Raw genomic sequence first — 144,179 nt, 5'->3', positions numbered from 1 at the left:
TGATTGTGATTGTATGATTGAGATCGTATGATTGCGATTGTATGATTGTGATTGTATGATTGTGATTGTATGATTGTGATTGTATGATTGTGATTGTATGATTGTTTATGTATGACTGTGATTTTATGATTGTGATTGTATAATTGTGATTGTATGATTGTGATTTTATGATTGTGATTGTCTGATTGTGATTGTATGATTGTGATTGTGTGATTGTGATTGTATGATTGTGATTGTATGATTGTGATTGTATGATTGTGATTGTATGATTGTGATTGTATGATTGTGATTGTATGATTGCGATTGTATGATTGTGATCGTATGATTGTGATTCTTTGATTTCGATTATATGACTGTGATTGTATGATTGTGATTATGTGATTGTGATTGTATGATTGTGATTGTATGATTGTGATTGTATGATTGTGATTGTATGATTGTGATTTTATGATTGTGATCGTATGATTGTGATTGTATGATTGTGATTGTATGATTGTGATTGTATGATTGTGATTGTATGATTGCGATTGTATGATTGTGATCGTATGATTGTGATTCTTTGATTTCGATTGTATGACTGTGATTGTATGATTGTGATTATGTGATTGTGATTGTATGATTGTGATTGTATGATTGTGATTGAATGATTGTGATTGTATGATTGTGATTTTATGATTGTGATCGTATGATTGTGATTGTATGATTGTGATCGTATGATTGTGATTGCATGATTGTGATTGTATGATTGTGATTGTGTGTTAGTAATTGTATGATTGTGATCGTATGATTGTGATTGTATGATTGTGATTGTATGATTGTGCTTGTATAATTAAGGTTGTATGATTGTTTTTGTATGATTGTGGTTGAATGATTGTGATTGTATGATTGTGACTGTATTATTGTGATTGTATGATTGTGATTCCTTGATTTCGATTGTATGACTGTGATTGTATGATTGTGATTGTGTGATTGTGATTGTATGATTGTGATTGTATTTTTGTGATTGTATGATTGTGATTGTATGATTGTGATTTTATGATTGTGATCGTATGATTGTGATTGTATGATTGTGATCGTATGATTGTGATTCCATGATTGTGATTGTATGATTATGATTGTATGATAGTAATTGTATGATTGTGATCGTATGATTGTGATTGTATGATTGTGATTGTATGATTGAGATTGTATGATTGTGATTGTATGATTGTGATTGTATGATTGTGATTGTATGATTGTGATTGTATGATTGCGATTGTATGATTGTGATTGTATGATTGTGATTGTATGATTGTGATTGTATGATTGTGATTGTATGATTGTGATTGTATGATTGAAATCGTATGATTGTGATTGTATGATTATGATTGTATGATTGTGATTGTATGACTGTGATTGTATGATTGTGATTGTATGATTGTGATTGTATGATTGTGATTGTATGATTGTGATTGTATGATTGTGATTGTATGATTGTGATTGTATGATTGTGATTGTATGATTGTGATTGTATGATTGTGATTGTATGATTGTGATTGTATGATTGTTTTTGTATGACTGTGATTGTATGATTGTGATTGTATGATTGTGATTGTATTATTCTGATTGTTTGATTGTGATTGTATGATTGTGAATGTATGATTGTGATTGTATGATTGTGATTGTATGATTGAGATCGTATGATTGTGATCGTATGATTGTGATTGTATGATTGTGATTGTATGATTGTGATGGTATGGTTGTGATTGTATGATTGTGATTGTATGATTGTGACTGTATGATTGTGATTGTATGATTGTGATTGTATGATTGTGATTGTATGATTGTGATTGTATGATTGTGATTGTACGATTGTGATTGTATGATTGAGATCGTATGATTGTGATTGTATGATTGTGATTGTATGATTGTGATTGTATGATTGTGATTGTATGATTGTGATTGTATGATTGCGATTGTATGATTGTGATCGTATGATTGTGATTCTTTGATTTCGATTGTATGACTGTGATTGTATGATTGTGATTGTATGATTGTGATTTTATGATTGTGATCGTATGATTGTGATTGTATGATTGTGATTGTATGATTGTGACTGTATTATTGTGATTGTATGATTGTGATTCCTTGATTTCGATTGTATGACTGTGATTGTATGATTGTGATTGTGTGATTGTGATTGTATGATTGCGATTGTATTTTTGTGATTGTATGATTGTGATTGTATGATTGTGATTTTATGATTGTGATCGGATGATTGTGATTGTATGATTGCGATCGTATGATTGTGATTGCATGATCGTGATTGTATGATTGTGATTGTATGATAGTAATTGTATGATTGTGATCGTATGATTGTGATTGTATGATTGTGATTGTACGATTGTGCTTGTATAATTAAGGTTGTATGATTGTTTTTGTATGATTGTGATTGTATGATTGTGATTGTATGATTGTGATTGTATGATTGTGATTGTATGATTGTGATTGTATGATTGAAATCGTATGATTGTGATTGTATGATTGTGATTGTATGATTGTGATTGTATGACTGTGATTGTATGATTGTGATTTTATGATTGTGATTGTATGATTGTGATTGTATGATTGTGATTTTATGATTGTGATCGTATGATTGTGATTGTATGATTGTGATTGTATGATTGTGATTGTATGATTGTGATTGTATGATTGCGATTGTATGATTGTGATCGTATGATTGTGATTCTTTGATTTCGATTGTATGACTGTGATTGTATGATTGTGATTATGTGATTGTGATTGTATGATTGTGATTGTATGATTGTGATTGAATGATTGTGATTGTATGATTGTGATTTTATGATTGTGATCGTATGATTGTGATTGTATGATTGTGATCGTATGATTGTGATTGCATGATTGTGATTGTATGATTGTGATTGTGTGATAGTAATTGTATGATTGTGATCGTATGATTGTGATTGTATGATTGTGATTGTATGATTGTGCTTGTATAATTAAGGTTGTATGATTGTTTTTGTATGATTGTGGTTGAATGATTGTGATTGTATGATTGTGACTGTATTATTGTGATTGTATGATTGTGATTCCTTGATTTCGATTGTATGACTGTGATTGTATGATTGTGATTGTGTGATTGTGATTGTATGATTGTGATTGTATTTTTGTGATTGTATGATTGTGATTGTATGATTGTGATTTTATGATTGTGATTGTATGATTGTGATTGCATGATTGTGATCGTATGATTGTGGTTGTATAATTAAGGTTGTATGATTGTGATTGTATGATTGTGATTGTATGATTGTGATTGTATGATTGTGATTGTATGATTGTGATTGTATGATTGTGATTGTATGATTGAGATCGTATGATTGTGATTGTATGATTGTGATTGTATGATTGTGATTGTATGATTGTGATTGTATGATTGCGATTGTATGATTGTGATTGTATGATTGTGATTGTATGATTGTGATTGTATGATTGTGATTGTATGATTGTGATTGTATGATTGAAATCGTATGATTGTGATTGTATGATTGTGATTGTATGATTGTGATTGTATGATTGTGATTGTATTATTCTGATTGTTTGATTGTGATTGTATGATTGTGAATGTATGATTGTGATTGTATGATTGTGATTGTATGATTGAGATCGTATGATTGTGATCGTATGATTGTGATTGTATGATTGTGACTGTATGATTGTGATGGTATGGTTGTGATTCTATGATTGTGATTGTATGATTGTGACTGTATGATTGTGATTGTATGATTGTGATTGTATGATTGTGATTGTATGATTGTGATTGTACGATTGTGATTGTATGATTGAGATCGTATGATTGTGATTGTATGATTGTGATTGTATGATTGTGATTGTATGATTGTGATTGTATGATTGTGATTGTATGATTGCGATTGTATGATTGTGATCGTATGATTGTGATTCTTTGATTTCGATTGTATGACTGTGATTGTATGATTGTGATTGTATGATTGTGATTTTATGATTGTGATCGTATGATTGTGATTGTATGATTGTGATCGTATGATTGTGATTGCATGATTGTGATTGTATGATTGTGATTGTATGATAGTAATTGTATGATTGTGATCGTATGATTGTGATTGTATGATTGTGCTTGTATAATAAAGGTTGTATGATTGTTTTTGTATGATTGTGATTGTATGATTGTGATTGTATGATTGTGATTTTATGATTGTGATCGTATGATTGTGATTGTATGATTGTGATCGTATGATTGTGATTGCATGATCGTGATTGTATGATTGTGATTGTATGATAGTAATTGTATGATTGTGATCGTATGATTCTGATTGTATGATTGTGATTGTACGATTGTGCTTGTATAATTAAGGTTGTATGATTGTTTTTGTATGATTGTGATTGTATGATTGTGATTGTATGATTGTGATTGTATGATTGTGATTGTATGATTGTGATTGTATGATTGTGATTGTATGATTGTGATTGTATGATTGAAATCGTATGATTGTGATTGTATGATTGTGATTGTATGATTGTGATTGTATGACTGTGATTGTATGATTGTGATTGTATGATTGTGATTGTATGATTGTGATTGTATGATTGTGATTGTATGATTGTGATTTTGTGATTGTGATTGTATGATTCTGATTGTATGATTGTGATTGTATGATTGTGATAGTATGATTGTGATTGTATGACTGTGATTGTATGACTGTGATTGTATGATTGTGATTGTATGATTGTGATTGTATGATTGTGATTGTATGATTGTGATTGCATGATCGTGATTGTATGATTGTGATTGTATGATAGTAATTGTATGATTGTGATCGTATGATTGTGATTGTATGATTGTGATTGTACGATTGTGCTTGTATAATTAAGGTTGTATGATTGTTTTTGTATGATTGTGATTGTATGATTGTGATTGTATGATTGTGATTGTATGATTGTGATTGTATGATTGTGATTGTATGATTGAAATCGTATGATTGTGATTGTATGATTGTGATTGTATGATTGTGATTGTATGACTGTGATTGTATGATTGTGATTTTATGATTGTGATTGTATGATTGTGATTGTATGATTGTGATTGTATGATTGTGATTGTATGATTGTGATTGTATGATTGTGATTGTATGATTGTGATTGTATGATTGTGATTGTATGATTGTGATTGTATGATTGTGATTGTATGATTGTGATTGTATGATTGTGATTCTATGATTGTGATTGTATGATTGTTTTTGTACGATTGTGATTGTATGATTGTGATTGTAAGATTGTGATTGTATGATTGTGATTGTATGATTGAGATCGTATGATTGCGATTGTATGATTGTGATTGTATGATTGTGATTGTATGATTGTGATTGTATGATTGTGATTGTATGATAGTTTATGTATGACTGTGATTTTATGATTGTGATTGTATAATTGTGATTGTATGATTGTGATTTTATGATTGTGATTGTCTGATTGTGATTGTATGATTGTGATTGTATGATTGTGATTGTATGATTGTGATTGTATGATTGTGATTGTATGATTGTGATTGTATGATTGTGATTGTATGATTGTGATTGTATGATTGCGATTGTATGATTGTGATCGTATGATTGTGATTCTTTGATTTCGATTATATGACTGTGATTGTATGATTGTGATTATGTGATTGTGATCGTATGATTGTGATTGTATGATTGTGATTGTATGATTGTGATTGTATGATTGTGATTGTATGATTGTGATTTTATGATTGTGATTGTATGATTGTGATTGTATGATTGTGATTGTATGATTGTGATTGTATGATTGCGATTGTATGATTGTGATCGTATGATTGTGATTCTTTGATTTCGATTGTATGACTGTGATTGTATGATTGTGATTATGTGATTGTGATTGTATGATTGTGATTGTATGATTGTGATTGAATGATTGTGATTGTATGATTGTGATTTTATGATTGTGATCGTATGATTGTGATTGTATGATTGTGATCGTATGATTGTGATTGCATGATTGTGATTGTATGATTGTGATTGTGTGTTAGTAATTGTATGATTGTGATCGTATGATTGTGATTGTATGATTGTGATTGTATGATTGTGCTTGTATAATTAAGGTTGTATGATTGTTTTTGTATGATTGTGGTTGAATGATTGTGATTGTATGATTGTGACTGTATTATTGTGATTGTATGATTGTGATTCCTTGATTTCGATTGTATGACTGTGATTGTATGATTGTGATTGTGTGATTGTGATTGTATGATTGTGATTGTATTTTTGTGATTGTATGATTGTGATTGTATGATTGTGATTGTATGATTGTGATTTTATGATTGTGATCGTATGATTGTGATTGTATGATTGTGATCGTATGATTGTGATTCCATGATTGTGATTGTATGATTATGATTGTATGATAGTAATTGTATGATTGTGATCGTATGATTGTGATTGTATGAATGTGATTGTATGATTGAGATTGTATGATTGTGATTGTATGATTGTGATTGTATGATTGTGATTGTATGATTGTGATTGTATGATTGCGATTGTATGATTGTGATTGTATGATTGTGATTGTATGATTGTGATTGTATGATTGTGATTGTATGATTGTGATTGTATGATTGAAATCGTATGATTGTGATTGTATGATTATGATTGTATGATTGTGATTGTATGACTGTGATTGTATGATTGTGATTGTATGATTGTGATTGTATGATTGTGATTGTATGATTGTGATTGTATGATTGTGATTGTATGATTGTGATTGTATGATTGTGATTGTATGATTGTGATTGTATGATTGTGATTGTATGATTGTGATTGTATGATTGTGATTGTATGATTGTTTTTGTATGACTGTGATTGTATGATTGTGATTGTATGATTGTGATTGTATTATTCTGATTGTTTGATTGTGATTGTATGATTGTGAATGTATGATTGTGATTGTATGATTGTGATTGTATGATTGAGATCGTATGATTGTGATCGTATGATTGTGATTTTATGATTGTGATTGTATGATTGTGATGGTATGGTTGTGATTGTATGATTGTGATTGTATGATTGTGACTGTATGATTGTGATTGTATGATTGTGATTGTATGATTGTGATTGTATGATTGTGATTGTATGATTGTGATTGTACGATTGTGATTGTATGATTGAGATCGTATGATTGTGATTGTATGATTGTGATTGTATGATTGTGATTGTATGATTGTGATTGTATGATTGTGATTGTATGATTGCGATTGTATGATTGTGATCGTATGATTGTGATTCTTTGATTTCGATTGTATGACTGTGATTGTATGATTGTGATTGTATGATTGTGATTTTATGATTGTGATCGTATGATTGTGATTGTATGATTGTGATCGTATGATTGTGATTGCATGATTGTGATTGTATGATTGTGATTGTATGATAGTAATTGTATGATTGTGATCGTATGATTGTGATTGTATGATTGTGCTTGTATAATAAAGGTTGTATGATTGTTTTTGTATGATTGTGATTGTATGATTGTGATTGTATGATTGTGACTGTATTATTGTGATTGTATGATTGTGATTCCTTGATTTCGATTGTATGACTGTGATTGTATGATTGTGATTGTGTGATTGTGATTGTATGATTGTGATTGTATGATTGTGATTGTATGATTGCGATTGTATGATTGTGATCGTATGATTGTGATTCTTTGATTTCGATTGTATGACTGTGATTGTATGATTGTGATTGTATGATTGTGATTTTATGATTGTGATCGTATGATTGTGATTGTATGATTGTGATCGTATGATTGTGATTGCATGATTGTGATTGTATGATTGTGATTGTATGATAGTAATTGTATGATTGTGATCGTATGATTGTGATTGTATGATTGTGCTTGTATAATAAAGGTTGTATGATTGTTTTTGTATGATTGTGATTGTATGATTGTGATTGTATGATTGTGACTGTATTATTGTGATTGTATGATTGTGATTCCTTGATTTCGATTGTATGACTGTGATTGTATGATTGTGATTGTGTGATTGTGATTGTATGATTGCGATTGTATTTTTGTGATTGTATGATTGTGATTGTATGATTGTGATTTTATGATTGTGATCGGATGATTGTGATTGTATGATTGTGATCGTATGATTGTGATTGCATGATCGTGATTGTATGATTGTGATTGTATGATAGTAATTGTATGATTGTGATCGTATGATTGTGATTGTATGATTGTGATTGTACGATTGTGCTTGTATAATTAAGGTTGTATGATTGTTTTTGTATGATTGTGATTGTATGATTGTGATTGTATGATTGTGATTGTATGATTGTGATTGTATGATTGTGATTGTATGATTGAAATCGTATGATTGTGATTGTATGATTGTGATTGTATGATTGTGATTGTATGATTGTGATTGTATGACTGTGATTGTATGATTGTGATTTTATGATTGTGATTGTATGATTGTGATTGTATGATTGTGATTGTATGATTGTGATTTTGTGATTGTGATTGTATGATTCTGATTGTATGATTGTGATTGTATGATTGTGATAGTATGATTGTGATTGTATGACTGTGATTGTATGACTGTGATTGTATGATTGTGATTGTATGATTGTGATTGTATGATTGTGATTGTATGATTGTGATTGTATGATTGTGATTGTATGATTGTGATTGTATGATTGAGATTGTATGATTGTGATTGTACGATTGTGATTGTATGATTGTGATTGTATGATTGTGATTGTATGATTGTGATGGTATGATAGTGATTGTATGGTTCTGATTGTTTGATTGTGATTGTATGATTGTGATTGTCTGATTGTGATTGTGTGATTGTGATTGTATGATTGTGATTGTATGATTGTGATTGTATGATTGTGATTGTATGATTGTGATTGTATGATTGTGATTGTATGATTGCGATTGTATGATTGTGATCGTATGATTGTGATTCTTTGATTTCGATTATATGACTGTGATTGTATGATTGTGATTATGTGATTGTGATTGTATGATTGTGATTGTATGATTGTGATTGTATGATTGTGATTGTATGATTGTGATTTTATGATTGTGATCGTATGATTGTGATTGTATGATTGTGATTGTATGATTGTGATTGTATGATTGTGATTGTATGATTGCGATTGTATGATTGTGATCGTATGATTGTGATTCTTTGATTTCGATTGTATGACTGTGATTGTATGATTGTGATTATGTGATTGTGATTGTATGATTGTGATTGTATGATTGTGATTGAATGATTGTGATTGTATGATTGTGATTTTATGATTGTGATCGTATGATTGTGATTGTATGATTGTGATCGTATGATTGTGATTGCATGATTGTGATTGTATGATTGTGATTGTGTGATAGTAATTGTATGATTGTGATCGTATGATTGTGATTGTATGATTGTGATTGTATGATTGTGCTTGTATAATTAAGGTTGTATGATTGTTTTTGTATGATTGTGGTTGAATGATTGTGATTGTATGATTGTGACTGTATTATTGTGATTGTATGATTGTGATTCCTTGATTTCGATTGTATGACTGTGATTGTATGATTGTGATTGTGTGATTGTGATTGTATGATTGTGATTGTATTTTTGTGATTGTATGATTGTGATTGTATGATTGTGATTTTATGATTGTGATTGTATGATTGTGATTGCATGATTGTGATCGTATGATTGTGGTTGTATAATTAAGGTTGTATGATTGTGATTGTATGATTGTGATTGTATGATTGTGATTGTATGATTGAGATCGTATGATTGTGATTGTATGATTGTGATTGTATGATTGTGATTGTATGATTGTGATTGTATGATTGCGATTGTATGATTGTGATTGTATGATTGTGATTGTATGATTGTGATTGTATGATTGTGATTGTATGATTGTGATTGTATGATTGAAATCGTATGATTGTGATTGTATGATTGTGATTGTATGATTGTGATTGTATGATTGTGATTGTATTATTCTGATTGTTTGATTGTGATTGTATGATTGTGAATGTATGATTGTGATTGTATGATTGTGATTGTATGATTGAGATCGTATGATTGTGATCGTATGATTGTGATTGTATGATTGTGATTGTATGATTGTGATGGTATGGTTGTGATTCTATGATTGTGATTGTATGATTGTGACTGTATGATTGTGATTGTATGATTGTGATTGTATGATTGTGATTGTATGATTGTGATTGTATGATTGTGATTGTACGATTGTGATTGTATGATTGAGATCGTATGATTGTGATTGTATGATTGTGATTGTATGATTGTGATTGTATGATTGTGATTGTATGATTGTGATTGTATGATTGCGATTGTATGATTGTGATCGTATGATTGTGATTCTTTGATTTCGATTGTATGACTGTGATTGTATGATTGTGATTGTATGATTGTGATTTTATGATTGTGATTTTATGATTGTGATCGTATGATTGTGATTGTATGATTGTGATCGTATGATTGTGATTGCATGATTGTGATTGTATGATTGTGATTGTATGATAGTAATTGTATGATTGTGATCGTATGATTGTGATTGTATGATTGTGCTTGTATAATAAAGGTTGTATGATTGTTTTTGTATGATTGTGATTGTATGATTGTGATTGTATGATTGTGATTGTATGATTGTGATTTTATGATTGTGATCGTATGATTGTGATTGTATGATTGTGATCGTATGATTGTGATTGCATGATCGTGATTGTATGATTGTGATTGTATGATAGTAATTGTATGATTGTGATCGTATGATTGTGATTGTATGATTGTGATTGTACGATTGTGCTTGTATAATTAAGGTTGTATGATTGTTTTTGTATGATTGTGATTGTATGATTGTGATTGTATGATTGTGATTGTATGATTGTGATTGTATGATTGTGATTGTATGATTGTGATTGTATGATTGTGATTGTATGATTGAAATCGTATGATTGTGATTGTATGATTGTGATTGTATGATTGTGATTGTATGACTGTGATTGTATGATTGTGATTGTATGATTGTGATTGTATGATTGTGATTGTATGATTGTGATTGTATGATTGTGATTTTGTGATTGTGATTGTATGATTCTGATTGTATGATTGTGATTGTATGATTGTGATAGTATGATTGTGATTGTATGACTGTGATTGTATGACTGTGATTGTATGATTGTGATTGTATGATTGTGATTGTATGATTGTGATTGCATGATCGTGATTGTATGATTGTGATTGTATGATAGTAATTGTATGATTGTGATCGTATGATTGTGATTGTATGATTGTGATTGTACGATTGTGCTTGTATAATTAAGGTTGTATGATTGTTTTTGTATGATTGTGATTGTATGATTGTGATTGTATGATTGTGATTGTATGATTGTGATTGTATGATTGTGATTGTATGATTGAAATCGTATGATTGTGATTGTATGATTGTGATTGTATGATTGTGATTGTATGACTGTGATTGTATGATTGTGATTTTATGATTGTGATTGTATGATTGTGATTGTATGATTGTGATTGTATGATTGTGATTGTATGATTGTGATTGTATGATTGTGATTGTATGATTGTGATTGTATGATTGTGATTGTATGATTGTGATTGTATGATTGTGATTCTATGATTGTGATTGTATGATTGTTTTTGTACGATTGTGATTGTATGATTGTGATTGTAAGATTGTGATTGTATGATTGTGATTGTATGATTGAGATCGTATGATTGTGATTGTATGATTGTGATTGTATGATTGTGATTGTATGATTGTGATTGTATGATTGTGATTGTATGATTGTGATTGTATGATTGTTTATGTATGACTGTGATTTTATGATTGTGATTGTATAATTGTGATTGTATGATTGTGATTTTATGATTGTGATTGTCTGATAGTGATTGTATGATTGTGATTGTGTGATTGTGATTGTATGATTGTGATTGTATGATTGTGATTGTATGATTGTGATTGTATGATTGTGATTGTATGATTGTGATTGTATGATTGCGATTGTATGATTGTGATCGTATGATTGTGATTCTTTGATTTCGATTGTATGACTGTGATTGTATGATTGTGATTATGTGATTGTGATTGTATGATTGTGATTGTATGATTGTGATTGAATGATTGTGATTGTATGATTGTGATTTTATGATTGTGATCGTATGATTGTGATTGTATGATTGTGATCGTATGATTGTGATTGCATGATTGTGATTGTATGATTGTGATTGTGTGTTAGTAATTGTATGATTGTGATCGTATGATTGTGATTGTATGATTGTGATTGTATGATTGTGCTTGTATAATTAAGGTTGTATGATTGTTTTTGTATGATTGTGGTTGAATGATTGTGATTGTATGATTGTGACTGTATTATTGTGATTGTATGATTGTGATTCCTTGATTTCGATTGTATGACTGTGATTGTATGATTGAGATCGTATGATTGTGATCGTATGATTGTGATTGTATGATTGTGATTGTATGATTGTGATGGTATGGTTGTGATTGTATGATTGTGATTGTATGATTGTGACTGTATGATTGTGATTGTATGATTGTGATTGTATGATTGTGATTGTATGATTGTGATTGTATGATTGTGATTGTACGATTGTGATTGTATGATTGAGATCGTATGATTGTGATTGTATGATTGTGATTGTATGATTGTGATTGTATGATTGTGATTGTATGATTGTGATTGTATGATTGCGATTGTATGATTGTGATCGTATGATTGTGATTCTTTGATTTCGATTGTATGACTGTGATTGTATGATTGTGATTGTATGATTGTGATTTTATGATTGTGATCGTATGATTGTGATTGTATGATTGTGATCGTATGATTGTGATTGCATGATTGTGATTGTATGATTGTGATTGTATGATAGTAATTGTATGATTGTGATCGTATGATTGTGATTGTATGATTGTGCTTGTATAATAAAGGTTGTATGACTGTTTTTGTATGATTGTGATTGTATGATTGTGATTGTATGATTGTGACTGTATTATTGTGATTGTATGATTGTGATTCCTTGATTTCGATTGTATGACTGTGATTGTATGATTGCGATTGTGTGATTGTGATTGTATGATTGTGATTGTATGATTGTGATTGTATGATTGCGATTGTATGATTGTGATCGTATGATTGTGATTCTTTGATTTCGATTGTATGACTGTGATTGTATGATTGTGATTGTATGATTGTGATTTTATGATTGTGATCGTATGATTGTGATTGTATGATTGTGATCGTATGATTGTGATTGCATGATTGTGATTGTATGATTGTGATTGTATGATAGTAATTGTATGATTGTGATCGTATGATTGTGATTGTATGATTGTGCTTGTATAATAAAGGTTGTATGATTGTTTTTGTATGATTGTGATTGTATGATTGTGATTGTATGATTGTGACTGTATTATTGTGATTGTATGATTGTGATTCCTTGATTTCGATTGTATGACTGTGATTGTATGATTGTGATTGTGTGATTGTGATTGTATGATTGCGATTGTATTTTTGTGATTGTATGATTGTGATTGTATGATTGTGATTTTATGATTGTGATCGTATGATTGTGATTGTATGATTGTGATGGTATGATAGTGATTGTATGGTTCTGATTGTTTGATTGTGATTGTATGATTGTGATTGTCTGATTGTGATTGTGTGATTGTGATTGTATGATTGTGATTGTATGATTGTGATTGTATGATTGTGATCGTATGATTGTGGTTGTATAATTAAGGTTGTATGATTGTTTTTGTATGATTGTGATTGTATGATTGTGATTGTATGATTGTGATTGTATGATTGTGATTGTATGATTGTGATTGTATGATTGTGATTGTATGATTGTGATTGTATGATTGTGATTGTATGATTGTGATTGTATGATTGTGATTGTATGATTGTGATTGTATGATAGTGATTGTATGGTTCTGATTGTTTGATTGTGATTGCATGATTGTGATTGTACGATTGTGATTGTCTGATTGTGATTGTGTGATTGTGATTGTATGATTGTGATTGTATGATTGTGATTGTATGATTGTGATTGCATGATTGTGATCGTATGATTGTGGTTGTATAATTAAGGTTGTATGATTGTTTTTGTACGATTGTGATTGTATGATTGTGATTGTAAGATTGTGATTGTATGATTGTGATTGTATGATTGAGATCGTATGATTGTGATTGTATGATTGTGATTGTATGATTGTGATTGTATGATTGTGATTGTATGATTGTGATTGTATGATTGTGATTGTATGATTGTGATTCTATGATTGTGATTGTATGATTGTTTTTGTACGATTGTGATTGTATGATTGTGATTGTAAGATTGTGATTGTATGATTGTGATTGTATGATTGAGATCGTATGATTGTGATTGTATGATTGTGATTGTATGATTGTGATTGTATGATTGTGATTGTATGATTGTGATTGTATGATTGTTTATGTATGACTGTGATTTTATGATTGTGATTGTATAATTGTGATTGTATGATTGTGATTTTATGATTGTGATTGTCTGATTGTGATTGTATGATTGTGATTGTGTGATTGTGATTGTATGATTGTGATTGTATGATTGTGATTGTATGATTGTGATTGTATGATTGTGATTGTATGATTGTGATTGTATGATTGCGATTGTATGATTGTGATCGTATGATTGTGATTCTTTGATTTCGATTATATGACTGTGATTATATGATTGTGATTATGTGATTGTGATTGTATGATTGTGATTGTATGATTGTGATTGTATGATTGTGATTGTATGATTGTGATTTTATGATTGTGATCGTATGATTGTGATTGTATGATTGTGATTGTATGATTGTGATTGTATGATTGTGATTGCATGATTGCGATTGTATGATTGTGATCGTATGATTGTGATTCTTTGATTTCGATTGTATGACTGTGATTGTATGATTGTGATTATGTGATTGTGATTGTATGATTGTGATTGTATGATTGTGATTGAATGATTGTGATTGTATGATTGTGATTTTATGATTGTGATCGTATGATTGTGATTGTATGATTGTGATCGTATGATTGTGATTGCATGATTGTGATTGTATGATTGTGATTGTGTGATAGTAATTGTATGATTGTGATCGTATGATTGTGATTGTATGATTGTGATTGTATGATTGTGCTTGTATAATTAAGGTTGTATGATTGTTTTTGTATGATTGTGGTTGAATGATTGTGATTGTATGATTGTGACTGTTTTATTGTGATTGTATGATTGTGATTCCTTGATTTCGATTGTATGACTGTGATTGTATGATTGTGATTGTGTGATTGTGACTGTATGATTGTGATTGTATTTTTGTGATTGTATGATTGTGATTGTATGATTGTGATTTTATGATTGTGATCGTATGATTGTGATTGTATGATTGTGATCGTATGATTGTGATTCCATGATTGTGATTGTATGATTATGATTGTATGATAGTAATTGTATGATTGTGATCGTATGATTGTGATTGTATGATTGTGATTGTATGATTGAGATTGTATGATTGTGATTGTATGATTGTGATTGTATGATTGTGATTGTATGATTGTGATTGTATGATTGCGATTGTATGATTGGGATTGTATGATTGTGATTGTATGATTGTGATTGTATGATTGTGATTGTATGATTGTGATTGTATGATTGAAATCGTATGATTGTGATTGTATGATTGTGATTGTATGATTGTGATTGTATGACTGTGATTGTATGATTGTGATTGTATGATTGTGATTGTATGATTGTGATTGTATGATTGTGATTGTATGATTGTGATTGTATGATTGTGATTGTATGATTGTGATTGTATGATTGTGATTGTATGATTGTGATTGTATGATTGTGATTGTATGATTGTGATTGTATGATTGTTTTTGTATGACTGTGATTGTATGATTGTGATTGTATGATTGTGATTGTATTATTCTGATTGTTTGATTGTGATTGTATGATTGTGAATGTATGATTGTGATTGTATGATTGTGATTGTATGATTGAGATCGTATGATTGTGATCGTATGATTGTGATTGTATGATTGTGATTGTATGACTGTGATGGTATGGTTGTGATTGTATGATTGTGATTGTATGATTGTGACTGTATGATTGTGATTGTATGATTGTGATTGTATGATTGTGATTGTATGATTGTGATTGTATGATTGTGATTGTATGATTGTGATTGTATGATTGTGATTGTACGATTGTGATTGTATGATTGAGATCGTATGATTGTGATTGTATGATTGTGATTGTATGATTGTGATTGTATGATTGTGATTGTATGATTGTGATTGTATGATTGTGATTGTATGATTGTGATTCTATGATTGTGATTGTATGATTGTGATTTTGTGATTGTGATTGTATGATTGTAATTGTATGACTGTGATTGTATGATAGTGATTGTATGATTGTGATTGTATGGTTTTGATTGTATGATTGTGATTGTATGATTGTGATTGTATGATTGTGATTGTATGATTGTGATTGCATGATTGTGATTGTATGAATGTGATTGTATGATTGTGATTGCATGATTGTGATCGTATGATTGTGGTTGTATAATTAAGGTTGTATGATTGTTTTTGTACGATTGTGATTGTATGATTGTGATTGTAAGATTGTGATTGTATGATTGTGATTGTATGATTGTGATTGTATGATTGTGATTGTATGATTGTGATTGTATGATAGTGATTGTATGGTTCTGATTGTTTGATTGTGATTGTATGATTGTGATTGTACGATTGTGATTGTCTGATTGTGATTGTGTGATTGTGATTGTATGATTGTGATTGTATGATTGTGATTGTATGATTGTGATTGCATGATTGTGATCGTATGATTGTGGTTGTATAATTAAGGTTGTATGATTGTTTTTGTACGATTGTGATTGTATGATTGTGATTGTAAGATTGTGATTGTATGATTGTGATTGTATGATTGAGGTCGTATGATTGTGATTGTATGATTGTGATTGTATGATTGTGATTGTATGATTGTGATTGTATGATTGTGATTGTATGATTGAGATCGTATGATTGTGATTGTATGATTGTGATTGTATGATTGTGATTGTATGATTGTGATTGTATGATTGTTTATGTATGACTGTGATTTTATGATTGTGATTGTATGATTGTGATTTTATGATTGTGATTGTCTGATTGTGATTGTATGATTGTGATTGTGTGATTGTGATTGTGTGATTGTGATTGTATGATTGTGATTGTATGATTGTGATTGTATGATTGTGATTGTATGATTGTGATTGTATGATTGTGATTGTATGATTGCGATTGTATGATTGTGATCGTATGATTGTGATTCTTTGATTTCGATTATATGACTGTGATTGTATGATTGTGATTATGTGATTGTGATTGTATGATTGTGATTGTATGATTGTGATTGTATGATTGTGATTGTATGATTGTGATTTTATGATTGTGATCGTATGATAGTGATTGTATGATTGTGATTGTATGATTGTGATTGTATGATTGTGATTGTATGATTGCGATTGTATGATTGTGATCGTATGATTGTGATTCTTTGATTTCGGTTGTATGACTGTGATTGTATGATTGTGATTATGTGATTGTGATTGTATGATTGTGATTGTATGATTGTGATTGAATGATTGTGATTGTATGATTGTGATTTTATGATTGTGATCGTATGATTGTGATTGTATGATTGTGATCGTATGATTGTGATTGCATGATTGTGATTGTATGATTGTGATTGTGTGATAGTAATTGTATGATTGTGATCGTATGATTGTGATTGTATGATTGTGATTGTATGATTGTGCTTGTATAATTAAGGTTGTATGATTGTTTTTGTATGATTGTGATTGAATGATTGTGATTGTATGATTGTGACTGTATTATTGTGATTGTATGATTGTGATTCCTTGATTTCGATTGTATGACTGTGATTGTATGATTGTGATTGTGTGATTGTGATTGTATGATTGTGATTGTATTTTTGTGATTGTATGATTGTGATTGTATGATTGTGATTTTATGATTGTGATTGTATGATTATGATTGTATGATAGTAATTCTATGATTGTGATCGTATGATTGTGATTGTATGATTGTGATTGTACGATTGTGCTTGTATAATTAAGGTTGTATGATAGTTTTTGTATGATTGTGATTGTATGATTGTGATTGTATGATTGTGATTGTATGATTGTGATTGTATGATTGTGATTGTATGATTGTGATTGTATGATTGTGATTGTATGATTGTGATTGTATGATTGTGATTGTATGATTGAAATCGTATGATTGTGATTGCATGATTGTGATTGTATGATTGTGATTGTATGACTGTGATTGTATGATTGTGATTGTATGATTGTGATTGTATGATTGTGATTGTATGATTGTGATTGTATGATTGTGATTGTATGATTGAAATCGTATGATTGTGATTGTATGATTGTGATTGTATGATTGTGATTGTATGACTGTGATTGTATGATTGTGATTTTATGATTGTGATTGTATGATTGTGATTGTATGATTGTGATCGTATGATTGTGATTGCATGATCGTGATTGTATGATTGTGATTGAATGATTGTGATTGTATGATTGTGACTGTATTATTGTGATTGTATGATTGTGATTCCTTGATCTCGATTGTACGACTGTGATTGTATGATTGTGATTGTGTGATTGTGATTGTATGATTGTGATTGTATTTTTGTGATTGTATGATTGTGATTGTATGATTGTGATTTTATGATTGTGATCGTATGATTGTGATTGTATGATTGTGATTGTATGATTGTGATTGTATGATTGTGATTGTATGATTGTGATTCTATGATTGTGATGGTATGATTGTTTTTGTACGATTGTGATTGTACGATTGTGATTGTAAGATTGTGATTGTATGATTGTGATTGTATGATTGAGATCGTATGATTGTGATTGTATGATTGTGATTGTATGATTGTGATTGTATGATTGTGATTGTATGATTGTGATTGTATGATTGTGATTGTATGATTGTGATTGTATGATTGTTTATGTATGACTGTGATTGTATGATTGTGATTGTATAATTGTGATTGTATGATTGTGATTTTATGATTGTGATTTTATGATTGTGATTGTATGATTGTGATTGTATGATTGTGATTGTATGATTGTGATTGTATGATTGTGATTGTATGATTGTGATTGTATGATTGTGATTGTATGATTGTGATTGTATGATTGTGATTGTATGATTGTGATTGTATGATTGTGATTGTATGATTGTGATTGTATGATTGTGATTGTATGATTGTGATTGTATGATTGTGATTGTATGATTGTGATTGTATGATTGTGATTGTATGATTGTGATTGTATGATTGTGATTGTATGATTGTGATTGTATGATTGTGATTGTATGATTGTGATTGTATGATTGCGATTGTATGATTGTGATCGTATGATTGTGATTCTTTGATTTCGATTGTATGACTGTGATTGTATGATTGTGATTGTATGATTGTGATTTTATGATTGTGATCGTATGATTGTGATTGTATGATTGTGATCGTATGATTGTGATTGCATGATTGTGATTGTATGATTGTGATTGTATGATAGTAATTGTATGATTGTGATCGTATGATTGTGATTGTATGATTGTGCTTGTATAATAAAGGTTGTATGATTGTTTTTGTATGATTGTGATTGTATGATTGTGATTGTATGATTGTGACTGTATTATTGTGATTGTATGATTGTGATTCCTTGATTTCGATTGTATGACTGTGATTGTATGATTGTGATTGTGTGATTGTGATTGTATGATTGTGATTGTATTTTTGTGATTGTATGATTGTGATTGTATGATTGTGATTTTATGATTGTGATCGTATGATTGTGGTTGTATGATTGTGATCGTATGATTGTGATTGCATGATCGTGATTGTATGATTGTGATTGTATGATAGTAATTGTATGATTGTGATCGTATGATTGTGATTGTATGATTGTGATTGTACGATTGTGCTTGTATAATTAAGGTTGTATGATTGTTTTTGTATGATTGTGATTGTATGATTGTGATTGTATGATTGTGATTGTATGATTGTGATTGTATGATTGTGATTGTATGATTGAAATCGTATGATTGTGATTGTATGATTGTGATTGTATGATTGTGATTGTATGACTGTGATTGTATGACTGTGATTGTATGATTGTGATTGTATGATTGTGATTGTATGATTGTGATTGTATGATTGTGATTGTATGATTGTGATTGTATGATAGTGATTGTATGGTTCTGATTGTTTGATTGTGATTGCATGATTGTGATTGTACGATTGTGATTGTCTGATTGTGATTGTGTGATTGTGATTGTATGATTGTGATTGTATGATTGTGATTGTATGATTGTGATTGCATGATTGTGATCGTATGATTGTGGTTGTATAATTAAGGTTGTATGATTGTTTTTGTACGATTGTGATTGTATGATTGTGATTGTAAGATTGTGATTGTATGATTGTGATTGTATGATTGAGATCGTATGATTGTGATTGTATGATTGTGATTGTATGATTGTGATTCTATGATTGTGATTGTATGATTGTTTTTGTACGATTGTGATTGTATGATTGTGATTGTAAGATTGTGATTGTATGATTGTGATTGTATGATTGAGATCGTATGATTGTGATTGTATGATTGTGATTGTATGATTGTGATTGTATGATTGTGATTGTATGATTGTGATTGTATGATTGTTTATGTATGACTGTGATTTTATGATTGTGATTGTATAATTGTGATTGTATGATTGTGATTTTATGATTGTGATTTTATGATTGTGATTGTGTGATTGTGATTGTATGATTGTGATTGTGTGATTGTGATTGTATGATTGTGATTGTATGATTGTGATTGTATGATTGTGATTGTATGATTGTGATTGTATGATTGTGATTGTATGATTGCGATTGTATGATTGTGATCGTATGATTGTGATTCTTTGATTTCGATTATATGACTGTGAATGTATGATTGTGATTATGTGATTGTGATTGTATGATTGTGATTGTATGATTGTGATTGTATGATTGTGATTGTATGATTGTGATTTTATGATTGTGATCGTATGATTGTGATTGTATGATTGTGATTGTATGATTGTGATTGTTTGATTGTGATTGTATGATTGCGATTGTATGATTGTGATCGTATGATTGTGATTCTTTGATTTCGATTGTATGACTGTGATTGTATGATTGTGATTGTATGATTGTGATTGTATGATTGTGATTGTAAGATTGTGATTGTATGATTGTGATTGTATGATTGAGATCGTATGATTGTGATTGTATGATTGTGATTGTATGATTGTGATTGTATGATTGTGATTGTATGATTGTGATTGTATGATTGTTTATGTATGACTGTGATTTTATGATTGTGATTGTATGATTGTGATTGTATGATTGTGATTGTATGATTGTTTATGTATGACTGTGATTTTATGATTGTGATTGTATAATTGTGATTGTATGATTGTGATTTTATGATTGTGATTGTCTGATTGTGATTGTATGATTGTGATTGTGTGATTGTGATTGTATGATTGTGATTGTATGATTGTGATTGTATGATTGTGATTGTATGATTGTGATTGTATGATTGTGATTGTATGATTGCGATTGTATGATTGTGATCGTATGATTGTGATTCTTTGATTTCGATTATATGACTGTGATTGTATGATTGTGATTATGTGATTGTGATTGTATGATTGTGATTGTATGATTGTGATTGTATGATTGTGATTGTATGATTGTGATTTTATGATTGTGATCGTATGATTGTGATTGTATGATTGTGATTGTATGATTGTGATTGTATGATTGTGATTGTATGATTGCGATTGTATGATTGTGATCGTATGATTGTGATTCTTTGATTTCGATTGTATGACTGTGATTGTATGATTGTGATTATGTGATTGTGATTGTATGATTGTGATTGTATGATTGTGATTGAATGATTGTGATTGTATGATTGTGATTTTATGATTGTGATCGTATGATTGTGATTGTATGATTGTGATCGTATGATTGTGATTGCATGATTGTGATTGTATGATTGTGATTGTGTGATAGTAATTGTATGATTGTGATCGTATGATTGTGATTGTATGATTGTGATTGTATGATTGTGCTTGTATAATTAAGGTTGTATGATGGTTTTTGTATGATTGTGGTTGAATGATTGTGATTGTATGATTGTGACTGTATTATTGTGATTGTATGATTGTGATTCCTTGATTTCGATTGTATGACTGTGATTGTATGATTGTGATTGTGTGATTGTGACTGTATGATTGTGATTGTATTTTTGTGATTGTATGATTGTGATTGTATGATTGTGATTTTATGATTGTGATCGTATGATTGTGATTGTATGATTGTGATCGTATGATTGTGATTCCATGATTGTGATTGTATGATTATGATTGTATGATAGTAATTGTATGATTGTGATCGTATGATTGTGATTGTATGATTGTGATTGTATGATTGAGATTGTATGATTGTGATTGTATGATTGTGATTGTATGATTGTGATTGTATGATTGTGATTGTATGATTGCGATTGTATGATTGGGATTGTATGATTGTGATTTTATGATTGTGATTGTATAATTGTGATTGTATGATTGTGATTTTATGATTGTGATTGTCTGATTGTGATTGTATGATTGTGATTGTGTGATTGTGATTGTATGACTGTGATTGTATGATTGTGATTGTATGATTGTGATTGTATGATTGTGATTGTATGATTGTGATTGTATGATTGCGATTGTATGATTGTGATCGTATGATTGTGATTCTTTGATTTCGATTATATGACTGTGATTGTATGATTGTGATTATGTGATTGTGATTGTATGATTGTAATTGTATGATTGTGATTGTATGATTGTGATTGTATGATTGTGATTTTATGATTGTGATCGTATGATTGTGATTGTATGATTGTGATTGTATGATTGTGATTGTATGATTGTGATTGTATGATTGCGATTGTATGATTGTGATCGTATGATTGTGATTCTTTGATTTCGATTGTATGACTGTGATTGTATGATTGTGATTATGTGATTGTGATTGTATGATTGTGATTGTATGATTGTGATTGAATGATTGTGATTGTATGATTGTGATTTTATGATTGTGATCGTATGATTGTGATTGTATGATTGTGATCGTATGATTGTGATTGCATGATTGTGATTGTATGATTGTGATTGTGTGATAGTAATTGTATGATTGTGATCGTATGATTGTGATTGTATGATTGTGATTGTATGATTGTGCTTGTATAATTAAGGTTGTATGATTGTTTTTGTATGATTGTGGTTGAATGATTGTGATTGTATGATTGTGACTGTATTATTGTGATTGTATGATTGTGATTCCTTGATTTCGATTGTATGACTGTGATTGTATGATTGTGATTGTGTGATTGTGACTGTATGATTGTGATTGTATTTTTGTGATTGTATGATTGTGATTGTATGATTGTGATTTTATGATTGTGATCGTATGATTGTGATTGTATGATTGTGATCGTATGATTGTGATTCCATGATTGTGATTGTATGATTATGATTGTATGATAGTAATTGTATGATTGTGATCGTATGATTGTGATTGTATGATTGTGATTGTATGATTGAGATTGTATGATTGTGATTGTATGATTGTGATTGTATGATTGTGATTGTATGATTGTGATTGTATGATTGCGATTGTATGATTGGGATTGTATGATTGTGATTGTATGATTGTGATTGTATGATTGTGATTGTATGATTGTGATTGTATGATTGTGATTGTATGATTGTGATTGTATGATTGTGATTGTATGATTGTGATTGTATGATTGTGATTGTATGATTGTGATTGTATGATTGTGATTGTATGATTGTTTTTGTATGACTGTGATTGTATGATTGTGATTGTATGATTGTGATTGTATTATTCTGATTGTTTGATTGTGATTGTATGATTGTGAATGTATGATTGTGATTGTATGATTGTGATTGTATGATTGAGATCGTATGATTGTGATCGTATGATTGTGATTGTATGATTGTGATTGTATGACTGTGATGGTATGGTTGTGATTGTATGATTGTGATTGTATGATTGTGACTGTATGATTGTGATTGTATGATTGTGATTGTATGATTGTGATTGTATGATTGTGATTGTATGATTGTGATTGTATGATTGTGATTGTACGATTGTGATTGTATGATTGAGATCGTATGATTGTGATTGTATGATTGTGATTGTATGATTGTGATTGTATGATTGTGATTGTATGATTGTGATTGTATGATTGTGATTGTATGATTGTGATTCTATGATTGTGATTGTATGATTGTGATTTTGTGATTGTGATTGTATGATTGTAATTGTATGACTGTGATTGTATGATAGTGATTGTATGATTGTGATTGTATGGTTTTGATTGTATGATTGTGATTGTATGATTGTGATTGTATGATTGTGATTGTATGATTGTGATTGCATGATTGTGATTGTATGAATGTGATTGTATGATTGTGATTGCATGATTGTGATCGTATGATTGTGGTTGTATAATTAAGGTTGTATGATTGTTTTTGTACGATTGTGATTGTATGATTGTGATTGTAAGATTGTGATTGTATGATTGTGATTGTATGATTGTGATTGTATGATTGTGATTGTATGATAGTGATTGTATGGTTCTGATTGTTTGATTGTGATTGTATGATTGTGATTGTACGATTGTGATTGTCTGATTGTGATTGTGTGATTGTGATTGTATGATTGTGATTGTATGATTGTGATTGTATGATTGTGATTGCATGATTGTGATCGTATGATTGTGGTTGTATAATTAAGGTTGTATGATTGTTTTTGTACGATTGTGATTGTATGATTGTGATTGTAAGATTGTGATTGTATGATTGTGATTGTATGATTGAGGTCGTATGATTGTGATTGTATGATTGTGATTGTATGATTGTGATTGTATGATTGTGATTGTATGATTGTGATTGTATGATTGTGATTGTATGATTGTGATTGTATGATTGTGATTCTATGATTATGATTGTATGATTGTTTTTGTACGATTGTGATTGTATGATTGTGATTGTAAGATTGTGATTGTATGATTGTGATTGTATGATTGAGATCGTATGATTGTGATTGTATGATTGTGATTGTATGATTGTGATTGTATGATTGTGATTGTATGATTGTTTATGTATGACTGTGATTTTATGATTGTGATTGTATGATTGTGATTTTATGATTGTGATTGTCTGATTGTGATTGTATGATTGTGATTGTGTGATTGTGATTGTGTGATTGTGATTGTATGATTGTGATTGTATGATTGTGATTGTATGATTGTGATTGTATGATTGTGATTGTATGATTGTGATTGTATGATTGCGATTGTATGATTGTGATCGTATGATTGTGATTCTTTGATTTCGATTATATGACTGTGATTGTATGATTGTGATTATGTGATTGTGATTGTATGATTGTGATTGTATGATTGTGATTGTATGATTGTGATTGTATGATTGTGATTTTATGATTGTGATCGTATGATAGTGATTGTATGATTGTGATTGTATGATTGTGATTGTATGATTGTGATTGTATGATTGCGATTGTATGATTGTGATCGTATGATTGTGATTCTTTGATTTCGGTTGTATGACTGTGATTGTATGATTGTGATTATGTGATTGTGATTGTATGATTGTGATTGTATGATTGTGATTGAATGATTGTGATTGTATGATTGTGATTTTATGATTGTGATCGTATGATTGTGATTGTATGATTGTGATCGTATGATTGTGATTGCATGATTGTGATTGTATGATTGTGATTGTGTGATAGTAATTGTATGATTGTGATCGTATGATTGTGATTGTATGATTGTGATTGTATGATTGTGCTTGTATAATTAAGGTTGTATGATTGTTTTTGTATGATTGTGATTGAATGATTGTGATTGTATGATTGTGACTGTATTATTGTGATTGTATGATTGTGATTCCTTGATTTCGATTGTATGACTGTGATTGTATGATTGTGATTGTGTGATTGTGATTGTATGATTGTGATTGTATTTTTGTGATTGTATGATTGTGATTGTATGATTGTGATTTTATGATTGTGATTGTATGATTATGATTGTATGATAGTAATTCTATGATTGTGATCGTATGATTGTGATTGTATGATTGTGATTGTACGATTGTGCTTGTATATATAAGGTTGTATGATAGTTTTTGTATGATTGTGATTGTATGATTGTGATTGTATGATTGTGATTGTATGATTGTGATTGTATGATTGTGATTGTATGATTGTGATTGTATGATTGTGATTGTATGATTGTGATTGTATGATTGTGATTGTATGATTGTGATTGTATGATTGTGATTGTATGATTGTGATTGTATGATTGTGATTGTATGATTGTGATTGTATGATTGTGATTGTATGATTGAAATCGTATGATTGTGATTGCATGATTGTGATTGTATGATTGTGATTGTATGACTGTGATTGTATGATTGTGATTGTATGATTGTGATTGTATGATTGTGATTGTATGATTGTGATTGTATGATTGTGATTGTATGATTGTGATTGTATGATTGAAATCGTATGATTGTGATTGTATGATTGTGATTGTATGATTGTGATTGTATGACTGTGATTGTATGATTGTGATTTTATGATTGTGATTGTATGATTGTGATTGTATGATTGTGATCGTATGATTGTGATTGCATGATCGTGATTGTATGATTGTGATTGAATGATTGTGATTGTATGATTGTGACTGTATTATTGTGATTGTATGATTGTGATTCCTTGATTTCGATTGTACGACTGTGATTGTATGATTGTGATTGTGTGATTGTGATTGTATGATTGTGATTGTATTTTTGTGATTGTATGATTGTGATTGTATGATTGTGATTTTATGATTGTGATCGTATGATTGTGATTGTATGATTGTGATTGTATGATTGTGATTGTATGATTGTGATTCTATGATTGTGATGGTATGATTGTTTTTGTACGATTGTGATTGTACGATTGTGATTGTAAGATTGTGATTGTATGATTGTGATTGTATGATTGAGATCGTATGATTGTGATTGTATGATTGTGATTGTATGATTGTGATTGTATGATTGTGATTGTATGATTGTGATTGTATGATTGTGATTGTATGATTGTGATTGTATGATTGTGATTGTATGATTGTTTATGTATGACTGTGATTGTATGATTGTGATTGTATAATTGTGATTGTATGATTGTGATTTTATGATTGTGATTTTATGATTGTGATTGTATGATTGTGATTGTATGATTGTGATTGTATGATTGTGATTGTATGATTGTGATTGTATGATTGTGATTGTATGATTGTGATTGTATGATTGTGATTGTATGATTGTGATTGTATGATTGTGATTGTATGATTGTGATTGTATGATTGTGATTGTATGATTGTGATTGTATGATTGTGATTGTATGATTGTGATTGTATGATTGTGATTGTATGATTGTGATTGTATGATTGTGATTGTATGATTGCGATTGTATGATTGTGATCGTATGATTGTGATTCTTTGATTTCGATTGTATGACTGTGATTGTATGATTGTGATTGTATGATTGTGATTTTATGATTGTGATCGTATGATTGTGATTGTATGATTGTGATCGTATGATTGTGATTGCATGATTGTGATTGTATGATTGTGATTGTATGATAGTAATTGTATGATTGTGATCGTATGATTGTGATTGTATGATTGTGCTTGTATAATAAAGGTTGTATGATTGTTTTTGTATGATTGTGATTGTATGATTGTGATTGTATGATTGTGACTGTATTATTGTGATTGTATGATTGTGATTCCTTGATTTCGATTGTATGACTGTGATTGTATGATTGTGATTGTGTGATTGTGATTGTATGATTGTGATTGTATTTTTGTGATTGTATGATTGTGATTGTATGATTGTGATTTTATGATTGTGATCGTATGATTGTGGTTGTATGATTGTGATCGTATGATTGTGATTGCATGATCGTGATTGTATGATTGTGATTGTATGATAGTAATTGTATGATTGTGATCGTATGATTGTGATTGTATGATTGTGATTGTACGATTGTGCTTGTATAATTAAGGTTGTATGATTGTTTTTGTATGATTGTGATTGTATGATTGTGATTGTATGATTGTGATTGTATGATTGTGATTGTATGATTGTGATTGTATGATTGTGATTGTATGATTGAAATCGTATGATTGTGATTGTATGATTGTGATTGTATGATTGTGATTGTATGACTGTGATTGTATGACTGTGATTGTATGATTGTGATTGTATGATTGTGATTGTATGATTGTGATTGTATGATTGTGATTGTATGATTGTGATTGTATGATAGTGATTGTATGGTTCTGATTGTTTGATTGTGATTGCATGATTGTGATTGTACGATTGTGATTGTCTGATTGTGATTGTGTGATTGTGATTGTATGATTGTGATTGTATGATTGTGATTGTATGATTGTGATTGCATGATTGTGATCGTATGATTGTGGTTGTATAATTAAGGTTGTATGATTGTTTTTGTACGATTGTGATTGTATGATTGTGATTGTAAGATTGTGATTGTATGATTGTGATTGTATGATTGAGATCGTATGATTGTGATTGTATGATTGTGATTGTATGATTGTGATTCTATGATTGTGATTGTATGATTGTTTTTGTACGATTGTGATTGTATGATTGTGATTGTAAGATTGTGATTGTATGATTGTGATTGTATGATTGAGATCGTATGATTGTGATTGTATGATTGTGATTGTATGATTGTGATTGTATGATTGTGATTGTATGATTGTGATTGTATGATTGTTTATGTATGACTGTGATTTTATGATTGTGATTGTATAATTGTGATTGTATGATTGTGATTTTATGATTGTGATTTTATGATTGTGATTGTGTGATTGTGATTGTATGATTGTGATTGTGTGATTGTGATTGTATGATTGTGATTCTATGATTGTGATTGTATGATTGTGATTGTATGATTGTGATTGTATGATTGTGATTGTATGATTGCGATTGTATGATTGTGATCGTATGATTGTGATTCTTTGATTTCGATTATATGACTGTGAATGTATGATTGTGATTATGTGATTGTGATTGTATGATTGTGATTGTATGATTGTGATTGTATGATTGTGATTGTATGATTGTGATTTTATGATTGTGATCGTATGATTGTGATTGTATGATTGTGATTGTATGATTGTGATTGTTTGATTGTGATTGTATGATTGCGATTGTATGATTGTGATCGTATGATTGTGATTCTTTGATTTCGATTGTATGACTGTGATTGTATGATTGTGATTATGTGATTGTGATTGTATGATTGTGATTGTATGATTGTGATTGTATGATTGTGATTGTATGATTGTGATTTTATGATTGTGATCGTATGATTGTGATTGTATGATTGTGATCGTATGATTGTGATTGCATGATTGGGATTGTATGATTGTGATTGTGTGATAGTAATTGTATGATTGTGATCGTATGATTGTGATTGTATGATTGTGATTGTATGATTGTGCTTGTATAATTAAGGTTGTATGATTGTTTTTGTATGATTGTGATTGAATGATTGTGATTGTATGATTGTGACTGTATTATTGTGATTGTATGATTGTGATTCCTTGATTTCGATTGTATGACTGTGATTGTATGATTGTGATTGTGTGATTGTGATTGTATGATTGTGATTGTATTTTTGTGATTGTATGATTGTGATTGTATGATTGTGATTTTATGATTGTGATCGTATGACTGTGATTGTATGATTGTGATCGTATGATTGTGATTCCATGATTGTGATTGTATGATTATGATTGTACGATAGTAATTGTATGATTGTGATCGTATGATTGTGATTGTATGATTGTGATTGTACGATTGTGCTTGTATAATTAAGGTTGTATGATTGTTTTTGTATGATTGTGATTGTATGATTGTGATTGTATGATTGTGATTGTATGATTGTGAATGTATGATTGTGATTGTATGATTGTGATTGTATGATTGTGATTGTATGATTGTGATTGTATGATTGTGATTGTATGATTGTGATTGTATGATTGTGATTGTATGATTGTGATTGTATGATTGTGATTGTATGATTGTGATTGTATGATTGTGATTGTATGATTGAAATCGTATGATTGTGATTGTATGATTGTGATTGTATGACTGTGATTGTATGATTGTGATTCTATGATTGTGATTGTATGATTGTTTTTGTACGATTGTGATTGTATGATTGTGATTGTAAGATGGTGATTGTATGATTGTGATTTTGTGATTGTGATTGTATGATTGTGATTGTATGATTGTGATTGTATGATTGTGATTGTATGATTGCGATTGTATGATTGTGATCGTATGATTGTGATTCTTTGATTTCGATTGTATGACTGTGATTGTATGATTGTGATTGTATGATTGTGAATTTATGATTGTGATCGTATGATTGTGATTGTATGATTGTGATCGTATGATTGTGATTGCATGATTGTGATTGTATGATTGTGATTGTATGATAGTAATTGTATGATTGTGATCGTATGATTGTGATTGTATGATTGTGCTTGCATAATAAAGGTTGTATGATTGTTTTTGTATGATTGTGATTGTATGATTGTGATTGTATGATTGTGATTGTATGATTGTGATTGTATGATTGTGATTGTATGATTGTGATTGTATGATTGTGATTGTATGATTGTGATTGTATGATTGTGATTGTATGATTGTGATTGTATGATTGAAATCGTATGATTGTGATTGTATGATTGTGATTGTATGATTGTGATTGTATGATTGTGATTGTATGATTGAAATCGTATGATTGTGATTGTATGATTGTGATTGTATGATTGTGATTGTATGACTGTGATTGTATGATTCTGATTGTATGATTGTGATTGTATGATTGTGATTGTATGATTGTGATTGTATGATTGTGATTTTGTGATTGTGATTGTATGATTGTGATTGTATGATTGTGATTGTATGATTGTGATTGTATGATTGCGATTGTATGATTGTGATCGTATGATTGTGATTCTTTGATTTCGATTGTATGACTGTGATTGTATGATTGTGATTGTATGATTGTGAATTTATGATTGTGATCGTATGATTGTGATTGTATGATTGTGATCGTATGATTGTGATTGCATGATTGTGATTGTATGATTGTGATTGTATGATAGTAATTGTATGATTGTGATCGTATGATTGTGATTGTATGATTGTGCTTGCATAATAAAGGTTGTATGATTGTTTTTGTATGATTGTGATTGTATGATTGTGATTGTATGATTGTGACTGTATTATTGTGATTGTATGATTGTGATTCCTTGATTTCGATTGTATGACTGTGATTGTATGATTGTGATTGTGTGATTGTGATTGTATGATAGTAATTGTATGATTGTGATCGTATGATTGTGATTGTATGATTGTGCTTGTATAATAAAGGTTGTATGATTGTTTTTGTATGATTGTGATTGTATGATTGTGATTGTATGATTGTGACTGTATTATTGTGATTGTATGATTGTGATTCCTTGATTTCGATTGTATGACTGTGATTGTATGATTGTGATTGTATGATTGTGATTGTATGATTGTGATTGTATGATTGTGATTGTATGATTGAAATCGTATGATTGTGATTGTATGATTGTGATTGTATGATTGTGATTGTATGACTGTGATTGTATGACTGTGATTGTATGATTGTGATTGTATGATTGTGATTGTATGATTGTGATTGTATGATTGTGATTGTATGATTGTGATTGTATGATAGTGATTGTATGGTTCTGATTGTTTGATTGTGATTGCATGATTGTGATTGTACGATTGTGATTGTCTGATTGTGATTGTGTGATTGTGATTGTATGATTGTGATTGTATGATTGTGATTGTATGATTGTGATTGCATGATTGTGATCGTATGATTGTGGTTGTATAATTAAGGTTGTATGATTGTTTTTGTACGATTGTGATTGTATGATTGTGATTGTAAGATTGTGATTGTATGATTGTGATTGTATGATTGAGATCGTATGATTGTGATTGTATGATTGTGATTGTATGATTGTGATTCTATGATTGTGATTGTATGATTGTTTTTGTACGATTGTGATTGTATGATTGTGATTGTAAGATTGTGATTGTATGATTGTGATTGTATGATTGAGATCGTATGATTGTGATTGTATGATTGTGATTGTATGATTGTGATTGTATGATTGTGATTGTATGATTGTGATTGTATGATTGTTTATGTATGACTGTGATTTTATGATTGTGATTGTATAATTGTGATTGTATGATTGTGATTTTATGATTGTGATTTTATGATTGTGATTGTGTGATTGTGATTGTATGATTGTGATTGTGTGATTGTGATTGTATGATTGTGATTGTATGATTGTGATTGTATGATTGTGATTGTATGATTGTGATTGTATGATTGTGATTGTATGATTGCGATTGTATGATTGTGATCGTATGATTGTGATTCTTTGATTTCGATTATATGACTGTGAATGTATGATTGTGATTATGTGATTGTGATTGTATGATTGTGATTGTATGATTGTGATTGTATGATTGTGATTGTATGATTGTGATTTTATGATTGTGATCGTATGATTGTGATTGTATGATTGTGATTGTATGATTGTGATTGTTTGATTGTAATTGTATGATTGCGATTGTATGATTGTGATCGTATGATTGTGATTCTTTGATTTCGATTGTATGACTGTGATTGTATGATTGTGATTATGTGATTGTGATTGTATGATTGTGATTGTATGATTGTGATTGTATGATTGTGATTGTATGATTGTGATTTTATGATTGTGATCGTATGATTGTGATTGTATGATTGTGATCGTATGATTGTGATTGCATGATTGGGATTGTATGATTGTGATTGTGTGATAGTAATTGTATGATTGTGATCGTATGATTGTGATTGTATGATTGTGATTGTATGATTGTGCTTGTATAATTAAGGTTGTATGATTGTTTTTGTATGATTGTGATTGAATGATTGTGATTGTATGATTGTGACTGTATTATTGTGATTGTATGATTGTGATTCCTTGATTTCGATTGTATGACTGTGATTGTATGATTGTGATTGTGTGATTGTGATTGTATGATTGTGATTGTATTTTTGTGATTGTATGATTGTGATTGTATGATTGTGATTTTATGATTGTGATCGTATGACTGTGATTGTATGATTGTGATCGTATGATTGTGATTCCATGATTGTGATTGTATGATTATGATTGTATGATAGTAATTGTATGATTGTGATCGTATGATTGTGATTGTATGATTGTGATTGTACGATTGTGCTTGTATAATTAAGGTTGTATGATTGTTTTTGTATGATTGTGATTGTATGATTGTGATTGTATGATTGTGATTGTATGATTGTGATTGTATGATTGTGATTGTATGATTGTGATTGTATGATTGTGATTGTATGATTGTGATTGTATGATTGTGATTGTATGATTGTGATTGTATGATTGTGATTGTATGATTGTGATTGTATGATTGTGATTGTATGATTGTGATTGTATGATTGTGATTGTATGATTGTGATTGTATGATTGTGATTGTATGATTGAAATCGTATGATTGTGATTGTATGATTGTGATTGTATGACTGTGATTGTATGATTGTGATTCTATGATTGTGATTGTATGATTGTTTTTGTACGATTGTGATTGTATGATTGTGATTGTAAGATGGTGATTGTATGATTGTGATTGTATGATTGAGATCGTATGATTGTGATTGTATGATTGTGATTGTATGATTGTGATTGTATGATTGTGATTGTATGATTGTGATTGTATGATTGTGATTGTATGATTGTGATTGTATGATTGTGATTGTATGATTGTGATTGTATGACTGTGATTGTATGATTGTGATTGTATAATTGTGATTGTATGATTGTGATTTTATGATTGTGATTTTATGATTGTGATTGTATGATTGTGATTGTATGATTGTGATTTTATGATTGTGATCGTATGATTGTGATTGTATGATTGTGATCGTATGATTGTGATTGCATGATTGTGATTGTATGATTGTGATTGTGTGATAGTAGTTGTATGATTGTGATCGTATGATTGTGATTGTATTATTGTGATTGTATGATTGTGCTTGTATAATTAAGGTTGTATGATTGTTTTTGTATGATTGTGATTGAATGATTGTGATTGTATGATTGTGACTGTATTATTGTGATTGTATGATTGTGATTCCTTGATTTCGATTGTATGACTGTGATTGTATGATTGTGATTGTGTGATTGTGATTGTATGATTGTGATTGTATTTTTGTGATTGAATGATTGTGATTGTATGATTGTGATTGTATGATTGTGATTGTATGATTGTGATTGTATGATTGTGATTGTATGATTGTGATCGTATGATTGTGATCGTATGATTGTGATTGTATGATTGTGATTGTATGATTGTGATTGTATGATTGTGATTGTATGATTGTGATTGTATGATTGTGATTGTATGATTGTGATTGTATGATTGTGATTGTATGATTGTGATTGTATGATTGAAATCGTATGATTGTGATTGTATGATTGTGATTGTATGATTGTGATTGTATGATTGTGATTGTATGATTGAAATCGTATGATTGTGATTGTATGATTGTGATTGTATGATTGTGATTGTATGACTGTGATTGTATGATTCTGATTGTATGATTGTGATTGTATGATTGTGATTGTATGATTGTGATTGTATGATTGTGATTTTGTGATTGTGATTGTATGATTGTGATTGTATGATTGTGATTGTATGATTGTGATTGTATGATTGCGATTGTATGATTGTGATCGTATGATTGTGATTCTTTGATTTCGATTGTATGACTGTGATTGTATGATTGTGATTGTATGATTGTGAATTTATGATTGTGATCGTATGATTGTGATTGTATGATTGTGATCGTATGATTGTGATTGCATGATTGTGATTGTATGATTGTGATTGTATGATAGTAATTGTATGATTGTGATCGTATGATTGTGATTGTATGATTGTGCTTGCATAATAAAGGTTGTATGATTGTTTTTGTATGATTGTGATTGTATGATTGTGATTGTATGATTGTGACTGTATTATTGTGATTGTATGATTGTGATTCCTTGATTTCGATTGTATGACTGTGATTGTATGATTGTGATTGTGTGATTGTGATTGTATGGTAGTAATTGTATGATTGTGATCGTATGATTGTGATTGTATGATTGTGCTTGTATAATAAAGGTTGTATGATTGTTTTTGTATGATTGTGATTGTATGATTGTGATTGTATGATTGTGACTGTATTATTGTGATTGTATGATTGTGATTCCTTGATTTCGATTGTATGACTGTGATTGTATGATTGTGATTGTGTGATTGTGATTGTATGATTGCGATTGTATTTTTGTGATTGTATGATTGTGATTGTATGATTGTGATTTTATGATTGTGATCGTATGATTGTGATTGTATGATTGTGATCGTATGATTGTGATTGCATGATCGTGATTGTATGATTGTGATTGTATGATAGTAATTGTATGATTGTGATCGTATGATTGTGATTGTATGATTGTGATTGTACGATTGTGCTTGTATAATTAAGGTTGTATGATTGTTTTTGTATGATTGTGATTGTATGATTGTGATTGTATGATTGTGATTGTATGATTGTGATTGTATGATTGTGATTGTATGATTGAAATCGTATGATTGTGATTGTATGATTGTGATTGTATGATTGTGATTGTATGACTGTGATTGTATGATTGTGATTTTATGATTGTGATTGTATGATTGTGATTGTATGATTGTGATTGTATGATTGTGATTTTGTGATTGTGATTGTATGATTCTGATTGTATGATTGTGATTGTATGATTGTGATAGTATGATTGTGATTGTATGACTGTGATTGTATGACTGTGATTGTATGATTGTGATTGTATGATTGTGATTGTATGATTGTGATTGTATGATTGTGATTGTATGATTGTGATTGTATGATTGTGATTGTATGATTGTGATTGTATGATTGTGATTGTATGATTGTGATTGTATGATTGTGATTGTATGATTGTGATTGTATGATTGTGATGGTATGATAGTGATTGTATGGTTCTGATTGTTTGATTGTGATTGTATGATTGTGATTGTCTGATTGTGATTGTGTGATTGTGATTGTATGATTGTGATTGTATGATTGTGATTGTATGATTGTGATCGTATGATTGTGGTTGTATAATTAAGGTTGTATGATTGTTTTTGTATGATTGTGATTGTATGATTGTGATTGTATGATTGTGATTGTATGATTGTGATTGTATGATTGTGATTGTATGATTGTGATTGTATGATTGTGATTGTATGATTGTGATTGTATGATTGTGATTGTATGATTGTGATTGTATGATTGTGATTGTATGATAGTGATTGTATGGTTCTGATTGTTTGATTGTGATTGCATGATTGTGATTGTACGATTGTGATTGTCTGATTGTGATTGTGTGATTGTGATTGTATGATTGTGATTGTATGATTGTGATTGTATGATTGTGATTGCATGATTGTGATCGTATGATTGTGGTTGTATAATTAAGGTTGTATGATTGTTTTTGTACGATTGTGATTGTATGATTGTGATTGTAAGATTGTGATTGTATGATTGTGATTGTATGATTGAGATCGTATGATTGTGATTGTATGATTGTGATTGTATGATTGTGATTCTATGATTGTGATTGTATGATTGTTTTTGTACGATTGTGATTGTATGATTGTGATTGTAAGATTGTGATTGTATGATTGTGATTGTATGATTGAGATCGTATGATTGTGATTGTATGATTGTGATTGTATGATTGTGATTGTATGATTGTGATTGTATGATTGTTTATGTATGACTGTGATTTTATGATTGTGATTGTATAATTGTGATTGTATGATTGTGATTTTATGATTGTGATTTTATGATTGTGATTGTGTGATTGTGATTGTATGATTGTGATTGTGTGATTGTGATTGTATGATTGTGATTGTATGATTGTGATTGTATGATTGTGATTGTATGATTGTGATTGTATGATTGTGATTGTATGATTGCGATTGTATGATTGTGATCGTATGATTGTGATTCTTTGATTTCGATTATATGACTGTGAATGTATGATTGTGATTATGTGATTGTGATTGTATGATTGTGATTGTATGATTGTGATTGTATGATTGTGATTGTATGATTGTGATTTTATGATTGTGATCGTATGATTGTGATTGTATGATTGTGATTGTATGATTGTGATTGTTTGATTGTGATTGTATGATTGCGATTGTATGATTGTGATCGTATGATTGTGATTCTTTGATTTCGATTGTATGACTGTGATTGTATGATTGTGATTATGTGATTGTGATTGTATGATTGTGATTGTATGATTGTGATTGCATGATTGTGATCGTATGATTGTGGTTGTATAATTAAGGTTGTATGATTGTTTTTGTACGATTGTGATTGTATGATTGTGATTGTAAGATTGTGATTGTATGTTTGTGATTGTATGATTGAGATCGTATGATTGTGATTGTATGATTGTGATTGTATGATTGTGATTGTATGATTGTGATTGTATGATTGTGATTGTATGATTGTGATTGTATGATTGTGATTCTATGATTGTGATTGTATGATTGTTTTTGTACGATTGTGATTGTATGATTGTGATTGTAAGATTGTGATTGTATGATTGTGATTGTATGATTGAGATCGTATGATTGTGATTGTATGATTGTGATTGTATGATTGTGATTGTATGATTGTGATTGTATGATTGTGATTGTATGATTGTTTATGTATGACTGTGATTTTATGATTGTGATTGTATAATTGTGATTGTATGATTGTGATTTTATGATTGTGATTGTCTGATTGTGATTGTATGATTGTGATTGTGTGATTGTGATTGTATGATTGTGATTGTATGATTGTGATTGTATGATTGTGATTGTATGATTGTGATTGTATGATTGTGATTGTATGATTGCGATTGTATGATTGTGATCGTATGATTGTGATTCTTTGATTTCGATTATATGACTGTGATTGTATGATTGTGATTATGTGATTGTGATTGTATGATTGTGATTGTATGATTGTGATTGTATGATTGTGATTGTATGATTGTGATTTTATGATTGTGATCGTATGATTGTGATTGTATGATTGTGATTGTATGATTGTGATTGTATGATTGTGATTGTATGATTGCGATTGTATGATTGTGATCGTATGATTGTGATTCTTTGATTTCGATTGTATGACTGTGATTGTATGATTGTGATTATGTGATTGTGATTGTATGATTGTGATTGTATGATTGTGATTGAATGATTGTGATTGTATGATTGTGATTTTATGATTGTGATCGTATGATTGTGATTGTATGATTGTGATCGTATGATTGTGATTGCATGATTGTGATTGTATGATTGTGATTGTGTGATAGTAATTGTATGATTGTGATCGTATGATTGTGATTGTATGATTGTGATTGTATGATTGTGCTTGTATAATTAAGGTTGTATGATTGTTTTTGTATGATTGTGGTTGAATGATTGTGATTGTATGATTGTGACTGTATTATTGTGATTGTATGATTGTGATTCCTTGATTTCGATTGTATGACTGTGATTGTATGATTGTGATTGTGTGATTGTGACTGTATGATTGTGATTGTATTTTTGTGATTGTATGATTGTGATTGTATGATTGTGATTTTATGATTGTGATCGTATGATTGTGATTGTATGATTGTGATCGTATGATTGTGATTCCATGATTGTGATTGTATGATTATGATTGTATGATAGTAATTGTATGATTGTGATCGTATGATTGTGATTGTATGATTGTGATTGTATGATTGAGATTGTATGATTGTGATTGTATGATTGTGATTGTATGATTGTGATTGTATGATTGTGATTGTATGATTGCGATTGTATGATTGGGATTGTATGATTGTGATTGTATGATTGTGATTGTATGATTGTGATTGTATGATTGTGATTGTATGATTGAAATCGTATGATTGTGATTGTATGATTGTGATTGTATGATTGTGATTGTATGACTGTGATTGTATGATTGTGATTGTATGATTGTGATTGTATGATTGTGATTGCATGATTGTGATTGTATGATTGTGATTGTATGATTGTGATTGTATGATTGTGATTGTATGATTGTGATTGTATGATTGTGATTGTATGATTGTGATTGTATGATTGTTTTTGTATGACTGTGATTGTATGATTGTGATTGTATGATTGTGATTGTATTATTCTGATTGTTTGATTGTGATTGTATGATTGTGAATGTATGATTGTGATTGTATGATTGTGATTGTATGATTGAGATCGTATGATTGTGATCGTATGATTGTGATTGTATGATTGTGATTGTATGACTGTGATGGTATGGTTGTGATTGTATGATTGTGATTGTATGATTGTGACTGTATGATTGTGATTGTATGATTGTGATTGTATGATTGTGATTGTATGATTGTGATTGTATGATTGTGATTGTATGATTGTGATTGTACGATTGTGATCGTATGATTGAGATCGTATGATTGTGATTGTATGATTGTGATTGTATGATTGTGATTGTATGATTGTGATTGTATGATTGTGATTGTATGATTGTGATTCTATGATTGTGATTGTATGATTGTGATTTTGTGATTGTGATTGTATGATTGTAATTGTATGACTGTGATTGTATGATAGTGATTGTATGATTGTGATTGTATGGTTTTGATTGTATGATTGTGATTGTATGATTGTGATTGTATGATTGTGATTGTATGATTGTGATTGCATGATTGTGATTGTATGAATGTGATTGTATGATTGTGATTGCATGATTGTGATCGTATGATTGTGGTTGTATAATTAAGGTTGTATGATTGTTTTTGTACGATTGTGATTGTATGATTGTGATTGTAAGATTGTGATTGTATGATTGTGATTGTATGATTGTGATTGTATGATTGTGATTGTATGATTGTGATTGCATGATAGTGATTGTATGGTTCTGATTGTTTGATTGTGATTGTATGATTGTGATTGTACGATTGTGATTGTCTGATTGTGATTGTGTGATTGTGATTGTATGATTGTGATTGTATGATTGTGATTGTATGATTGTGATTGCATGATTGTGATCGTATGATTGTGGTTGTATAATTAAGGTTGTATGATTGTTTTTGTACGATTGTGATTGTATGATTGTGATTGTAAGATTGTGATTGTATGATTGTGATTGTATGATTGAGGTCGTATGATTGTGATTGTATGATTGTGATTGTATGATTGTGATTGTATGATTGTGATTGTATGATTGTGATTGTATGATTGTGATTGTATGATTGTGATTCTATGATTGTGATTGTATGATTGTTTTTGTACGATTGTGATTGTATGATTGTGATTGTAAGATTGTGATTGTATGATTGTGATTGTATGATTGAGATCGTATGATTGTGATTGTATGATTGTGATTGTATGATTGTGATTGTATGATTGTGATTGTATGATTGTTTATGTATGACTGTGATTTTATGATTGTGATTGTATGATTGTGATTTTATGATTGTGATTGTCTGATTGTGATTGTATGATTGTGATTGTGTGATTGTGATTGTGTGATTGTGATTGTATGATTGTGATTGTATGATTGTGATTGTATGATTGTGATTGTATGATTGTGATTGTATGATTGTGATTGTATGATTGCGATTGTATGATTGTGATCGTATGATTGTGATTCTTTGATTTCGATTATATGACTGTGATTGTATGATTGTGATTATGTGATTGTGATTGTATGATTGTGATTGTATGATTGTGATTGTATGATTGTGATTGTATGATTGTGATTTTATGATTGTGATCGTATGATAGTGATTGTATGATTGTGATTGTATGATTGTGATTGTATGATTGTGATTGTATGATTGCGATTGTATGATTGTGATCGTATGATTGTGATTCTTTGATTTCGGTTGTATGACTGTGATTGTATGATTGTGATTATGTGATTGTGATTGTATGATTGTGATTTTATGATTGTGATTGTATGATTATGATTGTATGATAGTAATTCTATGATTGTGATCGTATGATTGTGATTGTATGATTGTGATTGTACGATTGTGCTTGTATAATTAAGGTTGTATGATAGTTTTTGTATGATTGTGATTGTATGATTGTGATTGTATGATTGTGATTGTATGATTGTGATTGTATGATTGTGATTGTATGATTGTGATTGTATGATTGTGATTGTATGATTGTGATTGTATGATTGTGATTGTATGATTGTGATTGTATGATTGTGATTGTATGATTGTGATTGTATGATTGTGATTGTATGATTGAAATCGTATGATTGTGATTGTATGATTGAAATCGTATGATTGTGATTGTATGATTGTGATTGTATGATTGTGATTGTATGACTGTGATTGTATGATTGTGATTTTATGATTGTGATTGTATGATTGTGATTGTATGATTGTGATCGTATGATTGTGATTGCATGATCGTGATTGTATGATTGTGATTGAATGATTGTGATTGTATGATTGTGACTGTATTATTGTGATTGTATGATTGTGATTCCTTGATTTCGATTGTACGACTGTGATTGTATGATTGTGATTGTGTGATTGTGATTGTATGATTGTGATTGTATTTTTGTGATTGTATGATTGTGATTGTATGATTGTGATTTTATGATTGTGATCGTATGATTGTGATTGTATGATTGTGATTGTATGATTGTGATTGTATGATTGTGATTGTATGATTGTGATTCTATGATTGTGATGGTATGATTGTTTTTGTACGATTGTGATTGTACGATTGTGATTGTAAGATTGTGATTGTATGATTGTGATTGTATGATTGAGATCGTATGATTGTGATTGTATGATTGTGATTGTATGATTGTGATTGTATGATTGTGATTGTATGATTGTGATTGTATGATTGTGATTGTATGATTGTGATTGTATGATTGTTTATGTATGACTGTGATTGTATGATTGTGATTGTATAATTGTGATTGTATGATTGTGATTTTATGATTGTGATTTTATGATTGTGATTGTATGATTGTGATTGTATGATTGTGATTGTATGATTGTGATTGTATGATTGTGATTGTATGATTGTGATTGTATGATTGTGATTGTATGATTGTGATTGTATGATTGTGATTGTATGATTGTGATTGTATGATTGTGATTGTATGATTGTGATTGTATGATTGTGATTGTATGATTGTGATTGTATGATTGTGATTGTATGATTGTGATTGTATGATTGTGATTGTATGATTGTGATTGTATGATTGTGATTGTATGATTGTGATTGTATGATTGCGATTGTATGATTGTGATCGTATGATTGTGATTCTTTGATTTCGATTGTATGACTGTGATTGTATGATTGTGATTGTATGATTGTGATTTTATGATTGTGATCGTATGATTGTGATTGTATGATTGTGATCGTATGATTGTGATTGCATGATTGTGATTGTATGATTGTGATTGTATGATAGTAATTGTATGATTGTGATCGTATGATTGTGATTGTATGATTGTGCTTGTATAATAAAGGTTGTATGATTGTTTTTGTATGATTGTGATTGTATGATTGTGATTGTATGATTGTGACTGTATTATTGTGATTGTATGATTGTGATTCCTTGATTTCGATTGTATGACTGTGATTGTATGATTGTGATTGTGTGATTGTGATTGTATGATAGTAATTGTATGATTGTGATCGTATGATTGTGATTGTATGATTGTGCTTGTATAATAAAGGTTGTATGATTGTTTTTGTATGATTGTGATTGTATGATTGTGATTGTATGATTGTGACTGTATTATTGTGATTGTATGATTGTGATTCCTTGATTTCGATTGTATGACTGTGATTGTATGATTGTGATTGTGTGATTGTGATTGTATGATTGCGATTGTATTTTTGTGATTGTATGATTGTGATTGTATGATTGTGATTGTATGATTGTGATTGTATGATTGTGATTGTATGATTGCGATTGTATGATTGTGATCGTATGATTGTGATTCTTTGATTTCGATTGTATGACTGTGATTGTATGATTGTGATTATGTGATTGTGATTGTATGATTGTGATTGTATGATTGTGATTGAATGATTGTGATTGTATGATTGTGATTTTATGATTGTGATCGTATGATTGTGATTGTATGATTGTGATCGTATGATTGTGATTGCATGATTGTGATTGTATGATTGTGATTGTGTGATAGTAATTGTATGATTGTGATCGTATGATTGTGATTGTATGATTGTGATTGTATGATTGTGCTTGTATAATTAAGGTTGTATGATTGTTTTTGTATGATTGTGGTTGAATGATTGTGATTGTATGATTGTGACTGTATTATTGTGATTGTATGATTGTGATTCCTTGATTTCGATTGTATGACTGTGATTGTATGATTGTGATTGTGTGATTGTGACTGTATGATTGTGATTGTATTTTTGTGATTGTATGATTGTGATTGTATGATTGTGATTTTATGATTGTGATCGTATGATTGTGATTGTATGATTGTGATCGTATGATTGTGATTCCATGATTGTGATTGTATGATTATGATTGTATGATAGTAATTGTATGATTGTGATCGTATGATTGTGATTGTATGATTGTGATTGTATGATTGAGATTGTATGATTGTGATTGTATGATTGTGATTGTATGATTGTGATTGTATGATTGTGATTGTATGATTGCGATTGTATGATTGGGATTGTATGATTGTGATTGTATGATTGTGATTGTATGATTGTGATTGTATGATTGTGATTGTATGATTGAAATCGTATGATTGTGATTGTATGATTGTGATTGTATGATTGTGATTGTATGACTGTGATTGTATGATTGTGATTGTATGATTGTGATTGTATGATTGTGATTGCATGATTGTGATTGTATGATTGTGATTGTATGATTGTGATTGTATGATTGTGATTGTATGATTGTGATTGTATGATTGTGATTGTATGATTGTGATTGTATGATTGTTTTTGTATGACTGTGATTGTATGATTGTGATTGTATGATTGTGATTGTATTATTCTGATTGTTTGATTGTGATTGTATGATTGTGAATGTATGATTGTGATTGTATGATTGTGATTGTATGATTGAGATCGTATGATTGTGATCGTATGATTGTGATTGTATGATTGTGATTGTATGACTGTGATGGTATGGTTGTGATTGTATGATTGTGATTGTATGATTGTGACTGTATGATTGTGATTGTATGATTGTGATTGTATGATTGTGATTGTATGATTGTGATTGTATGATTGTGATTGTATGATTGTGATTGTACGATTGTGATCGTATGATTGAGATCGTATGATTGTGATTGTATGATTGTGATTGTATGATTGTGATTGTATGATTGTGATTGTATGATTGTGATTGTATGATTGTGATTCTATGATTGTGATTGTATGATTGTGATTTTGTGATTGTGATTGTATGATTGTAATTGTATGACTGTGATTGTATGATAGTGATTGTATGATTGTGATTGTATGGTTTTGATTGTATGATTGTGATTGTATGATTGTGATTGTATGATTGTGATTGTATGATTGTGATTGCATGATTGTGATTGTATGAATGTGATTGTATGATTGTGATTGCATGATTGTGATCGTATGATTGTGGTTGTATAATTAAGGTTGTATGATTGTTTTTGTACGATTGTGATTGTATGATTGTGATTGTAAGATTGTGATTGTATGATTGTGATTGTATGATTGTGATTGTATGATTGTGATTGTATGATTGTGATTGCATGATAGTGATTGTATGGTTCTGATTGTTTGATTGTGATTGTATGATTGTGATTGTACGATTGTGATTGTCTGATTGTGATTGTGTGATTGTGATTGTATGATTGTGATTGTATGATTGTGATTGTATGATTGTGATTGCATGATTGTGATCGTATGATTGTGGTTGTATAATTAAGGTTGTATGATTGTTTTTGTACGATTGTGATTGTATGATTGTGATTGTAAGATTGTGATTGTATGATTGTGATTGTATGATTGAGGTCGTATGATTGTGATTGTATGATTGTGATTGTATGATTGTGATTGTATGATTGTGATTGTATGATTGTGATTGTATGATTGTGATTGTATGATTGTGATTCTATGATTGTGATTGTATGATTGTTTTTGTACGATTGTGATTGTATGATTGTGATTGTAAGATTGTGATTGTATGATTGTGATTGTATGATTGAGATCGTATGATTGTGATTGTATGATTGTGATTGTATGATTGTGATTGTATGATTGTGATTGTATGATTGTTTATGTATGACTGTGATTTTATGATTGTGATTGTATGATTGTGATTTTATGATTGTGATTGTCTGATTGTGATTGTATGATTGTGATTGTGTGATTGTGATTGTGTGATTGTGATTGTATGATTGTGATTGTATGATTGTGATTGTATGATTGTGATTGTATGATTGTGATTGTATGATTGCGATTGTATGATTGCGATTGTATGATTGTGATCGTATGATTGTGATTCTTTGATTTCGATTATATGACTGTGATTGTATGATTGTGATTATGTGATTGTGATTGTATGATTGTGATTGTATGATTGTGATTGTATGATTGTGATTGTATGATTGTGATTTTATGATTGTGATCGTATGATAGTGATTGTATGATTGTGATTGTATGATTGTGATTGTATGATTGTGATTGTATGATTGTGATTGTATGATTGCGATTGTATGATTGTGATCGTATGATTGTGATTCTTTGATTTCGGTTGTATGACTGTGATTGTATGATTGTGATTATGTGATTGTGATTGTATGATTGTGATTGTATGATTGTGATTGAATGATTGTGATTGTATGATTGTGATTTTATGATTGTGATCGTATGATTGTGATTGTATGATTGTGATCGTATGATTGTGATTGCATGATTGTGATTGTATGATTGTGATTGTGTGATAGTAATTGTATGATTGTGATCGTATGATTGTGATTGTATGATTGTGATTGTATGATTGTGATTGTATGATTGTGCTTGTATAATTAAGGTTGTATGATTGTTTTTGTATGATTGTGATTGAATGATTGTGATTGTATGATTGTGACTGTATTATTGTGATTGTATGATTGTGATTCCTTGATTTCGATTGTATGACTGTGATTGTATGATTGTGATTGTGTGATTGTGATTGTATGATTGTGATTGTATTTTTGTGATTGTATGATTGTGATTGTATGATTGTGATTTTATGATTGTGATTGTATGATTATGATTGTATGATAGTAATTCTATGATTGTGATCGTATGATTGTGATTGTATGATTGTGATTGTACGATTGTGCTTGTATAATTAAGGTTGTATGATAGTTTTTGTATGATTGTGATTGTATGATTGTGATTGTATGATTGTGATTGTATGATTGTGATTGTATGATTGTGATTGTATGATTGTGATTGTATGATTGTGATTGTATGATTGTGATTGTATGATTGTGATTGTATGATTGTGATTGTATGATTGTGATTGTATGATTGTGATTGTATGATTGTGATTGTATGATTGTGATTGTATGATTGAAATCGTATGATTGTGATTGTATGATTGAAATCGTATGATTGTGATTGTATGATTGTGATTGTATGATTGTGATTGTATGACTGTGATTGTATGATTGTGATTTTATGATTGTGATTGTATGATTGTGATTGTATGATTGTGATCGTATGATTGTGATTGCATGATCGTGATTGTATGATTGTGATTGAATGATTGTGATTGTATGATTGTGACTGTATTATTGTGATTGTATGATTGTGATTCCTTGATTTCGATTGTACGACTGTGATTGTATGATTGTGATTGTGTGATTGTGATTGTATGATTGTGATTGTATTTTTGTGATTGTATGATTGTGATTGTATGATTGTGATTTTATGATTGTGATCGTATGATTGTGATTGTATGATTGTGATTGTATGATTGTGCTTGTATAATAAAGGTTGTATGATTGTTTTTGTATGATTGTGATTGTATGATTGTGATTGTATGATTGTGACTGTATTATTGTGATTGTATGATTGTGATTCCTTGATTTCGATTGTATGACTGTGATTGTATGATTGTGATTGTGTGATTGTGATTGTATGATAGTAATTGTATGATTGTGATCGTATGATTGTGATTGTATGATTGTGCTTGTATAATAAAGGTTGTATGATTGTTTTTGTATGATTGTGATTGTATGATTGTGATTGTATGATTGTGACTGTATTATTGTGATTGTATGATTGTGATTCCTTGATTTCGATTGTATGACTGTGATTGTATGATTGTGATTGTGTGATTGTGATTGTATGATTGCGATTGTATTTTTGTGATTGTATGATTGTGATTGTATGATTGTGATTTTATGATTGTGATCGTATGATTGTGATTGTATGATTGTGATCGTATGATTGTGATTGCATGATCGTGATTGTATGATTGTGATTGTATGATAGTAATTGTATGATTGTGATCGTATGATTGTGATTGTATGATTGTGATTGTACGATTGTGCTTGTATAATTAAGGTTGTATGATTGTTTTTGTATGATTGTGATTGTATGATTGTGATTGTATGATTGTGATTGTATGATTGTGATTGTATGATTGTGATTGTATGATTGAAATCGTATGATTGTGATTGTATGATTGTGATTGTATGATTGTGATTGTATGACTGTGATTGTATGATTGTGATTTTATGATTGTGATTGTATGATTGTGATTGTATGATTGTGATTGTATGATTGTGATTTTGTGATTGTGATTGTATGATTCTGATTGTATGATTGTGATTGTATGATTGTGATAGTATGATTGTGATTGTATGACTGTGATTGTATGACTGTGATTGTATGATTGTGATTGTATGATTGTGATTGTATGATTGTGATTGTATGATTGTGATTGTATGATTGTGATTGTATGATTGTGATTGTATGATTGTGATTGTATGATTGTGATTGTATGATTGTGATTGTATGATTGTGATTGTATGATTGTGATTGTATGATTGTGATGGTATGATAGTGATTGTATGGTTCTGATTGTTTGATTGTGATTGTATGATTGTGATTGTCTGATTGTGATTGTGTGATTGTGATTGTATGATTGTGATTGTATGATTGTGATTGTATGATTGTGATCGTATGATTGTGGTTGTATAATTAAGGTTGTATGATTGTTTTTGTATGATTGTGATTGTATGATTGTGATTGTATGATTGTGATTGTATGATTGTGATTGTATGATTGTGATTGTATGATTGTGATTGTATGATTGTGATTGTATGATTGTGATTGTATGATTGTGATTGTATGATTGTGATTGTATGATTGTGATTGTATGATTGTGATTGTATGATAGTGATTGTATGGTTCTGATTGTTTGATTGTGATTGCATGATTGTGATTGTACGATTGTGATTGTCTGATTGTGATTGTGTGATTGTGATTGTATGATTGTGATTGTATGATTGTGATTGTATGATTGTGATTGCATGATTGTGATCGTATGATTGTGGTTGTATAATTAAGGTTGTATGATTGTTTTTGTACGATTGTGATTGTATGATTGTGATTGTAAGATTGTGATTGTATGATTGTGATTGTATGATTGAGATCGTATGATTGTGATTGTATGATTGTGATTGTATGATTGTGATTCTATGATTGTGATTGTATGATTGTTTTTGTACGATTGTGATTGTATGATTGTGATTGTAAGATTGTGATTGTATGATTGTGATTGTATGATTGAGATCGTATGATTGTGATTGTATGATTGTGATTGTATGATTGTGATTGTATGATTGTGATTGTATGATTGTTTATGTATGACTGTGATTTTATGATTGTGATTGTATAATTGTGATTGTATGATTGTGATTTTATGATTGTGATTTTATGATTGTGATTGTGTGATTGTGATTGTATGATTGTGATTGTGTGATTGTGATTGTATGATTGTGATTGTATGATTGTGATTGTATGATTGTGATTGTATGATTGTGATTGTATGATTGTGATTGTATGATTGCGATTGTATGATTGTGATCGTATGATTGTGATTCTTTGATTTCGATTATATGACTGTGAATGTATGATTGTGATTATGTGATTGTGATTGTATGATTGTGATTGTATGATTGTGATTGTATGATTGTGATTGTATGATTGTGATTTTATGATTGTGATCGTATGATTGTGATTGTATGATTGTGATTGTATGATTGTGATTGTTTGATTGTGATTGTATGATTGCGATTGTATGATTGTGATCGTATGATTGTGATTCTTTGATTTCGATTGTATGACTGTGATTGTATGATTGTGATTATGTGATTGTGATTGTATGATTGTGATTGTATGATTGTGATTGCATGATTGTGATCGTATGATTGTGGTTGTATAATTAAGGTTGTATGATTGTTTTTGTACGATTGTGATTGTATGATTGTGATTGTAAGATTGTGATTGTATGTTTGTGATTGTATGATTGAGATCGTATGATTGTGATTGTATGATTGTGATTGTATGATTGTGATTGTATGATTGTGATTGTATGATTGTGATTGTATGATTGTGATTGTATGATTGTGATTCTATGATTGTGATTGTATGATTGTTTTTGTACGATTGTGATTGTATGATTGTGATTGTAAGATTGTGATTGTATGATTGTGATTGTATGATTGAGATCGTATGATTGTGATTGTATGATTGTGATTGTATGATTGTGATTGTATGATTGTGATTGTATGATTGTGATTGTATGATTGTTTATGTATGACTGTGATTTTATGATTGTGATTGTATAATTGTGATTGTATGATTGTGATTTTATGATTGTGATTGTCTGATTGTGATTGTATGATTGTGATTGTGTGATTGTGATTGTATGATTGTGATTGTATGATTGTGATTGTATGATTGTGATTGTATGATTGTGATTGTATGATTGTGATTGTATGATTGCGATTGTATGATTGTGATCGTATGATTGTGATTCTTTGATTTCGATTATATGACTGTGATTGTATGATTGTGATTATGTGATTGTGATTGTATGATTGTGATTGTATGATTGTGATTGTATGATTGTGATTGTATGATTGTGATTTTATGATTGTGATCGTATGATTGTGATTGTATGATTGTGATTGTATGATTGTGATTGTATGATTGTGATTGTATGATTGCGATTGTATGATTGTGATCGTATGATTGTGATTCTTTGATTTCGATTGTATGACTGTGATTGTATGATTGTGATTATGTGATTGTGATTGTATGATTGTGATTGTATGATTGTGATTGAATGATTGTGATTGTATGATTGTGATTTTATGATTGTGATCGTATGATTGTGATTGTATGATTGTGATCGTATGATTGTGATTGCATGATTGTGATTGTATGATTGTGATTGTGTGATAGTAATTGTATGATTGTGATCGTATGATTGTGATTGTATGATTGTGATTGTATGATTGTGCTTGTATAATTAAGGTTGTATGATTGTTTTTGTATGATTGTGGTTGAATGATTGTGATTGTATGATTGTGACTGTATTATTGTGATTGTATGATTGTGATTCCTTGATTTCGATTGTATGACTGTGATTGTATGATTGTGATTGTGTGATTGTGACTGTATGATTGTGATTGTATTTTTGTGATTGTATGATTGTGATTGTATGATTGTGATTTTATGATTGTGATCGTATGATTGTGATTGTATGATTGTGATCGTATGATTGTGATTCCATGATTGTGATTGTATGATTATGATTGTATGATAGTAATTGTATGATTGTGATCGTATGATTGTGATTGTATGATTGTGATTGTATGATTGAGATTGTATGATTGTGATTGTATGATTGTGATTGTATGATTGTGATTGTATGATTGTGATTTTATGATTGCGATTGTATGATTGGGATTGTATGATTGTGATTGTATGATTGTGATTGTATGATTGTGATTGTATGATTGTGATTGTATGATTGAAATCGTATGATTGTGATTGTATGATTGTGATTGTATGATTGTGATTGTATGACTGTGATTGTATGATTGTGATTGTATGATTGTGATTGTATGATTGTGATTGTATGATTGTGATTGTATGATTGTGATTGTATGATTGTGATTGTATGATTGTGATTGTATGATTGTGATTGTATGATTGTGATTGTATGATTGTGATTGTATGATTGTGATTGTATGATTGTTTTTGTATGACTGTGATTGTATGATTGTGATTGTATGATTGTGATTGTATTATTCTGATTGTTTGATTGTGATTGTATGATTGTGAATGTATGATTGTGATTGTATGATTGTGATTGTATGATTGAGATCGTATGATTGTGATCGTATGATTGTGATTGTATGATTGTGATTGTATGACTGTGATGGTATGGTTGTGATTGTATGATTGTGATTGTATGATTGTGACTGTATGATTGTGATTGTATGATTGTGATTGTATGATTGTGATTGTATGATTGTGATTGTATGATTGTGATTGTATGATTGTGATTGTACGATTGTGATCGTATGATTGAGATCGTATGATTGTGATTGTATGATTGTGATTGTATGATTGTGATTGTATGATTGTGATTGTATGATTGTGATTGTATGATTGTGATTCTATGATTGTGATTGTATGATTGTGATTTTGTGATTGTGATCGTATGATTGTGATTGTATGATTGTGATTGTATGATTGTGATTGTATGATTGTGATTGTATGATTGTGATTCTATGATTGTGATGGTATGATTGTTTTTGTACGATTGTGATTGTACGATTGTGATTGTAAGATTGTGATTGTATGATTGTGATTGTATGATTGAGATCGTATGATTGTGATTGTATGATTGTGATTGTATGATTGTGATTGTATGATTGTGATTGTATGATTGTGATTGTATGATTGTGATTGTATGATTGTTTATGTATGACTGTGATTTTATGATTGTGATTGTATGATTGTGATTTTATGATTGTGATTGTCTGATTGTGATTGTATGATTGTGATTGTGTGATTGTGATTGTGTGATTGTGATTGTATGATTGTGATTGTATGATTGTGATTGTATGATTGTGATTGTATGATTGTGATTGTATGATTGTGATTGTATGATTGCGATTGTATGATTGTGATCGTATGATTGTGATTCTTTGATTTCGATTATATGACTGTGATTGTATGATTGTGATTATGTGATTGTGATTGTATGATTGTGATTGTATGATTGTGATTGTATGATTGTGATTGTATGATTGTGATTTTATGATTGTGATCGTATGATAGTGATTGTATGATTGTGATTGTATGATTGTGATTGTATGATTGTGATTGTATGATTGCGATTGTATGATTGTGATCGTATGATTGTGATTCTTTGATTTCGGTTGTATGACTGTGATTGTATGATTGTGATTATGTGATTGTGATTGTATGATTGTGATTTTATGATTGTGATTGTATGATTATGATTGTATGATAGTAATTCTATGATTGTGATCGTATGATTGTGATTGTATGATTGTGATTGTACGATTGTGCTTGTATAATTAAGGTTGTATGATAGTTTTTGTATGATTGTGATTGTATGATTGTGATTGTATGATTGTGATTGTATGATTGTGATTGTATGATTGTGATTGTATGATTGTGATTGTATGATTGTGATTGTATGATTGTGATTGTATGATTGTGATTGTATGATTGTGATTGTATGATTGTGATTGTATGATTGTGATTGTATGATTGTGATTGTATGATTGAAATCGTATGATTGTGATTGTATGATTGAAATCGTATGATTGTGATTGTATGATTGTGATTGTATGATTGTGATTGTATGACTGTGATTGTATGATTGTGATTTTATGATTGTGATTGTATGATTGTGATTGTATGATTGTGATCGTATGATTGTGATTGCATGATCGTGATTGTATGATTGTGATTGAATGATTGTGATTGTATGATTGTGACTGTATTATTGTGATTGTATGATTGTGATTCCTTGATTTCGATTGTACGACTGTGATTGTATGATTGTGATTGTGTGATTGTGATTGTATGATTGTGATTGTATTTTTGTGATTGTATGATTGTGATTGTATGATTGTGATTTTATGATTGTGATCGTATGATTGTGATTGTATGATTGTGATTGTATGATTGTGATTGTATGATTGTGATTGTATGATTGTGATTCTATGATTGTGATGGTATGATTGTTTTTGTACGATTGTGATTGTACGATTGTGATTGTAAGATTGTGATTGTATGATTGTGATTGTATGATTGAGATCGTATGATTGTGATTGTATGATTGTGATTGTATGATTGTGATTGTATGATTGTGATTGTATGATTGTGATTGTATGATTGTGATTGTATGATTGTGATTGTATGATTGTTTATGTATGACTGTGATTGTATGATTGTGATTGTATAATTGTGATTGTATGATTGTGATTTTATGATTGTGATTTTATGATTGTGATTGTATGATTGTGATTGTATGATTGTGATTGTATGATTGTGATTGTATGATTGTGATTGTATGATTGTGATTGTATGATTGTGATTGTATGATTGTGATTGTATGATTGTGATTGTATGATTGTGATTGTATGATTGTGATTGTATGATTGTGATTGTATGATTGTGATTGTATGATTGTGATTGTATGATTGTGATTGTATGATTGTGATTGTATGATTGTGATTGTATGATTGTGATTGTATGATTGTGATTGTATGATTGTGATTGTATGATTGCGATTGTATGATTGTGATCGTATGATTGTGATTCTTTGATTTCGATTGTATGACTGTGATTGTATGATTGTGATTGTATGATTGTGATTTTATGATTGTGATCGTATGATTGTGATTGTATGATTGTGATCGTATGATTGTGATTGCATGATTGTGATTGTATGATTGTGATTGTATGATAGTAATTGTATGATTGTGATCGTATGATTGTGATTGTATGATTGTGCTTGTATAATAAAGGTTGTATGATTGTTTTTGTATGATTGTGATTGTATGATTGTGATTGTATGATTGTGACTGTATTATTGTGATTGTATGATTGTGATTCCTTGATTTCGATTGTATGACTGTGATTGTATGATTGTGATTGTGTGATTGTGATTGTATGATAGTAATTGTATGATTGTGATCGTATGATTGTGATTGTATGATTGTGCTTGTATAATAAAGGTTGTATGATTGTTTTTGTATGATTGTGATTGTATGATTGTGATTGTATGATTGTGACTGTATTATTGTGATTGTATGATTGTGATTCCTTGATTTCGATTGTATGACTGTGATTGTATGATTGTGATTGTGTGATTGTGATTGTATGATTGCGATTGTATTTTTGTGATTGTATGATTGTGATTGTATGATTGTGATTGTATGATTGTGATTGTATGATTGTGATTGTATGATTGCGATTGTATGATTGTGATCGTATGATTGTGATTCTTTGATTTCGATTGTATGACTGTGATTGTATGATTGTGATTATGTGATTGTGATTGTATGATTGTGATTGTATGATTGTGATTGAATGATTGTGATTGTATGATTGTGATTTTATGATTGTGATCGTATGATTGTGATTGTATGATTGTGATCGTATGATTGTGATTGCATGATTGTGATTGTATGATTGTGATTGTGTGATAGTAATTGTATGATTGTGATCGTATGATTGTGATTGTATGATTGTGATTGTATGATTGTGCTTGTATAATTAAGGTTGTATGATTGTTTTTGTATGATTGTGGTTGAATGATTGTGATTGTATGATTGTGACTGTATTATTGTGATTGTATGATTGTGATTCCTTGATTTCGATTGTATGACTGTGATTGTATGATTGTGATTGTGTGATTGTGACTGTATGATTGTGATTGTATTTTTGTGATTGTATGATTGTGATTGTATGATTGTGATTTTATGATTGTGATCGTATGATTGTGATTGTATGATTGTGATCGTATGATTGTGATTCCATGATTGTGATTGTATGATTATGATTGTATGATAGTAATTGTATGATTGTGATCGTATGATTGTGATTGTATGATTGTGATTGTATGATTGAGATTGTATGATTGTGATTGTATGATTGTGATTGTATGATTGTGATTGTATGATTGTGATTGTATGATTGCGATTGTATGATTGGGATTGTATGATTGTGATTGTATGATTGTGATTGTATGATTGTGATTGTATGATTGTGATTGTATGATTGAAATCGTATGATTGTGATTGTATGATTGTGATTGTATGATTGTGATTGTATGACTGTGATTGTATGATTGTGATTGTATGATTGTGATTGTATGATTGTGATTGCATGATTGTGATTGTATGATTGTGATTGTATGATTGTGATTGTATGATTGTGATTGTATGATTGTGATTGTATGATTGTGATTGTATGATTGTGATTGTATGATTGTTTTTGTATGACTGTGATTGTATGATTGTGATTGTATGATTGTGATTGTATTATTCTGATTGTTTGATTGTGATTGTATGATTGTGAATGTATGATTGTGATTGTATGATTGTGATTGTATGATTGAGATCGTATGATTGTGATCGTATGATTGTGATTGTATGATTGTGATTGTATGACTGTGATGGTATGGTTGTGATTGTATGATTGTGATTGTATGATTGTGACTGTATGATTGTGATTGTATGATTGTGATTGTATGATTGTGATTGTATGATTGTGATTGTATGATTGTGATTGTATGATTGTGATTGTACGATTGTGATCGTATGATTGAGATCGTATGATTGTGATTGTATGATTGTGATTGTATGATTGTGATTGTATGATTGTGATTGTATGATTGTGATTGTATGATTGTGATTCTATGATTGTGATTGTATGATTGTGATTTTGTGATTGTGATTGTATGATTGTAATTGTATGACTGTGATTGTATGATAGTGATTGTATGATTGTGATTGTATGGTTTTGATTGTATGATTGTGATTGTATGATTGTGATTGTATGATTGTGATTGTATGATTGTGATTGCATGATTGTGATTGTATGAATGTGATTGTATGATTGTGATTGCATGATTGTGATCGTATGATTGTGGTTGTATAATTAAGGTTGTATGATTGTTTTTGTACGATTGTGATTGTATGATTGTGATTGTAAGATTGTGATTGTATGATTGTGATTGTATGATTGTGATTGTATGATTGTGATTGTATGATTGTGATTGCATGATAGTGATTGTATGGTTCTGATTGTTTGATTGTGATTGTATGATTGTGATTGTACGATTGTGATTGTCTGATTGTGATTGTGTGATTGTGATTGTATGATTGTGATTGTATGATTGTGATTGTATGATTGTGATTGCATGATTGTGATCGTATGATTGTGGTTGTATAATTAAGGTTGTATGATTGTTTTTGTACGATTGTGATTGTATGATTGTGATTGTAAGATTGTGATTGTATGATTGTGATTGTATGATTGAGGTCGTATGATTGTGATTGTATGATTGTGATTGTATGATTGTGATTGTATGATTGTGATTGTATGATTGTGATTGTATGATTGTGATTGTATGATTGTGATTCTATGATTGTGATTGTATGATTGTTTTTGTACGATTGTGATTGTATGATTGTGATTGTAAGATTGTGATTGTATGATTGTGATTGTATGATTGAGATCGTATGATTGTGATTGTATGATTGTGATTGTATGATTGTGATTGTATGATTGTGATTGTATGATTGTTTATGTATGACTGTGATTTTATGATTGTGATTGTATGATTGTGATTTTATGATTGTGATTGTCTGATTGTGATTGTATGATTGTGATTGTGTGATTGTGATTGTGTGATTGTGATTGTATGATTGTGATTGTATGATTGTGATTGTATGATTGTGATTGTATGATTGTGATTGTATGATTGCGATTGTATGATTGCGATTGTATGATTGTGATCGTATGATTGTGATTCTTTGATTTCGATTATATGACTGTGATTGTATGATTGTGATTATGTGATTGTGATTGTATGATTGTGATTGTATGATTGTGATTGTATGATTGTGATTGTATGATTGTGATTTTATGATTGTGATCGTATGATAGTGATTGTATGATTGTGATTGTATGATTGTGATTGTATGATTGTGATTGTATGATTGTGATTGTATGATTGCGATTGTATGATTGTGATCGTATGATTGTGATTCTTTGATTTCGGTTGTATGACTGTGATTGTATGATTGTGATTATGTGATTGTGATTGTATGATTGTGATTGTATGATTGTGATTGAATGATTGTGATTGTATGATTGTGATTTTATGATTGTGATCGTATGATTGTGATTGTATGATTGTGATCGTATGATTGTGATTGCATGATTGTGATTGTATGATTGTGATTGTGTGATAGTAATTGTATGATTGTGATCGTATGATTGTGATTGTATGATTGTGATTGTATGATTGTGATTGTATGATTGTGCTTGTATAATTAAGGTTGTATGATTGTTTTTGTATGATTGTGATTGAATGATTGTGATTGTATGATTGTGACTGTATTATTGTGATTGTATGATTGTGATTCCTTGATTTCGATTGTATGACTGTGATTGTATGATTGTGATTGTGTGATTGTGATTGTATGATTGTGATTGTATTTTTGTGATTGTATGATTGTGATTGTATGATTGTGATTTTATGATTGTGATTGTATGATTATGATTGTATGATAGTAATTCTATGATTGTGATCGTATGATTGTGATTGTATGATTGTGATTGTACGATTGTGCTTGTATAATTAAGGTTGTATGATAGTTTTTGTATGATTGTGATTGTATGATTGTGATTGTATGATTGTGATTGTATGATTGTGATTGTATGATTGTGATTGTATGATTGTGATTGTATGATTGTGATTGTATGATTGTGATTGTATGATTGTGATTGTATGATTGTGATTGTATGATTGTGATTGTATGATTGTGATTGTATGATTGTGATTGTATGATTGTGATTGTATGATTGAAATCGTATGATTGTGATTGTATGATTGAAATCGTATGATTGTGATTGTATGATTGTGATTGTATGATTGTGATTGTATGACTGTGATTGTATGATTGTGATTTTATGATTGTGATTGTATGATTGTGATTGTATGATTGTGATCGTATGATTGTGATTGCATGATCGTGATTGTATGATTGTGATTGAATGATTGTGATTGTATGATTGTGACTGTATTATTGTGATTGTATGATTGTGATTCCTTGATTTCGATTGTACGACTGTGATTGTATGATTGTGATTGTGTGATTGTGATTGTATGATTGTGATTGTATTTTTGTGATTGTATGATTGTGATTGTATGATTGTGATTTTATGATTGTGATCGTATGATTGTGATTGTATGATTGTGATTGTATGATTGTGCTTGTATAATAAAGGTTGTATGATTGTTTTTGTATGATTGTGATTGTATGATTGTGATTGTATGATTGTGACTGTATTATTGTGATTGTATGATTGTGATTCCTTGATTTCGATTGTATGACTGTGATTGTATGATTGTGATTGTGTGATTGTGATTGTATGATAGTAATTGTATGATTGTGATCGTATGATTGTGATTGTATGATTGTGCTTGTATAATAAAGGTTGTATGATTGTTTTTGTATGATTGTGATTGTATGATTGTGATTGTATGATTGTGACTGTATTATTGTGATTGTATGATTGTGATTCCTTGATTTCGATTGTATGACTGTGATTGTATGATTGTGATTGTGTGATTGTGATTGTATGATTGCGATTGTATTTTTGTGATTGTATGATTGTGATTGTATGATTGTGATTTTATGATTGTGATCGTATGATTGTGATTGTATGATTGTGATCGTATGATTGTGATTGCATGATCGTGATTGTATGATTGTGATTGTATGATAGTAATTGTATGATTGTGATCGTATGATTGTGATTGTATGATTGTGATTGTACGATTGTGCTTGTATAATTAAGGTTGTATGATTGTTTTTGTATGATTGTGATTGTATGATTGTGATTGTATGATTGTGATTGTATGATTGTGATTGTATGATTGTGATTGTATGATTGAAATCGTATGATTGTGATTGTATGATTGTGATTGTATGATTGTGATTGTATGACTGTGATTGTATGATTGTGATTTTATGATTGTGATTGTATGATTGTGATTGTATGATTGTGATTGTATGATTGTGATTTTGTGATTGTGATTGTATGATTCTGATTGTATGATTGTGATTGTATGATTGTGATAGTATGATTGTGATTGTATGACTGTGATTGTATGACTGTGATTGTATGATTGTGATTGTATGATTGTGATTGTATGATTGTGATTGTATGATTGTGATTGTATGATTGTGATTGTATGATTGTGATTGTATGATTGTGATTGTATGATTGTGATTGTATGATTGTGATTGTATGATTGTGATTGTATGATTGTGATTGTATGATTGTGATGGTATGATAGTGATTGTATGGTTCTGATTGTTTGATTGTGATTGTATGATTGTGATTGTCTGATTGTGATTGTGTGATTGTGATTGTATGATTGTGATTGTATGATTGTGATTGTATGATTGTGATCGTATGATTGTGGTTGTATAATTAAGGTTGTATGATTGTTTTTGTATGATTGTGATTGTATGATTGTGATTGTATGATTGTGATTGTATGATTGTGATTGTATGATTGTGATTGTATGATTGTGATTGTATGATTGTGATTGTATGATTGTGATTGTATGATTGTGATTGTATGATTGTGATTGTATGATTGTGATTGTATGATTGTGATTGTATGATAGTGATTGTATGGTTCTGATTGTTTGATTGTGATTGCATGATTGTGATTGTACGATTGTGATTGTCTGATTGTGATTGTGTGATTGTGATTGTATGATTGTGATTGTATGATTGTGATTGTATGATTGTGATTGCATGATTGTGATCGTATGATTGTGGTTGTATAATTAAGGTTGTATGATTGTTTTTGTACGATTGTGATTGTATGATTGTGATTGTAAGATTGTGATTGTATGATTGTGATTGTATGATTGAGATCGTATGATTGTGATTGTATGATTGTGATTGTATGATTGTGATTCTATGATTGTGATTGTATGATTGTTTTTGTACGATTGTGATTGTATGATTGTGATTGTAAGATTGTGATTGTATGATTGTGATTGTATGATTGAGATCGTATGATTGTGATTGTATGATTGTGATTGTATGATTGTGATTGTATGATTGTGATTGTATGATTGTTTATGTATGACTGTGATTTTATGATTGTGATTGTATAATTGTGATTGTATGATTGTGATTTTATGATTGTGATTTTATGATTGTGATTGTGTGATTGTGATTGTATGATTGTGATTGTGTGATTGTGATTGTATGATTGTGATTGTATGATTGTGATTGTATGATTGTGATTGTATGATTGTGATTGTATGATTGTGATTGTATGATTGCGATTGTATGATTGTGATCGTATGATTGTGATTCTTTGATTTCGATTATATGACTGTGAATGTATGATTGTGATTATGTGATTGTGATTGTATGATTGTGATTGTATGATTGTGATTGTATGATTGTGATTGTATGATTGTGATTTTATGATTGTGATCGTATGATTGTGATTGTATGATTGTGATTGTATGATTGTGATTGTTTGATTGTGATTGTATGATTGCGATTGTATGATTGTGATCGTATGATTGTGATTCTTTGATTTCGATTGTATGACTGTGATTGTATGATTGTGATTATGTGATTGTGATTGTATGATTGTGATTGTATGATTGTGATTGCATGATTGTGATCGTATGATTGTGGTTGTATAATTAAGGTTGTATGATTGTTTTTGTACGATTGTGATTGTATGATTGTGATTGTAAGATTGTGATTGTATGTTTGTGATTGTATGATTGAGATCGTATGATTGTGATTGTATGATTGTGATTGTATGATTGTGATTGTATGATTGTGATTGTATGATTGTGATTGTATGATTGTGATTGTATGATTGTGATTCTATGATTGTGATTGTATGATTGTTTTTGTACGATTGTGATTGTATGATTGTGATTGTAAGATTGTGATTGTATGATTGTGATTGTATGATTGAGATCGTATGATTGTGATTGTATGATTGTGATTGTATGATTGTGATTGTATGATTGTGATTGTATGATTGTGATTGTATGATTGTTTATGTATGACTGTGATTTTATGATTGTGATTGTATAATTGTGATTGTATGATTGTGATTTTATGATTGTGATTGTCTGATTGTGATTGTATGATTGTGATTGTGTGATTGTGATTGTATGATTGTGATTGTATGATTGTGATTGTATGATTGTGATTGTATGATTGTGATTGTATGATTGTGATTGTATGATTGCGATTGTATGATTGTGATCGTATGATTGTGATTCTTTGATTTCGATTATATGACTGTGATTGTATGATTGTGATTATGTGATTGTGATTGTATGATTGTGATTGTATGATTGTGATTGTATGATTGTGATTGTATGATTGTGATTTTATGATTGTGATCGTATGATTGTGATTGTATGATTGTGATTGTATGATTGTGATTGTATGATTGTGATTGTATGATTGCGATTGTATGATTGTGATCGTATGATTGTGATTCTTTGATTTCGATTGTATGACTGTGATTGTATGATTGTGATTATGTGATTGTGATTGTATGATTGTGATTGTATGATTGTGATTGAATGATTGTGATTGTATGATTGTGATTTTATGATTGTGATCGTATGATTGTGATTGTATGATTGTGATCGTATGATTGTGATTGCATGATTGTGATTGTATGATTGTGATTGTGTGATAGTAATTGTATGATTGTGATCGTATGATTGTGATTGTATGATTGTGATTGTATGATTGTGCTTGTATAATTAAGGTTGTATGATTGTTTTTGTATGATTGTGGTTGAATGATTGTGATTGTATGATTGTGACTGTATTATTGTGATTGTATGATTGTGATTCCTTGATTTCGATTGTATGACTGTGATTGTATGATTGTGATTGTGTGATTGTGACTGTATGATTGTGATTGTATTTTTGTGATTGTATGATTGTGATTGTATGATTGTGATTTTATGATTGTGATCGTATGATTGTGATTGTATGATTGTGATCGTATGATTGTGATTCCATGATTGTGATTGTATGATTATGATTGTATGATAGTAATTGTATGATTGTGATCGTATGATTGTGATTGTATGATTGTGATTGTATGATTGAGATTGTATGATTGTGATTGTATGATTGTGATTGTATGATTGTGATTGTATGATTGTGATTTTATGATTGCGATTGTATGATTGGGATTGTATGATTGTGATTGTATGATTGTGATTGTATGATTGTGATTGTATGATTGTGATTGTATGATTGAAATCGTATGATTGTGATTGTATGATTGTGATTGTATGATTGTGATTGTATGACTGTGATTGTATGATTGTGATTGTATGATTGTGATTGTATGATTGTGATTGTATGATTGTGATTGTATGATTGTGATTGTATGATTGTGATTGTATGATTGTGATTGTATGATTGTGATTGTATGATTGTGATTGTATGATTGTGATTGTATGATTGTGATTGTATGATTGTTTTTGTATGACTGTGATTGTATGATTGTGATTGTATGATTGTGATTGTATTATTCTGATTGTTTGATTGTGATTGTATGATTGTGAATGTATGATTGTGATTGTATGATTGTGATTGTATGATTGAGATCGTATGATTGTGATCGTATGATTGTGATTGTATGATTGTGATTGTATGACTGTGATGGTATGGTTGTGATTGTATGATTGTGATTGTATGATTGTGACTGTATGATTGTGATTGTATGATTGTGATTGTATGATTGTGATTGTATGATTGTGATTGTATGATTGTGATTGTATGATTGTGATTGTACGATTGTGATCGTATGATTGAGATCGTATGATTGTGATTGTATGATTGTGATTGTATGATTGTGATTGTATGATTGTGATTGTATGATTGTGATTGTATGATTGTGATTCTATGATTGTGATTGTATGATTGTGATTTTGTGATTGTGATTGTATGATTGTAATTGTATGACTGTGATTGTATGATAGTGATTGTATGATTGTGATTGTATGGTTTTGATTGTATGATTGTGATTGTATGATTGTGATTGTATGATTGTGATTGTATGATTGTGATTGCATGATTGTGATTGTATGAATGTGATTGTATGATTGTGATTGCATGATTGTGATCGTATGATTGTGGTTGTATAATTAAGGTTGTATGATTGTTTTTGTACGATTGTGATTGTATGATTGTGATTGTAAGATTGTGATTGTATGATTGTGATTGTATGATTGTGATTGTATGATTGTGATTGTATGATTGTGATTGCATGATAGTGATTGTATGGTTCTGATTGTTTGATTGTGATTGTATGATTGTGATTGTACGATTGTGATTGTCTGATTGTGATTGTGTGATTGTGATTGTATGATTGTGATTGTATGATTGTGATTGTATGATTGTGATTGCATGATTGTGATCGTATGATTGTGGTTGTATAATTAAGGTTGTATGATTGTTTTTGTACGATTGTGATTGTATGATTGTGATTGTAAGATTGTGATTGTATGATTGTGATTGTATGATTGAGGTCATATGATTGTGATTGTATGATTGTGATTGTATGATTGTGATTGTATGATTGTGATTGTATGATTGTGATTGTATGATTGTGATTGTATGATTGTGATTCTATGATTGTGATTGTATGATTGTTTTTGTACGATTGTGATTGTATGATTGTGATTGTAAGATTGTGATTGTATGATTGTGATTGTATGATTGAGATCGTATGATTGTGATTGTATGATTGTGATTGTATGATTGTGATTGTATGATTGTGATTGTATGATTGTTTATGTATGACTGTGATTTTATGATTGTGATTGTATGATTGTGATTTTATGATTGTGATTGTCTGATTGTGATTGTATGATTGTGATTGTGTGATTGTGATTGTGTGATTGTGATTGTATGATTGTGATTGTATGATTGTGATTGTATGATTGTGATTGTATGATTGTGATTGTATGATTGTGATTGTATGATTGCGATTGTATGATTGTGATCGTATGATTGTGATTCTTTGATTTCGATTATATGACTGTGATTGTATGATTGTGATTATGTGATTGTGATTGTATGATTGTGATTGTATGATAGTTTTTGTATGATTGTGATTGTATGATTGTGATTGTATGATTGTGATTGTATGATTGTGATTGTATGATTGTGATTGTATGATTGTGATTGTATGATTGTGATTGTATGATTGTGATTGTATGATTGTGATTGTATGATTGTGATTGTATGATTGTGATTGTATGATTGTGATTGTATGATTGTGATTGTATGATTGTGATTGTATGATTGAAATCGTATGATTGTGATTGTATGATTGAAATCGTATGATTGTGATTGTATGATTGTGATTGTATGATTGTGATTGTATGACTGTGATTGTATGATTGTGATTTTATGATTGTGATTGTATGATTGTGATTGTATGATTGTGATCGTATGATTGTGATTGCATGATCGTGATTGTATGATTGTGATTGAATGATTGTGATTGTATGATTGTGACTGTATTATTGTGATTGTATGATTGTGATTCCTTGATTTCGATTGTACGACTGTGATTGTATGATTGTGATTGTGTGATTGTGATTGTATGATTGTGATTGTATTTTTGTGATTGTATGATTGTGATTGTATGATTGTGATTTTATGATTGTGATCGTATGATTGTGATTGTATGATTGTGATTGTATGATTGTGATTGTATGATTGTGATTGTATGATTGTGATTCTATGATTGTGATGGTATGATTGTTTTTGTACGATTGTGATTGTACGATTGTGATTGTAAGATTGTGATTGTATGATTGTGATTGTATGATTGAGATCGTATGATTGTGATTGTATGATTGTGATTGTCTGATTGTGATTGTATGATTGTGATTGTATGATTGTGATTGTATGATTGTGATTGTATGATTGTGATTGTATGATTGTTTATGTATGACTGTGATTGTATGATTGTGATTGTATAATTGTGATTGTATGATTGTGATTTTATGATTGTGATTTTATGATTGTGATTGTATGATTGTGATTGTATGATTGTGATTGTATGATTGTGATTGTATGATTGTGATTGTATGATTGTGATTGTATGATTGTGATTGTATGATTGTGATTGTATGATTGTGATTGTATGATTGTGATTGTATGATTGTGATTGTATGATTGTGATTGTATGATTGTGATTGTATGATTGTGATTGTATGATTGTGATTGTATGATTGTGATTGTATGATTGTGATTGTATGATTGTGATTGTATGATTGTGATTGTATGATTGCGATTGTATGATTGTGATCGTATGATTGTGATTCTTTGATTTCGATTGTATGACTGTGATTGTATGATTGTGATTGTATGATTGTGATTTTATGATTGTGATCGTATGATTGTGATTGTATGATTGTGATCGTATGATTGTGATTGCATGATTGTGATTGTATGATTGTGATTGTATGATAGTAATTGTATGATTGTGATCGTATGATTGTGATTGTATGATTGTGCTTGTATAATAAAGGTTGTATGATTGTTTTTGTATGATTGTGATTGTATGATTGTGATTGTATGATTGTGACTGTATTATTGTGATTGTATGATTGTGATTCCTTGATTTCGATTGTATGACTGTGATTGTATGATTGTGATTGTGTGATTGTGATTGTATGATTGTGATTGTATTTTTGTGATTGTATGATTGTGATTGTATGATTGTGATTTTATGATTGTGATCGTATGATTGTGGTTGTATGATTGTGATCGTATGATTGTGATTGCATGATCGTGATTGTATGATTGTGATTGTATGATAGTAATTGTATGATTGTGATCGTATGATTGTGATTGTATGATTGTGATTGTACGATTGTGCTTGTATAATTAAGGTTGTATGATTGTTTTTGTATGATTGTGATTGTATGATTGTGATTGTATGATTGTGATTGTATGATTGTGATTGTATGATTGTGATTGTATGATTGAAATCGTATGATTGTGATTGTATGATTGTGATTGTATGATTGTGATTGTATGACTGTGATTGTATGACTGTGATTGTATGATTGTGATTGTATGATTGTGATTGTATGATTGTGATTGTATGATTGTGATTGTATGATTGTGATTGTATGATAGTGATTGTATGGTTCTGATTGTTTGATTGTGATTGCATGATTGTGATTATACGATTGTGATTGTCTGATTGTGATTGTGTGATTGTGATTGTATGATTGTGATTGTATGATTGTGATTGTATGATTGTGATTGCATGATTGTGATCGTATGATTGTGGTTGTATAATTAAGGTTGTATGATTGTTTTTGTACGATTGTGATTGTATGATTGTGATTGTAAGATTGTGATTGTATGATTGTGATTGTATGATTGAGATCGTATGATTGTGATTGTATGATTGTGATTGTATGATTGTGATTCTATGATTGTGATTGTATGATTGTTTTTGTACGATTGTGATTGTATGATTGTGATTGTAAGATTGTGATTGTATGATTGTGATTGTATGATTGAGATCGTATGATTGTGATTGTATGATTGTGATTGTATGATTGTGATTGTATGATTGTGATTGTATGATTGTGATTGTATGATTGTTTATGTATGACTGTGATTTTATGATTGTGATTGTATAATTGTGATTGTATGATTGTGATTTTATGATTGTGATTTTATGATTGTGATTGTGTGATTGTGATTGTATGATTGTGATTGTGTGATTGTGATTGTATGATTGTGATTGTATGATTGTGATTGTATGATTGTGATTGTATGATTGTGATTGTATGATTGTGATTGTATGATTGTGATTGTATGATTGCGATTGTATGATTGTGATCGTATGATTGTGATTCTTTGATTTCGATTATATGACTGTGAATGTATGATTGTGATTATGTGATTGTGATTGTATGATTGTGATTGTATGATTGTGATTGTATGATTGTGATTGTATGATTGTGATTTTATGATTGTGATCGTATGATTGTGATTGTATGATTGTGATTGTATGATTGTGATTGTATGATTGTGATTGTATGATTGTGATTGTATGATTGTGATTGTATGATTGTGATTTTATGATTGTGATCGTATGATTGTGATTGCATGATTGGGATTGTATGATTGTGATTGTGTGATAGTAATTGTATGATTGTGATCGTATGATTGTGATTGTATGATTGTGATTGTATGATTGTGCTTGTATAATTAAGGTTGTATGATTGTTTTTGTATGATTGTGATTGAATGATTGTGATTGTATGATTGTGACTGTATTATTGTGATTGTATGATTGTGATTCCATGATTTCGATTGTATGACTGTGATTGTATGATTGTGATTGTGTGATTGTGATTGTATGATTGTGATTGTATTTTTGTGATTGTATGATTGTGATTGTATGATTGTGATTTTATGATTGTGATCGTATGACTGTGATTGTATGATTGTGATCGTATGATTGTGATTCCATGATTGTGATTGTATGATTATGATTGTATGATAGTAATTGTATGATTGTGATCGTATGATTGTGATTGTATGATTGTGATTGTACGATTGTGCTTGTATAATTAAGGTTGTATGATTGTTTTTGTATGATTGTGATTGTATGATTGTGATTGTATGATTGTGATTGTATGATTGTGATTGTATGATTGTGATTGTATGATTGTGATTGTATGATTGTGATTGTATGATTGTGATTGTATGATTGTGATTGTATGATTGTGATTGTATGATTGTGATTGTATGATTGTGATTGTATGATTGTGATTGTATGATTGTGATTGTATGATTGTGATTGTATGATTGAAATCGTATGATTGTGATTGTATGATTGTGATTGTATGACTGTGATTGTATGATTGTGATTCTATGATTGTGATTGTATGATTGTTTTTGTACGATTGTGATTGTATGATTGTGATTGTAAGATTGTGATTGTATGATTGTGATTGTATGATTGAGATCGTATGATTGTGATTGTATGATTGTGATTGTATGATTGTGATTGTATGATTGTGATTGTATGATTGTGATTGTATGATTGTGATTGTATGATTGTGATTGTATGATTGTGATTGTATGACTGTGATTGTATGATTGTGATTGTATAATTGTGATTGTATGATTGTGATTTTATGATTGTGATTTTATGATTGTGATTGTATGATTGTGATTGTATGATTGTGATTTTATGATTGTGATCGTATGATTGTGATTGTATGATTGTGATCGTATGATTGTGATTGCATGATTGTGATTGTATGATTGTGATTGTGTGATAGTAGTTGTATGATTGTGATCGTATGATTGTGATTGTATTATTGTGATTGTATGATTGTGCTTGTATAATTAAGGTTGTATGATTGTTTTTGTATGATTGTGATTGAATGATTGTGATTGTATGATTGTGACTGTATTATTGTGATTGTATGATTGTGATTCCTTGATTTCGATTGTATGACTGTGATTGTATGATTGTGATTGTGTGATTGTGATGGTATGATTGTGATTGTATTTTTGTGATTGAATGATTGTGATTGTATGATTGTGATTGTATGATTGTGATTGTATGATTGTGATTGTATGATTGTGATTGTATGATTGTGATCGTATGATTGTGATCGTATGATTGTGATTGTATGATTGTGATTGTATGATTGTGATTGTATGATTGTGATTGTATGATTGTGATTGTATGATTGTGATTGTATGATTGTGATTGTATGATTGTGATTGTATGATTGTGATTGTATGATTGTGATTGTATGATTGAAATCGTATGATTGTGATTGTATGATTGTGATTGTATGATTGTGATTGTATGATTGTGATTGTATGATTGTGATTGTATGATTGTGATTGTATGATTGAAATCGTATGATTGTGATTGTATGATTGTGATTGTATGATTGTGATTGTATGACTGTGATTGTATGATTCTGATTGTATGATTGTGATTGTATGATTGTGATTGTATGATTGTGATTGTATGATTGTGATTTTGTGATTGTGATTGTATGATTGTGATTGTATGATTGTGATTGTATGATTGTGATTGTATGATTGCGATTGTATGATTGTGATCGTATGATTGTGATTCTTTGATTTCGATTGTATGACTGTGATTGTATGATTGTGATTGTATGATTGTGATTTTATGATTGTGATCGTATGATTGTGATTGTATGATTGTGATCGTATGATTGTGATTGCATGATTGTGATTGTATGATTGTGATTGTATGATAGTAATTGTATGATTGTGATCGTATGATTGTGATTGTATGATTGTGCTTGCATAATAAAGGTTGTATGATTGTTTTTGTATGATTGTGATTGTATGATTGTGATTGTATGATTGTGACTGTATTATTGTGATTGTATGATTGTGATTCCTTGATTTCGATTGTATGACTGTGATTGTATGATTGTGATTGTGTGATTGTGATTGTATGATTGTGATTGTATTTTTGTGATTGTATGATTGTGATTGTATGATTGTGATTTTATGATTGTGATCGTATGATTGTGGTTGTATGATTGTGATCGTATGATTGTGATTGCATGATCGTGATTGTATGATTGTGATTGTATGATAGTAATTGTATGATTGTGATCGTATGATTGTGATTGTATGATTGTGATTGTACGATTGTGCTTGTATAATTAAGGTTGTATGATTGTTTTTGTATGATTGTGATTGTATGATTGTGATTGTATGATTGTGATTGTATGATTGTGATTGTATGATTGTGATTGTATGATTGAAATCGTATGATTGTGATTGTATGATTGTGATTGTATGATTGTGATTGTAGGACTGTGATTGTATGATTGTGATTTTATGATTGTGATTGTATGATTGTGATTGTATGATTGTGATTGTATGATTGTGATTTTGTGATTGTGATTGTATGATTCTGATTGTATGATTGTGATTGTATGATTGTGATAGTATGATTGTGATTGTATGACTGTGATTGTATGACTGTGATTGTATGATTGTGATTGTATGATTGTGATTGTATGATTGTGATTGTATGATTGTGATTGTATGATTGTGATTGTATGATTGTGATTGTATGATTGTGATTGTATGATTGTGATTGTATGATTGTGATTGTATGATTGTGATTGTATGATTGTGATTGTATGATTGTGATGGTATGATAGTGATTGTATGGTTCTGATTGTTTGATTGTGATTGTATGATTGTGATTGTCTGATTGTGATTGTGTGATTGTGATTGTATGATTGTGATTGTATGATTGTGATTGTATGATTGTGATCGTATGATTGTGGTTGTATAATTAAGGTTGTATGATTGTTTTTGTATGATTGTGATTGTATGATTGTGATTGTATGATTGTGATTGTATGATTGTGATTGTATGATTGTGATTGTATGATTGTGATTGTATGATTGTGATTGTATGATTGTGATTGTATGATTGTGATTGTATGATTGTGATTGTATGATTGTGATTGTATGATAGTGATTGTATGGTTCTGATTGTTTGATTGTGATTGCATGATTGTGATTGTACGATTGTGATTGTCTGATTGTGATTGTGTGATTGTGATTGTATGATTGTGATTGTATGATTGTGATTGTATGATTGTGATTGTATGATTGTGATTGCATGATTGTGATCGTATGATTGTGGTTGTATAATTAAGGTTGTATGATTGTTTTTGTACGATTGTGATTGTATGATTGTGATTGTAAGATTGTGATTGTATGATTGTGATTGTATGATTGAGATCGTATGATTGTGATTGTATGATTGTGATTGTATGATTGTGATTCTATGATTGTGATTGTATGATTGTTTTTGTACGATTGTGATTGTATGATTGTGATTGTAAGATTGTGATTGTATGATTGTGATTGTATGATTGAGATCGTATGATTGTGATTGTATGATTGTGATTGTATGATTGTGATTGTATGATTGTGATTGTATGATTGTTTATGTATGACTGTGATTTTATGATTGTGATTGTATAATTGTGATTGTATGATTGTGATTTTATGATTGTGATTTTATGATTGTGATTGTGTGATTGTGATTGTATGATTGTGATTGTGTGATTGTGATTGTATGATTGTGATTGTATGATTGTGATTGTATGATTGTGATTGTATGATTGTGATTGTATGATTGTGATTGTATGATTGCGATTGTATGATTGTGATCGTATGATTGTTATTCTTTGATTTCGATTATATGACTGTGAATGTATGATTGTGATTATGTGATTGTGATTGTATGATTGTGATTGTATGATTGTGATTGTATGATTGTGATTGTATGATTGTGATTTTATGATTGTGATCGTATGACTGTGATTGTATGATTGTGATTGTATGATTGTGATTGTTTGATTGTGATTGTATGATTGCGATTGTATGATTGTGATCGTATGATTGTGATTCTTTGATTTCGATTGTATGACTGTGATTGTATGATTGTGATTATGTGATTGTGATTGTATGATTGTGATTGTATGATTGTGATTGTATGATTGTGATTGTATGATTGTGATTTTATGATTGTGATCGTATGATTGTGATTGTATGATTGTGATCGTATGATTGTGATTGCATGATTGTGATTGCATGATTGTGATTGTGTGATAGTAATTGTATGATTGTGATCGTATGATTGTGATTGTATGATTGTGATTGTATGATTGTGCTTGTATAATTAAGGTTGTATGATTGTTTTTGTATGATTGTGATTGAATGATTGTGATTGTATGATTGTGACTGTATTATTGTGATTGTATGATTGTGATTCCTTGATTTCGATTGTATGACTGTGATTGTATGATTGTGATTGTGTGATTGTGATTGTATGATTGTGATTGTATTTTTGTGATTGTATGATTGTGATTGTATGATTGTGATTTTATGATTGTGATCGTATGACTGTGATTGTATGATTGTGATCGTATGATTGTGATTCCATGATTGTGATTGTATGATTATGATTGTATGATAGTAATTGTATGATTGTGATCGTATGATTGTGATTGTATGATTGTGATTGTACGATTGTGCTTGTATAATTAAGGTTGTATGATTGTTTTTGTATGATTGTGATTGTATGATTGTGATTGTATGATTGTGATTGTATGGTTGTGATTGTATGATTGTGATTGTATGATTGTGATTGTATGATTGTGATTGTATGATTGTGATTGTATGATTGTGATTGTATGATTGTGATTGTATGATTGTGATTGTATGATTGTGATTGTATGATTGTGATTGTATGATTGAAATCGTATGATTGTGATTGTATGATTGTGATTGTATGACTGTGATTGTATGATTGTGATTCTATGATTGTGATTGTATGATTGTTTTTGTACGATTGTGATTGTATGATTGTGATTGTAAGATTGTGATTGTATGATTGTGATTGTATGATTGAGATCGTATGATTGTGATTGTATGATTGTGATTGTATGATTGTGATTGTATGATTGTGATTGTATGATTGTGATTGTATGATTGTGATTGTATGATTGTGATTGTATGATTGTGATTGTATGACTGTGATTGTATGATTGTGATTGTATAATTGTGATTGTATGATTGTGATTTTATGATTGTGATTTTATGATTGTGATTGTATGATTGTGATTGTATGATTGTGATTTTATGATTGTGATCGTATGATTGTGATTGTATGATTGTGATCGTATGATTGTGATTGCATGATTGTGATTGTATGATTGTGATTGTGTGATAGTAGTTGTATGATTGTGATCGTATGATTGTGATTGTATTATTGTGATTGTATGATTGTGCTTGTATAATTAAGGTTGTATGATTGTTTTTGTATGATTGTGATTGAATGATTGTGATTGTATAATTGTGACTGTATTATTGTGATTGTATGATTGTGATTCCTTGATTTCGATTGTATGACTGTGATTGTATGATTGTGATTGTGTGATTGTGATTGTATGATTGTGATTGTATTTTTGTGATTGAATGATTGTGATTGTATGGTTGTGATTGTATGATTGTGATTGTATGATTGTGATTGTATGATTGTGATTGTATGATTGTGATTGTATGATTGTGATTGTATGATTGTGATCGTATGATTGTGATCGTATGATTGTGATCGTATGATTGTGATCGTATGATTGTGATTGTATGATTGTGATTGTATGATTGTGATTGTATGATTGTGATTGTATGATTGTGATTGTATGATTGTGATTGTATGATTGTGCTTGTATGATTGTGATTGTATGATTGAAATCGTATGATTGTGATTGTATGATTGTGATTGTATGATTGTGATTGTATGATTGTGATTGTATGATTGTGATTGTATGATTGAAATCGTATGATTGTGATTGTATGATTGTGATTGTATGATTGTGATTGTATGACTGTGATTGTATGATTCTGATTGTATGATTGTGATTGTATGATTGTGATTGTATGATTGTGATTGTATGATTGTGATTTTGTGATTGTGATTGTATGATTGTGATTGTATGATTGTGATTGTATGATTGCGATAGTATGATTGTGATTGTATGACTGTGATTGTATGATTGTGATTCTATGATTGTGATTGTATGATTGTTTTTGTACGATTGTGATTGTATGATTGTGATTGTAAGATTGTGATTGTATGATTGTGATTGTATGATTGAGATCGTATGATTGTGATTGTATGATTGTGATTGTATGATTGTGATTGTATGATTGTGATTGTATGATTGTGATTGTATGATTGTTTATGTATGACTGTGATTTTATGATTGTGATTGTATAATTGTGATTGTATGATTGTGATTTTATGATTGTGATTGTCTGATTGTGATTGTATGATTGTGATTGTGTGATTGTGATTGTATGATTGCGATTGTATGATTGTGATCGTATGATTGTGATTCTTTGATTTCGATTGTATGACTGTGATTGTATGATTGTGATTATGTGATTGTGATTGTATGATTGTGATTGTATGATTGTGATTGTATGATTGTGATTGTATGATTGTGATTATATGATCGAGATCGTATACTTGTGATTGTGTGATAGTAATTGTATGATTGTGATCGTATGATTGTGATCGTATGATTGTGATCGTATGATTGTGATCGTATGATTGTGGTTTTATGATTGTGATTGTGTGATAGTGATTGTGTGATTGTGATTGTATGATTGTGATTGTATGATTGTGATTGTATGATTGTAATTGTATGACTGTGATTGTATGATTGTGATTGTATGATTGTGATTGTATTATTCTGATTGTTTGATTGTGATTGTATGATTGTGATTGTATGATTGTGATTGCATGATTGTGATCGTATGATTGTGGTTGTATAACTAAGGTTGTATGAATGTTTTTGTACGATTGTGATTGTATGATTGTGATTGTAAGATTGTGATTGTATGATTGTGATTGTATGATTGTTTATGTATGACTGTGATTGTATGATTGTGATTGTATAATTGTGATTGTATGATTGTGATTTTATGATTGTGATTGTATGATTGTGATTGTAAGATTGTGATTTTATGATTGTGATTGTATGATTGTGATCGTATGATTGTGATTGTATGATTGTGATTGTATGATTGTGCTTGTATAATTAAGGTTGTATGATTGTTTTTGTATGATTGTGATTGTATAATTGTGATTGTATGATTGTGATTGTATGATTCTGATTGTTTGATTGTGATTGTATGATTGTGATTGTATGATTGTGATTGTATGATTGTGATCGTATGATTGTGGTTGTATAATTAAGGTTGTATGATTGTTTTTGTATGATTGTGATAGTATGATTGTGACTGTATTATTGTGATTGTATGATTGTGATTCCTTGATTTCGATTGTATGACTGTGATTGTATGATTGTGATTCTTTGATTTCGATTATATGACTGTGATTGTATGATTGTGATTATGTGATTGTGATTGTATGATTGTGATTGTATGATTGTGATTGTATGATTGTGATTGTATGATTGTGATTGTATGATTGTGATTGTATGATTGCGATTGTATGATTGTGATCGTATGATTGTGATTCTTTGATTGCGATTGTATGACTGTGATTGTATGATTGTGATTATGTGATTGTGATTGTATGATTGTGATTGTATGATTGTGATTGTATGATTGTGATTGTATGATTGTGATTTTATGATTGTGATCGTATGATTGTGATTGTATGATTGTGATCGTATGATTGCGATTGCATGATTGTGATTGTATGATTGTGATTGTGTGATAGTAATTGTATGATTGTGATCGTATGATTGTGATTGTATGATTGTGATTGTATGATTGTGCTTGTATAATTAAGGTTGTATGATTGTTTTTGTATGATTGTGATTGAATGATTGTGATTGTATGATTGTGACTGTATTATTGTGATTGTATGATTGTGATTCCTTGATTTCGATTGTATGACTGTGATTGTATGATTGTGATTGTGTGATTGTGATTGTATGATTGTGATTTTATTTTTGTGATTGTATGATTGTGATTGTATGATTGTGATTTTATGATTGTGATCGTATGATTGTGATTGTATGATTGTGATCGTATGATTGTGATTGCATGATTGTGATTGTATGATTGTGATTGTGTGATAGTAGTTGTATGATTGTGATCGTATGATTGTGATTGTATTATTGTGATTGTATGATTGTGCTTGTATAATTAAGGTTGTATGATTGTTTTTGTATGATTGTGATTGAATGATTGTGATTGTATGATTGTGACTGTATTATTGTGATTGTATGATTGTGATTCCTTGATTTCGATTGTATGACTGTGATTGTATGATTGTGATTGTGTGATTGTGATTGTATGATTGTGATTGTATTTTTGTGATTGTATGATTGTGATTGTATGATTGTGATTGTATGATTGTGATTGTATGATTGTGATTGTATGATTGTGATTGTATGATTGTGATTGTATGATTGAGATCGTATGATTGTGATTGTATGGTTGTGATTGTATGACTGTGATTGTATGATTGTGATTTTGTGATTGTGATTGTATGATTGTGATTGTATGATTGTGATTGTATGATTGTGATTGTATGATTGTGATTGTATGATTCTGATTGTTTGATTGTGATTGTATGATTGTGATTGTATGACTGTGATTGTATGATTGTGATTGTATGATTCTGATTGTATGATTGTGATTGTATGATTGTGATTGTATGATTGTGATTTTGTGATTGTGATTGTATGATTGTGATTGTATGATTGTGATTGTATGATTGTGATAGTATGATTGTGATTGTATGACTGTGATTGTATGATTGTGATTCTATGATTGTGATTGTATGATTGTTTTTGTACGATTGTGATTGTATGATTGTGATTGTAAGATTGTGATTGTATGATTGTGATTGTATGATTGAGATCGTATGATTGTGATTGTATGATTGTGATTGTATGATTGTGATTGTATGATTGTGATTGTATGAATGTTTATGTATGACTGTGATTTTATGATTGTGATTGTATAATTGTGATTGTATGATTGTGATTTTATGATTGTGATTGTCTGATTGCGATTGTATGATTGTGATTGTGTGATTGTGATTGTATGACTGTGATTGTATGATTGTGATTCTATGATTGTGATTGTATGATTGTTTTTGTACGATTGTGATTGTATGATTGTGATTGTAAGATTGTGATTGTACGATTGTGATTGTATGATTGAGATCGTATGATTGTGATTGTATGACTGTGATTGTATGATTGTGATTGTATGATTGTGATTGTATGATTGTTTATGTATGACTGTGATTTTATGATTGTGATTGTATAATTGTGATTGTATGATTGTGATTTTATGATTGTGATTGTATAATTGTGATTGTATGATTGTGATCGTATGATTGTGATTGCATGATTGTGATTGTATGATTGTGATTGTGTGATTGTGATCGTATGATTGTGATTCTTTGATTTCGATTATATGACTGTGATTGTATGATTGTGATTATGTGATTGTGATAGTATGATTGTGATTGTATGATTGTGATTGTATGATTGTGATTGTATGATTGTGATTTTATGATTGTGATCGTATGATTGTGATTGTATGATTGTGATTGTATGATTGTGATTGTATGATTGTGATTGTATGATTGCGATTGTATGATTGTGATCGTATGATTGTGATTCTTTGATTTCGATTGTATGACTGTGATTGTATGATTGTGATTATGTGATTGTGATTGTATGATTGTGATTGTATGATTGTGATTGAATGATTGTGATTGTATGATTGTGATTTTATGATTGTGATCGTATGATTGTGATTGTATGATTGTGATCGTATGATTGTGATTGCATGATTGTGATTGTATGATTGTGATTGTGTGATAGTAATTGTATGATTGTGATCGTATGATTGTGATTGTATGATTGTGATTGTATGATTGTGCTTGTATAATTAAGGTTGTATGATTGTTTTTGTATGATTGTGATTGAATGATTGTGATTGTATGATTGTGACTGTATTATTGTGATTGTATGATTGTGATTCCTTGATTTCGATTGTATGACTGTGATTGTATGATTGTGATTGTGTGATTGTGATTGTATGATTGTGATTGTATTTTTGTGATTGTATGATTGTGATTGTATGATTGTGATTTTATGATTGTGATCGTATGATTGTGATTGTATGATTGTGATCGTATGATTGTGATTCCATGATTGTGATTGTATGATTATGATTGTATGATAGTAATTGTATGATTGTGATCGTATGATTGTGATTGTATGATTGTGATCGTATGATTGTGGTTGTATAATTAAGGTTGTATGATTGTTTTTGTATGATTGTGATTGTATGATTGTGATTGTATGATTGTGATTGTATGATTGTGATTGTATGATTGAGATCGTATGATTGTGATTGTATGGTTGTGATTGTATGACTGTGATTGTATGATTGTGATTTTGTGATTGTGATTGTATGATTGTGATTGTATGATTGTGATTGTATGATTGTGATTGTATGATTGTGATTGTATGATTCTGATTGTTTGATTGTGATTGTATGATTGTGATTGTACGATTGTGATCGTATGATTGTGGTTGTATAATTAAGGTTGTATGATTGTTTTAGTATGATTGTGATAGTATAATTGTGATTGTATGATTGTGATTGTACGATTGTGATTGTATGATTGTGATTGTATGATTGAGATCGTATGATTGTGATTGTGTGATAGTAATTGTATGATTGTGATCGTATGATCGTGATCGTACGATTGTGATCGTATGATTGTGATCATATGATTGTGGTTGTATGATTGTGATTGTGTGATAGTGATTGTGTGATTGTGATTGTATGATTGTGATTGTATGATTGTGATTGTATGATTGTTTTTGTACGATTGTGATTGTATGATTGTGATTGTAAGATTGTGATTGTATGATTGTGATTGTATGATTGTGATTGTATGATTGTGATTGTATGATTGTGATTGTATGATTGTGATTGTATGATAGTGATTGTATGGTTCTGATTGTTTGATTGTGATTGTATGATTGTGATTGTACGATTGTGATTGTCTGATTGTGATTGTGTGATTGTGATTGTATGATTGTGATTGTATGATTGTGATTGTATGATTGTGATTGCATGATTGTGATCGTATGATTGTGGTTGTATAATTAAGGTTGTATGATTGTTTTTGTACGATTGTGATTGTATGATTGTGATTGTAAGATTGTGATTGTATGATTGTGATTGTATGATTGAGATCGTATGATTGAGATCGTATGATTGTGATTGTATGATTGTGATTGTATGATTGTGATTGTATGATTGTGATTGTATGATTGTGATTGTATGATTGTGATTGTATGATTGTGATTCTATGATTGTGATTCTAGGATTGTGATTGTATGATTGTGATTGTATGATTGTGATTGTATGATAGTGATTGTATGGTTCTCATTGTTTGATTGTGATTGTATGATTGTGATTGTACGATTGTGATTGTCTGATTGTGATTGTGTGATTGTGATTGTATGATTGTGATTGTATGATTGTGATTGTATGACTGTGATTGTATGATTGTGATTGTATGATTGTGATTGTATGATTGTGATTGTATGATTGTGATTGTATGATTGTGATTGTATGATTGTGATTGTATGATTGTGATTGTATGATTGTGATTGTATGATTGCGATTGTATGATTGTGATCGTATGATTGTGATTCTTTGATTTCGATTGTATGACTGTGATTGTATGATTGTGATTGTATGATTGTGATTTTATGATTGTGATCGTATGATTGTGATTGTATGATTGTGATCGTATGATTGTGATTGCATGATTGTGATTGTATGATTGTGATTGTATGATAGTAATTGTATGATTGTGATCGTATGATTGTGATTGTATGATTGTGATTGTATGATTGTGCTTGTATAATAAAGGTTGTATGATTGTTTTTGTATGATTGTGATTGTATGATTGTGATTGTATGATTGTGACTGTATTATTGTGATTGTATGATTGTGATTCCTTGATTTCGATTGTATGACTGTGATTGTATGATTGTGATTGTGTGATTGTGATTGTATGATTGTGATTGTATTTTTGTGATTGTATGATTGTGATTGTATGGTTGTGATTTTATGATTGTGATCGTATGATTGTGATTGTATGATTGTGATCGTATGATTGTGATTGCATGATCGTGATTGTATGATTGTGATTGTATGATAGTAATTGTATGATTGTGATCGTATGATTGTGATTGTATGATTGTGATTGTACGATTGTGCTTGTATAATTAAGGTTGTATGATTGTTTTTGCATGATTGTGATTGTATGATTGTGATTGTATGATTGTGATTGTATGATTGTGATTGTATGATTGTGATTGTATGATTGTGATTGTATGATTGTGATTGTATGATTGTGATTGTATGATTGTGATTGTATGATTGTGATTGTATGATTGTGATTGTATGATTGTGATTGTATGATTGTGATTGTATGATTGTGATTGTATGATTGTGATTGTATGATTGTGATTGTATGATTGTGATTGTATGATTGAAATCGTATGATTGTGATTGTATGATTGTGATTGTATGATTGTGATTGTATGACTGTGATTGTATGATTGTGATTTTATGATCGTGATTGTATGATTGTGATTGTATGATTGTGATTGTATGATTGTGATTTTGTGATTGTGATTGTATGATTGTGATTGTATGATTGTGATTATATGATTGTTTTTGTACGATTGTGATTGTATGATTGTGATTGTAAGATTGTGATTGTATGATTGTGATTGTATGATTGAGATCGTATGATTGTGATTGTATGATTGTGATTGTATGATTGTGATTGTATGATTGTGATTGTATGATTGTTTATGTATGACTGTGATTTTATGATTGTGATTGTATAATTGTGATTGTATGATTGTGATTTTATGATTGTGATTGTCTGATTGTGATTGTATGATTGTGATTGTGTGATTGTGATTGTATGATTGTGATTGTATGATTGTGATTGTATGATTGCGATTGTATGATTGTGATTGTATGATTGTGATTGTATGATTGTGATTGTATGATTGTGATTGTATGATTGTGATTGTATGACTGTGATTGTATGATTGTGATTGTATAATTGTGATTGTATGATTGTGATTTTATGATTGTGATTTTATGATTGTGATTGTATGATTGTGATTGTATGATTGTGATTTTATGATTGTGATCGTATGATTGTGATTGTATGATTGTGATCGTATGATTGTGATTGCATGATTGTGATTGTATGATTGTGATTGTGTGATAGTAGTTGTATGATTGTGATCGTATGATTGTGATTGTATTATTGTGATTGTATGATTGTGCTTGTATAATTAAGGTTGTATGATTGTTTTTGTATGATTGTGATTGAATGATTGTGATTGTATAATTGTGACTGTATTATTGTGATTGTATGATTGTGATTCCTTGATTTCGATTGTATGACTGTGATTGTATGATTGTGATTGTGTGATTGTGATTGTATGATTGTGATTGTATTTTTGTGATTGAATGATTGTGATTGTATGGTTGTGATTGTATGATTGTGATTGTATGATTGTGATTGTATGATTGTGATTGTATGATTGTGATTGTATGATTGTGATCGTATGATTGTGATCGTATGATTGTGATTGTATGATTGTGATTGTATGATTGTGATTGTATGATTGTGATTGTATGATTGTGATTGTATGATTGTGATTGTATGATTGTGATTGTATGATTGTGCTTGTATGATTGTGATTGTATGATTGAAATCGTATGATTGTGATTGTATGATTGTGATTGTATGATTGTGATTGTATGATTGTGATTGAATGATTGTGATTGTATGATTGAAATCGTCTGATTGTGATTGTATGATTGTGATTGTATGATTGTGATTGTATGACTGTGATTGTATGATTCTGATTGTATGATTGTGATTGTATGATTGTGATTGTATGATTGTGATTGTATGATTGTGATTTTGTGATTGTGATTGTATGATTGCGATTGTATTTATTGTGATTGTATGATTGTGATAGTATGATTGTGATTGTATGACTGTGATTGTATGATTGTGATTCTATGATTGTGATTGTATGATTGTTTTTGTACGATTGTGATTGTATGATTGTGATTGTAAGATTGTGATTGTATGATTGTGATTGTATGATTGAGATCGTATGATTGTGATTGTATGATTGTGATTGTATGATTGTGATTGTATGATTGTGATTGTATGATTGTTTATGTATGACTGTGATTTTATGATTGTGATTGTATAATTGTGATTGTATGATTGTGATTTTATGATTGTGATTGTCTGATTGTGATTGTATGATTGTGATTGTGTGATTGTGATTGTATGATTGCGATTGTATGATTGTGATCGTATGATTGTGATTCTTTGATTTCGATTGTATGACTGTGATTGTATGATTGTGATTATGTGATTGTGATTGTATGATTGTGATTGTATGATTGTGATTGTATGATTGTGATTATATGATCGAGATCGTATACTTGTGATTGTGTGATAGTAATTGTATGATTGTGATCGTATGATTGTGATCGTATGATTGTGATCGTATGATTGTGGTTTTATGATTGTGATTGTGTGATAGTGATTGTGTGATTGTGATTGTATGATTGTGATTGTATGATTGTGATTGTATGATTGTAATTGTATGACTGTGATTGTATGATTGTGATTGTATGATTGTGATTGTATTATTCTGATTGTTTGATTGTGATTGTATGATTGTGATTGTATGATTGTGATTGCATGATTGTGATCGTATGATTGTGGTTGTATAACTAAGGTTGTATGAATGTTTTTGTACGATTGTGATTGTATGATTGTGATTGTAAGATTGTGATTGTATGATTGTGATTGTATGATTGTTTATGTATGACTGTGATTGTATGATTGTGATTGTATAATTGTGATTGTATGATTGTGATTTTATGATTGTGATTGTATGATTGTGATTGTAAGATTGTGATTTTATGATTGTGATTGTATGATTGTGATCGTATGATTGTGATTGTATGATTGTGATTGTATGATTGTGCTTGTATAATTAAGGTTGTATGATTGTTTTTGTATGATTGTGATTGTATAATTGTGATTGTATGATTGTGATTGTATGATTCTGATTGTTTGATTGTGATTGTATGATTGTGATTGTATGATTGTGATTGTATGATTGTGATCGTATGATTGTGGTTGTATAATTAAGGTTGTATGATTGTTTTTGTATGATAGTGATAGTATGATTGTGACTGTATTATTGTGATTGTATGATTGTGATTCCTTGATTTCGATTGTATGACTGTGATTGTATGATTGTGATTCTTTGATTTCGATTATATGACTGTGATTGTATGATTGTGATTATGTGATTGTGATTGTATGATTGTGATTGTATGATTGTGATTGTATGATTGTGATTGTATGATTGTGATTGTATGATTGCGATTGTATGATTGTGATCGTATGATTGTGATTCTTTGATTGCGATTGTATGACTGTGATTGTATGATTGTGATTATGTGATTGTGATTGTATGATTGTGATTGTATGATTGTGATTGTATGATTGTGATTGTATGATTGTGATTTTATGATTGTGATCGTATGATTGTGATTGTATGATTGTGATCGTATGATTGCGATTGCATGATTGTGATTGTATGATTGTGATTGTGTGATAGTAATTGTATGATTGTGATCGTATGATTGTGATTGTATGATTGTGATTGTATGATTGTGCTTGTATAATTAAGGTTGTATGATTGTTTTTGTATGATTGTGATTGAATGATTGTGATTGTATGATTGTGACTGTATTATTGTGATTGTATGATTGTGATTCCTTGATTTCGATTGTATGACTGTGATTGTATGATTGTGATTGTGTGATTGTGATTGTATGATTGTGATTGTATTTTTGTGATTGTATGATTGTGATTGTATGATTGTGATTTTATGATTGTGATCGTATGATTGTGATTGTATGATTGTGATCGTATGATTGTGATTGCATGATTGTGATTGTATGATTGTGATTGTGTGATAGTAGTTGTATGATTGTGATCGTATGATTGTGATTGTATTATTGTGATTGTATGATTGTGCTTGTATAATTAAGGTTGTATGATTGTTTTTGTATGATTGTGATTGAATGATTGTGATTGTATGATTGTGACTGTATTATTGTGATTGTATGATTGTGATTCCTTGATTTCGATTGTATGACTGTGATTGTATGATTGTGATTGTGTGATTGTGATTGTATGATTGTGATTGTATTTTTGTGATTGTATGATTGTGATTGTATGATTGTGATTGTATGATTGTGATTGTATGATTGTGATTGTATGATTGTGATTGTATGATTGTGATTGTATGATTGAGATCGTATGATTGTGATTGTATGGTTGTGATTGTATGACTGTGATTGTATGATTGTGATTTTGTGATTGTGATTGTATGATTGTGATTGTATGATTGTGATTGTATGATTGTGATTGTATGATTGTGATTGTATGATTCTGATTGTTTGATTGTGATTGTATGATTGTGATTGTATGACTGTGATTGTATGATTGTGATTGTATGATTCTGATTGTATGATTGTGATTGTATGATTGTGATTGTATGATTGTGATTTTGTGATTGTGATTGTATGATTGTGATTGTATGATTGTGATTGTATGATTGTGATAGTATGATTGTGATTGTATGACTGTGATTGTATGATTGTGATTCTATGATTGTGATTGTATGATTGTTTTTGTACGATTGTGATTGTATGATTGTGATTGTAAGATTGTGATTGTATGATTGTGATTGTATGATTGAGATCGTATGATTGTGATTGTATGATTGTGATTGTATGATTGTGATTGTATGATTGTGATTGTATGAATGTTTATGTATGACTGTGATTTTATGATTGTGATTGTATAATTGTGATTGTATGATTGTGATTTTATGATTGTGATTGTCTGATTGCGATTGTATGATTGTGATTGTGTGATTGTGATTGTATGACTGTGATTGTATGATTGTGATTCTATGATTGTGATTGTATAATTGTTTTTGTACGATTGTGATTGTATGATTGTGATTGTAAGATTGTGATTGTACGATTGTGATTGTATGATTGAGATCGTATGATTGTGATTGTATGATTGTGATTGTATGATTGTGATTGTATGATTGTGATTGTATGATTGTTTATGTATGACTGTGATTTTATGATTGTGATTGTATAATTGTGATTGTATGATTGTGATTTTATGATTGTGATTGTCTGATTGTGATTGTATGATTGTGATTGTGTGATTGTGATTGTATGATTGTGATTGTATGATTGTGATTGTATGATTGTGATTGTATGATTGTGATTGTATGATTGTGATTGTATGATTGCGATTGTATGATTGTGATCGTATGATTGTGATTCTTTGATTTCGATTATATGACTGTGATTGTATGATTGTGATTATGTGATTGTGATAGTATGATTGTGATTGTATGATTGTGATTGTATGATTGTGATTGTATGATTGTGATTTTATGATTGTGATCGTATGATTGTGATTGTATGATTGTGATTGTATGATTGTGATTGTATGATTGTGATTGTATGATTGCGATTGTAGGATTGTGATCGTATGATTGTGATTCTTTGATTTCGATTGTATGACTGTGATTGTATGATTGTGATTATGTGATTGTGATTGTACGATTGTGATTGTATGATTGTGATTGAATGATTGTGATTGTATGATTGTGATTTTATGATTGTGATCGTATGATTGTGATTGTATGATTGTGATCGTATGATTGTGATTGCATGATTGTGATTGTATGATTGTGATTGTGTGATAGTAATTGTATGATTGTGATCGTATGATTGTGATTGTATGATTGTGATTGTATGATTGTGCTTGTATAATTAAGGTTGTATGATTGTTTTTGTATGATTGTGATTGAATGATTGTGATTGTATGATTGTGACTGTATTATTGTGATTGTATGATTGTGATTCCTTGATTTCGATTGTATGACTGTGATTGTATGATTGTGATTGTGTGATTGTGATTGTATGATTGTGATTGTATTTTTGTGATTGTATGATTGTGATTGTATGATTGTGATTTTATGATTGTGATCGTATGATTGTGATTGTATGATTGTGATCGTATGATTGTGATTCCATGATTGTGATTGTATGATTATGATTGTATGATAGTAATTGTATGATTGTGATCGTATGATTGTGATTGTATGATTGTGATCGTATGATTGTGGTTGTATAATTAAGGTTGTATGATTGTTTTTGTATGATTGTGATTGTATGATTGTGATTGTATGATTGTGATTGTATGATTGTGATTGTATGATTGAGATCGTATGATTGTGATTGTATGGTTGTGATTGTATGACTGTGATTGTATGATTGTGATTTTGTGATTGTGATTGTATGATTGTGATTGTATGATTGTGATTGTATGATTGTGATTGTATGATTGTGATTGTATGATTCTGATTGTTTGATTGTGATTGTATGATTGTGATTGTACGATTGTGATCGTATGATTGTGGTTGTATAATTAAGGTTGTATGATTGTTTTAGTATGATTGTGATAGTATAATTGTGATTGTATGATTGTGATTGTACGATTGTGATTGTATGATTGTGATTGTATGATTGAGATCGTATGATTGTGATTGTGTGATAGTAATTGTATGATTGTGATCGTATGATCGTGATCGTACGATTGTGATCGTATGATTGTGATCATATGATTGTGGTTGTATGATTGTGATTGTGTGATAGTGATTGTGTGATTGTGATTGTATGATTGTGATTGTATGATTGTGATTGTATGATTGTTTTTGTACGATTGTGATTGTATGATTGTGATTGTAAGATTGTGATTGTATGATTGTGATTGTATGATTGTGATTGTATGATTGTGATTGTATGATTGTGATTGTATGATAGTGATTGTATGGTTCTGATTGTTTGATTGTGATTGTATGATTGTGATTGTACGATTGTGATTGTCTGATTGTGATTGTGTGATTGTGATTGTATGATTGTGATTGTATGATTGTGATTGTATGATTGTGATTGCATGATTGTGATCGTATGATTGTGGTTGTATAATTAAGGGTGTATGATTGTTTTTGTACGATTGTGATTGTATGATTGTGATTGTAAGATTGTGATTGTATGATTGTGATTGTATGATTGAGATCGTATGATTGAGATCGTATGATTGTGATTGTATGATTGTGATTGTATGATTGTGATTGTATGATTGTGATTGTATGATTGTGATTGTATGATTGTGATTGTATGATTGTGATTCTATGATTGTGATTCTATGATTGTGATTGTATGATTGTGATTGTATGATTGTGATTGTATGATAGTGATTGTATGGTTCTCATTGTTTGATTGTGATTGTATGATTGTGATTGTACGATTGTGATTGTCTGATTGTGATTGTGTGATTGTGATTGTATGATTGTGATTGTATGATTGTGATTGTATGACTGTGATTGTATGATTGTGATTGTATGATTGTGATTGTATGATTGTGATTGTATGATTGTGATTGTATGATTGTGATTGTATGATTGTGATTGTATGATTGTGATTGTATGATTGTGATTGTATGATTGCGATTGTATGATTGTGATCGTATGATTGTGATTCTTTGATTTCGATTGTATGACTGTGATTGTATGATTGTGATTGTATGATTGTGATTTTATGATTGTGATCGTATGATTGTGATTGTATGATTGTGATCGTATGATTGTGATTGCATGATTGTGATTGTATGATTGTGATTGTATGATAGTAATTGTATGATTGTGATCGTATGATTGTGATTGTATGATTGTGATTGTACGATTGTGCTTGTATAATTAAGGTTGTATGATTGTTTTTGTATGATTGTGATTGTATGATTGTGATTGTATGATTGTGATTGTATGATTGTGATTGTATGATTGTGATTGTATGATTGTGATTGTATGATTGTGATTGTATGATTGTGATTGTATGATTGTGATTGTATGATTGTGATTGTATGATTGTGATTGTATGATTGTGATTGTATGATTGTGATTGTATGATTGTGATTGTATGATTGAAATCGTATGATTGTGATTGTATGATTGTGATTGTATGACTGTGATTGTATGATTGTGATTCTATGATTGTGATTGTATGATTGTTTTTGTACGATTGTGATTGTATGATTGTGATTGTAAGATTGTGATTGTATGATTGTGATTGTATGATTGAGATCGTATGATTGTGATTGTATGATTGTGATTGTATGACTGTGATTGTATGATTGTGATTGTATAATTGTGATTGTATGATTGTGATTTTATGATTGTGATTTTATGATTGTGATTGTATGATTGTGGTTGTATGATTGTGATTTTATGATTGTGATCGTATGATTGTGATTGTATGATTGTGATCGTATGATTGTGATTGCATGATTGTGATTGTATGATTGTGATTGTGTGATAGTAGTTGTATGATTGTGATCGTATGATTGTGATTGTATTATTGTGATTGTATGATTGTGCTTGTATAATTAAGGTTGTATGATTGTTTTTGTATGATTGTGATTGAATGATTGTGATTGTATAATTGTGACTGTATTATTGTGATTGTATGATTGTGATTCCTTGATTTCGATTGTATGACTGTGATTGTATGATTGTGATTGTGTGATTGTGATTGTATGATTGTGATTGTATTTTTGTGATTGAATGATTGTGATTGTATGGTTGTGATTGTATGATTGTGATTGTATGATTGTGATTGTATGATTGTGATTGTATGATTGTGATTGTATGATTGTGATCGTATGATTGTGATCGTATGATTGTGATTGTATGATTGTGATTGTATGATTGTGATTGTATGATTGTGATTTTATGATTGTGATCGTATGATTGTGATTGTATGATTGTGATCGTATGATTGCGATTGCATGATTGTGATTGTATGATTGTGATTGTGTGATAGTAATTGTATGATTGTGATCGTATGATTGTGATTGTATGATTGTGATTGTATGATTGTGCTTGTATAATTAAGGTTGTATGATTGTTTTTGTATGATTGTGATTGAATGATTGTGATTGTATGATTGTGACTGTATTATTGTGATTGTATGATTGTGATTCCTTGATTTCGATTGTATGACTGTGATTGTATGATTGTGATTGTGTGATTGTGATTGTATGATTGTGATTGTATTTTTGTGATTGTATGATTGTGATTGTATGATTGTGATTTTATGATTGTGATCGTATGATTGTGATTGTATGATTGTGATCGTATGATTGTGATTGCATGATTGTGATTGTATGATTGTGATTGTGTGATAGTAGTTGTATGATTGTGATCGTATGATTGTGATTGTATTATTGTGATTGTATGATTGTGCTTGTATAATTAAGGTTGTATGATTGTTTTTGTATGATTGTGATTGAATGATTGTGATTGTATGATTGTGACTGTATTATTGTGATTGTATGATTGTGATTCCTTGATTTCGATTGTATGACTGTGATTGTATGATTGTGATTGTGTGATTGTGATTGTATGATTGTGATTGTATTTTTGTGATTGTATGATTGTGATTGTATGATTGTGATTGTATGATTGTGATTGTATGATTGTGATTGTATGATTGTGATTGTATGATTGTGATTGTATGATTGAGATCGTATGATTGTGATTGTATGGTTGTGATTGTATGACTGTGATTGTATGATTGTGATTTTGTGATTGTGATTGTATGATTGTGATTGTATGATTGTGATTGTATGATTGTGATTGTATGATTGTGATTGTATGATTCTGATTGTTTGATTGTGATTGTATGATTGTGATTGTATGACTGTGATTGTATGATTGTGATTGTATGATTCTGATTGTATGATTGTGATTGTATGATTGTGATTGTATGATTGTGATTTTGTGATTGTGATTGTATGATTGTGATTGTATGATTGTGATTGTATGATTGTGATAGTATGATTGTGATTGTATGACTGTGATTGTATGATTGTGATTCTATGATTGTGATTGTATGATTGTTTTTGTACGATTGTGATTGTATGATTGTGATTGTAAGATTGTGATTGTATGATTGTGATTGTATGATTGAGATCGTATGATTGTGATTGTATGATTGTGATTGTATGATTGTGATTGTATGATTGTGATTGTATGATTGTGATTGTATGAATGTTTATGTATGACTGTGATTTTATGATTGTGATTGTATAATTGTGATTGTATGATTGTGATTTTATGATTGTGATTGTCTGATTGCGATTGTATGATTGTGATTGTGTGATTGTGATTGTATGACTGTGATTGTATGATTGTGATTCTATGATTGTGATTGTATGATTGTTTTTGTACGATTGTGATTGTATGATTGTGATTGTAAGATTGTGATTGTACGATTGTGATTGTATGATTGAGATCGTATGATTGTGATTGTATGATTGTGATTGTATGATTGTGATTGTATGATTGTGATTGTATGATTGTTTATGTATGACTGTGATTTTATGATTGTGATTGTATAATTGTGATTGTATGATTGTGATTTTATGATTGTGATTGTATAATTGTGATTGTATGATTGTGATTTTATGATTGTGATTGTCTGATTGTGATTGTATGATTGTGATTGTGTGATTGTGATTGTATGATTGTGATTGTATGATTGTGATTGTATGATTGTGATTGTATGATTGTGATTGTATGATTGTGATTGTATGATTGCGATTGTATGATTGTGATCGTATGATTGTGATTCTTTGATTTCGATTATATGACTGTGATTGTATGATTGTGATTATGTGATTGTGATAGTATGATTGTGATTGTATGATTGTGATTGTATGATTGTGATTGTATGATTGTGATTTTATGATTGTGATTTTATGATTGTGATTGTATGATTGTGATTGTATGATTGTGATTGTATGATTGTGATTGTATGATTGCGATTGTATGATTGTGATCGTATGATTGTGATTCTTTGATTTCGATTGTATGACTGTGATTGTATGATTGTGATTATGTGATTGTGATTGTATGATTGTGATTGTATGATTGTGATTGAATGATTGTGATTGTATGATTGTGATTTTATGATTGTGATCGTATGATTGTGATTGTATGATTGTGATCGTATGATTGTGATTGCATGATTGTGATTGTATGATTGTGATTGTGTGATAGTAATTGTATGATTGTGATCGTATGATTGTGATTGTATGATTGTGATTGTATGATTGTGCTTGTATAATTAAGGTTGTATGATTGTTTTTGTATGATTGTGATTGAATGATTGTGATTGTATGATTGTGACTGTATTATTGTGATTGTATGATTGTGATTCCTTGATTTCGATTGTATGACTGTGATTGTATGATTGTGATTGTGTGATTGTGATTGTATGATTGTGATTGTATTTTTGTGATTGTATGATTGTGATTGTATGATTGTGATTTTATGATTGTGATCGTATGATTGTGATTGTATGATTGTGATCGTATGATTGTGATTCCATGATTGTGATTGTATGATTATGATTGTATGATAGTAATTGTATGATTGTGATCGTATGATTGTGATTGTATGATTGTGATCGTATGATTGTGGTTGTATAATTAAGGTTGTATGATTGTTTTTGTATGATTGTGATTGTATGATTGTGATTGTAAGATTGTGATTGTATGATTGTGATTGTATGATTGTGATTGTATGATTGTGATTGTATGATTGTGATTGTATGATAGTGATTGTATGGTTCTGAATGTTTGATTGTGATTGTATGATTGTGATTGTACGATTGTGATTGTCTGATTGTGATTGTGTGATTGTGATTGTATGATTGTGATTGTATGATTGTGATTGTATGATTGTGATTGCATGATTGTGATCGTATGATCGTGATCGTACGATTGTGATCGTATGATTGTGATCATATGATTGTGGTTGTATGATTGTGATTGTGTGATAGTGATTGTGTGATTGTGATTGTATGATTGTGATTGTATGATTGTGATTGTATGATTGTTTTTGTACGATTGTGATTGTATGATTGTGATTGTAAGATTGTGATTGTATGATTGTGATTGTATGATTGTGATTGTATGATTGTGATTGTATGATTGTGATTGTATGATAGTGATTGTATGGTTCTGAATGTTTGATTGTGATTGTATGATTGTGATTGTACGATTGTGATTGTCTGATTGTGATTGTGTGATTGTGATTGTATGATTGTGATTGTATGATTGTGATTGTATGATTGTGATTGCATGATTGTGATCGTATGATTGTGGTTGTATAATTAAGGTTGTATGATTGTTTTTGTACGATTGTGATTGTATGATTGTGATTGTAAGATTGTGATTGTATGATTGTGATTGTATGATTGAGATCGTATGATTGAGATCGTATGATTGTGATTGTATGATTGTGATTGTATGATTGTGATTGTATGATTGTGATTGTATGATTGTGATTGTATGATTGTGATTGTATGATTGTGATTCTATGATTGTGATTCTATGATTGTGATTGTATGATTGTGATTGTATGATTGTGATTGTATGATAGTGATTGTATGGTTCTCATTGTTTGATTGTGATTGTATGATTGTGATTGTACGATTGTGATTGTCTGATTGTGATTGTGTGATTGTGATTGTATGATTGTGATTGTATGATTGTGATTGTATGACTGTGATTGTATGATTGTGATTGTATGATTGTGATTGTATGATTGTGATTGTATGATTGTGATTGTATGATTGTGATTGTATGATTGTGATTGTATGATTGTGATTGTATGATTGTGATTGTATGATTGCGATTGTATGATTGTGATCGTATGATTGTGATTCTTTGATTTCGATTGTATGACTGTGATTGTATGATTGTGATTGTATGATTGTGATTTTATGATTGTGATCGTATGATTGTGATTGTATGATTGTGATCGTATGATTGTGATTGCATGATTGTGATTGTATGATTGTGATTGTATGATAGTAATTGTATGATTGTGATCGTATGATTGTGATTGTATGATTGTGATTGTATGATTGTGCTTGTATAATAAAGGTTGTATGATTGTTTTTGTATGATTGTGATTGTATGATTGTGATTGTATGACTGTGATTGTATGATTGTGATTGTATGATTGTGATTCCTTGATTTCGATTGTATGACTGTGATTGTATGATTGTGATTGTGTGATTGTGATTGTATGATTGTGATTGTATTTTTGTGATTGTATGATTGTGATTGTATGGTTGTGATTTTATGATTGTGATCGTATGATTGTGATTGTATGATTGTGATCGTATGATTGTGATTGCATGATCGTGATTGTATGATTGTGATTGTATGATAGTAATTGTATGATTGTGATCGTATGATTGTGATTGTATGATTGTGATTGTACGATTGTGCTTGTATAATTAAGGTTGTATGATTGTTTTTGCATGATTGTGATTGTATGATTGTGATTGTATGATTGTGATTGTATGATTGTGATTGTATGATTGTGATTGTATGATTGTGATTGTATGATTGTGATTGTATGATTGTGATTGTATGATTGTGATTGTATGATTGTGATTGTATGATTGTGATTGTATGATTGTGATTGTATGATTGTGATTGTATGATTGAAATCGTATGATTGTGATTGTATGATTGTGATTGTATGATTGTGATTGTATGACTGTGATTGTATGATTGTGATTTTATGATCGTGATTGTATGATTGTGATTGTATGATTGTGATTGTATGATTGTGATTTTGTGATTGTGATTGTATGATTGTGATTGTATGATTGTGATTATATGATTGTTTTTGTACGATTGTGATTGTATGATTGTGATTGTAAGATTGTGATTGTATGATTGTGATTGTATGATTGAGATCGTATGATTGTGATTGTATGATTGTGATTGTATGATTGTGATTGTATGATTGTGATTGTATGATTGTTTATGTATGACTGTGATTTTATGATTGTGATTGTATAATTGTGATTGTATGATTGTGATTTTATGATTGTGATTGTCTGATTGTGATTGTATGATTGTGATTGTGTGATTGTGATTGTATGATTGTGATTGTATGATTGTGATTGTATGATTGCGATTGTATGATTGTGATTGTATGATTGTGATTGTATGATTGTGATTGTATGATTGTGATTGTATGATTGTGATTGTATGACTGTGATTGTATGATTGTGATTGTATAATTGTGATTGTATGATTGTGATTTTATGATTGTGATTTTATGATTGTGATTGTATGATTGTGATTGTATGATTGTGATTTTATGATTGTGATCGTATGATTGTGATTGTATGATTGTGATCGTATGATTGTGATTGCATGATTGTGATTGTATGATTGTGATTGTGTGATAGTAGTTGTATGATTGTGATCGTATGATTGTGATTGTATTATTGTGATTGTATGATTGTGCTTGTATAATTAAGGTTGTATGATTGTTTTTGTATGATTGTGATTGAATGATTGTGATTGTATAATTGTGACTGTATTATTGTGATTGTATGATTGTGATTCCTTGATTTCGATTGTATGACTGTGATTGTATGATTGTGATTGTGTGATTGTGATTGTATGATTGTGATTGTATTTTTGTGATTGAATGATTGTGATTGTATGGTTGTGATTGTATGATTGTGATTGTATGATTGTGATTGTATGATTGTGATTGTATGATTGTGATTGTATGATTGTGATCGTATGATTGTGATCGTATGATTGTGATCGTATGATTGTGATGGTATGATTGTGATTGTATGATTGTGATTGTATGATTGTGATTGTATGATTGTGATTGTATGATTGTGATTGTATGATTGTGATTGTATGATTGTGCTTGTATGATTGTGATTGTATGATTGAAATCGTATGATTGTGATTGTATGATTGTGATTGTATGATTGTGATTGTATGATTGTGATTGTATGATTGTGATTGTATGATTGAAATCGTATGATTGTGATTGTATGATTGTGATTGTATGATTGTGATTGTATGACTGTGATTGTATGATTCTGATTGTATGATTGTGATTGTATGATTGTGATTGTATGATTGTGATTGTATGATTGTGATTTTGTGATTGTGATTGTATGATTGTGATTGTATGATTGTGATTGTATGATTGTGATAGTATGATTGTGATTGTATGACTGTGATTGTATGATTGTGATTCTATGATTGTGATTGTATGATTGTTTTTGTACGATTGTGATTGTATGATTGTGATTGTAAGATTGTGATTGTATGATTGTGATTGTATGATTGAGATCGTATGATTGTGATTGTATGATTGTGATTGTATGATTGTGATTGTATGATTGTGATTGTATGATTGTTTATGTATGACTGTGATTTTATGATTGTGATTGTATAATTGTGATTGTATGATTGTGATTTTATGATTGTGATTGTCTGATTGTGATTGTATGATTGTGATTGTGTGATTGTGATTGTATGATTGCGATTGTATGATTGTGATCGTATGATTGTGATTCTTTGATTTCGATTGTATGACTGTGATTGTATGATTGTGATTATGTGATTGTGATTGTATGATTGTGATTGTATGATTGTGATTGTATGATTGTGATTATATGATCGAGATCGTATACTTGTGATTGTGTGATAGTAATTGTATGATTGTGATCGTATGATTGTGATCGTATGATTGTGATCGTATGATTGTGGTTTTATGATTGTGATTGTGTGATAGTGATTGTGTGATTGTGATAGTATGATTGTGATTGTATGATTGTGATTGTATGATTGTAATTGTATGACTGTGATTGTATGATTGTGATTGTATGATTGTGATTGTATTATTCTGATTGTTTGATTGTGATTGTATGATTGTGATTGTATGATTGTGATTGCATGATTGTGATCGTATGATTGTGGTTGTATAACTAAGGTTGTATGAATGTTTTTGTACGATTGTGATTGTATGATTGTGATTGTAAGATTGTGATTGTATGATTGTGATTGTATGATTGTTTATGTATGACTGTGATTGTATGATTGTGATTGTATAATTGTGATTGTATGATTGTGATTTTATGATTGTGATTGTATGATTGTGATTGTAAGATTGTGATTTTATGATTGTGATTGTATGATTGTGATCGTATGATTGTGATTGTATGATTGTGATTGTATGATTGTGCTTGTATAATTAAGGTTGTATGATTGTTTTTGTATGATTGTGATTGTATAATTGTGATTGTATGATTGTGATTGTATGATTCTGATTGTTTGATTGTGATTGTATGATTGTGATTGTATGATTGTGATTGTATGATTGTGATCGTATGATTGTGGTTGTATAATTAAGGTTGTATGATTGTTTTTGTATGATAGTGATAGTATGATTGTGACTGTATTATTGTGATTGTATGATTGTGATTCCTTGATTTCGATTGTATGACTGTGATTGTATGATTGTGATTCTTTGATTTCGATTATATGACTGTGATTGTATGATTGTGATTATGTGATTGTGATTGTATGATTGTGATTGTATGATTGTGATTGTATGATTGTGATTGTATGATTGTGATTGTATGATTGTGATTGTATGATTGCGATTGTATGATTGTGATCGTATGATTGTGATTCTTTGATTGCGATTGTATGACTGTGATTGTATGATTGTGATTATGTGATTGTGATTGTATGATTGTGATTGTATGATTGTGATTGTATGATTGTGATTGTATGATTGTGATTGTATGATTGTGATTTTATGATTGTGATCGTATGATTGTGATTGTATGATTGTGATCGTATGATTGCGATTGCATGATTGTGATTGTATGATTGTGATTGTGTGATTGTGATTGTATGATTGTGATTGTATGATTGTGATTGTATGATTGTGATAGTATGATTGTGATTGTATGACTGTGATTGTATGATTGTGATTCTATGATTGTGATTGTATGATTGTTTTTGTACGATTGTGATTGTATGATTGTGATTGTAAGATTGTGATTGTATGATTGTGATTGTATGATTGAGATCGTATGATTGTGATTGTATGATTGTGATTGTATGATTGTGATTGTATGATTGTGATTGTATGATTGTTTATGTATGACTGTGATTTTATGATTGTGATTGTATAATTGTGATTGTATGATTGTGATTTTATGATTGTGATTGTCTGATTGTGATTGTATGATTGTGATTGTGTGATTGTGATTGTATGATTGCGATTGTATGATTGTGATCGTATGATTGTGATTCTTTGATTTCGATTGTATGACTGTGATTGTATGATTGTGATTATGTGATTGTGATTGTATGATTGTGATTGTATGATTGTGATTGTATGATTGTGATTATATGATCGAGATCGTATACTTGTGATTGTGTGATAGTAATTGTATGATTGTGATCGTATGATTGTGATCGTATGATTGTGATCGTATGATTGTGGTTTTATGATTGTGATTGTGTGATAGTGATTGTGTGATTGTGAATGTATGATTGTGATTGTATGATTGTGATTGTATGATTGTAATTGTATGACTGTGATTGTATGATTGTGATTGTATGATTGTGATTGTATTATTCTGATTGTTTGATTGTGATTGTATGATTGTGATTGTATGATTGTGATTGCATGATTGTGATCGTATGATTGTGGTTGTATAACTAAGGTTGTATGAATGTTTTTGTACGATTGTGATTGTATGATTGTGATTGTAAGATTGTGATTGTATGATTGTGATTGTATGATTGTTTATGTATGACTGTGATTGTATGATTGTGATTGTATAATTGTGATTGTATGATTGTGATTTTATGATTGTGATTGTATGATTGTGATTGTAAGATTGTGATTTTATGATTGTGATTGTATGATTGTGATCGTATGATTGTGATTGTATGATTGTGATTGTATGATTGTGCTTGTATAATTAAGGTTGTATGATTGTTTTTGTATGATTGTGATTGTATAATTGTGATTGTATGATTGTGATTGTATGATTCTGATTGTTTGATTGTGATTGTATGATTGTGATTGTATGATTGTGATTGTATGATTGTGATCGTATGATTGTGGTTGTATAATTAAGGTTGTATGATTGTTTTTGTATGATAGTGATAGTATGATTGTGACTGTATTATTGTGATTGTATGATTGTGATTCCTTGATTTCGATTGTATGACTGTGATTGTATGATTGTGATTCTTTGATTTCGATTATATGACTGTGATTGTATGATTGTGATTATGTGATTGTGATTGTATGATTGTGATTGTATGACTGTGATTGTATGATTGTGATTGTATAATTGTGATTGTATGATTGTGATTTTATGATTGTGATTGTATGATTGTGATTGTAAGATTGTGATTTTATGATTGTGATTGTATGATTGTGATCGTATGATTGTGATTGTATGATTGTGATTGTATGATTGTGCTTGTATAATTAAGGTTGTATGATTGTTTTTGTATGATTGTGATTGTATAATTGTGATTGTATGATTGTGATTGTATGATTCTGATTGTTTGATTGTGATTGTATGATTGTGATTGTATGATTGTGATTGTATGATTGTGATCGTATGATTGTGGTTGTATAATTAAGGTTGTATGATTGTTTTTGTATGATAGTGATAGTATGATTGTGACTGTATTATTGTGATTGTATGATTGTGATTCCTTGATTTCGATTGTATGACTGTGATTGTATGATTGTGATTCTTTGATTTCGATTATATGACTGTGATTGTATGATTGTGATTATGTGATTGTGATTGTATGATTGTGATTGTATGATTGTGATTGTATGATTGTGATTGTATGATTGTGATTGTATGATTGTGATTGTATGATTGCGATTGTATGATTGTGATCGTATGATTGTGATTCTTTGATTGCGATTGTATGACTGTGATTGTATGATTGTGATTATGTGATTGTGATTGTATGATTGTGATTGTATGATTGTGATTGTATGATTGTGATTGTATGATTGTGATTTTATGATTGTGATCGTATGATTGTGATTGTATGATTGTGATCGTATGATTGCGATTGCATGATTGTGATTGTATGATTGTGATTGTGTGATAGTAATTGTATGATTGTGATCGTATGATTGTGATTGTATGATTGTGATTGTATGATTGTGCTTGTATAATTAAGGTTGTATGATTGTTTTTGTATGATTGTGATTGAATGATTGTGATTGTATGATTGTGACTGTATTATTGTGATTGTATGATTGTGATTCCTTGATTTCGATTGTATGACTGTGATTGTATGATTGTGATTGTGTGATTGTGATTGTATGATTGTGATTGTATTTTTGTGATTGTATGATTGTGATTGTATTATTGTGATTTTATGATTGTGATCGTATGATTGTGATTGTATGATTGTGATCGTATGATTGTGATTGCATGATTGTGATTGTATGATTGTGATTGTGTGATAGTAGTTGTATGATTGTGATCGTATGATTGTGATTGTATTATTGTGATTGTATGATTGTGCTTGTATAATTAAGGTTGTATGATTGTTTTTGTATGATTGTGATTGAATGATTGTGATTGTATGATTGTGACTGTATTATTGTGATTGTATGATTGTGATTCCTTGATTTCGATTGTATGACTGTGATTGTATGATTGTGATTCTTTGATTTCGATTATATGACTGTGATTGTATGATTGTGATTATGTGATTGTGATTGTATGATTGTGATTGTATGATTGTGATTGTATGATTGTGATTGTATGATTGTGATTGTATGATTGTGATTGTATGATTGTGATTGTATGATTGCGATTGTATGATTGTGATCGTATGATTGTGATTCTTTGATTGCGATTGTATGACTGTGATTGTATGATTGTGATTATGTGATTGTGATTGTATGATTGTGATTGTATGATTGTGATTGTATGATTGTGATTGTATGATTGTGATTGTATGATTGTGATTGTATGATTGTGATTGTATGATTGTGATTGTATGATTGAGATCGTATGATTGTGATTGTATGGTTGTGATTGTATGACTGTGATTGTATGATTGTGATTTTGTGATTGTGATTGTATGATTGTGATTGTATGATTGTGATTGTATGATTGTGATTGTATGATTGTGATTGTATGATTCTGATTGTTTGATTGTGATTGTATGATTGTGATTGTATGACTGTGATTGTATGATTGTGATTGTATGATTCTGATTGTATGATTGTGATTGTATGATTGTGATTGTATGATTGTGATTTTGTGATTGTGATTGTATGATTGTGATTGTATGATTGTGATTGTATGATTGTGATAGTATGATTGTGATTGTATGACTGTGATTGTATGATTGTGATTCTATGATTGTGATTGTATGATTGTTTTTGTACGATTGTGATTGTATGATTGTGATTGTAAGATTGTGATTGTATGATTGTGATTGTATGATTGAGATCGTATGATTGTGATTGTATGATTGTGATTGTATGATTGTGATTGTATGATTGTGATTGTATGAATGTTTATGTATGACTGTGATTTTATGATTGTGATTGTATAATTGTGATTGTATGATTGTGATTTTATGATTGTGATTGTCTGATTGCGATTGTATGATTGTGATTGTGTGATTGTGATTGTATGACTGTGATTGTATGATTGTGATTCTATGATTGTGATTGTATGATTGTTTTTGTACGATTGTGATTGTATGATTGTGATTGTAAGATTGTGATTGTACGATTGTGATTGTATGATTGAGATCGTATGATTGTGATTGTATGATTGTGATTGTATGATTGTGATTGTATGATTGTGATTGTATGATTGTTTATGTATGACTGTGATTTTATGATTGTGATTGTATAATTGTGATTGTATGATTGTGATTTTATGATTGTGATTGTCTGATTGTGATTGTATGATTGTGATTGTGTGATTGTGATTGTATGATTGTGATTGTATGATTGTGATTGTATGATTGTGATTGTATGATTGTGATTGTATGATTGTGATTGTATGATTGCGATTGTATGATTGTGATCGTATGATTGTGATTCTTTGATTTCGATTATATGACTGTGATTGTATGATTGTGATTATGTGATTGTGATAGTATGATTGTGATTGTATGATTGTGATTGTATGATTGTGATTGTATGATTGTGATTTTATGATTGTGATCGTATGATTGTGATTGTATGATTGTGATTGTATGATTGTGATTGTATGATTGTGATTGTATGATTGCGATTGTATGATTGTGATCGTATGATTGTGATTCTTTGATTTCGATTGTATGACTGTGATTGTATGATTGTGATTATGTGATTGTGATTGTATGATTGTGATTGTATGATTGTGATTGAATGATTGTGATTGTATGATTGTGATTTTATGATTGTGATCGTATGATTGTGATTGTATGATTGTGATCGTATGATTGTGATTGCATGATTGTGATTGTATGATTGTGATTGTGTGATAGTAATTGTATGATTGTGATCGTATGATTGTGATTGTATGATTGTGATTGTATGATTGTGCTTGTATAATTAAGGTTGTATGATTGTTTTTGTATGATTGTGATTGAATGATTGTGATTGTATGATTGTGACTGTATTATTGTGATTGTATGATTGTGATTCCTTGATTTCGATTGTATGACTGTGATTGTATGATTGTGATTGTGTGATTGTGATTGTATGATTGTGATTGTATTTTTGTGATTGTATGATTGTGATTGTATGATTGTGATTTTATGATTGTGATCGTATGATTGTGATTGTATGATTGTGATCGTATGATTGTGATTGTATGATTGTGATTGTATGATTGTGATTGTATGATTGTGATTGTATGATTCTGATTGTTTGATTGTGATTGTATGATTGTGATTGTACGATTGTGATCGTATGATTGTGGTTGTATAATTAAGGTTGTATGATTGTTTTAGTATGATTGTGATAGTATAATTGTGATTGTATGATTGTGATTGTACGATTGTGATTGTATGATTGTGATTGTATGATTGAGATCGTATGATTGTGATTGTGTGATAGTAATTGTATGATTGTGATCGTATGATCGTGATCGTACGATTGTGATCGTATGATTGTGATCATATGATTGTGGTTGTATGATTGTGATTGTGTGATAGTGATTGTGTGATTGTGATTGTATGATTGTGATTGTATGATTGTGATTGTATGATTGTTTTTGTACGATTGTGATTGTATGATTGTGATTGTAAGATTGTGATTGTATGATTGTGATTGTATGATTGTGATTGTATGATTGTGATTGTATGATTGTGATTGTATGATAGTGATTGTATGGTTCTGATTGTTTGATTGTGATTGTATGATTGTGATTGTACGATTGTGATTGTCTGATTGTGATTGTGTGATTGTGATTGTATGATTGTGATTGTATGATTGTGATTGTATGATTGTGATTGCATGATTGTGATCGTATGATTGTGGTTGTATAATTAAGGTTGTATGATTGTTTTTGTACGATTGTGATTGTATGATTGTGATTGTAAGATTGTGATTGTATGATTGTGATTGTATGATTGAGATCGTATGATTGAGATCGTATGATTGTGATTGTATGATTGTGATTGTATGATTGTGATTGTATGATTGTGATTGTATGATTGTGATTGTATGATTGTGATTGTATGATTGTGATTCTATGATTGTGATTCTATGATTGTGATTGTATGATTGTGATTGTATGATTGTGATTGTATGATAGTGATTGTATGGTTCTCATTGTTTGATTGTGATTGTATGATTGTGATTGTACGATTGTGATTGTCTGATTGTGATTGTGTGATTGTGATTGTATGATTGTGATTGTATGATTGTGATTGTATGACTGTGATTGTATGATTGTGATTGTATGATTGTGATTGTATGATTGTGATTGTATGATTGTGATTGTATGATTGTGATTGTATGATTGTGATTGTATGATTGTGATTGTATGATTGTGATTGTATGATTGTGATTGTATGATTGCGATTGTATGATTGTGATCGTATGATTGTGATTCTTTGATTTCGATTGTATGACTGTGATTGTATGATTGTGATTGTATGATTGTGATTTTATGATTGTGATCGTATGATTGTGATTGTATGATTGTGATCGTATGATTGTGATTGCATGATTGTGATTGTATGATTGTGATTGTATGATAGTAATTGTATGATTGTGATCGTATGATTGTGATTGTATGATTGTGATTGTATGATTGTGCTTGTATAATAAAGGTTGTATGATTGTTTTTGTATGATTGTGATTGTATGATTGTGATTGTATGATTGTGACTGTATTATTGTGATTGTATGATTGTGATTCCTTGATTTCGATTGTATGACTGTGATTGTATGATTGTGATTGTGTGATTGTGATTGTATGATTGTGATTGTATTTTTGTGATTGTATGATTGTGATTGTATGGTTGTGATTTTATGATTGTGATCGTATGATTGTGATTGTATGATTGTGATCGTATGATTATGATTGCATGATCGTGATTGTATGATTGTGATTGTATGATAGTAATTGTATGATTGTGATCGTATGATTGTGATTGTATGATTGTGATTGTACGATTGTGCTTGTATAATTAAGGTTGTATGATTGTTTTTGCATGATTGTGATTGTATGATTGTGATTGTATGATTGTGATTGTATGATTGTGATTGTATGATTGTGATTGTATGATTGTGATTGTATGATTGTGATTGTATGATTGTGATTGTATGATTGTGATTGTATGATTGTGATTGTATGATTGTGATTGCATGATTGTGATTGTATGATTGTGATTGTATGATTGTGATTGTATGATTGTGATTGTATGATTGAAATCGTATGATTGTGATTGTATGATTGTGATTGTATGATTGTGATTGTATGACTGTGATTGTATGATTGTGATTTTATGATCGTGATTGTATGATTGTGATTGTATGATTGTGATTGTATGATTGTGATTTTGTGATTGTGATTGTATGATTGTGATTGTATGATTGTGATTATATGATTGTTTTTGTACGATTGTGATTGTATGATTGTGATTGTAAGATTGTGATTGTATGATTGTGATTGTATGATTGAGATCGTATGATTGTGATTGTATGATTGTGATTGTATGATTGTGATTGTATGATTGTGATTGTATGATTGTGATTGTATGATTGTTTATGTATGACTGTGATTTTATGATTGTGATTGTATAATTGTGATTGTATGATTGTGATTTTATGATTGTGATTGTCTGATTGTGATTGTATGATTGTGATTGTGTGATTGTGATTGTATGATTGTGATTGTATGATTGTGATTGTATGATTGCGATTGTATGATTGTGATTGTATGAATGTGATTGTATGATTGCGATTGTATGATTGTGATCGTATGATTGTGATTCTTTGATTTCGATTATATGACTGTGATTGTATGATTGCGATTATGTGATTGTGATTGTATGATTGTGATTGTATGATTGTGATTGTATGATTGTGATTGTATGATTGTGATTTTATGATTGTGATCGTATGATTGTGATTGTATGATTGTGATTGTATGATTGTGATTGTATGATTGTGATTGTATGATTGCGATTGTATGATTGTGATCGTATGATTGTGATTCTTTGATTTCGATTGTATGACTGTGATTGTATGATTGTGATTATGTGATTGTGATTGTATGATTGTGATTGTATGATTGTGATTGAATGATTGTGATTGTATGATTGTGATTTTATGATTGTGATCGTATGATTGTGATTGTATGATTGTGATCGTATGATTGTGATTGCATGATTGTGATTGTATGATTGTGATTGTGTGATAGTAATTGTATGATTGTGATCGTATGATTGTGATTGTATGATTGTGATTGTATGATTGTGCTTGTATAATTAAGGTTGTATGATTGTTTTTGTATGATTGTGATTGAATGATTGTGATTGTATGATTGTGACTGTATTATTGTGATTGTATGATTGTGATTCCTTGATTTCGATTGTATGATTGTGATTGTATTTTTGTGATTGTATGATTGTGATTGTATGATTGTGATTTTATGATTGTGATCGTATGATTGTGATTGTATGATTGTGATCGTATGATTGTGATTCCATGATTGTGATTGTATGATTATGATTGTATGCTAGTAATTGTATGATTGTGATCGTATGATTGTGATTGTATGATTATGATTGTACGATTGTGCTTGTATAATTAAGGTTGTATGATAGTTTTTGTATGATTGTGATTGTATGATTGTGATTGTATGATTGTGATTGTATGATTGTGATTGTATGATTGTGATTGTATGATTGTGATTGTATGATTGTGATTGTATGATTGTGATTGTATGATTGTGATTGTATGATTGTGATTGTATGATTGTGATTGTATGATTGTGATTGTATGATTGTGATTGTATGATTGTGATTGTATGATTGTGATTGTATGATTGTGATTGTATGATTGTGATTGTATGATTGTGATTGTATGATTGTGATTGTATGATTGTGATTGTATGATTGTGATTGTATGATTGAAATCGTATGATTGTGATTGTATGATTGTGATTGTATGATTGTGATTGTATGACTGTGATTGTATGACTGTGATTATATGATTGTGATTGTATGATTGTGATTGTATGATTGTGATTGTATGATTGTGATTGTATGATTGTGATTGTATGATTGTGATTGTATGATTGTGATTCTATGATTGTGATTGTACGATTGTGATTGTATGATTGTGATTGTAAGATTGTGATTGTATGATTGAGATCGTATGATTGTGATCGTATGATTGTGATTGTATGATTGTGATTGTATGATTGTGATTGTATGATTGTGATTGTATGATTGTGATTGTATGATTGTGATTGTATGATTGTGATTGTATGATTGTGATTGTATGATTGTGATTGTATGATTGTTTATGTATGACTGTGATTGTAGGATTGTGATTGTATAATTGTGATTGTATGATTGTGATTTTATGATTGTGATTTTATGATTGTGACTGTATGATTGTGATTGTATGATTGTGATTGTATGATTGTGATTGTATGATTGTGATTGTATGATTGTGATTGTATGATTCTGATTGTATGATTGTGATTGTATGATTGTGATTGTATGATTGTGATTGTATGATTGTGATTGTATGATTGTGATTGTATGATTGTGATTGTATGATTGTGATTGTATGATTGTGATTGTATGATTGTGATTGTATGATTGTGATTGTATGATTGTGATTGTATGATTGCGATTGTATGATTGTGATCGTATGATTGTGATTCTTTGATTTCGATCGTATGACTGTGATTGTATGATTGTGATTGTATGATTGTGATTTTATGATTGTGATCGTATGATTGTGATTGTATGATTGTGATCGTATGATTGTGATTGCATGATTGTGATTGTATGATTGTGATTGTATGATAGTAATTGTATGATTGTGATCGTATGATTGTGATTGTATGATTGTGATTGTATGATTGTGCTTGTATAATAAAGGTTGTATGATTGTTTTTGTATGATTGTGATTGTATGATTGTGATTGTATGATTGTGATTGTACGATTGTGCTTGTATAATTAAGGTTGTATGATTGTTTTTGTATGATTGTGATTGTATGATTGTGATTGTATGATTGTGATTGTATGATTGTGATTGTATGATTGTGATTGTATGATTGTGATTGTATGATTGTGATTGTATGATTGAAATCGTATGATTGTGATTGTATGATTGTGATTGTATGACTGTGATTGTATGATTGTGATTTTATGATTGTGATTGTATGATTGTGATTTTGTGACTGTGATTGTATGATTGTGATTGTATGATTGTGATTGTATGATTGTGATAGTATGATTGTGATTGTATGACTGTGATTGTATGACTGTGATTGTATGATTGTGATTGTATGATTGTGATTGTATGATTGTGATTGTATGATTGTGATTGTATGATTGTGATTGTATGATTGTGATTGTATGATTGTGATTGTATGATTGTGATTGTATGATTGTGATTGTATGATTGTGATTGTATGATTGTGATTGTATGATTGTGATTGTATGATTCTGATTGTATGATTGTGATGGTATGATAGTGATTGTATGGTTCTGATTGTTTGATTGTGATTGTATGATTGTGATTGTCTGATTGTGATTGTGTGATTGTGATTGTATGATTGTGATTGTATGATTGTGATTGTATGATTGTGATCGTATGATTGTGGTTGTATAATTAAGGTTGTATGATTGTTTTTGTATGATTGTGATTGTATGATTGTGATTGTATGATTGTGATTGTATGATTGTGATTGTATGATTGTGATTGTATGATTGTGATTGTATGATTGTGATTGTATGATTGTGATTGTATGATTGTGATTGTATGATTGTGATTGTATGATTGTGATTGTATGATTGTGATTGTATGATTGTGATTGTATGATTGTGATTGTATGATAGTGATTGTATGGTTCTGATTGTTTGATTGTGATTGTATGATTGTGATTGTACGATTGTGATTGTCTGATTGTGATTGTGTGATTGTGATTGTATGATTGTGATTGTATGATTGTGATTGTATGATTGTGATTGCATGATTGTGATCGTATGATTGTGGTTGTATAATTAAGGTTGTATGATTGTTTTTGTACGATTGTGATTGTATGATTGTGATTGTAAGATTGTGATTGTATGATTGTGATTGTATGATTGAGATCGTATGATTGTGATTGTATGATTGTGATTGTATGATTGTGATTCTATGATTATGATTGTATGATTGTTTTTGTACGATTGTGATTGTATGATTGTGATTGTATGATTGTGATTGTATGATTGTGATTGTATGATTGTGATTGTATGATTGTGATTGTATGATTGTGATTGTATGATTGTGATTGTATGATTGCGATTGTATGATTGTGATCGTATGATTGTGATTCTTTGATTTCGATTATATGACTGTGATTGTATGATTGTGATTATGTGATTGTGATTGTATGATTGTGATTGTATGATTGTGATTGTATGATTGTGATTGTATGATTGTGATTTTATGATTGTGATCGTATGATTGTGATTGTATGATTGTGATCGTATGATTGTGATTGCATGATTGTGATTGTATGATTGTGATTGTATGATAGTAATTGTATGATTGTGATCGTATGATTGTGATTGTATGATTGTGATTGTATGATTGTGCTTGTATAATAAAGGTTGTATGATTGTTTTTGTATGATTGTGATTGTATGATTGTGATTGTATGATTGTGATTTTATGATTGTGATCGTATGATTGTGATTGTATGATTGTGATCGTATGATTGCGATTGCATGATCGTGATTGTATGATTGTGATTGTATGATAGTAATTGTATGATTGTGATCGTATGATTGTGATTGTATGATTGTGATTGTACGATTGTGCTTGTATAATTAAGGTTGTATGATTGTTTTTGCATGATTGTGATTGTATGATTGTGATTGTATGATTGTGATTGTATGATTGTGATTGTATGATTGTGATTGTATGATTGTGATTGTATGATTGTGATTGTATGATTGAAATCGTATGATTGTGATTGTATGATTGTGATTGTATGATTGTGATTGTATGACTGTGATTGTATGATTGTGATTTTATGATCGTGATTGTATGATTGTGATTGTATGATTGTGATTGTATGATTGTGATTTTGTGATTGTGATTGTATGATTGTGATTGTATGATTGTGATTATATGATTGTGATAGTATGATTGTGATTGTATGACTGTGATTGTATGACTGTGATTGTATGATTGTGATTGTATGATTGTGATTGTATGATTGAGATCGTATGATTGTGATTGTATGATTGTGATTGTATGATTGTGATTGTATGATTGTGATTGTATGATTGTGCTTGTATAATAAAGGTTGTATGATTGTTTTTGTATGATTGTGATTGTATGATTGTGATTGTATGATTGTGATTGTACGATTGTGCTTGTATAATTAAGGTTGTATGATTGTTTTTGTATGATTGTGATTGTATGATTGTGATTGTATGATTGTAATTGTATGATTGTGATTGTATGATTGTGATTGTATGATTGTGATTGTATGATTGTGATTGTATGACTGTGATTGTATGATTGAAATCGTATGATTGTGATTGTATGATTGTGATTGTATGACTGTGATTGTATGATTGTGATTTTATGATTGTGATTGTATGATTGTGATTTTCTGACTGTGATTGTATGATTGTGATTGTATGATTGTGATTGTATGATTGTGATAGTATGATTGTGATTGTATGACTGTGATTGTATGACTGTGATTGTATGATTGTGATTGTATGATTGTGATTGTATGATTGTGATTGTATGATTGTGATTGTATGATTGTGATTGTATGATTGTGATTGTATGATTGTGATTGTATGATTGTGATTGTATGATTGTGATTGTATGATTGTGATTGTATGATTGTGATTGTATGATTGTGATTGTATGATTGTGATTGTATGATTGTGATGGTATGATAGTGATTGTATGGTTCTGATTGTTTGATTGTGATTGTATGATTGTGATTGTCTGATTGTGATTGTGTGATTGTGATTGTATGATTGTGATTGTATGATTGTGATTGTATGATTGTGATCGTATGATTGTGGTTGTATAATTAAGGTTGTATGATTGTGATTGTATGATTGTGATTGTATGATTGTGATTGTATGATTGTGATTGTATGATTGTGATTGTATGATTGTGATTGTATGATTGTGATTGTATGATTGTGATTGTATGATTGTGATTGTATGATTGTGATTGTATGATTGTGATTGTATGATTGTGATTGTATGATTGCGATTGTATGATTGTGATCGTATGATTGTGATTCTTTGATTTCGATTATATGACTGTGATTGTATGATTGTGATTATGTGATTGTGATTGTATGATTGTGATTGTATGATTGTGATTGTATGATTGTGATTGTATGATTGTAATTGTATGACTGCGATTGTATGATTGTGATTGTATGATTGTGATTGTATGATTGTGATTGTATGATAGTGATTGTATGGTTCTGATTGTTTGATTGTGATTGTATGATTGTGATTGTACGATTGTGATTGTCTGATTGTGATTGTGTGTTTGTGATTGTATGATTGTGATTGTATGATTGTGATTGTATGATTGTGATTGTATGACTGTGATTGTATGATTGTGATTGTATGATTATGATGGTATGATTGTGATCGTATGATTGTGGTTGTATGATTGTGATTGTATGATTGTGATTGTATGATTGTGATTGTATGATTGAAATCGTATGATTGTGATTGTATGATTGTGATTGTATGATTGTGATTGTATGATTGTGATTGTATGATTGTGATTGTATGATTGTGATTGTATGATTGAGATCGTATGATTGTGATTGTATGATTGTGATTGTATGATTGTGATTGTATGATTGTGATTGTATGATTGTGATTGTATGATTGAAATCGTATGATTGTGATTGTATGATTGTGATTGTATGATTGTGATTGTATGATTGTGATTGTATGATTGTGATTGTATGATTGTGATTGTATGATTGAAATCGTATGATTGTGATTGTATGATTGTGATTGTATGATTGTGATTGTATGATTGTGATTGTATGACTGTGATTGTATGATTGTGATTGTATGATTGTGATTGTATGATTGTGATTGTATGATTGTGATTGTATGATTGTGATTTTGTGATTGTGATTGTATGATTGTGATTGTATGATTGTGATTGTATGATTGTGATAGTATGATTGTGATTGTATGACTGTGATTGTATGATTGTGATTCTATGATTGTGATTGTATGATTGTTTTTGTACGATTGTGATTGTATGATTGTGATTGTAAGATTGTGATTGTATGATTGTGATTGTATGATTGAGATCGTATGATTGTGATTGTATGATTGTGATTGTATGATTGTGATTGTATGATTGTGATTGTATGATTGTTTATGTATGACTGTGATTTTATGATTGTGATTGTATACTTGTGATTGTATGATTGTGATTTTATGATTGTGATTGTCTGATTGTGATTGTATGATTGTGATTGTGTGATTGTGATTGTATGATTGTGATTGTATGATTGTGATTGTATGATTGTGATTGTATGATTGTGATTGTATGATTGTGATTGTATGATTGCGATTGTATGATTGTGATCGTATGATTGTGATTCTTTGATTTCGATTATATGACTGTGATTGTATGATTGTGATTATGTGATTGTGATTGTATGATTGTGATTGTATGATTGTGATTGTATGATTGTGATTGTATGATTGTGATTGTATGATTGTGATTGTATGATTGTGATTTTATGATTGTGATTGTATGATTGTGATTGTATGATTGTGATTGTATGATTGTGATTGTATGATTGCGATTGTATGATTGTGATCGTATGATTGTGATTCTTTGATTTCGATTGTATGACTGTGATTGTATGATTGTGATTATGTGATTGTGATTGTATGATTGTGATTGTATGATTGTGATTGTATGATTGTGATTGTATGATTGTGATTTTATGATTGTGATCGTATGATTGTGATTGTATGATTGTGATCGTATGATTGTGATTGCATGATTGTGATTGTATGATTGTGATTGTGTGATAGTAATTGTATGATTGTGATCGTATGATTGTGATTGTATGATTGTGATTGTATGATTGTGATTGTATGATTGTGCTTGTATAATTAAGGTTGTATGATTGTTTTTGTATGATTGTGATTGAATGATTGTGATTGTATGATTGTGACTGTATTATTGTGATTGTATGATTGTGATTCCTTGATTTCGATTGTATGACTGTGATTGTATGATTGTGATTGTGTGATTGTGATTGTATGATTGTGATTGTATTTTTGTGATTGTATGATTGTGATTGTATGATTGTGATTTTATGATTGTGATCGTATGATTGTGATTGTATGATTGTGATCGTATGATTGTGATTCCATGATTGTGATTGTATGATTATGATTGTATGATAGTAATTGTATGATTGTGATCGTATGATTGTGATTGTATGATTGTGATTGTACGATTGTGCTTGTATAATTAAGGTTGTATGATTGTTTTTGTATGGTTGTGATTGTATGATTGTGATTGTATGATTGTGATTGTATGATTGTGATTGTATGATTGTGATTGTATGATTGTGATTGTATGATTGTGATTGTATGATTGTGATTGTATGATTGTGATTGTATGATTGTGATTGTATGATTGTGATTGTATGATTGTGATTGTATGATTGTGATTGTATGATTGTGATTGTATGATTGTGATTGTATGATTGTGATTGTATGATTGTGATTGTATGATTGTGATTGTATGATTGTGATTGTATGATTGTGATTTTATGATTGTGATCGTATGATTGTGATTGTATGATTGTGATCGTATGATTGTGATCGCATGATTGTGATTGTATGATTGTGATTGTATGATAGTAATTGCATGATTGTGATCGTATGATTGTGATTATATGATTGTGATTGTATGGTTGTGCTTGTATAATTAAGGTTGTATGATTGTTTTTGTATGATTGTGATTGTATGATTGTGACTGTATTATTGTGATTGTATGATTGTGATTGTATGATTGTGATTGTATGATTGTGATTGTATGATTGTGATTGTATGATTGAGATCGTATGATTGTGATTGTATGATTGTGATTGTATGATTGTGATTGTATGATTGTGAGTATATGATCGAGATCGTATACTTGTGATTGTGTGATAGTAATTGTATGATTGTGATCGTATGATTGTGATCGTATGATTGTGATCGTATGATTGTGATCGTATGATTGTGGTTGTATGATTGTGATTGTGTGATAGTGATTGTGTGATTGTGATTGTATGATTGTGATTGTATGATTGTGATTGTATGATTGTAATTGTATGACTGTGATTGTATGATTGTGATTGTATGATTGTGATTGTATTATTCTGATTGTTTGATTGTGATTGTATGATTGTGATTGTATGATTGTGATTGCATGATTGTGATCGTATGATTGTGGTTGTATAACTAAGGTTGTATGAATGTTTTTGTACGATTGTGATTGTATGATTGTGATTGTAAGATTGTGATTGTATGATTGTGATTGTATGATTGTTTATGTATGACTGTGATTGTATGATTGTGATTGTATAATTGTGATTGTATGATTGTGATTTTATGATTGTGATTGTATGATTGTGATTGTAAGATTGTGATTTTATGATTGTGATTGTATGATTGTGATCGTATGATTGTGATTGTATGATTGTGATTGTATGATTGTGCTTGTATAATTAAGGTTGTATGATTGTTTTTGTATGATTGTGATTGTATAATTGTGATTGTATGATTGTGATTGTATGATTCTGATTGTTTGATTGTGATTGTATGATTGTGATTGTATGATTGTGATTGTATGATTGTGATCGTATGATTGTGGTTGTATAATTAAGGTTGTATGATTGTTTTTGTATGATTGTGATTGTATGATTGTGACTGTATTATTGTGATTGTATGATTGTGATTCCTTGATTTCGATTGTATGACTGTGATTGTATGATTGTGATTGTATGATTGTGCTTGGATAATTAAGGTTGTATGATTGTTTTTGTATGATTGTGATTGTATGATGGTGATTGTATGATTGTGACTGTATTATTGTGATTGTATGATTGTGATTCCTTGATTTCGATTGTATGACTGTGATTGTATGATTGTGATTGTATGATTGTGATTTTGTGATTGTGATTGTATGATTGTGATTGTATGATTGTGATTGTATGATTCTGATTGTTTGATTGTGATTGTATGATTGTGATTGTATGATTGTGATTGCATGATTGTGATCGTATGATTGTGGTTGTATAACTAAGGTTGTATGAATGTTTTTGTACGATTGTGATTGTATGATTGTGATTGTAAGATTGTGATTGTATGATTGTGATTGTATGATTGTTTATGTATGACTGTGATTGTATGATTGTGATTGTATAATTGTGATTGTATGATTGTGATTTTATGATTGTGATTGTATGATTGTGATTGTAAGATTGTGATTTTATGATTGTGATTGTATGATTGTGATCGTATGATTGTGATTGTATGATTGTGATTGTATGATTGTGCTTGTATAATTAAGGTTGTATGATTGTTTTTGTATGATTGTGATTGTATAATTGTGATTGTATGATTGTGATTGTATGATTCTGATTGTTTGATTGTGATTGTATGATTGTGATTGTATGATTGTGATTGTATGATTGTGATCGTATGATTGTGGTTGTATAATTAAGGTTGTATGATTGTTTTTGTATGATTGTGATTGTATGATTGTGACTGTATTATTGTGATTGTATGATTGTGATTCCTTGATTTCGATTGTATGACTGTGATTGTATGATTGTGATTGTATGATTGTGCTTGGATAATTAAGGTTGTATGATTGTTTTTGTATGATTGTGATTGTATGATGGTGATTGTATGATTGTGACTGTATTATTGTGATTGTATGATTGTCATTCCTTGATTTCGATTGTATGACTGTGATTGTATGATTGTGATTGTATGATTGTGATTTTGTGATTGTGATTGTATGATTGTGATTGTATGATTGTGATTGTATGATTCTGATTGTTTGATTGTGATTGTATGATTGTGATTGTATGATTGTGATTGTATGATTGTGATCGTAAGATTGTGGTTGTATAATTAAGGTTGTATGATTGTTTTTGTATGATTGTGATTGTATGATTGCGATTGTATGATTGTGATTGTATGATTGTGATTGTATGATTGTGATTGTATGATTGAGATCGTATGATTGTGATTGTGTGATAGTAATTGTATGATTGTGATCGTATGATTGTGATCGTACGATTGTGATCGTATGCTTGTGATCGTATGATTGTGATCGTATGATTGTGGTTGTATGATTGTGATTGTATGATTGAAATCGTATGATTGTGATTGTATGATTGTGATTGTATGATTGTGATTGTATGATTGTGATTGTATAATTGTGATTGTATGATTGTGATTGTATGATTGTGATTGTATGATTGTGATTGTATGATTGTGATTGTATGATTGTGATTGTTTGATTGTGATTGTATGATTGTGATTGTATGATTGTGATTGTATGATTGTGATTTTGTGATTGTGATTGTATGATTGTGATTGTATGATTGTGATTGTATGATTGTGATAGTATGATTGTGATTGTATGACTGTGATTGTATGATTGTGATTCTATGATTGTGATTGTATGATTGTTTTTGTACGATTGTGATTGTATGATTGTGATTGTAAGATTGTGATTGTATGATTGTGATTGTATGATTGAGATCGTATGATTGTGATTGTATGATTGTGATTGTATGATTGTGATTGTATGATTGTGATTGTATGATTGTTTATGTATGACTGTGATTTTATGATTGTGATTGTATAATTGTGATTTTATGATTGTGATTGTCTGATTGTGATTGTATGATTGTGATTGTATGATTGTGATTGTGTGATTGTGATTGTATGATTGTGATTGTATGATTGTGATTGTATGATTGTGATTGTATGATTGTGATTGTATGATTGTGATTGTATGATTGCGATTGTATGATTGTGATCGTATGATTGTGATTCTTTGATTTCGATTATATGACTGTGATTGTATGATTGTGATTATGTGATTGTGATTGTATGATTGTGATTGTATGATTGTGATTGTATGATTGTGATTGTATGATTGTGATTGTATGATTGTGATTGTATGATTGCGATTGTATGATTGTGATCGTATGATTGTGATTCTTTGATTGCGATTGTATGACTGTGATTGTATGATTGTGATTATGTGATTGTGATTGTATGATTGTGATTGTATGATTGTGATTGTATGATTGTGATTGTATGATTGTGATTTTATGATTGTAATCGTATGATTGTGATTGTATGATTGTGATCGTATGATTGCGATTGCATGATTGTGATCGTATGATTGTGATTCTTTGATTTCGATTGTATGACTGTGATTGTATGATTGTGATTATGTGATTGTGATTGTATGATTGTGGTTGTATGATTGTGATTGTATGATTGTGATTGTATGATTGTGATTTTATGATTGTGATCGTATGATTGTGATTGTATGATTGTGATCGTATGATTGTGATTGCATGATTGTGATTGTATGATTGTGATTGTGTGATAGTAGTTGTATGATTGTGATCGTATGATTGTGATTGTATTATTGTGATTGTATGATTGTGCTTGTATAATTAAGGTTGTATGATTGTTTTTGTATGATTGTGATTGAATGATTGTGATTGTATGATTGTGACTGTATTATTGTGATTGTATGATTGTGATTCCTTGATTTCGATTGTATGACTGTGATTGTATGATTGTGATTGTAAGATTGTGATTGTATGATTGTGATTGTATGATTGAGATCGTATGATTGTGATTATATGATTGTGATCGTATGATTGTGATTGTATGATTGTGATTGTATGATTGTGATTGTATGATTGTGATTGTATGATTGCGATTGTATGATTGTGATCGTATGATTGTGACTCTTTGATTTCGATTATATGACTGTGATTGTATGATTGTGATTATGTGATTGTGATTGTATGATTGTGACTGTATGATTGTGATTGTATGATTGTGATTGTATGATTGTGATTTTATGATTGTGATCGTATGATTGTGATTGTATGATTGTGATTGTATGATTGTGATTGTATGATTGTGATTGTATGATTGCGATTGTATGATTGTGATCGTATGATTGTGATTCTTTGATTTCGGTTGTATGACTGTGATTGTATGATTGTGATTATGTGATTGTGATTGTATGATTGTGATTGTATGATTGTGATTGAATGATTGTGATTGTATGATTGTGATTTTATGATTGTGATCGTATGATTGTGATTGTATGATTGTGATCGTATGATTGTGATTGCATGATTGTGATTGTATGATTGTGATTGTGTGATAGTAATTGTATGATTGTGATCGTATGATTGTAATTGTATGATTGTGATTGTATGATTGTGCTTGTATAATTAAGGTTGTATGATTGTTTTTGTATGATTGTGATTGAATGATTGTGATCGTATGATTGTGATTGTATGATTGTGATCGTATGATTGTGATTCCATGATTGTGATTGTATGATTATGATTGTATGATAGTAATTGTATGATTGTGATCGTATGATTGTGATCGTATGATTGTGATTGTATGATTGTGATTGTACGATTGTGCTTGTATAATTAAGGTTGTATGATAGTTTTTGTATGATTGTGATTGTATGATTGTGATTGTATGATTGTGATTGTATGATTGTGATTGTATGATTGTGATTGTATGATTGTGATTGTATGATTGTGATTGTATGATTGTGATTGTATGATTGTGATTGTATGATTGTGATTGTATGATTGTGATTGTATGATTGTGATTGTATGATTGTGACTGTATTATTGTGATTGTATGATTGTGATTCCTCGATTTCGATTGTATGACTGTGATTGTATGATTGTGATTGTGTGATTGTGATTGTATGATTGTGATTGTATTTTTGTGATTGTATGATTGTGATTGTATGATTGTGATTTTATGATTGTGATCGTATGATTGTGATTGTATGATTGTGATCGTATGATTGTGATTCCATGATTGTGATTGTATGATTATGATTGTATGATAGTAATTGTATGATTGTGATCGTATGATTGTGATTGTATGATTGTGATTGTACGATTGTGCTTGTATAATTAAGGTTGTATGATAGTTTTTGTATGATTGTGATTGTATGATTGTGATTGTATGATTGTGATTGTATGATTGTGATTGTATGATTGTGATTCTATGATTGTGATTGTATGATTGTTTTTGTACGATTGTGATTGTATGATTGTGATTGTAAGATTGTGATTGTATGATTGTGATTGTATGATTGAGATCGTATGATTGTGATTGTATGATTGTGATTGTATGATTGTGATTGTATGATTGTTTATGTATGACTGTGATTGTATGATTGTGATTGTATAATTGTGATTGTATGATTGTGATTTTATGATTGTGATTTTATGATTGTGAGTGTCTGATTGTGATTGTATGATTGTGATTGTGTGATTGTGATTGTATGATTGTGATTGTATGATTGTGATTGTATGATTGTGATTGTATGATTGTGATTGTATGATTGTGATTGTATGATTGCGATTGTATGATTGTGATCGTATGATTGTGATTCTTTGATTTCGATTATATGACTGTGATTGTATGATTGTGATTATGTGATTGTGATTGTATGATTGTGATTGTATGATTGTGATTGTATGATTGTGATTGTATGATTGTGATTTTATGATTGTGATCGTATGATTGTGATTGTATGATTGTGATTGTATGATTGTGATTGTTTGATTGTGATTGTATGATTGCGATTATATGATTGTGATCGTATGGTTGTGATTCTTTGATTTCGATTGTATGACTGTGATTGTATGATTGTGATTATGTGATTGTGATTGTATGATTGTGATTGTATGATTGTGATTGTATGATTGTGATTGTATGATTGTGATTGTATGATTGTGATTTTATGATTGTGATCGTATGATTGTGATTGTATGATTGTGATCGTATGATTGTGATTGCATGATTGTGATTGTATGATTGTGATTGTGTGATAGTAATTGTATGATTGTGATCGTATGATTGTGATTGTATGATTGTGATTGTATGATTGTGCTTGTATAATTAAGGTTGTATGATTGTTTTTGTATGATTGTGATTGAATGATTGTGATTGTATGATTGTGACTGTATTATTGTGATTGTATGATTGTGATTCCTTGATTTCGATTGTATGACTGTGATTGTATGATTGTGATTGTGTGATTGTGATTGTATGATTGTGATTGTATTTTTGTGATTGTATGATTGTGATCGTATGATTGTGATTGTATGATTGTGATTGTACGATTGTGCTTGTATAATTAAGGTTGTATGATTGTTTTTGTATGATTGTGATTGTATGATTGTGATTGTATGATTGTGATTGTATGATTGTGATTGTATGATTGTGATTGTATGATTGTGATTGTATGATTGTGATTGTATGATTGTGATTGTATGATTGTGATTGTATGATTGTGATTGTATGATTGTGATTGTATGATTGTGACTGTATTATTGTGATTGTATGATTGTGATTCCTTGATTTCGATTGTATGACTGTGATTGTATGATTGTGATTGTGTGATTGTGATTGTATGATTGTGATTGTATTTTTGTGATTGAATGATTGTGATTGTATGATTGTGATTGTATGATTGTGATTGTATGATTGTGATTGTATGATTGTGATCGTATGATTGTGATCGTATGATTGTGATTGTATGATTCTGATTGTATGATTGTGATTGTATGATTGTGATTGTATGATTGTGATTGTATGGTTGTGATTGTATGATTGTGATTGTATGATTGTGATTGTATGATTGAAATCGTATGATTGTGATTGTATGATTGTGATTGTATGATTGTGATTGTATGATTGTGATTGTATGATTGTGATTGTATGATTGAAATCGTATGATTGTGATTGTATGATTGTGATTGTATGATTGTGATTGTATCACTGTGATTGTATGATTCTGATTGTATGATTGTGATTGTATGATTGTGATTGTATGATTGTGATTGTATGATTGTGATTTTGTGATTGTGATTGTATGATTGTGATTGTATGATTGTGATTGTATGATTGTGATAGTATGATTGTGATTGTATGACTGTGATTGTATGATTGTGATTGTATGATTGTGATTGTATGATTGTTTTTGTACGATTGTGATTGTATGATTGTGATTGTAAGATTGTGATTGTATGATTGTGATTGTATGATTGAGATCGTATGATTGTGATTGTATGATTGTGATTGTATGATTGTGATTGTATGATTGTGATTGTATGATTGTGATTGTATGATTGTTTATGTATGACTGTGATTTTATGATTGTGATTGTATAATTGTGATTGTATGATTGTGATTTTATGATTGTGATTGTCTGATTGTGATTGTATGATTGTGATTGCGTGATTGTGATTGTATGATTGTGATTGTATGATTGTGATTGTATGATTGTGATTGTATGATTGTGATTGTATGATTGTGATTGTATGATTGCGATTGTATGATTGTGATCGTATGATTGTGATTCTTTGATTTCGATTATATGACTGTGATTGTATGATTGTGATGATGTGATTGTGATTGTATGATTGTGATTGTATGATTGTGATTGTATGATTGTGATTGTATGATTGTGATTGTATGATTGTGATTTTATGATTGTGATTGTATGATTGTGATTGTATGATTGTGACTGTATGATTGTGATTGTATGATTGCGATTGTATGATTGTGATCGTATGATTGTGATTCTTTGATTTCGATTGTATGACTGTGATTGTATGATTGTGATTATGTGATTGTGATTGTATGATTGTGATTGTATGATTGTGATTGTATGATTGTGATTGTATGATTGTGATTTTATGATTGTGATCGTATGATTGTGATTGTATGATTGTGATCGTATGATTGTGATTGCATGATTGTGATTGTATGATTGTGATTGTGTGATAGTAATTGTATGATTGTGATTGTATGATTGTGATTGTATGATTGTGATTGTATGATTGTGATTGTATGATTGTGATTGTATGATTGTGATTGTATGATTGTGATTGTATGATTGTGATTGTATGATTGTGATTGTATGATTGTGATTGTATGATTGTGATTGTATGATTGAAATCGTATGATTGTGATTGTATGATTGTGATTGTATGATTGTGATTGTATGATTGTGATTGTATGACTGTGATTGTATGATTGTGATTGTATGATTGTGATTGTATGATTGTGATTGTATGATTGTGATTGTATGATAGTAATTGTATGATTGTGATCGTATGATTGTGATTGTATGATTGTGATTGTACGATTGTGCTTGTATAATTAAGGTTGTATGATTGTTTTTGTATGATTGTGATTGTATGATTGTGATTGTATGATTGTGATTGTATGATTGTGATTGTATGATTGTGATTGTATGATTGTGATTGTATGATTGTGATTGTATGATTGTGATTGTATGATTGTGATTGTATGATTGTGATTGTATGATTGTGATTGTATGATTGTGATTGTATGATTGAAATCGTATGATTGTGATTGTATGATTGTGATTGTATGATTGTGATTGTATGATTGTGATTGTATGACTGTGATTGTATGATTGTGATTGTATGATTGTGATTGTATGATTGTGATTGTATGATTGTGATTTTGTGGTTGTGATTGTATGATTGTGATTGTATGATTGTGATTGTATGATTGTGATAGTATGATTGTGATTGTATGACTGTGATTGTATGATTGTGATTCTATGATTGTGATTGTATGATTGTTTTTGTACGATTGTGATTGTATGATTGCGATTGTAAGATTGTGATTGTATGATTGTGATTGTATGATTGAGATCGTATGATTGTGATTGTATGATTGTGATTGTATGATTGTGATTGTATGATTGTGATTGTATGATTGTGATTGTATGATTGTTTATGTATGACTGTGATTTTATGATTGTGATTGTATAATTGTGATTGTATGATTGTGATTTTATGATTGTGATTGTCTGATTGTGATTGTATGATTGTGATTGTGTGATTGTGATTGTATGATTGTGATTGTATGATTGTGATTGTATGATTGTGATTGTATGATTGTGATTGTATGATTGTGATTGTATGATTGTGATTGTATGATTGCGATTGTATGATTGTGATCGTATGATTGTGATTCTTTGATTTCGATTATATGACTGTGATTGTATGATTGTGATTATGTGATTGTGATTGTATGATTGTGATTGTATGATTGTGATTGTATGATTGTGATTTTATGATTGTGATCGTATGATTGTGATTGTATGATTGTGATCGTATGATTGTGATCGCATGATTGTGATTGTATGATAGTGATTGTATGGTTCTGATTGTTTGATTGTGATTGTATGATTGTGATTGTACGATTGTGATTGTCTGATTGTGATTGTGTGACTGTGATTGTATGATTGTGATTGTATGATTGTGATTGTATGATTGTGATTGTATGATTGTGATTGTATGATTGTGATTGTATGATTGTGATGGTATGATAGTGATTGTATGGTTCTGATTGTTTGATTGTGATTGTCTGATTGTGATTGTCTGATTGTGATTGTGTGATTGTGATTGTATGATTGTGATTGTATGATTGTGATTGTATGATTGTGATCGTATGATTGTGGTTGTATAATTAAGGTTGTATGATTGTTTTTGTATGATTGTGATTGTATGATTGTGATTGTATGATTGTGATTGTATGATTGTGATTGTACGATTGTGATTGTCTGATTGTGATTGAGTGATTGTGATTGTATGATTGTGATTGTATGATTGTGATTGTATGATTGTGATTGTATGATTGTGACTGCATGATTGTGATCGTATGATTGTGGTTGTATAATTAAGGTTGTATGATTGTTTTTGTACGATTGTGATTGTATGATTGTGATTGTAAGATTGTGATTGTATGATTGTGATTGTATGATTGAGATCGTATGATTGTGATTGTATGATTGTGATTGTATGATTGTGATTCTATGATTGTGATTGTATGATTGTTTTTGTACGATTGTGATTGTATGATTGTGATTGTATGATTGTGATTGTATGATTGTGATTGTATGATTGAGATCGTACGATTGTGATTGTATGATTGTGATTGTATGATTGTGATTGTATGATTGTGATTGTATGATTGTGATTGTATGATTGTTTATGTATGACTGTGATTTTATGATTGTGATTGTATAATTGTGATTGTATGATTGTGATTTTATGATTGTGATTTTATGATTGTGAGTGTCTGATTGTGATTGTATGATTGTGATTGTGTGATTGTGATTGTATGATTGTGATTGTATGATTGTGATTGTATGATTGTGATTGTATGATTGTGATTGTATGATTGTGATTGTATGATTGCGATTGTATGATTGTGATTCTTTGATTTCGATTATATGACTGTGATTGTATGATTGTGATTATGTGATTGTGATTGTATGATTGTGATTGTATGATTGTGATTGTATGATTGTGATTTTATGATTGTGATCGTATGATTGTGATTGTATGATTGTGATCGTATGATTGTGATCGCATGATTGTGATTGTATGATAGTGATTGTATGGTTCTGATTGTTTGATTGTGATTGTATGATTGTGATTGTACGATTGTGATTGTCTGATTGTGATTGTGTGATTGTGATTGTATGATTGTGATTGTATGATTGTGATTGTATGATTGTGATTGTATGATTGTGATTGCATGATTGTGATCGTATGATTGTGGTTGTATAATTAAGGTTGTATGATTGTTTTTGTACGACTGTGGTTGTATGATTGTGATTGTAATATTGTGATTGTATGATTGTGATTGTATGATTGAGATCGTATGATTGTGATTGTATGATTGTGATTGTATGATTGTGATTCTATGATTGTGATTGTATGATTGTTTTTGTACGATTGTGATTGTATGATTGTGATTGTAAGATTGTGATTGTAAGATTGTGATTGTATGATTGTGATTGTATGATTGAGATCGTATGATTGTGATTGTATGATTGTGATTGTATGATTGTGATTGTATGATTGTGATTGTATGATTGTTTATGTATGACTGTGATTTTATGATTGTGATTGTATAATTGTGATTGTATGATTGTGATTTTATGATTGTGATTTTATGATTGTGATTGTCTGATTGTGATTGTATGATTGTGATTGTGTGATTGCGATTGTATGATTGTGATCGTATGTTTGTGATTCTTTGATTTCGATTGTATGACTGTGATTGTATGATTGTGATTATGTGATTGTGATTGTATGATTGTGATTGTATGATTGTGATTGTATGATTGTGATTGTATGATTGTGATTGTATGATTGCGATTGTATGATTGTGATCGTATGATTGTGATTCTTTGATTTCGATTATATGACTGTGATTGTATGATTGTGATTATGTGATTGTGATTGTATGATTGTGATTGTATGATTGTGATTGTATGATTGTGATTGTATGATTGTGATTTTATGATTGTGATCGTATGATTGTGATTGTATGATTGTGATTGTATGATTGTGATTGTTTGATTGTGATTGTATGATTGCGATTGTATGATTGTGATCGTATGGTTGTGATTCTTTGATTTCGATTGTATGACTGTGATTGTATGATTGTGATTATGTGATTGTGATTGTATGATTGTGATTGTATGATTGTGATTGTATGATTGTGATTGTATGATTGTGATTTTATGATTGTGATCGTATGATTGTGATTGTATGATTGTGATCGTATGATTGTGATTGCATGATTGTGATTGTATGATTGTGATTGTGTGATAGTAATTGTATGATTGTGATCGTATGATTGTGATTGTATGATTGTGATTGTATGATTGTGCTTGTATAATTAAGGTTGTATGATTGTTTTTGTATGATTGTGATTGAATGATTGTGATTGTATGATTGTGATTGTATGATTGTTTTTGTACGATTGTGATTGTATGATTGTGATTGTAAGATTGTGATTGTATGATTGTGATTGTATGATTGTGATTGTATGATTGTGATTGTATGATTGAAATCGTATGATTGTGATTTTATGATTGTGATTTTATGATTGTGATTGTATGATTGTGATTGTATGATTGTGATTTTATGATTGTGATCGTATGATTGTGATTGTATGATTGTGATCGTATGATTGTGATTGCATGATTGTGATTGTATGATTGTGATTGTGTGATAGTAGTTGTATGATTGTGATCGTATGATTGTGATTGTATTATTGTGATTGTATGATTGTGCTTGTATAATTAAGGTTGTATGATTGTTTTTGTATGATTGTGATTGAATGATTGTGATTGTATGATTGTGACTGTATTATTGTGATTGTATGATTGTGATTCCTTGATTTCGATTGTATGACTGTGATTGTATGATTGTGATTGTGTGATTGTGATTGTATGATTGTGATTGTATTTTTGTGATTGAATGATTGTGATTGTATGATTGTGATTGTATGATTGTGATTGTATGATTGTGATTGTATGATTGTGATCGTATGATTGTGATCGTATGATTGTGATTGTATGATTCTGATTGTATGATTGTGATTGTATGATTGTGATTGTATGATTGTGATTGTATGATTGTGATTGTATGATTGTGATTTTGTGATTGTGATTGTATGATTGTGATTGTATGATTGTGATTGTATGATTCTGATAGTATGATTGTGATTGTATGACTGTGATTGTATGATTGTGATTCTATGATTGTGATTGTATGATTGTTTTTGTACGATTGTGATTGTATGATTGTGATTGTAAGATTGTGATTGTATGATTGTGATTGTATGATTGAGATCGTATGATTGTGATTGTATGATTGTGATTGTATGATTGTGATTGTATGATTGTGATTGTATGATTGTTTATGTATGACTGTGATTTTATGATTGTGATTGTATAATTGTGATTGTATGATTGTGATTTTATGATTGTGATTGTCTGATTGTGATTGTATGATTGTGATTGCGTGATTGTGATTGTATGATTGTGATTGTATGATTGTGATTGTATGATTGTGATTGTATGATTGTGATTGTATGATTGTGATTGTATGATTGCGATTGTATGATTGTGATCGTATGATTGTGATTCTTTGATTTCGATTATATGACTGTGATTGTATGATTGTGATTATGTGATTGTGATTGTATGATTGTGATTGTATGATTGTGATTGTATGATTGTGATTGTATGATTGTGATTGTATGATTGTGATTGTATGATTGTGATTTTATGATTGTGATTGTATGATTGTGATTGTATGATTGTGATTGTATGATTGTGATTGTATGATTGCGATTGTATGATTGTGATCGTATGATTGTGATTCTTTGATTTCGATTGTATGACTGTGATTGTATGATTGTGATTATGTGATTGTGATTGTATGATTGTGATTGTATGATTGTGATTGTATGATTGTGATTGTATGATTGTGATTGTATGATTGTGATTGTATGATTGTGATTGTATGATTGTGATTTTATGATTGTGATCGTATGATTGTGATTGTATGATTGTGATCGTATGATTGTGATTGCATGATTGTGATTGTATGATTGTGATTGTGTGATAGTAATTGTATGATTGTGATCGTATGATTGTGATTGTATGATTGTGATTGTATGATTGTGATTGTATGATTGTGCTTGTATAATTAAGGTTGTATGATTGTTTTTGTATGATTGTGATTGAATGATTGTGATTGTATGATTGTGACTGTATTATTGTGATTGTATGATTGTGATTCCTTGATTTCGATTGTATGACTGTGATTGTATGATTGTGATTGTATGATTGAAATCGTATGATTGTGATTGTATGATTGTGATTGTATGATTGTGATTGTATGATTGCGATTGTATGATTGTGATTCTTTGATTTCGATTATATGACTGTGATTGTATGATTGTGATTATGTGATTGTGATTGTATGATTGTGATTGTATGATTGTGATTGTATGATTGTGATTTTATGATTGTGATCGTATGATTGTGATTGTATGATTGTGATCGTATGATTGTGATCGCATGATTGTGATTGTATGATAGTGATTGTATGGTTCTGATTGTTTGATTGTGATTGTATGATTGTGATTGTACGATTGTGATTGTCTGATTGTGATTGTGTGATTGTGATTGTATGATTGTGATTGTATGATTGTGATTGTATGATTGTGATTGTATGATTGTGATTGCATGATTGTGATCGTATGATTGTGGTTGTATAATTAAGGTTGTATGATTGTTTTTGTACGACTGTGGTTGTATGATTGTGATTGTAAGATTGTGATTGTATGATTGTGATTGTATGATTGAGATCGTATGATTGTGATTGTATGATTGTGATTGTATGATTGTGATTCTATGATTGTGATTGTATGATTGTTTTTGTACGATTGTGATTGTATGATTGTGATTGTAAGATTGTGATTGTAAGATTGTGATTGTATGATTGTGATTGTATGATTGAGATCGTATGATTGTGATTGTATGATTGTGATTGTATGATTGTGATTGTATGATTGTGATTGTATGATTGTGATTTTATGATTGTGATCGTATGATTGTGATTGTATGATTGTGATCGTATGATTGTGATCGCATGATTGTGATTGTATGATAGTGATTGTATGGTTCTGATTGTTTGATTGTGATTGTATGATTGTGATTGTACGATTGTGATTGTCTGATTGTGATTGTGTGATTGTGATTGTATGATTGTGATTGTATGATTGTGATTGTATGATTGTGATTGTATGATTGTGATTGCATGATTGTGATCGTATGATTGTGGTTGTATAATTAAGGTTGTATGATTGTTTTTGTACGACTGTGGTTGTATGATTGTGATTGTAAGATTGTGATTGTATGATTGTGATTGTATGATTGAGATCGTATGATTGTGATTGTATGATTGTGATTGTATGATTGTGATTCTATGATTGTGATTGTATGATTGTTTTTGTACGATTGTGATTGTATGATTGTGATTGTAAGATTGTGATTGTAAGATTGTGATTGTATGATTGTGATTGTATGATTGAGATCGTATGATTGTGATTGTATGATTGTGATTGTATGATTGTGATTGTATGATTGTGATTGTATGATTGTTTATGTATGACTGTGATTTTATGATTGTGATTGTATAATTGTGATTGTATGATTGTGATTTTATGATTGTGATTTTATGATTGTGATTGTCTGATTGTGATTGTATGATTGTGATTGTGTGATTGCGATTGTATGATTGTGATCGTATGTTTGTGATTCTTTGATTTCGATTGTATGACTGTGATTGTATGATTGTGATTATGTGATTGTGATTGTATGATTGTGATTGTATGATTGTGATTGTATGATTGTGATTGTATGATTGTGATTGTATGATTGTGATTGTATGATTGCGATTGTATGATTGTGATCGTATGATTGTGATTCTTTGATTTCGATTATATGACTGTGATTGTATGATTGTGATTATGTGATTGTGATTGTATGATTGTGATTGTATGATTGTGATTGTATGATTGTGATTGTATGATTGTGATTTTATGATTGTGATCGTGTGATTGTGATTGTATGATTGTGATTGTATGATTGTGATTGTTTGATTGTGATTGTATGATTGCGATTGTATGATTGTGATCGTATGGTTGTGATTCTTTGATTTCGATTGTATGACTGTGATTGTATGATTGTGATTATGTGATTGTGATTGTATGATTGTGATTGTATGATTGTGATTGTATGATTGTGATTGTATGATTGTGATTGTATGATTGTGATTTTATGATTGTGATCGTATGATTGTGATTGTATGATTGTGATCGTATGATTGTGATTGCATGATTGTGATTGTATGATTGTGATTGTGTGATAGTAATTGTATGATTGTGATCGTATGATTGTGATTGTATGATTGTGATTGTATGATTGTGCTTGTATAATTAAGGTTGTATGATTGTTTTTGTATGATTGTGATTGAATGATTGTGATTGTATGATTGTGATTGTATGATTGTGATTGTATGATTGTGATTGTATGATTGTGATTGTATGATTGTGATTGTATGATTGTGATTGTATGATTGTGATTGTATGATTGTGATTGTATGACTGTGATTGTATGATTGTGATTCTATGATTGTGATTGTATGATTGTTTTTGTACGATTGTGATTGTATGATTGTGATTGTAAGATTGTGATTGTATGATTGTGATTGTATGATTGTGATTGTATGATTGTGATTGTATGATTGAAATCGTATGATTGTGATTTTATGATTGTGATTTTATGATTGTGATTGTATGATTGTGATTGTATGATTGTGATTTTATGATTGTGATCGTATGATTGTGATTGTATGATTGTGATCGTATGATTGTGATTGCATGATTGTGATTGTATGATTGTGATTGTGTGATAGTAGTTGTATGATTGTGATCGTATGATTGTGATTGTATTATTGTGATTGTATGATTGTGCTTGTATAATTAAGGTTGTATGATTGTTTTTGTATGATTGTGATTGAATGATTGTGATTGTATGATTGTGACTGTATTATTGTGATTGTATGATTGTGATTCCTTGATTTCGATTGTATGACTGTGATTGTATGATTGTGATTGTGTGATTGTGATTGTATGATTGTGATTGTATTTTTGTGATTGAATGATTGTGATTGTATGATTGTGATTGTATGATTGTGATTGTATGATTGTGATTGTATGATTGTGATCGTATGATTGTGATCGTATGATTGTGATTGTATGATTCTGATTGTATGATTGTGATTGTATGATTGTGATTGTATGATTGTGATTGTATGATTGTGATTGTATGATTGTGATTTTGTGATTGTGATTGTATGATTGTGATTGTATGATTGTGATTGTATGATTCTGATAGTATGATTGTGATTGTATGACTGTGATTGTATGATTGTGATTCTATGATTGTGATTCTATGATTGTGATTGTATGATTGTTTTTGTACGATTGTGATTGTATGATTGTGATTGTAAGATTGTGATTGTATGATTGTGATTGTATGATTGAGATCGTATGATTGTGATTGTATGATTGTGATTGTATGATTGTGATTGTATGATTGTGATTGTATGATTGTTTATGTATGACTGTGATTTTATGATTGTGATTGTATAATTGTGATTGTATGATTGTGATTTTATGATTGTGATTGTCTGATTGTGATTGTATGATTGTGATTGCGTGATTGTGATTGTATGATTGTGATTGTATGATTGTGATTGTATGATTGTGATTGTATGATTGTGATTGTATGATTGTGATTGTATGATTGCGATTGTATGATTGTGATCGTATGATTGTGATTCTTTGATTTCGATTATATGACTGTGATTGTATGATTGTGATTATGTGATTGTGATTGTATGATTGTGATTGTATGATTGTGATTGTATGATTGTGATTGTATGATTGTGATTGTATGATTGTGATTGTATGATTGTGATTTTATGATTGTGATTGTATGATTGTGATTGTATGATTGTGATTGTATGATTGTGATTGTATGATTGCGATTGTATGATTGTGATCGTATGATTGTGATTCTTTGATTTCGATTGTATGACTGTGATTGTATGATTGTGATTATGTGATTGTGATTGTATGATTGTGATTGTATGATTGTGATTGTATGATTGTGATTGTATGATTGTGATTGTATGATTGTGATTTTATGATTGTGATCGTATGATTGTGATTGTATGATTGTGATCGTATGATTGTGATTGCATGATTGTGATTGTATGATTGTGATTGTGTGATAGTAATTGTATGATTGTGATCGTATGATTGTGATTGTATGATTGTGATTGTATGATTGTGATTGTATGATTGTGCTTGTATAATTAAGGTTGTATGATTGTTTTTGTATGATTGTGATTGAATGATTGTGATTGTATGATTGTGACTGTATTATTGTGATTGTATGATTGTGATTCCTTGATTTCGATTGTATGACTGTGATTGTATGATTGTGATTGTATGATTGAAATCGTATGATTGTGATTGTATGATTGTGATTGTATGATTGTGATTGTATGACTGTGATTGTATGATTGTGATTGTATGATTGTGATTTTATGATTGTGATTGTATGATTGTGATTGTATGATTGTGATTTTGTGGTTGTGATTGTATGATTGTGATTGTATGATTGTGATTGTATGATTGTGATAGTATGATTGTGATTGTATGACTGTGATTGTATGATTGTGATTCTATGATTGTGATTGTATGATTGTTTTTGTACGATTGTGATTGTATGATTGCGATTGTAAGATTGTGATTGTATGATTGTGATTGTATGATTGAGATCGTATGATTGTGATTGTATGATTGTGATTGTATGATTGTGATCGTATGATTGTGATTGTATGATTGTGATAGTATGATTGTGATTGTATGACTGTGATTGTAAGATTGTGATTGTATGATTGTGATTTTATGATTGTGATTGTCTGATTGTGATTGTATGATTGTGATTGTGTGATTGTGATTGTATGATTGTGATTGTATGATTGTGATTGTATGATTGTGATTGTATGATTGTGATTGTATGATTGTGATTGTATGATTGCGATTGTATGATTGTGATCGTATGATTGTGATTCTTTGACTTCGATTATATGACTGTGATTGTATGATTGTGATTATGTGATTGTGATTGTATGATTGTGATTGTATGATTGTGCTTGTATAATTAAGGTTGTATGATTGTTTTTGTATGATTGTGATTGAATGATTGTGATTGTATGATTGTGACTGTATTATTGTGATTGTATGATTGTGATTCCTTGATTTCGATTGTATGACTGTGATTGTATGATTGTGATTGTATGATTGAAATCGTATGATTGTGATTGTATGATTGTGATTGTATGATTGTGATTGTATGACTGTGATTGTATGATTGTGATTGTATGATTGTGATTTTATGATTGTGATTGTATGATTGTGATTGTATGATTGTGATTTTGTGGTTGTGATTGTATGATTGTGATTGTATGATTGTGATTGTATGATTGTGATAGTATGATTGTGATTGTATGACTGTGATTGTATGATTGTGATTCTATGATTGTGATTGTATGATTGTTTTTGTACGATTGTGATTGTATGATTGCGATTGTAAGATTGTGATTGTATGATTGTGATTGTATGATTGAGATCGTATGATTGTGATTGTATGATTGTGATTGTATGATTGTGATCGTATGATTGTGATTGTATGATTGTGATAGTATGATTGTGATTGTATGACTGTGATTGTAAGATTGTGATTGTATGATTGTGATTTTATGATTGTGATTGTCTGATTGTGATTGTATGATTGTGATTGTGTGATTGTGATTGTATGATTGTGATTGTATGATTGTGATTGTATGATTGTGATTGTATGATTGTGATTGTATGATTGTGATTGTATGATTGCGATTGTATGATTGTGATCGTATGATTGTGATTCTTTGACTTCGATTATATGACTGTGATTGTATGATTGTGATTATGTGATTGTGATTGTATGATTGTGATTGTATGATTGTGATTGTATGATTGTGATTTTATGATTGTGATCGTATGATTGTGATTGTATGATTGTGATCGTATGATTGTGATCGCATGATTGTGATTGTATGATTGTGATTGTATGATAGTAATTGCATGATTGTGATCGTATGATTGTGATTATATGATTGTGATTGTATGGTTGTGCTTGTATAATTAAGGTTGTATGATTGTTTTTGTATGATTGTGATTGTATGATTGTGACTGTATTATTGTGATTGTATGATTGTGATTGTATGATTGTGATTGTATGATTGTGATTGTATGATTGTGATTGTATGATTGAGATCGTATGATTGTGATTGTATGATTGTGATTGTATGATTGTGATTGTATGATTGTGATTATATGATCGAGATCGTATACTTGTGATTGTGTGATAGTAATTGTATGATTGTGATCGTATGATTGTGATCGTATGATTGTGATCGTATGATTGTGATCGTATGATTGTGATCGTATGATTGTGGTTGTATGATTGTGATTGTGTGATAGTGATTGTGTGATTGTGATTGTATGATTGTGATTGTATGATTGTGGTTGTATGATTGTAATTGTATGACTGTGATTGTATGATTGTGATTGTATGATTGTGATTGTATTATTCTGATTGTTTGATTGTGATTGTATGATTGTGATTGTATGATTGTGATTGCATGATTGTGATCGTATGATTGTGGTTGTATAACTAAGGTTGTATGAATGTTTTTGTACGATTGTGATTGTATGATTGTGATTGTAAGATTGTGATTGTATGATTGTGATTGTATGATTGTGCTTGTATAATTAAGGTTGTATGATTGTTTTTGTATGATTGTGATTGTATAATTGTGATTGTATGATTGTGATTGTATGATTCTGATTGTTTGATTGTGATTGTATGATTGTGATTGTATGATTGTGATTGTATGATTGTGATCGTATGATTGTGGTTGTATAATTAAGGTTGTATGATTGTTTTTGTATGATTGTGATTGTATGATTGTGACTGTATTATTGTGATTGTATGATTGTGATTCCTTGATTTCGATTGTATGACTCTGATTGTATAATTGTGATTGTATGATTGTGCTTGGACAATTAAGGTTGTATGATTGTTTTTGTATGATTGTGATTGTATGATGGTGATTGTATGATTGTGACTGTATTATTGTGATTGTATGATTGTGATTCCTTGATTTCGATTGTATGACTGTGATTGTATGATTGTGATTTTGTGATTGTGATTGTATGATTGTGATTGTATGATTGTGATTGTATGATTCTGATTGTTTGATTGTGATTGTATGATTGTGATTGTATGATTGTGATTGTATGATTGTGATCGTATGATTGTGGTTGTATAATTAAGGTTGTATGATTGTTTTTGTATGATTGTGATTGTATGATTGTGATTGTATGATTGTGATTGTATGATTGTGATTGTATGATTGTGATTGTATGATTGAGATCGTATGATTGTGATTGTGTGATAGTAATTGTATGATTGTGATCGTATGATTGTGATCGTACGATTGTGATCGTATGCTTGTGATCGTATGATTGTGATCGTATGATTGTGGTTGTATGATTGTGATTGTGTGATAGTGATTGTGTGATTGTGACTGTATGATTGTGGTTGTATGATTGTGATTGTATGATTGAAATCGTATGATTGTGATTGTATGATTGTGATTGTATGATTGTAATTGTATGATTGTGATTGTATGATTGTGATTGTATGATTGTGACTGTATGATTGTGATTGTATGATTGTGATTGTATGACTGTGATTGTATGATTGTGATTGTATGATTGTGATTGTATGATTGTGATTGTATGATTGTGATTGTATAATTGTGATTGTATGATTGTGATTGTATGATTGTTATTGTATGATTGTGATTGTTTGATTGTGATTGTATGATTGTGATTGTATGATTGTGATTGTATGATTGTGATTTTGTGATTGTGATTGTATGATTGTGATTGCATGATTGTGATTGTATGATTGTGATAGTATGATTGTGATTGTATGACTGTGATTGTATGATTGTGATTCTATGATTGTGATTGTATGACTGTGATTGTATGATTGTGATTGTATTTTTGTGATTGTATGATTGTGATTGTATGATTGTGATTTTATGATTGTGATCGTATGATTGTGATTGTATGATTGTGATCGTATGATTGTGATTGTATGATTGTGACTGTATGATTGTGATTGTATGATTGTGATTGTATGACTGTGATTGTATGATTGTGATTGTATGATTGTGATTGTATGATTGTGATTGTATGATTGTGATTTTATGATTGTGATTTTATGATTGTGAGTGTCTGATTGTGATTGTATGATTGTGATTGTGTGATTGTGATTGTATGATTGTGATTGTATGATTGTGATTGTATGATTGTGATTGTATGATTGTGATTGTATGATTGTGATTGTATGATTGCGATTGTATGATTGTGATTCTTTGATTTCGATTATATGACTGTGATTGTATGATTGTGATTATGTGATTGTGATTGTATGATTGTGATTGTATGATTGTGATTGTATGATTGTGATTTTATGATTGTGATCGTATGATTGTGATTGTATGATTGTGATCGTATGATTGTGATCGCATGATTGTGATTGTATGATAGTGATTGTATGGTTCTGATTGTTTGATTGTGATTGTATGATTGTGATTGTACGATTGTGATTGTCTGATTGTGATTGTGTGATTGTGATTGTATGATTGTGATTGTATGATTGTGATTGTATGATTGTGATTGTATGATTGTGATTGCATGATTGTGATCGTATGATTGTGGTTGTATAATTAAGGTTGTATGATTGTTTTTGTACGATTGTGATTGTATGATTGTGATTGTAAGATTGTGATTGTATGATTGTGATTGTATGATTGAGATCGTATGATTGTGATTGTATGATTGTGATTGTATGATTGTGATTCTATGATTGTGATTGTATGATTGTTTTTGTACGATTGTGATTGTATGATTGTGATTGTATGATTGTGATTGTATGATTGTGATTGTATGATTGAGATCGTACGATTGTGATTGTATGATTGTGATTGTATGATTGTGATTGTATGATTGTGATTGTATGATTGTGATTGTATGATTGTTTATGTATGACTGTGATTTTATGATTGTGATTGTATAATTGTGATTGTATGATTGTGATTTTATGATTGTGATTTTATGATTGTGAGTGTCTGATTGTGATTGTATGATTGTGATTGTGTGATTGTGATTGTATGATTGTGATTGTATGATTGTGATTGTATGATTGTGATTGTATGATTGTGATTGTATGATTGTGATTGTATGATTGCGATTGTATGATTGTGATTCTTTGATTTCGATTATATGACTGTGATTGTATGATTGTGATTATGTGATTGTGATTGTATGATTGTGATTGTATGATTGTGATTGTATGATTGTGATTTTATGATTGTGATCGTATGATTGTGATTGTATGATTGTGATCGTATGATTGTGATCGCATGATTGTGATTGTATGATAGTGATTGTATGGTTCTGATTGTTTGATTGTGATTGTATGATTGTGATTGTACGATTGTGATTGTCTGATTGTGATTGTGTGATTGTGATTGTATGATTGTGATTGTATGATTGTGATTGTATGATTGTGATTGTATGATTGTGATTGCATGATTGTGATCGTATGATTGTGGTTGTATAATTAAGGTTGTATGATTGTTTTTGTACGACTGTGGTTGTATGATTGTGATTGTAATATTGTGATTGTATGATTGTGATTGTATGATTGAGATCGTATGATTGTGATTGTATGATTGTGATTGTATGATTGTGATTCTATGATTGTGATTGTATGATTGTTTTTGTACGATTGTGATTGTATGATTGTGATTGTAAGATTGTGATTGTAAGATTGTGATTGTATGATTGTGATTGTATGATTGAGATCGTATGATTGTGATTGTATGATTGTGATTGTATGATTGTGATTGTATGATTGTGATTGTATGATTGTTTATGTATGACTGTGATTTTATGATTGTGATTGTATAATTGTGATTGTATGATTGTGATTTTATGATTGTGATTTTATGATTGTGATTGTCTGATTGTGATTGTATGATTGTGATTGTGTGATTGCGATTGTATGATTGTGATCGTATGTTTGTGATTCTTTGATTTCGATTGTATGACTGTGATTGTATGATTGTGATTATGTGATTGTGATTGTATGATTGTGATTGTATGATTGTGATTGTATGATTGTGATTGTATGATTGTGATTGTATGATTGCGATTGTATGATTGTGATCGTATGATTGTGATTCTTTGATTTCGATTATATGACTGTGATTGTATGATTGTGATTATGTGATTGTGATTGTATGATTGTGATTGTATGATTGTGATTGTATGATTGTGATTGTATGATTGTGATTTTATGATTGTGATCGTATGATTGTGATTGTATGATTGTGATTGTATGATTGTGATTGTTTGATTGTGATTGTATGATTGCGATTGTATGATTGTGATCGTATGGTTGTGATTCTTTGATTTCGATTGTATGACTGTGATTGTATGATTGTGATTATGTGATTGTGATTGTATGATTGTGATTGTATGATTGTGATTGTATGATTGTGATTGTATGATTGTGATTTTATGATTGTGATCGTATGATTGTGATTGTATGATTGTGATCGTATGATTGTGATTGCATGATTGTGATTGTATGATTGTGATTGTGTGATAGTAATTGTATGATTGTGATCGTATGATTGTGATTGTATGATTGTGATTGTATGATTGTGCTTGTATAATTAAGGTTGTATGATTGTTTTTGTATGATTGTGATTGAATGATTGTGATTGTATGATTGTGATTGTATGATTGTGATTGTATGATTGTGATTGTATGATTGTGATTGTATGATTGTGATTGTATGATTGTGATTGTATGATTGTGATTGTATGATTGTGATTGTATGACTGTGATTGTATGATTGTGATTCTATGATTGTGATTGTATGATTGTTTTTGTACGATTGTGATTGTATGATTGTGATTGTAAGATTGTGATTGTATGATTGTGATTGTATGATTGTGATTGTATGATTGTGATTGTATGATTGAAATCGTATGATTGTGATTTTATGATTGTGATTTTATGATTGTGATTGTATGATTGTGATTGTATGATTGTGATTTTATGATTGTGATCGTATGATTGTGATTGTATGATTGTGATCGTATGATTGTGATTGCATGATTGTGATTGTATGATTGTGATTGTGTGATAGTAGTTGTATGATTGTGATCGTATGATTGTGATTGTATTATTGTGATTGTATGATTGTGCTTGTATAATTAAGGTTGTATGATTGTTTTTGTATGATTGTGATTGAATGATTGTGATTGTATGATTGTGACTGTATTATTGTGATTGTATGATTGATTCGATTTCCTTGATTTGATTGTATGATGTGATTGTATGTTTGTGATTGAATGATTGTGATTGTATGATTGTGATTGTATGATTGTGATTGTATATTGTGATTGTATGATTGTGATCGTATGATTGTGATCGTATGATTGTGATTGTATGATTCTGATTGTATGATTGTGATTGTATGATTTGATTGTATGATTGTGATTGTATGATGTGATTGGATTGTATGATTGTGATTGTATGTGATTGTGATTGTATAATTGTGATTGTATGATTGTGATTGTATGATTCTGATAGTATGATTGTGATTGTAATGACTGTGATTGTATGATTGTGATTCTATGATTGTGATTGTATGATTGTTTTTGTACGATTGTGATTGTATGATTGTGATTGTAAGATTGTGATTGTATGATTGTGATTGTATGATTGAGATCGTATGATTGTGATTGTATGATTGTGATTTGAGATCGTATGATTGTGATTGTATGATTGTGATTGTATGATTGTGATTGTATGATTGTGATTGTATGATTGTTTATGTATGACTGTGATTTTATGATTGTGATTGTATAATTGTGATTGTATGATTGTGATTTTATGATTGTGATTGTCTGATTGTGATTGTATGATTGTGATTGCGTGATTGTGATTGTATGATTGTGATTGTATGATTGTGATTGTATGATTGTGATTGTATGATTGTGATTGTATGATTGTGATTGTATGATTGCGATTGTATGATTGTGATCGTATGATTGTGATTCTTTGATTTCGATTATATGACTGTGATTGTATGATTGTGATTATGTGATTGTGATTGTATGATTGTGATTGTATGATTGTGATTGTATGATTGTGATTGTATGATTGTGATTGTATGATTGTGATTGTATGATTGTGATTTTATGATTGTGATTGTATGATTGTGATTGTATGATTGTGATTGTATGATTGTGATTGTATGATTGCGATTGTATGATTGTGATCGTATGATTGTGATTCTTTGATTTCGATTGTATGACTGTGATTGTATGATTGTGATTATGTGATTGTGATTGTATGATTGTGATTGTATGATTGTGATTGTATGATTGTGATTGTATGATTGTGATTGTATGATTGTGATTGTATGATTGTGATTGTATGATTGTGATTTTATGATTGTGATCGTATGATTGTGATTGTATGATTGTGATCGTATGATTGTGATTGCATGATTGTGATTGTATGATTGTGATTGTGTGATAGTAATTGTATGATTGTGATCGTATGATTGTGATTGTATGATTGTGATTGTATGATTGTGATTGTATGATTGTGCTTGTATAATTAAGGTTGTATGATTGTTTTTGTATGATTGTGATTGAATGATTGTGATTGTATGATTGTGACTGTATTATTGTGATTGTATGATTGTGATTCCTTGATTTCGATTGTATGACTGTGATTGTATGATTGTGATTGTATGATTGAAATCGTATGATTGTGATTGTATGATTGTGATTGTATGATTGTGATTGTATGATTGCGATTGTATGATTGTGATTCTTTGATTTCGATTATATGACTGTGATTGTATGATTGTGATTATGTGATTGTGATTGTATGATTGTGATTGTATGATTGTGATTGTATGATTGTGATTTTATGATTGTGATCGTATGATTGTGATTGTATGATTGTGATCGTATGATTGTGATCGCATGATTGTGATTGTATGATAGTGATTGTATGGTTCTGATTGTTTGATTGTGATTGTATGATTGTGATTGTACGATTGTGATTGTCTGATTGTGATTGTGTGATTGTGATTGTATGATTGTGATTGTATGATTGTGATTGTATGATTGTGATTGTATGATTGTGATTGCATGATTGTGATCGTATGATTGTGGTTGTATAATTAAGGTTGTATGATTGTTTTTGTACGACTGTGGTTGTATGATTGTGATTGTAAGATTGTGATTGTATGATTGTGATTGTATGATTGAGATCGTATGATTGTGATTGTATGATTGTGATTGTATGATTGTGATTCTATGATTGTGATTGTATGATTGTTTTTGTACGATTGTGATTGTATGATTGTGATTGTAAGATTGTGATTGTAAGATTGTGATTGTATGATTGTGATTGTATGATTGAGATCGTATGATTGTGATTGTATGATTGTGATTGTATGATTGTGATTGTATGATTGTGATTGTATGATTGTGATTTTATGATTGTGATCGTATGATTGTGATTGTATGATTGTGATCGTATGATTGTGATCGCATGATTGTGATTGTATGATAGTGATTGTATGGTTCTGATTGTTTGATTGTGATTGTATGATTGTGATTGTACGATTGTGATTGTCTGATTGTGATTGTGTGATTGTGATTGTATGATTGTGATTGTATGATTGTGATTGTATGATTGTGATTGTATGATTGTGATTGCATGATTGTGATCGTATGATTGTGGTTGTATAATTAAGGTTGTATGATTGTTTTTGTACGACTGTGGTTGTATGATTGTGATTGTAAGATTGTGATTGTATGATTGTGATTGTATGATTGAGATCGTATGATTGTGATTGTATGATTGTGATTGTATGATTGTGATTCTATGATTGTGATTGTATGATTGTTTTTGTACGATTGTGATTGTATGATTGTGATTGTAAGATTGTGATTGTAAGATTGTGATTGTATGATTGTGATTGTATGATTGAGATCGTATGATTGTGATTGTATGATTGTGATTGTATGATTGTGATTGTATGATTGTGATTGTATGATTGTTTATGTATGACTGTGATTTTATGATTGTGATTGTATAATTGTGATTGTATGATTGTGATTTTATGATTGTGATTTTATGATTGTGATTGTCTGATTGTGATTGTATGATTGTGATTGTGTGATTGCGATTGTATGATTGTGATCGTATGTTTGTGATTCTTTGATTTCGATTGTATGACTGTGATTGTATGATTGTGATTATGTGATTGTGATTGTATGATTGTGATTGTATGATTGTGATTGTATGATTGTGATTGTATGATTGTGATTGTATGATTGTGATTGTATGATTGCGATTGTATGATTGTGATCGTATGATTGTGATTCTTTGATTTCGATTATATGACTGTGATTGTATGATTGTGATTATGTGATTGTGATTGTATGATTGTGATTGTATGATTGTGATTGTATGATTGTGATTGTATGATTGTGATTTTATGATTGTGATCGTGTGATTGTGATTGTATGATTGTGATTGTATGATTGTGATTGTTTGATTGTGATTGTATGATTGCGATTGTATGATTGTGATCGTATGGTTGTGATTCTTTGATTTCGATTGTATGACTGTGATTGTATGATTGTGATTATGTGATTGTGATTGTATGATTGTGATTGTATGATTGTGATTGTATGATTGTGATTGTATGATTGTGATTGTATGATTGTGATTTTATGATTGTGATCGTATGATTGTGATTGTATGATTGTGATCGTATGATTGTGATTGCATGATTGTGATTGTATGATTGTGATTGTGTGATAGTAATTGTATGATTGTGATCGTATGATTGTGATTGTATGATTGTGATTGTATGATTGTGCTTGTATAATTAAGGTTGTATGATTGTTTTTGTATGATTGTGATTGAATGATTGTGATTGTATGATTGTGATTGTATGATTGTGATTGTATGATTGTGATTGTATGATTGTGATTGTATGATTGTGATTGTATGATTGTGATTGTATGATTGTGATTGTATGATTGTGATTGTATGACTGTGATTGTATGATTGTGATTCTATGATTGTGATTGTATGATTGTTTTTGTACGATTGTGATTGTATGATTGTGATTGTAAGATTGTGATTGTATGATTGTGATTGTATGATTGTGATTGTATGATTGTGATTGTATGATTGAAATCGTATGATTGTGATTTTATGATTGTGATTTTATGATTGTGATTTTATGATTGTGATTGTATGATTGTGATTGTATGATTGTGATTTTATGATTGTGATCGTATGATTGTGATTGTATGATTGTGATCGTATGATTGTGATTGCATGATTGTGATTGTATGATTGTGATTGTGTGATAGTAGTTGTATGATTGTGATCGTATGATTGTGATTGTATTATTGTGATTGTATGATTGTGCTTGTATAATTAAGGTTGTATGATTGTTTTTGTATGATTGTGATTGAATGATTGTGATTGTATGATTGTGACTGTATTATTGTGATTGTATGATTGTGATTCCTTGATTTCGATTGTATGACTGTGATTGTATGATTGTGATTGTGTGATTGTGATTGTATGATTGTGATTGTATTTTTGTGATTGAATGATTGTGATTGTATGATTGTGATTGTATGATTGTGATTGTATGATTGTGATTGTATGATTGTGATCGTATGATTGTGATCGTATGATTGTGATTGTATGATTCTGATTGTATGATTGTGATTGTATGATTGTGATTGTATGATTGTGATTGTATGATTGTGATTGTATGATTGTGATTTTGTGATTGTGATTGTATGATTGTGATTGTATGATTGTGATTGTATGATTCTGATAGTATGATTGTGATTGTATGACTGTGATTGTATGATTGTGATTCTATGATTGTGATTCTATGATTGTGATTGTATGATTGTTTTTGTACGATTGTGATTGTATGATTGTGATTGTAAGATTGTGATTGTATGATTGTGATTGTATGATTGAGATCGTATGATTGTGATTGTATGATTGTGATTGTATGATTGTGATTGTATGATTGTGATTGTATGATTGTTTATGTATGACTGTGATTTTATGATTGTGATTGTATAATTGTGATTGTATGATTGTGATTTTATGATTGTGATTGTCTGATTGTGATTGTATGATTGTGATTGCGTGATTGTGATTGTATGATTGTGATTGTATGATTGTGATTGTATGATTGTGATTGTATGATTGTGATTGTATGATTGTGATTGTATGATTGCGATTGTATGATTGTGATCGTATGATTGTGATTCTTTGATTTCGATTATATGACTGTGATTGTATGATTGTGATTATGTGATTGTGATTGTATGATTGTGATTGTATGATTGTGATTGTATGATTGTGATTGTATGATTGTGATTGTATGATTGTGATTGTATGATTGTGATTTTATGATTGTGATTGTATGATTGTGATTGTATGATTGTGATTGTATGATTGTGATTGTATGATTG

This window comes from Megachile rotundata, unplaced genomic scaffold (genome assembly GCF_050947335.1).
Source record: "Megachile rotundata isolate GNS110a unplaced genomic scaffold, iyMegRotu1 scaffold0097, whole genome shotgun sequence".
NCBI classification, from domain to species: domain Eukaryota; kingdom Metazoa; phylum Arthropoda; class Insecta; order Hymenoptera; family Megachilidae; genus Megachile; species Megachile rotundata.
Note: the sequence above shows the minus strand (reverse complement) of the source record.